Source organism: Salvelinus namaycush, chromosome 6, assembly GCF_016432855.1.
Source record: "Salvelinus namaycush isolate Seneca chromosome 6, SaNama_1.0, whole genome shotgun sequence".
Lineage (NCBI taxonomy): Eukaryota > Metazoa > Chordata > Actinopteri > Salmoniformes > Salmonidae > Salvelinus > Salvelinus namaycush.
In genome coordinates, this window is record NC_052312.1 from 39325927 (window position 1) to 39435471 (window position 109545).

The following is a 109545-nucleotide window of genomic DNA, read 5'->3' on the forward strand; positions in this document are numbered from 1 at the left end:
CTGGGGACAGAGAAAGAGAGCGAGAGAGCGAGAGGTTGGGTTGATTTGGGTTGGGGTGGGGTGGGGTTAGCTACAGATGGGCTCTGACAGGATACACCTACTCATTCAAGGGTTTTTCTTTATTTTTACTATTTTCTACATTGTAGAATATGGGTGAAGACATCACAACTATGAAATAACACATATGGAATCATGTAGTAACCAAAAAAGTGTTAAACAAATCAAAATATATTTTACCTTGAAGACAGACTTGATGACAGCTTTGCACACTCTTGACATTCTCTCAACCAGCTTCATGAGGCAGTCACCTGGAATGAAGTTCAAATAACAGGTGTGCCTTCTTAAAAGTTAATTTGTGGAATTTCTTTCCTTTTTAATGCATTTGAGCCAATCAGTTGTGTTGTGACAAGGTAGGGGGGTATACATTTAAAGCCCTATTTGGTAAAAGACCAAGTCCATATTCTGGTAAGAACAGCTCAAATAAGCAAAGAGAAATGACAGTCCATCATTACTTTAAGACATGAAGGTCAGTCAATACGGAGTATTTCAAGAACTTTGAAAGTTTCTTCAAGTGCAGTCGCAAAAATCGAGCTATGATGAAACTGGCTCTCATGAGGACCACCACAGGAATGGAAGACACAGAGTTACCTCTGCTGCAGAGGATAAGTTTATTAGAGTTACCAGCCTCAGAAATTGCAGCCCACATAAATGTTTCACCGAGTTTAAGTAACAGACTGCAGAGTGAAGGAAAAGCAGCCAACAAGTACTCAGCATATGTGGGAACTCCTTCAAGACTGTTGGAAAAGCTGGAAGTTGGTTGAGAGAATGCCAAGAGCGTGCAAAGCTGTCATCATGGCTATTTGAACAATCTCAAATGTAAAATATATTTTGATTATTTTTAACACTTTCTTGGTTACTACATGATTCCATATGTGTTATTTTATAGTTGCGATGTCTTCACTATTATTCTACAATTTAGAAAATAGTGAAAATAAAGAAAAACTCTTGAATGAGTAGGTGTTCTAAAACTTTGGACCGGTAGTGTACATGTACATACATTTGCATCTTTGCTCAAGTGCATGTAATGACTGACAATATTCCAGAAATGAATGGCAGTGACATCTAGTCTACAGGGTGGTCAAAGTGGTTCCTTTGTCAGCTTCTTAAATGACTGATTACATATTGATCAATGGCGATAATTATTTTTTGGTCCACCAAGCCCAAAATTGTTATGGTGAGTAAAAAAATATACTTTTGATTTCACCTAAATGTAACATTCTTTCATAAAGAGAATGTTCAACTTTATAAAATAAAATGTTCCCATCTCAAAAGAAAAAATGTATTACTGTAGTAAAAGCCTCTCTTTAGCTTAATTAAATAATGACAAGAAAGCTAAGCTATTTAAAAAATATGGTATTTGAGTTATCGGTTTAAATAAAAACTATACTTCGTACAACACTCCACAATATGTCAAAATGTAGGTGTACGTCTTGTGCTTCCAATGAGTGGTATTTTATGGATCTACAGTGGATGGTTAGCTGGGTTATGGTGTGTTCGTATCCAAGTGGGGAGTTGGAATTTACCTCATCTGGGGAAAATCCACTTGAACGGCACTCAAACTGGTAATTAGTAGTTAAATCAGCCATGAAGCCCCTTGTGACAGGGGGAAAGGAAGCTTGTTGACTGCAGCAGGGAGGGGCAATTGAGTGCGCCTCAAAAAATATATACATATTTTTTAATACATTTCTAGCCTGTCTATCTATGGGTAACAGGGTTGACAAATTATGCTCAAGCCGTTCAGTTTTTCACCACAAAGCACCAGAAAATAGCCAAAAAGAGTAGAACCAGCTCACCTGCTTTTACACTATGATTTGACTATTAGATGTTCAATTTTTCTTTTGAAATACATTTTTAAAAATGAATAGTTTCTTAAAACAAGAGTTCAGTTCATGTAACAGGGTTGACCTTAAAATGAGGGACATATGTAAATGAATCACTAATCACTTGAAATAAATAAAACAATTCAGAAATAACTTTGTCAAAGCAACGAAATATCTATGGCTTTACAATAATGATGAAAACTTGAAGCATTTTGGGGGGTTTGTGGCTTAAAATCTTCCTAGAAGTCTCAGAGGGTCCACGGAGAGACATGTCAAAATACTGAATTTTGTCACTTTAGCCTTTACTGAAAATCAAATTTATTGAATTCTCCATGTGGTCTATATTAAAGGGCACTTCATTTCAGAAAGTATTCACACTCCTTGACTTTTTCCACATTTTGTTGTATAGCAGCCTGAATTTAAAATGTATTACATTTAGATTTTTGGCCCTGGCCTACACACTATACCAAAACATGCATCCTGTTTGCAACAAGGCACTAAAGTAACACTGCAAAAAATTTGGCAAAGCAATTAACTTTTTGTCCTGAATACAAAGTGTTATGTTTGGGGCAAATCCAATACAACACATTACTAAGTACCACTCTCCATATTTTCAAGCATAGTGGTGGCTGCATCATCTTATGGGTATGCTTGTCATCGTTAAGGACTGGAGAGTTTTTCAGGATAAAAAAATAAGGAATTGGCAAAATCCTAGAGGAAAACTTGGTTCAGTCTGCTTTCCACCAGACACTGGGAGATTAATTCACCTTTCAGAGGGACAATAACATTAAACACAAGGCCAAATCTACACTGGAATTGCTTACCAAGAAGACTGAATGATACTGAGTGGCTGAGTAACAGTTTTGACTTAAATCTACTTGAAAATCTATGGCAAGACCTGAAAATGGTTGTCTAGCAATGTTCAACAACCTATTTGACAGAGCTTGCAGAATTTTGAAAAAATGAATGGGCAAATGTTGCACAATCTGTGTGTGGAAAGCTCTTAGAGTTTCCCAGCTGTAATCACTGCTAGGTAAGTGTTTCAAATCGTCTACTAATTGGTTGATGTCATTGGAAACACATATTCCTCTATGTTTGTTACTACAAAACATAGAAACGTGCCATCTTCACATATGTTGCTGTTGGTGTGGTGCTGGAGATGATTTTTTGATTTTTTGATTTCACCTTTATTTAACCAGGTAGGCCAGTTGAGAACAAGTTCTCATTTACAACTGCGACCTGGCCAAGATAAAGCAAAGCAAAGCAGTGCAACACAAACAGCAACACAGAGTTACACATGGAATAAACAAACGTACAGTCAATAACACAATAGAAAAAAAAGTCTATATACAGTGTGTGCAAATGGCGTGAGGAGGTAAGGCAATAAATAGGCAATAGTAGTGAAGTAATTACAGTTTTGCAAATTAACACTGGAGTGATAGATGTGCAGATGATGATGTGCAAGTAGAAATACTGGTGTGCAAAAGAGCAAAAAAGTAAATAAAAACAATATGGGGATGAGGTAGGTAGATTGGATGGGCTATTTACAGATGGGCTGTGTACAGCTGCAGCAATCTGTAAACTGCTCAGATAGCTGATGTTTACAGTTAGTGAGGGAGATATAAGTCTCCAACTTCAGCGATTTTTGCAATTCGTTCCAGTCATTGGCAGCAGAGAACTGGAAGGAAAGGCGGCCAAAGGAGGTGTTGGCTTTGGGGATGACAGTGAGATATACCTGCTGGAGAGCGTGCTATGGGTGAGTGTTGTTATCGTGACCAGTGAGCTGAGATAAGGCAGAGCTTTACCTAGCAAAGACTTAAAGATGACCTAGAGCCAGTGTGTTTGGCGAGGAATATGTAGCGAGGGCCAGCTGACGAGAGCATACAGGTCGCTGTTGTGGGTGGTATATGGGGCTTTGGAAACAAAACGGATGGCACTGGAATAGACTGCATCCAATTTGTTGAGTGATGATGAATATGAAGTTGAAACATTTAGAAACTTCCCTTTAAAGGTTATGCTTGGACACTGCCAGTTCTGCAGTCTTCATTAGACTGATAGAAGTGCATGTGATACCAAAGAGCCTACTATGACAGTTTCATTGTTAAGACAGTCACCATTTTGTTACAATATGATTTGGCCAATTTTTTGTATTTGCCATACATTCTAATCTAAAAATATATTTCTTACAAATATATGTAAATGAATGTTGGAATATATTTTACTAAACATTTCCAAATACATTTTAAAATATATTTACCAAATATTTCGACAAATACATTTGAAAATAGATTCTAAAATTGATTCTTTAATGTATTTCAGAATGTATTTTGAAATATAGTAAATACATTTTCTGATGCATTTAACATATATTGTGATATAGACTTGACATACATTTATATATACATTTTAAATACATTCCGTAATATATTTTGGAATGTATTTCAAATGCATTAAATAAAATACAAATTATACATAATTTGGCCAATTTTTTATATTTAATGTATCCTAAAAAGGTATCTAAAACTATTTTAAATGGGGTTTTTTAGATATGAGTATAGTCAAAATACTATTGAGTGATAGGAGTTTGGATCAGTTAGACTTTTAACTGGTATCATTCTCAATCGACAGCACTGTACTTCTGTCGACTACAACTGCGTTCGACAAAGAAAGTAACTTTCTGAAAACTCTCCGTCTTCTCAATTAACTTCAGTTCTAATTTGCTGTGGGATCCTCTTAATGGTGGCACTTTAACAAGTGGTAGGAGGATAAATACATCCGCTGCGGAGCAGATGGCTGCAGATGACCTTATAGGAAGCGTCGCCCCCTGTTGCAGCTGGTTCCGACCGGTTTCGACAGATTACAGCACACTGAATCAATAACCCGTGCCATTAACGCTGGATATTCCACAGCCCATGTACAATACTGACGTCAGACTAACACTGCCCATACAGACAGGCATGCGGGCACAAACACACACACACACAGCCTTGTGTTTCATAACAGGAGCTTGAGCCTAGACGTACTATTAGACAGGCCTTTGATGCTGGTTTCGAAGTATTTATCAGAATGTTTGTTGAATGTCTGTTTTATCAATCCAATTTGAAATCAAATATCTGTTTGAAAAGATCTAATCTCTTTATGGAATGTATTTAGATTGCTGGAAAGTGCCTTTCTCTACCGCATTAGACAAAATGAAAGGACTGAGTATTGTCCAATTTATAGAGGAGGACCCACCCTGTGTTGTCGGTAGAGGAAGAGGAAGCTCTGCACTGCATTATATGCTTAAAATGCCAATTTGAACCATCAGCTCACATGCAGCCTCTTCTATCGGTGTCACACTATAATTAAAGTAACTCTTTCATTTGAGACATTCATCAGGAAAACATCATCAATGGTCGTCAGTATGAGTCATGGTCCCAGGTGGTGATATGCCACTCCACCATCCCCTTCCTTCTCATATTCTTCTCATCAATAATGAACTCACTCCATTTGCTCCCCTCCCCTAAGTGTGTTATATGTCCCAGTATGTCCCTCTTGAGCTCTTTCAATGATGCCATTTTCATCAACTTATTGAATGAGAAATGAGACACGATGAATTCGAGACGCGATGAAAAAGGTCTCGGTCAACACCAGCCGTTTTGTTCTATTCATTCAACCCAGAACAACTGTGGATTCACCATTATCACAGGGCACCGCTCTCAAAAACACAATTCACAAGCAGAGGACGTTGAAAATTGCTCTCTCCAGCAGGTCCAGTTCCTACCTCATTATTTTTAATCCGTTTAAGCTGGTTGTTGGCCCTATGAACCTGGCAGAATATAAGGGTTTTTTCTACCATTAGGTTAGCCTACCCCACCCCATCCCTGTTTCTACCATTAGGTTAGCCCCATCCCATCCAATCCCTGTTTCTACCATTAGGTTAGCCCTATCCCATCCAATCCCTGTTTCTACCATTAGGTTAGCCCCAACCCACCCCATCCCTGTTTCTACCATTAGGTTAGCCCCAACCCACCCCATCCCTGTTTCTACCATTAGGTTAGCCCCAACCCACCCCATCCCTGTTTCTACCATTAGGTTAGCCCCAACCCACCCCATCCCTGTTTCTACCATTAGGTTAGCCCCAACCCACCCCATCCCTGTTTCTACCATTAGGTTAGCCCCAACCCACCCCATCCCTGTTTCTACCATTAGGTTAGCCCCAACCCACCCCATCCCTGTTTCTACCATTAGGTTAGCCCCACCCCATCCCTGTTTCTACCATTAGGTTAGCCCCAACCCACCCCATCCCTGTTTCTACCATTAGGTTAGCCCCAACCCACCCCATCCCTGTTTCTACCATTAGGTTAGCCCCAACCCACCCCATCCCTGTTTCTACCATTAGGTTAGCCCCAACCCACCCCATCCCTGTTTCTACCATTAGGTTAGCCCCAACCCACCCCATCCCTGTTTCTACCATTAGGTTAGCCCCAACCCACCCCATCCCTGTTTCTACCATTAGGTTAGCCCCAACCCACCCCATCCCTGTTTCTACCATTAGGTTAGCCCCAACCCACCCCATCCCTGTTTCTACCATTAGGTTAGCCCCAACCCACCCCATCCCTGTTTCTACCATTAGGTTAGCCCCACCCCATCCCTGTTTCTACCATTAGGTTAGCCCCATCCCATCCCTGTTTGTACCATTAGGTTAGCCCCATATGAGTCCCTAAGGACTGTGTGTGTGTGTGTGTGTGTGTGTGTGTGTGTGTGTGTGTGTGTGTGTGTGTGTGTGTGTGTGTGTGTGTGTGTGTGTGTGTGTGTGTGTGTCGAGCGTCTATCTGATGAAACCAAATGAAATCCCCCGTTAACGCCGTCGAGCCGCTCTATGACATATGAAACACCTACCTACCCAAGGCCCAGAGACCCGGCTGTTGTTCGCTCTGTCATCTCCCAGACACAAATACGTTGGCTGGGAGAAAATTGCTGAGCAGAGAGCAATATTGTTGGGGAAACATCGCTAAAAGGGAGCATACGGCGGAAAGGGAGAATTACTTGGGGTTTTCTTGCAAATGTTCCATTTCTGCTATGTGTCTGAGTGGAAATTGAGATTGAACTTATTGCTGGGTCGAAAGGAGTCTAAACTCCTCTACCTTGATGGAAGCGAGAGTCCATTCCGAGTGGAGGAGTGGAAATTACATAAATCAGCCACGCAAACAGAGCCAGGCTGACAGCTAACACTCTGGCCATTGAGGACAGGTAACTCCATGCATCTCGATCAGAATAGCACAGAGCCAGGCTGACAGCTAACACTCTGGCCATTGAGGACAGGTAACTCCATGCATCTCGATCAGACTAGCACAGAGCCAGGCTGACAGCTAACACTCTGGCCATTGAGGACAGGTAACTCCATGCATCTCGATCAGAATAGCACAGAGCCAGGCTGACAGCTAACACTCTGGCCATTGAGGACAGGTAACTCCATGCATCTCTATCAGACTAGCACAGAGCCAGGCTGACAGCTAACACTCTGGCCATTGAGGACAGGTAACTCCATGCATCTCGATCAGACTAGCACAGAGCCAGGCTGACAGCTTACACTCTGGCCATTGAGGACAGGTAACTCCATGCGTCTCGATCAGACTAGCACAGAGCCAGGCTGACAGCTAACACTCTGGCCATTGAGGACAGGTAACTCCATGCGTCTCGATCAGACTAGCACAGAGACAGGCTGACAGCTAACACTCTGGCCATTGAGGACAGGTAACTCCATGCATCTCGATCAGACTAGCACAGAGCCAGGCTGACAGCTAACACTCTGGCCATTGAGGACAGGTAACTCCATGCATCTCGATCAGAATAGCACAGAGCCAGGCTGACAGCTAACATTCTGGCCATTGAGGACAGGTAACTCCATGCATCTCGATCAGAATAGCACAGAGCCAGGCTGGGCTGCCACTGTCTGGCAAGCTAGTCCTCTCCAGTGTCACACAGCACAGCAGAACAGCAACACACTGTGTTTAGATAGAACCATAACACATGCAAGACTCCATCTCTTCTGTCTGGATCCATACTACACAGTGGTCCTTATCCAATTAATCTTATCAACTTTAGGTCCAACAGAGACAGTAAGAGAACAAATGGAGACAATGTCTAGACCAGTCTCTGACCGTCTGTGTGATTGAAAGTTTTGACCTAAAATTTTATGGTCCAACTTCAGTATGTGGACTTCATGCCCCCCCCCCCCCCCCCCCCCCCCCCCCCCCCACCCCCATCTAATTTCTCTTACACACACACAAACAGGCTGACTTCATACAAACACATTTGGAGCACCTCTGGGGCACTGGAAGAGACTGAGATCGAACAAAACCAAGAGGGGGAGGGGCCTAGGGAATGGAACCCATCAATACAGGTGAAAGTGATGGCAATCTGCTGACCCAATCATTGAGGAGTTCTCAGGGGGTAACTCTGTTCTTCACTGCATGTCACCATGGAGCGTCTAAAATCTATCAGCCTGGTGATTACATGTCAGTGTCCTTCGGTACTCTTTGGATCCATTTATTTATTATCTGTTAAGACGCTCAGAATCCGATGACATCTGCTCTTCACTTCATAATTGCCTCCAGGACTCTCCAGGCTGAGATGACGGCCAAATGAGTATCTGGCTGACTACGCTAATCGCCAGCTACAGTGAGCTCCAAAAGTTTTGGGACAGTGACACATTTATGTTGTTGTGGCTCTGTACTCCAGCACTTTGGATTTGAAATGATACAATGACTATGATGTTAAAGTGCAGACTGCCAGCTTTATTTTGAGGGTATTTTCATCCATATTGGATACACCGTTTAGAAATTACAACACTTTTTGTACATAGTTCCCCCATTTTAGGGGACCAAAAGTATTGGGACAAATTCACTTATATGTAAATAGTTAAGTATTTGGTCCCATATTCACAAAATATAATGACTACATCAAGATTGTGACTCATTTGCATTTTGATTTGGTTGTGTTTCAGATTATTTTGTGCCCAATAAAAATGAATGGTAAATAATGTATTGTGTCACTTTAGAGTCACGTTTATTGTAAATAAGAATAAAATATGTTTGTAAACACTTCTACATTGATATGGATGGAACCATGATTACGGATAATCCTGAATGAAACGTGAATAACGATGAGTGAGAAAGTTAGAGGCATAAATATCATACCCCCCCAAAAAATGCTAACCTCCCCTTTTATTGTAATGGTGAGAGGTTGTCTTGGGGTGTGCTATTTGTGGGTCTTTAACTTTCTCACTCATCATTACTTTGGAGCACACTGTATGTGATTTTGAGGGTCTGTTGGCTAGCAACCAGGCTGGATGTGTCACAGGACCCACTCCAATCCTGAAAAACCTCACACAATCTGACAGGTTGGCAAACATGTCAAAGACGAGGCCACTCAGTCCCATGTTGTTGGGTGTTTCACTGGCTGGAAAACAAATAGGTGCACAATACAGTCTTTTCTTATCGGGATCAAGTCCTCTCCAACGCTGTTTAAACTCCAACATTTTTTTATGGCCCTCATTTATTCAAAATGAAGTAATGAAAGAAATTCTATTATGCCGATTTAATTTCAAAAGATTCTCAGTTGCATAAAAAAATCATGAGCTCTCGGCTGAGTATTAATATTTATGCGTCTGTGCCACTGCTTATAAAAGTAAAGAGGGTTTTTTCTAACCCACCCAAGACAACCCTTACCAGCATGATGTTTCCATATAATGAAAGCCTTCGCAATGCACTTTCTGAGGAACATTTCATTGTTCTATATTATGCAAAAGTCTTTCAGGTCGACGTGTACTCTTTCTTGAATATACTACAACTACTATCACAACTACTACTGCTGCTGCCTCATTGTATCATATGAATAGGATGCACAGTTCAAAGTGATTTTCTCCCTGTGTCAAGGGATTTTACTACACAACGTATTACAGTTTGAACTAAATATCTCTAACTGAATGTACCTCTGATACTGATCCAACTGAAGCCTTCTCTCTTGTACCCACTCAGACAGCAGACACCATGAATCCTAGTCTAGTGCTCCCAGTGAACTGATTCCTGATGCTTCTGTGGACTTGTGTGGGATCTGACAGCTCCTGATGTGCTGCCCTTCTCCCCTGTCTCGAGAACCCAGAGCCTCGAAAGCCCTGGCTGTTTTAGGTTGCAATTGGATGGGGAAGGAAAGTTAATTTAGCCCTGACAATTAATCTGCAGGAGCCAAACACCCTGTCTGGCTGTTGAAGCGTGACAGCGCTGTTGCAGCAGTAGCAACAGCCAGCCTGGACGGGTGCGATCTGTCTCTCAGCTCGACACTCTCACCCAGTCGCCATGCGCTTATCCACCTACAGACACTTCACCTCAGAAACTCATGCATTTTTAATGGCTTATTTCAATGTGCAAGGATGCTCTTATTCTTATTCATGGCTTTTCAATCGTATGCGGCAGAACTATAATTCTAAATGTTTTATTTGAGAGTCCATTTTGTACACAAAAAGGAATTTTGCAGTCAAACAAAGCTAAACAATCGCTTCCTGCAAGAAAAGAGGTTGTATTAATTAAATCCTCCAGTTCTTCTTTGTTTTTTGGCATTTGAATACAAGTTCTACTTCAGTCTTCTGGGATCGGGAGGATGATGTACCTACACTAAAATAATGACTAGAGCTGCAAGCACCGCGGGACTGGGTGTGAGAGGGAGAGAGGGAGAGGGGAGAGAGGCAGAGAGAGAGAGAGTATGAGAGATAGACGAATAGAGAGAGGGGCAGAAAGTGAGAGAGAAAGGGGGGGCAGGTCTTGCAGTATTGTGTCACTGCTTATAATTGAAATCTATTCCCTGAGGTGACGAAAACCTCTGTTAGATATGTGATTTATATGTGTTCTATCTTCCAGACTTTTATTGATCAACCTCGAAGATTCCTCAAAAAATGTCTCAAAATAATCTGGTGAAATATTGAACTCATGTTTTGTTTGTGTGCTCTGATTATGAATCCTGTTTAGAACAAACTTCAGACATGTTTGTGCATTATTCTCTACTATCACAATATCACACCTCGCTCGTTCTCTCCTTTCAAAGTACATTGTAAACATGACAAATCTAGTGAAAAATAATAATTTTCCTTTTCACATGTATCCGCCTAATATGCAGTGTTGTGTTCTCGGTCTCAAACTAGGTTAAAATACATACAATTACTGTGGAAGTCTGAACTGGAGCCATGTGGTCGAAATCCATGAGAAATGCTTCTCTCTGTCATTCTAATAAGAAGATAATGGTTTCACCTCCTACAGTTTGCATTGTAACTAATGTACAGTATGCACCCTACACATCCCTATGTCATCTAGGAATGCCCTTGATTGGCCCATGTGACTACACCAGTCCCTTCATAGCAACAGAGGAAGTGAGCCATTCATAAAGAATAGGGTTAAAAGTGCTCCCAGTTGTCTGCTGCACGTCACACGGACACAGACAGACAGTAGCATTACACCGTGGAGGAGGAAAACCTCTGTGTTTCTCTGAGCGAACTGTCAGTGATCTTGGCAGCAGACTGAACACTGAGATTAGTGCGAGTGGGAGTGAACACTGAACAGAGAGCTAAGGTGAATCAAGCCTGACTTGGGCTGCTACAGATGATGGAACCTTGGGCCCTCGGGAGCATTCCACAAGCTCTGTGTTTGGTTAGGTCAGTTTGCTCTTTCTTTGTCATTTTTGTCTGTTGCCACTGGGTTTGGCTGTTTGCTCTCAGGTCTAGCTTTTTATCTTTCCTGTGTAAAGCGCTGGAGAGCGAGACAGAGATGGGGCTGTGGCCAGGAAATGAACCCCTCTATTCAGTATCACCTGAGGACATTGAGGAACTGTCTCTCTCCGAAACATTCATGTTGATAGCTGTTACGTGGCAGAAGATGCAGACTAGACATACGACTTACCCTCCTCACCCCACCCTTACCCTCCTCACCCCACCCTTACCCTCCTCACCCCACCCTTACCCTCCTCACCCCATCCTTTCCCCTCCATTCCTGCCACAGAGGCAGACAGAACAGTGACCTGTAAACGGTGTGATACATACCACTCCATCTGGTTGCCTCGCTGTGTTTTATAAAGAGTATCTTTCCATGCAGTTTATATAGATCGCAATACCCCCATAATAAAACACTTCTGTCTCACTCCAGCTGATCACTGGACAACAGTGATAGGAGAGAGGGGCCTGCAGTGGAAATCGATTGGAAAATAAATTACCACAGGCAGCATAGACCTCGCCGGAGGACTGAGGAGAAACAGGTTGAATCTCCATTCCTTCTAAACTCCTTTGTGGGACAAATGTAAAAAAAAACGATTGAGAAAGTACTACTAAAAAAGTTATAAGAAACCAAACCTAGTTAACGTCAATAATCAGATGGGGACGGCGTCAAGCGCTGGCGTTATTTATGGCTTTCGTTCACTACTAGGGCGTGCTGCTTCTTCAGCAGACACTGAATTGTTTTTGATTGGCACGGGGCAGCAGGCCCTCAGTTTAGTGGGCTGCTGCCTCGCCGTTCACAGGTGCTCACTGTCAATCCAGCCAGTACAAAAGTAAATAAAAATCCATAGCATTGACACACAGAAAGTGCCTCGTAATCTGTAATCAGTCTTCCTCAACCAGCAGTTTGGGTTAGAGTCAAGACTGGACTAGAGCAGATTCATGGTAATGGATACTGTAACATCAAACCATTACAATGCCTTCTAGGCAGATTTTCAAAGAAAAAGCCATATCTCAGACTGGCCAATAAACAGAAAAGATTAAGATGGGCAAAAGAACACAGACACTGGACAGAGGAACTCTGCCTAGAAGGTCAGCATCCCGGAGTCACCTCTTCACTGTTGATATTGAGACTGGTGTTTTGTGGGTACTATTTAATGAAGCAGCCAGTTGAGGACTTGTGAGGCGTCTGTTTCTCAAACAAGACACTCTAATGTACTTCTTCTCTTGCTCAGTTGTGCACCGGGGCCTCCCACTCCTCTTTCTATTCTAGATAGAGCCAGTTTGCGCTGTTCTATGAAGGGAGTAGTACACAGCGTTGTATGAGATCTTCAGTTTCTTGGCAATTTCAATCATGGAATAGCCTTCATTTCTCAGAACAAGAATAGACTGATGAGTTTCAGAAGAAAGTTCTTTGTTTCTGGCCATTTTGAGCCTGTAATCAAACCCACAAATGGCGATGCTCAAGATACTCAACTAGTCTAAAGGCCAGTTTTATTGCTTTTTAATCAGAACAACAGTTTTCAGCAGTGCTAACATAATTGCAAAAGGGTTTTCTAATGATCAATTAGCCTTTTAAAATTATAAACTTGGATTAGCTAACACAACCTGCCATTGGAACACAGGAGTGATGGTTGCTGATAATGGGCCTCTGTACACCTATGTAGATATTCCATAAAAAATCTGCCGTTTCCAGCGACAATAGTCATTTACAACATTAACAATGTCTATACTGTATTTCTGATCAATTTGATGTTTTTTAATGGACAAAAAAAATGGTTTTCTTTCAAAAACAAGGACATTTCTAAGTGCCCAAACTTTTGGACAGTGGTGTAAATTGTCACAGCAAAATATTGCTTCAGCAACAGGATTGTAAAGTTTAGTCAATATTGTTGCTTGATCGGTGGTTATGCTATTAGCTGGACAAAAAAGTAGGATACACGAAAAGTACAATACTGTTAATATAACCGTGTGTTAGTGTGAGTTTTCAGTGAGTTAATGGAAATCACAGAAGCTTATCTGCGTATCCAGCGGAGGAAAATTCTCAGCAACAAAAGTGTGATCAAATTAAGATCCTATATCTGTAGTTGTGTTATCTATAGGTACATGTATGGGTGTGGATTTTAGCTATAGCATCTGGTGAGTGATGTCATCACTGAGAACACTTCTGGTAGGACGAAGAAAAACGAAGGTTATGAAACAACCTGGGACGTCAGAGCGAGTGACATAATCTCTAATCTAATGGCACTGCTTCCCAACTAATCCCACATAATCCACTGTAATTACGGACAATAAAAAGGGAACTCTTTAAACACAGATTTTAACTTTGATCACAATATTCAGAGCTCATTTCGATTATTAATGAAAATCTATTCACAACTCAAATGTGAATGCTTTGAAGTGCGCTGGGTGTGCATTAATTTCCATGGCAATAAGGAGCATGACATTCCAACTGATGAAGAGACATAACCTGTAAAGATCACACATTATTGTACAAGAGAACAAAATAAAGGCAGATTTAACTTTAATCCCCAGTTTGATGAGAATGAAGTACCACAGAGTTGCTTTATTTAATTTCATTTGAAGCTTCTCTCAGGGCTGAAATATACTGTAACTACTGTTAATAATATATCTAGTGTTATTACTAGAGTTAATATCCGTGCAGGATACTGGAACTTGACGTGTTCCCATCACATTTCAGTGGGGTCACCCAAAGAGGGTGGCCATTTTGATTTCATTACGCCTTTCCTCATCTGGTTTTCAATCTGCAGGTGCTGTTAGAATGATACACTGTTTGTGTTCAATAACAGCTTTATTAAGTGATTTTTGCATACTGGGGGTCAGACAGGGCAGCGTTCCAGACACATTGACATGTTTATTAGTCTGTTAGCAGACAGATGAGTTTGTCTGGTGCTGGCAGTTCTGTGCTCTTCTCTAATGAGGTTGAGAGGAGGTCTGCTCTGGGCAGGGGAGTTCCACACCGCGTTGACCTTTACACCCCACACAAAAATCCATCATAAGGGTCTGTGTCTGACTGCAAACAACCATCGCACCATCCACCCAGCGGACGCCATACATCAATCACCCTGTACTGGAAAGTGACGAGACTATCAGAGAAGGAGGTCACTATGAAGCTGTAGGGCTGAGAGTGTGTCAGAGACTAGCCTGGTGCCACATCTGTTTGTGCTGTGTAGTCTACTATGGTGGTTGTTATGCCTGCTATGCCTGGCATATCAACAACCATTGGAGTTGGCTATACAGCACAAACAGATCTGGGACCAGGGCTAGGCAGAGACAGAGAGAGCGGTTGCAGCAGTCCTCTCTCTACAGGCAATGATAACCCAAAGAGACTGCATCACTGTTGTCATGATGATCATGTCACCTTCCTCTCTGCTCCACTGTCTGAGCAGCAGTCAACTGCATCATTCAGAGCTGCCTCACAGCAATGAAACATCAGCCTCTGATGTCCATAACTACAAATGGAATGCCACTTACCTGACACCTATAGGGCCTACTACCGTTTCTGTAAACCATTGCATATGTATATTTTACTCCCCCTCAATGGCATTGCATTAGAAATATAACAGCCTCCAATTCCTCTTGGCTAATGGGCAGCTTTTTTTGTCACCTTGAATGGAGAAATTCATTTTGCATCTTTATGGGCCGCGTTGAAGGCTCGTAAAATATACGATTCCGGCGATCGCTAGAATCAATAGTGCTATTATCCATAGTTTCGTGTTTCAAGTATGGTTATGGATAAAAACACTGCCAAACACTCAATAAAGCATGACCTTCACTGGGCACCATGGACGAGGGAGCGAACACCAACAAAACAATTATCTCGCTTCGTTTCTCCCGTCTCTCCGCATCGGCTCATACATCATTGTTTATCAAAACGTAAACCCTAGCATTAATTTGAGCCGCTGCAGGGCCGGCTCCCTCTCCCCCCTTGTCCCCCAGATCAATGGTTGATTGCACTGCTACTATTTTAAACAACCCGCCTCTCCTATCTCTTCTCCTCTCAGGGCTAGTCCACTCCTCCAGTCCAGTCCTCCAGTCCACTCCTCCAGTCCAGTCCTCCAGTCCACTCCTCCAGTCCACTCCTCCAGTCCCAGCCCCAGTCTCAGCCACAGTCCCAGCCCCAGACCCAGCCCCAGTCGATACAGATGGCAGTCAGATTATGGCCATCGTTTATCACGTTGCAGAGGGTAAAATAGGAGACTATCTTTAATAACCAGCTATTAGAATGATGAAAGGGGACTTTGTTGTTTTATGAACAGTGCAGACACACTAATACACGCCTGATGTGTAGGTACTTCGGCATCGTCCATCTGTGACAGTCACGGACTGGAGCCGTCGCCTGCTGGATGGTCGATGGTCTGCTATGAGTAAGAGAACGAAGGACTATTAACCAGGATTTAAGACTATAGCCCCAATTCTATTTCCTTGTCATTTTCCCCAAATACAATTATTACGAAGCCTTCTAACTTCCTCAAAAAGTCACATTATTTTACTCTGAAAGGCACTGGGTGATACAAAATAGACCTTATCGGTTTCTCTCCACTCTCTGCCATCTTCTCTTTAATGGACTGGTTTCGCTCTACTTTAACGGACACATTAAAACATGTCAACGACTAAAAATCATTAGGCCTTAGAGTTGACATTTACTGTCAGCAGATCTGCAAGTCAGTCAGGGACACATCCCCGGTCCTCCTCGGTAGAAATGTCAGACGAATAAGGTACAAAACTAGTGACATCATCCACACGGTTGTTAAATGACACAACGAAGCGGAACATTCCTCTGCTGTAGCCTGGCAACGGCACTATGTCTGTCCAGCGTCCACCCACAGAGGAGGAGTAAGGGGACAGGCATCCCGTTTCATTCATCGGCTCCACTTTGGCTCCTTGCATGACAAAGAGGATGTAGGCTAATGTACACTGATGACTGAAACTCTGAATGGACTTGAGCTATGAGTAACTGTCGGTTAAACCAGGGCACCACAGTGTTTGGTGACCTGTTTGTGTGACCTGTTATGTCACCTGCATGCCTACTCCTCGTTATCTGTAGGTTAAAACTCCCTGATGACTCACTCAGACCTTCTACTTCCTCATTGTTTACTGAATGGTACTTTCTCTGCCCTCAGCAGTTCAAAGTATCCCGGGATTTCCTACACTAACACACTAGTATGACGGGTCAGTGCTTATAGACTGGGCTGATGCACTTTGGGAAGATAATTTACTGAATGTTACTTTCTCTGCCATCTCCCCTCAGTAGGAGGCCAGCGCACCAAACCTCTAAGAAATGACTAATAAAAAGCATTAGAACCCCACAATGGGTACGAGCCTGAAGCATTTGACATGGGACAAAGGGTTGCTAGGACCAATGTGAGTTGTGTGAGTTGTAATGTGATGAGGGATGCAGGAGGGCGGCTGTGAGGCTGTGACCGACTGCTAAGATTAAAGGATTATTTGCATTCTCAGTCCCATGGAAACTGTCGAATTTGAGAAGGTAACAATCGCTTCCTGCAAGCAAAGAGGTTTTATTAATTAAATCCCCCCCATGATCAGGATGGGAAAACGACATATGCAGAGGCTTCACGTCATCTCTTACTCTCAATGTAATCACATATAACAGTGATGTCTCAGAGGAAGATACATGTATTGTTACTGTACGGCACCATCTACTATCCACTGTCTCCAAGGACCCCATCATGTCATGAATCAACCCCACACAAGTCACGCTATTTCCAGCCAGCGGCAGCGGATGTGTCCCTGAACTCCACCTCCGCTCTGAGACGGATGCAGGTGGCTGGTAGAGGTCAATGGAGGATTATATAGCGCCTTTTAACCATTCCCATATTTTATATGCCCCACTAGCACACAGTTAATGAGGGCAGAATCCTTTCTCCCAGGACAGCGCTTAATACCCCCTATCATGGGGACAGAGGCCCTGTTGTGCCATGATGGAGCATCACAACCATCCATCTTGGCTCTAAAAAGACTCCCAGTTTCCTCTAGCTACTACCTCCTTATCTGCCTGTGGTGTGAAGCTAGTCCTCTTCTCTTCCCTGTGCGGCCCAGAGTTTAGAGCCTATCCCAGCATACCACAGTGGATTAGGCCCCTCACCAGTGACAATGACCATTTCTGCACTGTAGGCCATGTGACCTACTTGGAGATGGTCAATCTGTCACATTGGTTTGGTACCAACCTTTTTGATCAGCCCTTATAAAATGATCGCTACCCTAAACACCGTAGTCTGGAGATGTCTACGTGATGTAGTGCCTGCGTCTGTGATCTGAATCACATTGTAACGTTTCTTATCTCTCCAGAGTGGGTGTTTCCATAATTGTCCCCAGTCACCGTTTCAGGACATTGAAGGGAAAAAAATCCATAACATGAAGCACAATTTCAGGAAGGTGATTGTGAAAACCTTCCTTACAGCAGGAGCACTTTCCTCGCTCGTACCATCATGAAGCCAGAGAAAAAACTAATAACGATTTGAGTCATTGCAGAGCACAAATTCATCTCCCAGAAACAACCTTGTAATCACTCTCTCCCTCAGCTAGAGTTTAAAGGAAAGCTTGGGAATAAAAAATAAAAATAAGAATTAGATTGGGGAGTGGAGAGTGGGTGTGCTGTATTGACCTGTCCCGTCAGGTGTGGGTTATTGAACTGATGTTGCTCCTTTAAACTCTATTTGCAACGGTGGAGGTGGAGGTATGCAGGGCTGCACACCCAATAACAGCTGGGCTCCCAGTGAATCCTGGAGATCTGGAATGTGAAGCCCAAGGAGGATGGAGTCTGAGTCCCAGACTTCTCACCATTCTCTCCAAATAAGATTGACCTCACCTCTCATTTGTCCCCATGCAAGCCGTGGGCAAGACGTGTGTGTGTGTGTGTGTGTGTGTGTGTGTGTGTGTGTGTGTGTGTGTGTGTGTGTGTGTGTGTGTGTGTGTGTGTGTGTGTGTGTGTGTGTGTGTGTGTGTGTGTGTGTGTGTGTGTGTGTGTGTTTTTATTCCAGTGATCAACACATATTTGGCCTCTGAGTAAGAATCCATAAATAAAATGGCTTCTGGGGAGAATTTCTGCCATTGGTTTCATGTCTGTCTGAGATTGTTGTCAAGAGTTCCTCCACCCATACAGAGAAGGGATAAAAAAAATCAATATGACCGAAAAGGTAACTGGTACTTGGTAAGCAGCCAGCCTGGCCAGTCTGGTGATATTGTGCATTTAATCCAATTTATATAGAGGCCTCAATTCATGTGTGCAAAGCAGAAATGAAATTCTCCTCTGATTAAATGGATGTGCTTGAGGTTTATTTCCTTTGACGCTGGTGGTCCTCTACTACTCAGAACGTGAAGGGAATGGAAATGATTGGTCGACACGTCACACAACTATTTTTTTCTGAATAGGAAATATTGATAAAGCATGACATACAGTCCAAGCACCATGGCCTTCTTCCATCTCTGGGCTGTAACAATTACAGTTGTGTTTCAGCTTGAGGATATTCATCTGCTAATGTCTTCCACTATTTACCCAAGGACTACTCTACAGACCTGTTCCATTGATAGTTATTCACACTGTGATCATTTGAGGCTCTCTCTCTCTCTGTGTAATGGGTACGTGCTGGTGGCAGGGAAGTCAGGCGCAGGAGAGTGGACTTGGTATAAACGGAGCAGTTTAATAAAAATTAAAAAACTCCAGAAACCAACATATACAAACTAAAATAAGCGGGTGCAAAACCGGTCGCACACCAGAACATAACTAGCACCAATGCATAGAACAAACAATCACCGATAAGAACATGAGGGGAAACAGAGGGTTAAATACACAACATGTAATTGATGGGATTGGAACCAGGTGTGATGGAAGACAAGACAAAACCAATGGAAAATGAAAAATGGATCAGTGATGGCTAGAAGGTCGGTGACGTCGACCGCCGAACACCGCCCGAACAAGGAGAGGGACCGACTTCGGCGGAAGTCGTGACACTCTCTCTCTCTGTAGCACAGCAGATTAATAGCTTATTGAATCGGTTTATACGAGGCTGCAATAAATGTGACACCGTTATACTCAATTGATAATAACATTATCAATAGAGTGGGCACCAGCACCCTGTTCTCTCACAGGACACTTGGGAGCAGTGCCAGTGTTGTAATACTCAAATCCAGGTTAGGAACTTGACTACAACGCTGGGCAGTCTCAGCACACTGTCATACTGTGCTGTCAGTTTTTTTTGGCAAGGAAAATATCAGATATCGGTATCAGCCAAAAATATCCTATCGGTGCATCACTAATAATTAATGTAGCAGGTTAGGAGACAAAAATGCTGTCATAACTGTCATGATCCTTTTTATGTCTCTATTTTGTTTTGGTCAGGGTGTGATTTGGGTGGGCATTCTATGTTCTGTATTTCTAGGTTTTCTATTTCTTTGTTTCTGGCCGAGTGTGGTTCCCAATCAGAGGCAGCTGTCTATCATTGTCTCTGATTGGGGATCATACTTAGGCTGCCCTTTTACCCTCTTTCTGTGTGGGATCTTGTTCTTTGTTTGTGTGCAGGGAGATTGCACATCGAAGCTGTTCGGTCGTTGTATTCGTTATTGGTTTGTCCTGTTTAAGTTTCAATTCGTAATTAAATTATGTGGAACTCTAAGAAGGCTGCGCCTTGGTCTCTTCCTTCCGACGACACCCGTTACACTAACCTGCTACGAAAATCACTTCGTGTTCGTCTGTCCCATGTACTATCAGCTCTGTAATGCCCTGATAGTGGTGTGAGACTGGTGGAGGGGTCCTGATACTCTCCAGAAGGCATCCGTCACTGAGACGAGTCCCAGGGAGGATAGTAAGAGGGAACACTGCATGTCAAACTACCCAAGCTCATTAGAACCTAGGGGGATTGACAGCCATTCTCAGACCCAATGAGGCTCCTAGTTGCCTGGCTGCCTGGGAGAACATTGAACGGTATGAGAGAAATAATGAATCACTAAGCCTGCGTCCGTCGCACTGCCTCCCTGCCACTCTCCATCAGAGAGAGAGAGAGAAAGAAAAAACTTAGTTGAGGCTGTTGGAATTGCTTGCTAATAAAATGCCAGTAACCCTTGGTCTCTGACATATTTGAAACAAATTGGATTTACTTTAGGATAATTTTTCATCTAGATTTAAAAGTATGTAACATATAATAACAGCATATCTCATTGGGTGACCATGTTTGTATACTTATACCCTATTAAGTAATACTACCATGTCTTCACCAGCAGTAAGTAACAGTCTACAATGTAGTTTTGCAATGTTTCACAGTAAAAACTGTTTCTCTTTGCATATTTACCGTATATACGGATACCAGTTGGTTTGACAAGACAATACTTATTATCTGACTGTTAGATTGTCATTATGTGGGTTGGTAGCACAGGAGGTTGGTGGCACCTTAATTGGGGAGGATGGGCTCGTGGTAATGGTTGGAGCGGAATAGGTGGAATGGTATCAAATACATCAAACACATGGTTTGATGCCATTACATCCGCTCCATTCCAGCCAATATTAAGAGCCGTCCTCCCCTCAGCAGCCTCCACTGGTTGGTAGTATTGTGCATACACCCCTGAGCCTGAGCCTTAGTTTCTGTCTGGACCAGGCAGAGTGAAATGTGACTGTAAGTTTCGGTTTTGTTGCCTGGCAACTGTCCATAATGGGAATGACATATAGAAACTGCTGGTCATTGTGGGTGGAGTCCATTTCAACACTATCAACCTGCACTTTGATCCAGCAAGCCATCACAACTTACATCGCCTCGTTGATCAATTCTAACATCGAACCAAGAGGAGGAGGGCATTTAGGGACAGACACTGGGCCCCAGCACTCTGTTCTCTCACAGAACACTTGGGAGAAGTGCCAGTGTTGTAGTACTCGAGTCCAGGTTAGGAACTTGACTACAACGCTGGGCAGTGCTCAGCAAACTCTCATACAGTGCTGTCAGCTTAAGAAGAAGAGGACATTTTGGGACAGGCACGGGGAACCAGCACCCTCTCCTCTCCCCAGAACCCTTGGGGAAGTGCACCGCACACTCACTTTGTACTGTGGAAAAACACTCTTTTCACCACTTCCATTAGGAAGTGACTTTTTTGCTGCAGGTTAGGAGAACTTACTCAGCAGTTTAGGATAATTAATGTAGCAGGTTAGGAGACAAAAATGCTGCCCTAACCTGCTACGAAAATCACTTTGTTTCGAAGTTGTGTGAAAAGAGTCTGTCCCCTGTACTGTCAACTTGGAGCCCCAATGAGGCCCCAAGTTGCCTGGCTAACTGAGAGAATGTTGGACAGTATGGGAGAAATAATCACTAAGCTTGCGTCCGTCGCACTGCCTACCTGCCACTCTCCATCTTAGAGAGAGAGTCAGAGCCAGAGAGACAGAGAGAGAGAGACTGGAGACAATAACATTTAGTTGAGGCTGTTGGAATTGCTTGCTAATAAAATGACAGTAACCCTTCGTGTCTGACATATTTAGGACAATTTGTCATCTAGAATTAAAAGTAATAACATAACATAATAATAATAACAGCATATCTCATTGGATGACCATGTCTGTATATTTATACCCTATTAAGTAATACTACCATGTCTTTACCAGCAGTAAGTAACAGTCTACAATATAGTTTTGCAATGTGTTTCACAGTAATAACAGTTGCTCGTTGCAATGTCTGGATACTTACTGATATCTAGTGGTAAAGTACTGTTCTCACAACACAGGTACTAGTAGGTACTTCACTAGATGGAATCGATTTTTTTGTTACTACTATTGTTGTCGTTTTATGTCACGCTAGTCTGTACCATATATTTCCTAAGAGATATTGGAAAGGTGACAGCTGCATACAGTGCATTCGGAAAGTATTCAGACCCCTTGACTTTTTCCAAATTTTGTTAACGTTACAGCCTTAAATTGTTTTCTTCCCTCATCAACCTACACACAAGACCCCATAATGAGAAAGCAAAATCAGGTTTTAGAAATGTTTGCAAATGTATTACAAATTAAAAACTGAAATATCACATTTACATAAGTATTCAGACCCTTTACTCAGTACTTTGTTGAAGCACCTTTGGCAATGATTACAGCCTTGAGTCTTCTTGGATATGACGCTACAAGCTTGGCACACCTGCATTTTGGGGAGTTTCTCCCATTCTTCTATGCAGATCCTCTCAAGCTCTGTCAGGGTGGATTGGGAGCGTCGCTGCAAAGCTATTTTTAGGTCTCTCCAGAGATGTTCGATCAGGTTCAAGTCTGGGCTCTGGCTGGGCCACTCAAGGACATTCAGAGACTTGTCCCGAAGCCACTCCTGCATTGTCTTGACTGTGTGCTTAGGGTCGTTGTCCTGTTGGAAGGTGAACCTTCACCCCAGTCTGAGGTCCTGAGCGCTCTGGAGCAGATTTTCATCAAGGATCTCTCTATACTTTGCTCCGTTCATCTTTCCCTCAATCCTCAGTCTCCCAGTCCCTGCCGCTGAAAAACATCCCAACAGCATGATGCTGCCACCACCATGGTTCACCGTAGGGATGGTGCCAGGTTTCCTCCAGACGAGACGCTTGGCATTCAGGCCAAAGAGTTTAATCTTGGTTTCATCAGACCAGAGAATCTTGTTTCTCATAGTCTGAGAGTCATTTAGGTGCCCTTTGGGAAACTCCAAGCGGGCTGTCATGTGCCTTTTACTGAGGAGTGGCTTCCGTCTGGCCACTCTACCATAAAGGCCTGATTGGTGGAGTGCTGCAGAGATGGTTGTCATTCTGGAAGGTTCTCCCATGTCTACAGAGGAACTCTGGAGCTCTTTCAGAGTCACCATCGGGTTCTTGGTCACCTCCCTGACCAAGGGCCATTTCCCCCAATTGCTCAGTTTGGTTGGGTGGCCAGCTCTAGGAAGAGTCTTGGTGGTTCCAAACTTCTTTCATTTAAGAATGATGGAGGCCACTGTGTTCTTGGGGACCTTCAATGCTGCAGACATGTTTTGGTACCCTTCCCCAGATCTGTGCCTCAACACAATCCTGTCTCGGAGCTCTACAGACAATTCCTTCTAGCTCATGGCTTGGTTTTTGCTCTGACATGACCTGTCAACTGTGGGACCTTATACAGACAGATGTGTGCTTTTCTAAATCATGTCCAATCAATTGAATTTACCACAGGTGGACTCCAATCAAGTTGTAGAAACATCTCAAGGATGATCAATGGAAACAGGATGCACCTGAGCTCAATTTCGAGTCTCATTGGAAAGGGTCGTAATTTAATCCATTTTAGAATAAGGCTGTAACGTAACAAAATGTGGAAAAAGGTCAAGAGGTCTGAATACTTTCCGAATGCACTGTATGTGTGTGTGAGTGTATCGGGGGGGTTGTGGAAAAAAGCAGAAGACACATTCTCATCTCACATGGACTAATAAAGTATATATTATCTTATTAAATCATTACTATAAATTATATTATAAATTGATACAGAATCATTGTTATGTCTGGTCAACAGATTCTGTATAATGCAGTTTATTATGTTAGTGTATTCAGTATGTGCATTCTTCATAATAAAAATGAATACATCCAATCCCATGTTGTGCTGTCCATATCAATTGAATATTGTTTTCCCAATGTCCTTCCAACTTGTTCAATTGAATTGAACTCTCTTAAACATGGTTGATTGACAGATGATACATTTTTTGCATCTACTGCCATTTCAAGTTCTCACAACTAGATGAGGATATCAATCTACACAGAGAATATAGTACACAGTAGTTTATACAGAAGATCTATACCGAGATAGACATTCAAACCCAAGTGGACTCTAAACTGAACACTTAAAATGCAAACTTGAAATGACATCATTTTGATCTGAAACAACAGAGTCCAGATTGAAGAATTCACTTCAACACATAATGCCTTATTGACGTTTCAAAGAGGCAACACATTATGAAATCCAACCATTACAATAATTTAAAGGATATACTGATGGATGGGGAAAATGGTCAAGATAAGAATGAAAAATACATGTGAACAACACTAAGCCTGCCTTCATCACTCTGCCTGCCTGCCACTCCATCTTAGAGAGAGAGAGAGACAGAGAGACAGAGACAGAGAGACAGAGACAGAGAGAGAGAGAGAGAGAGAGAGAGAGAGAGAGAGAGAGAGAGAGAGAGAGAGAGAGAGAGAGAGAGAGAGAGAGAGAGAGAGAGAGAGAGAGAGAGAGAGAGAGAGAGAGAGAGAGAGAGAGAGAGAGACTGCAATAGCATTTAGTCGAGGAATTGTTTGTTAGTAGGATGTACCTTGGTGTGTTGAAGGACAGGTTCAAAGTAAATTGACTATTTTCCAACTAGATTTGAAAGTACATTACATGTAATAACAGCATATCTCATTGGGTGACCATGTCTGTATACTTATACACTATTAACCAATACTGCCATGTCTTTACCGGCAGTCTACAATGTTGTTTTGCAATGCTTTTCACAGTAATAACTGTTACTCATTGCAATGGCTGGATACCTACTGACATCTAGTGGTAAAGTCATTACTTGTTTGATTTAACATATTTTTTATTGTTGTTTTATATCCCTCTAGTGTGTGTTAGATCATTCATTATTGTTGGTTGGTACACTACACACATCTGCATTCCTGCCAGGATGCAGAGGGAAATGTGATAGTTCTGGTTTTGGTTTTGGTTTCATTTCCTGGAATATGAAAACGTAACTGTGGGTGGAGTTTTAGTCTGTGTCATATCTTTCTAACCAATATAACCTGCCCCTTGAGCCACAACCCTGTTAACTTGCTTTATGTATTTTAACCTTGACCAAGACAGAATAGCACACTGAGTGATACATTATAATGGCAGCCAGCTTGTCTCTCCTGGAGAAACACCTCTCTTGTCCCGTGTGTAGTGACATATTCAGCAACCCTGTCGTCCTCAAATGCAGCCACAGCTTCTGTGAGGAGTGTCTTCAGAAATACTGGAAGGATATGGACAATCTGCTGTGTCCTGTATGCAGTAAAGAGTGTTCAATTGAGCAACCAAGCCAAAGTTTGGTCTTAAAGAGTCTCTGTGAATCGTTCCAGAGAGGGAGTGAAAACGAGAAAGGATCTCAGCATATCTGCCAACTGCACAGAGAGAAACTCAAACTCTTCTGTTTTGATGACAAGCAGCCCATATGTGTTGTCTGTCACATATCAAAGAAACATAAAGGCCATGACTGCTGTCCCATTGAGGAGGCTCTGCCTGATTTGAAGGTCAGTTTGTGAAAGTATCTGTTCCCTTTGCTTTTATTTTAACTGGTCATTTCAATGTCATTATGTGACTGAGTAGAGAGTGGCTGGATTAAAGGCTGGTTTGGTTTTTACCAGGTTTACAATAATCCCTTTTAATTTATCTTTAGAGTGAAATCCAGCGTGTGAGTTCCACTTTGAAGAAGGAATTAGAAAACATGAACACAGCTAGGATGTGCCATTCAACCTGGGAGGCGCATATACAGGTATCTGTCATTAAAAAAATGTGTTTTTAAATATGGAAACATTTGAGCGGTGTTCAAGTTTAATCTTGTCTATTAGGGTCAAGCCCAGTGTGGAGAGGAGCAGATAAGGGAGGAGTTTAAGAAACTCCACCAGTTCCTGGAAGATGAAGAGACAGCCAGGATAGCTGCCCTGAGAAAGGAGGAGCAACAGAAATGTCAAGTGATGCGAAAAAGAGCTGAGCCTTTGACCAAGCAGATTTCAACCCTAATAGAGACTATTCAGATGATCAAGGACATGGATGTTGACACTATCACATTCCTTCAGGTAAGGGTAAAGATTTTTTAAATTACAAAGATGTAAATTCCCAACATGAGCTCATGAACTCACTGCAAAAACTGATGTTCGTCCAAAAGACGCAAGCGTCACACTGCTAGTCTGCAGTCAAATGTCTTATAACGCCTTGAAATTCTCAACCAGGTCGGAAATTGCCGGTGAATAATTTCACAACTGTAAATTATTTATTCCTCTGTGAGTTTTTTTTCAATTATCTCAGTGTCATCTGATATAACATAGTGACATATGTCCTTCTTTTTGTAGAATTACAAGGTCATACTTAATAGGTATGTTGTAAATTAAGTCCCATTTCATCCCTACTAAATACATGTTATGCTCCATTTACAACAGCACTGATGTTTATTATTCCCATAGAGCCGAATCCACAGCAACAGACACTGCAGATGCTGAGGTAGTGTCAGGAGCATTCATTGACATAGCCAAGCATGTGGGATCTCTGAAATTCAATGTCTGGAAGAAGATGCTTGGGATCGTTTACTATAGTAAGTCCAAGTTTTTCACAAATGTTGTTTTTTAATATCTTGACTATCTTACTGTAGCAAATAAGGCCACAATACTTTGGAAATACATGTATTTTTTCAATAGTTATTTGAAATGGTTTTATCTCCCAACACACCCACACACTTCAGTATTAAAGTACAATATTAAAGTACAAGGAACTTTCCCCTTAAGCTTCGGTGACCATGGATCCAAACACAGTGTCTGCAAGGCTCATACTGACTCATGACCTGACCACTGTGACATACATTGAGGAGAGGCAGAACCTTCCAGAAAATCCTGAGAGGCTAAAAATGGGAGTGTTGGGTTCTGAAGGTTACAGTAAAGGCAGACATTTTTGGGATGTAGAGGTAGGAGAAAGTGATAACTGGACCCTGGGAGTAGCCAAAGAGTCAATTGTGCGCAACAAGCCACTCAAAATGGAGCCTCAGAGCGGATTGTGGAGCATCAGATATATTAGTGGGAAATACAGAGTAGGTGTAAAACCACGCATCCAGATCAAGCTGGATGAGAGCCCACGAGTGATCAGAGTACGTCTGGACTGTGACCAGGGGGAGCTGACATTCTGTGATCCCACTAAGAGCACTATTCTGTACACCTTCAATGATACATTCACTGAAAAAGTGTTCCCATACTTCTACAGTACCAATCAGTTTGCCCCACTGCGCCTTTTGTCAGTTAGCCCCAACTTTGGGTAGAATATAAACATGAGTGGAGACAGGTTGCCAGGTTTATAATATGTGGGGACAAATATCTACTAACATGTATCAACTAGAGGGACCCCATTCTGTGAACTTTAGTTGAATCCAGCTCCATGTAAATAGCTGTAAGACACAAAGCATACTATGGTTATAAGTAGTGTCTAATTGATGCCAATGGAATGCATATATACCTTCTATATGGTAACAACTTTCTATCTCATAATGCTTGTACGAGTGTTTAAAGCAGTTGTTACATTATGTAAAATGTGTAAAGTACAGTCAATTATCTAAATAAATATTAAAAGTGTCTATTGCATTTCATGTTGTGCTTTTTTATTTAACTGAATGGACCTTCCTAATTATTTAAGTGGGTTTAGCTCATTTAATTAATTTACACATTATAAAATAAAGTTTCAATTTGCTACCATTACAAATATTCACCACTAAGGTACTAGACTGTTACTCCATTGTTTGTGTTTGTTGTCATTGTTGACTTTCTAAACAAATTATTTATTCATATTAAAAGTAATGTTTCATTAATGAGTTGTAATGCCATGAGCACTACAAATACATCATATAAATCAACTACTATTTGAATGCTAATGTCATAGCCGTGGGATGTATTTACTCCATTGATATTTACATTTTAGTTGTATGCCCACTCTTTGTCTATAGGCCCATTTTGCAGTGTGGCATTGAGCAACAGTGATCTCTACTGTATACCGGTAGTTGGAGATCCCCGTTTGGAGTAACAGTCTAGTACCACCAAATAATGAAACCAATGTGAACACGAAGTGGAACTGGTGGTAAAGTGTTAAAGAATGGCCTGCCTGGCTCCACCCCCATAATGATGTGTCACACCATAACAGGAAGAAGGAAGTCAAAACAGGTCTTGGCGTCGCAGATAAAACAAGGAGCTAGTTACGTGTGTTTGGTCGCTGTCCCCTGTAGACGAGTCTTGGATAGCAGGTGAGTGTCACTGTAACTTGTTCTATTAAAGCACTCCCAAACTAAACATCGACTTATCCTAGGACCTAGGCAGTAAGTATGGCTATTTTGAAGTTCAGACAGTATGTTGTTGAGCCCAAATAGTTAGCTAGGTAAAGTTAAAGTAAATACTGTACCTTACAGAGGCCATTAGCTAACTATAACACCAACAAGGGCTGGCTCTGGCTTTGTCTAATACCTACAGCTCTGTGTGTCCCTTTGCCCTACATTCCCTTCCAGAGGAGGAGTCACTTTCGTGTGAAGAAGGCATGGCTGCCCGATTCTCTCTCCCAGAGGAGGACCTCTGTTGCTCTGTGTGCTGTGACATCTTCAGGGATCCCGTGGTCCTCAAGTGCAGCCACAGTTTCTGTGCAGCCTGCTTACAGCAGTACTGGTCTGGGAAGGGGTCGGCCCGGGACTGCCCTCTCTGTAGGAGGGAGTTTGTGGACGAGCCGGTGGCCAGCCTCACCCTGAAAAACCTGTGTGACTCCTACATCCAGGAGAGTGGAGCGCTTGGGCCTACAGGGGAGCTGTGTGAACCGGGTGAGCTGTGCTCCCTTCACGGGGAGAGGCTGAAGCTGTTCTGTCTGCAGGACAAGGAGCCCATCTGTGTGGTCTGTCACACCTCCAGGAAACATAAAAACCATGAGTGCTGCCCGGTGGGAGAGGCTATAGGCGACATGAAGGTAATCTGGTGTTGTGATAGGCAGCCCTATAAATATAAATTGAGTTCTCTAGATAGCATTTTATGAGTTCAGAGGTGAACATGAAGGTAATGGGGAAAATGCTGGGAGTTTGAGCTAATCTGTTTTATGCCTTCTGCAACTGTTTGCCTTTTGAAGAACTGATATGTTTTGTTTATTCTTAGTCCAATTGTCTTTTTAATGTTCTTTGTAGGAGGAGATGAAGTCTGTGCTTACTTGTTTGCAAGTGAAGAGGGAAGCTTTTGACAAAATGAAGCAAAACTATGAAAATACAGTGACACACATTCAGGTAATGTTGGTGGTTGGTCATAGTATGAAATCAAAATCTCTCGTATGTTAACACACAATCCTAACAAAGGTCTCATTTCAGATCCAGGCCCGGTTTGTGGCAAAGACGATTCATGAGGAGTTTGAGACGCTCCACCATTTCCTCCAAGCTGAAGAGGCTGCTAGGCTTGCAGCTCTGAAAGAGGAGGAGGAGAGTAAGAGTGAGATGTTGAGGCAGAGTATGAGGGAGATGGACAGAACCCTGGCCTCCCTCTCTGACACAATCAGAGCCGTGGAGGAGGAGATGGCTTTGGAGGATATGTTTTTTCTCCAGAAATGCAAGCAGACAGTGAGAAGGTGAGTACATTACAACCCCTGGTGGTTTCACTGTCTACAGACCATTACATGATGAGTACTAACTCCTACTTTTTCTGGCTGTATAGTGCTCAGTCTAGCACACTGCAGGACCCAGTTATGGTCCTGGGAGCACTCATCGATGTGGCCAAGTACCTGGGCTCACTTCAATACAAAGTGTGGGAGAAGATGCAAGGGATTGTTAAATACAGTGAGTACTAACTGCAGAGCGTGTTGAACATCACTCGGTGTCAAGACTAGTCTATTTCGTTACATGATAGACTAAAACGTTAACTTTTTAAGCAATTAAAGTGCTTCTTAATGTGTATTGACACAGCAATTAGTGGTGAGAACCACTACATCATGGTAACTGGCTGTACTTTCTCCTCAGCGCCAGTGACTCTGGACCCCAACACGGCTGCCCCCTGGCTCCTGCTGTCTGATGACCTCACCAGTGTGAGGGACAGCGATGACAAACAGAAGCTTCCAGACAACCCTGAGAGGTTTGACCCTGACACAGGCGTACTGGGCTCTGAGGGCTTCAGCTCAGGAAAGCATGTCTGGGACGTGGAGGTTGGAGAGAACAGTGCCTGGGTCCTCGGTGTAGCCAAAGAGTCCATCCAGAGGAAAGACAAGGTCTCCTCCGTACTGAAGAATGGATACCTGTCCGTGTACTTTTACCACAAGATGTACTTTGCAGGGACCTCACCCCTGACGCGACTCAATCTGAAGAAGAGCCCTCAGAGGATCAGAGTGCAGCTAGACTGGGAGAAGGGGAGAGTGTGCTTCTCTGACCCAGCTGACAACACGCAGATCTACACTTTCAAACACACCTTTTCTGAGAGGGTCTTCCCCTATTTCTGGGTTGGCTGTAAGCAGTATCCTCTGAGGATTGAGCCATTAGAGGTCTCAGTGAAAGCTGTAGATCACACCTGAGAATGTGTTATGGAATTGTCTCTAGTGTCTTTCTTGATGTTGAGTTTATCTGTCATAAGAAAAAATCGAATAGATAAATAATATTTAAATATCTGCTACCTGTTGCCTTTAAATAAACACTGACATTTGATTTTCTAATGGACAAGTGTTGACATTTATTTGATTGTGTATGGAATAAAAGTTTAGTTTTCTGTGTGCAATAAAACTAAATAAAATGGAATATATCAGACTTGCTGTGGTGATCTTCCTTTTATTAGAAAATACAAAGATAACTTTGTGTCTGTGTGCAGACGTTATCAATCTCAAATAGTTAAACCATTCCTGTAATAACAGCTTCAAATGGTATCCCCTGAAATATACAAATGATCCTGTAAGAATATTGTTTGACGACGACTTCCAGATATGTTTTAGGCTTAACTATAAATGCCTTATTTAGTTACTCACCAATAAATACTTTTTTGAGTAAAACAAAACGTCGACAGATTCCTTAAGCCTGAAACACTGCACGTTGTCAGGTAAAAAGTAAGTTCATGTTCTGTTTATGCATCATGCGATGCAAGTCATTTAGCTAGTAAGTTTGTGCAAATTCGAGGACAGGAGAAACACGACGAAAAGCATAGGCAAAGTCTCAAGCATTCGTATTAATTAGTACCTTTTCATTAAATGTCCACAGGATATCTCTAAGCGTTTTTAGGATTCCAGCAAATTGGATTTTGGTTGTGATGAGTGTTGCCTTTGTTAAAACTATTAGGCTTTTGTTTTGTCAGAGACTCGAGATAGGATTGGGACATTTATTTTGTCCTTCAGGTAACGTTACCATGCTATGGGCTATTTTTGTTTCATCAGACCAGAGGACATTTCTCCAAAAAGTATGATCTTTGGCCCCATGTGCAGTTGCAAACCGTAGTCTGGCATTTTTATGGCGGTTTTGGAGCAGTGGCATCTTTCTTGCTGAGCGGCCTTTCAGGTTATGTCGATATAGGACTCGTTTTACTGTGGATATAGATACTCTTGTACCTGTTTCCTCCAGCATCTTCACAAGGTCCTTTGCTGTTGTTCTGGGACTGATTTGCACTTTTCGCACCAAAGTACGTTCATCTCTAGGAGACAGAACGTGTCTCCTTCCTGAGCGGTATGACAGCTGCGTGGTCCCATGGTGTATATACTTTCGTACTATTGTTTGTACAGATGAACGTGGTACCGTTTGGAAATTGCTCCCAAGGATGAACCAGACTTGTGGTCTACAATTTGTCTGATTTCTTTTGATTTTCTCATCATGTCAAGCAAAGAGTTTGAAGGTAGGCCTTGAAATACATACACAGGTACACCTCCAATTGACTCAAATTATGTCAATATGTCTATCAGAAGCTTCTAAAGCCATGCCATAATTTTCTGGAATTTTCCAAGCTGTTTAAAGGCACAGTCAATTTAGTGTATGTAAACTTATTTTAAAAATTCTTCAAGCTCTGTCAAGTTGGTTGTTGATCATTGCTTGACAGCCATTTTCAAGTCTTCCCATAGATTTCCAAGCCGATTTAAGTCAAAACTGTAACTATACCACTCAGGAACATTCGATGTCGCCTTGGTAAGCAACTCCAGTGTATATTTGTCCTTGTGTTTTAGGTTATTGTCCTGCTGAATGGTGAATTTGTTTCCCAGTGTCTGTTGGAAAGCAGACTGAAACATGTTTTCCTCTAGGATTTTTCCTGTGCATAGCTATATTCTGTTTCTTTTTATCCACAAAACTCCCTAGTCCTTGCTGATGACAAGCATACCCATAACATGATGCAACCACCACCATGCTTGAAAATATGAAGAGTGATGTGTTGGATTTGCCTGAAACATAACCCTTTGTATTCAGGACATAAAGTTAATTTCTTTGCCACATTTTTTGCAGTTTTACTTTAGTGCCTTATTGCAAACAGGATGCATGTTTTGGAATATTTTTTATTCTGTATCAATCAATCAAATGTATTTATAAAGCCCTTCTTACATCAGCTGATGTCACAAAGTGCTATACAGAAACCCAGCCTAAAACTCCAAACAGCAAGCAATGCAGGTGTAGAAGCACGGTGGCTAGGAAAAACTCCCTAGAAAGATCAGAACCTAGGAAGAAACCTAGAGAGGAACCAGGCTATGAGGGGTGGCCAGTCCTCTTCTGGCTGTGCCGGGTGGAGAGTATAACAGAACATGGCCAAGATGTTCAAATGTTCATAGATGACCAGCAGGGTCAAATAATAATAATCACAGTGGTTGTCGAGGGTGCAACAGGTCAGCACCTCAGGAGTAAATGTCAGTTGGCTTTTCATAGCCGATCATTCAGAGTATCTCTACTGCTCCTACTGTCTCTAGAGATTTGAAAACAGCAGGTCTGGGACAGGTAGCACATCCGGTGAACAGGTCAGGGTTCCATAGACGCAGGCAGAACAGTTGAAACTGGAGCAGCAGCACGGCCAGGTGGACTGGGGACAGCAAGGAGTCATCAGGCCAGGTAATCCTGCATGGTCCTAGGGCCCAGGTTCTGAGAGAGAGAGAGAGATAGAGAAAAGGAGAGAGAATTAGAGAGAGCATACTTAAATTCACACAGGACACTGGATAAAACAGGAGAAATACTCCAGATATAACAGACTAGCCCCCCAACACATAAACTACTGCAGCATAAATACTGGAGGCTGAGACAGGAGGTGTCGGGAGACACTGTTGCCCCATCAGACGATACCCCCGGACAGGGCCAAACAGGCAGGATATAACCCCACCCACTTTGCCAAAGCACAGCCCCCACACCACTAGAGGAATATCTTCAACCACCAACTTACCATCCTGAGACATGGCCGAGTATAGCCCACAAAGATCTCCGCCACGGCACAACCCAAGGGAGGGTTGTGAAGGAAGCCTGTTGACGTTGCTTCCAGAGGCAGTTTGGAACTTGGTAGTAAGTGTTGCCACCGAGGACAGACGATTATTGCGTGCTTCAGCACCCGGTGGTCCCGTTCTGTGATCTTGTGTGGCCCACCACTTCCCTGAGCCGTTGCTGCACCTAGAAGTTTCCACTTCACAAAAGCTCTTCAGTACGGGCCATTCTACTGCTTATGTTTGTCAATGAAAACATTTTATAAACCTGTCAGCAATGGGTGTTGCTGAAATAGCAGAGTCCACTAATTTGAAAGGGTGTCCACATACTTTTGGTCATGTAGTGTTACTCATAATTGGGGCCAGGAGAAATTCTCCACTCTTTTTCAAACCAGTAGTTCTGTCCAACAGCACCAAAAGGTTGATAGTGTCATCTCAAGCCACCTGTTGGCATTTAGACCCTGAAGGGGACGCACCTGTGTGGGAGGGGCTCGAAAGATACTCCTGACCTGTAAAATGACTAACCACGACTAACCATGTGTTCATTATGTTGAAATGTGATTGAAAGAGACTGCAGTGTTACCAGTAAAATGATTGAACTGCAGGTTAATGTCATAGGTCAGGTGGTAGAGAATTATTCAGGGTCCTACTCATAATACTGGAATCACACCATATTAGTACTAGTTCATCAATAATAACATCAACTACATTCACTAAAACAACCATCTACTTGTCTTGCATAGGACAGGTATCCTGCTGGATGGTCTGGCCGGCACATCCACCGAGCCTTCCCCGGCCAACTTCAGTGTAGACCCCCTGGGGGAGTTCAGCACCTGGTACCCCCCAGTGTGGACCCCTAGCTCCGTCCCAGACCAGGACTACAGCATGGTGGATGTGCCGGCCAGCACCCAGGCCTTCCAGAAGGTCCACAGCCTGTTCCACAAGACCCTGTCAGAGACCCGGGTGGAGATAGCCTCCGCCAGATCCAGAATGTCCTCCACTGGGACAAGTTCCAAAGGTGTGGATGGGGACTCCCTCTTTGATATGTATTCTTGTGAGAATAGCCATTCATTTTCCGCATCTATTGTATATGGCCGTCATGTGGGAATGGGATAAAGGATAGGGAAAAGATGGATAACATGGTGCGATATTACATCACACAACAGATAATTGTATTGATAAGGGTTATCCAAAGGAGATGGCTTTTTATTTTCCTGCTCCATTTGACCATGAATAAATGTAATACTGATAGAAACCTATTGAATTTAAGATGAATACATACATTAGGTGGCATTGTTTCTGTTGTAGGTAGAAGGAGCACATGCGGAAGCGCGGTGACACCAAGGAAGACGGGGCTCTGGAGAGGCACCTGTTCCACGGGACCGTCGGGGACTTCATTGAGGACATCTGTCACAACAACTTTGACCCGCGCGTCTCGGGAGTCAACGGGTTCGTGTACGGCTACAGCTCCTACTTCGCCCGCGACGCCTCCTACTCCAACACATTTGCTGCGGTGTCAACCTGACGCCGGGATGCGTCACATGTTCCTGGCCAAGGTGCTGGTAGGAAAGGTGAGCGTGGGCAAGTGCAAATATCACCGGCCGCCACCCATCAGATCCACGAAGGAGGACTACAACCTATACGACACCTGTGTGGACCAGCTGGTCCACCCCACCATCTTTGTATTTTTTGACCGGGGCCAGTGCTACCCCTACTACCTGATGAAATACAAAGAACTGCTAGTGGTGAACGTCAATGAGTAGGTTTGCCCTGGGAGAGCTAGTGTTGCTGCCTGTGACGGTAACTGTTGTTCACTGGATGTTCATTCCACACCAGACCGTACTGCAGCACCTTGCATTAAGGTGAAAGACAGCATTAAGAATAGATCAGTCAAAACTGCATCAAACAAAATGTTTGTGTATCCAGTCCAAAGGATAATGTTCAAAGCCTTCCAAAGACTTGGAATGTTTTTAGAATAGATATGTGTTTTATGAAGTTTTACAATTACCGTTTTTACAGTAAGTTTCTACAACGTCCCATTTTAAAATGGAATTATAAATGTAACACTAAAACAAGTTTGATATATTTTCTAAATGTTTTAATAATCAAAGCAATTGTAACACTTGGTAATGTAGAAAAAATACATTAAAAGTTCTAGATGTTGCTTTCAAAAAGGTTCTTAATGAACTGTAAAGTCGTTATGTTATTGAAAATAAATGGATTTACTGAATACATCAGGGGCAGTCGGTTCCGTTTATGATTAGGGAGGATTTATTTTTAACATCGCATAGTCTTATTTCTATTACAGAATATTGGATGACTGTCATTCATATTCCATTCACCCAGTTTAATGTAACACCGATAGGTTTAGGCTACTACATGATACTAACATTTTCCCTATACCCATCATGAGGTTGCTACAACCTAGCCTATGAATGAAAGTTTATACAGTAGTGATGTGAAAAAGTTTTTGCTGCCTTTCTATTTTTGATACTGAATGTTATCAGATCTTCAACCAAAACCCAATATTAGATCAAAAGCAAAAATAAATTGCTAAAAGGCAACACATTTGAAGTTTTGGAATGGCCTAGTCAAAGTCCTGACCTAATCTCAATTGTCAGAGTTACAGCAGCTCTGCATGGAAGAGTGGGCCAAAATTCCTCCACAGTGATGTGAGAGGCTGATCAACAACTACAGGAAGCGTTTGGTTGGAGTCATTGCAGCTAACTGGCACAACCAGTAATTGAGCTTAAGGGGGCACTTACTTTTTCCCACAGGGGCATTGGTGTTGCATAACTTTGTTTATTAAATAAATTATATAAGTATGTAATTGTGTTATTTGTTCACTCAGGTTCCCTTTATCTAATATTAGGTTTTGGTTGAAGATCTGATAACATTTAGTATAAAAAAATATGCAAAAGTAGAGAATTAGAAAGGGTGCAAATAAATGTTTTTTACTGAATACTTAAACTTACAAGGGGTCTTGTTCACTTTACAATATCTTAATTTATTCTATTTACAGTCATATTTCTGAAATTCAATTCCCCAAAAAGTGTCAGAAAGTTAAGTTATGAATGGAATGCAATTCCCCTTAAGTATCTTGTAGTAAAACTGTATATTTCTCTCTTTTATATATTTTGTACAAACAAACCCTTTCCCTCTTTCTAACAGTACATCTTGTGAATTAACTTTGTTTCCCGACACTGTCACACATAATCAGTGTTTGTCTTGTTTGGACAGGAATCAAATGCATCCTGCAGGTTACCCAGGAATGTTCCTAATTCTCGAAGAACAAGAATCACACTACTGGACAGAATCATCTCTATAGCATATCCATCCAGCTGAAACTTTAATCAAGGGTGACTTTTTCATGGTGCAAAATAGTTCAAACCTATGCAAAAAATACTGTAAAAGTAATAATTTGGCATTGTGATGTAATTTTTAACTTTTCTTCAGCAACGAGCATTGTGAAAAAGGCCACTATTTATGCATTTTTCAGTGTACTAAAAAATCTACTTAAATAACTTTTTATGGTCACCTTTTTATATATTTTTGCACCGATTTGAACTATTTTGCACCTTAAATGTCGCCCCAAAAGTAATTTCCCACGGGGCACAGACGTCAGTTCAACATCTAGTTTTGATTTACATTTGGTTGAGTTGCGAATTCAACGTGAAATCAACCAAACATTTGACCCAGTCATTGGATTTAAAAGTTGGGTTAAAAAAAAGACAAAATTCCTTTTTGTAAATCCAATCAGTGTTCCACGTTGATTCAAAGTCATCACCTCAAATGTTGGGGTTGAAATGACGTGGAAACAACGTTGATCCAACCAGTTCTGGCCCAGTGGGTTCTCAATGACTTCATGGTACAGTACAAGTGTAGTCTGCTGAACAGAGTAGCACTTCCAGTTACAGTACATATATAATGTAGTGTTATTATCCAATCTGGTGTAATTTTAAATGGGTAGATAAGTTTGGCATATAATGTAGACTGAGTACAGGGTGACCGTTGTCACTTGGAATCCAAACGGAATATTCCTCTATTGTTTGGATTCCAGGCTAACTCTTTTGTATTCCACACATTGAAATTACATTTAGGACTGACATTTCGTGATATTTGACAATGAGCCGTATGTCCAAACATTAAGACATATCTTATATAAAACTATAATAAAATCCTTTAATCGTGCTTGCTGGGCAACTCTATTGACTTTCCCGTGAGGTTTTAACTTGACATGGGGCTAAGACATCACAAAATGACATGTACAAAGGAATTGCAGTAAGAAATGTTCCGTTCCAAACTCCTCCGAATGCTACTGAGATACGTTAGTAAAAGTGTGTTTTTAAAACAAGAAAACAGATGAGGACACATTGGATGGACATGCATGACTTCAAGACTTTCTGATATGCAGGCAAATAAATGTGATTACGAGAAATTCATCTTCAAGAGGAAGAAAATAAAAAAGGGTTGAAATAGTTTTAACGTTAGAATTATTGAACATCTTGATGCTGCAAAATGGCTGGAAACCAAAGCCACGTGACCATTTGAAGACAGTGAGGTGAATTTTAGGATATAGGCCATAAAGTTTCCAGAGTTGGTCAAAAGAATCGCACAACAGTGATTGTGGAAGGCAACAGAATGTAAAATGACACTTGGAATCAACATTAAAGGCAACTTTAAAAACATAAAAACAAACAAACTCATAAGTTCATCAGGCATGTTTTGAGGCCTATAAAACATTCAAATCTGATATAAAATCAAAGACACCATATCCTGTGACCTGGTCTAGTCTGTGTTAGTCCTGTCCCTAACAGGAAGTGCCCACGACAGTTTGGTCTATGATGCTTGGTGTCCTTTTTCCCTTTCAATCAATTTCAATACACATAAAATCACCAATATACAACAGCTAAAGCAACAAAAAGCAATACAAACTCAATGAAACAGAACTACAGATAAATACAAATGAAAACAAAGGCGCCTTGATGATTTGTGACCAGTTTCCCTTTGCGGACGGTAATTTCATTTTTCTGCCGATAAGGAAAATCCTATATCCTCCACCCAAATCTACTTGCTTTTGTCCTCTCTTTCACACACCCACTCTCTTCATCCGCTCTCCAAGTCAGCGTGATTCGTGTGCCATGATTGGATGTACCACGTAGGGGTGAGAGGTCATAGTTCATGATTATTTTCATAGTGGCAGACTGCTGGTGAGCTGTACAAGGAAGGCGCTGAATCCTGTGAGGGGGAGGTGGAGGGATGATGTTGTGGAGTTGGCGTTGTCCTGGAGGGGGAGGGAGTGGGTTGAAAAGGCCATGGAGGGAATGGCGAGTTAGGAATCGTGATGGGGTTGGTCACTCGCAGGCCAGTTTGCTGTCGAAACTGGACAGGCCAATGGCGAAGGCTTGCAGGGCACACATGGGGTAGTTGTAGTCTAAGGTGAATACGTCCTCGGCCACTCTGCCAAACTGCATTACGATGTAGTCCGCTGAGGGAAGAGAGAAGAGATGACTCAATAATGTGAAATCATTATTCCATTCTACCCAAGGAGAGGGAGTGAGAGAGTGGGAAATAGAGAAAGTGAAAAAGAGCGAGAGAGAAAGAAAGAGAAGAGAGAAAGAGTCAAGAGAAGCACTGACGGATCGACTCACGATCGTTGTCGTGGACGATCTGAAAGTTCTTGACAGAGGCCTGTGTGACGCGGCCGTGGAAATTGAGCACGTAGGACTGGGTGTCGTCGTTCCACACAGGGGCCTTGTTGTGCAGCTCGATCAGGTTCTCCAGTGAATGGTTCTGCCACTTACTTAGAAGGCTGTCCTGCTCCTGGAAACACACAAACAGGGTTGTATTCATTAGGCACTAAACAGAAGAAATAGGACTGAAACGGAGTGACAACCTTGACTTATCCAATAAGAACGCTCAATTTAGTTTTCCATTGCGTGCCCTAATGAATACGAACCAGACATCCAAACCATCTGATCTGACGTCACTCCACAGTGACCACATCTCACAGCCCTTAGTGGGTTAGCCTCAGTTTCCATTACATGATGTTGACTTCAATACTCACTCCATTATTCAGATTGTGCTAAATGATTTTCTATTTCAAGATGTAAGAATGCCAGAGTCTTAAACCTATTAGGGCTATGCGTCCCGCTAGCGGGACAACTTCCGGTGAATCTGGACGGCGCGCAATTCAAATAAATAACCAGAAAAATTATGGAAATTAAACATTTAGGTACATATAAGTGTCTTATCAGTTGAAAGCTTAAATTCTTGTTAATCTAACTGCACTGTCCGATTTACAGTAGCTATTACAGCGAAAACATGCCATGCGATTGTTTGAGGATGGCGCCCCACATCAAAATATTTTTTCACCAGCACAGGTTTCATAAATTCACAAATAGCGATTAAATATTCACTTACTTTTTGAAAAATGTTCCTCTGATTTGTCATCCAAAGGGTCCCAGCTATAACATGGTGTTGTTTTGTTAGATAAAATCCTTCTTTATATCCCAAAAAAGTCTGTTTAGTTGGCGCCATTGATTTGAGTAATCCACTCGTTCAACATGCAGAGAAAGGAATCCGAAAATCTACCCCTAAACTTTGTTTCAACAAATCAAAATATGTTTCTATTTACTCCTCGGATACCCTAAAATGTAATCAAACTATAATATTCTTACGGAAAGAAGTATGTTCAATAGGAAACCGATTTTAGAAGGTGCGTCCTGTCTTCATGGCGCGCGCAAACACGAATTTCCAAGACTGTGCCCCTGTACTAAAACTGATATTTATTTTTCGTTTTTGAAATTACAAGCCTTAAACCTTGAACACAGACTGCTGACACCCTGTGGACGTCATAGGAATTGCATCCAGGAAGATCATTTTCAGTATGACCTTATACTTGCCATTCTAAGAGGATGGTCTCTACAAAAAAAAAAAATTACGGTTGGTTTTTCTTTGGATTTTCTCCTACCCTATCTATTGTGTTATATTCTCCTACATTATTTTAACATTTCTACAAACTTCAAAGTGTTTTATTTCCAATGGTACCAATTATATGCATATCCTGGCTTAAGGACCTGAGCAACAGGCGGTTTACTTTGGGCACGTCATTCAGGCGGAAATGTAGAAAAAAGGTGCCTAGCCCCTCAATCATGCCCTCTGACACGCCCTTCTCCCTTACTGTGCATAACAAGTACAGTGACTACAAATGTTAGGAGAAGTGATTGGAGTTGTACAGTCCCATGGGGCTGATACATACACTGTTTGGTCGGACGGGGACCCTCTCAAAGTTCATGTTCATGCCTGGGATGATGACGGTCATCTTGCGGGGACCTTTGAACCCCAGAACGTTGGTCTCCTGCAGAGAACACAGGAGATCAGAATGTCACACAACCTTACAGGTTCAATAATATTAGTGTGTGTGTGTGTGTGCACTCACATAGCAGATGGCTGCGAGTTCCTGTCGTGTGTTGCTCTCCTCCAGCAGAGCTCCAGGGTTCTTACAGGGGTTGGTGCCTTGGTCATACACCGTGAACTTGGTCCCCATCAGGTTAGACCTGCAGGATGACCAGACCAATCACATTAGAGTCTACAATGACCCTCCAACACTCACAATCCCACTCAATAGGGTTATCAGATGCAGCCGAGGGCTCAAAACAATATGTCAATTGTTCATCAGCAAGGATTTAGAATTATATTTAGCAGAGTTGTGACAGAGTGAGACGAGTGAGATATGGTCCTACCTCAGTTTCCCCATGAAGCTCTCTCCCTCGCGTGACAGGTCCGTGGCGTCCACTGAGATCAGGTAGTTGGACGTCTTGCTCTTTTTCCTCTTCCTCCCAGCCAGAAGAAACAGCTGGGTGAAACAAAAAGAGTAAACTCAGGGTGAGAGGGAAACTCACAAACCATCATTTTAATCACTGCAATCAAAACAGGTGTTACTTTTACTTTATATTCTCATACCATTTCAAATGTAGCTATTGAGGAAAAGAAAATGAAACAGGCCCGTGAAATACAATTAAAAATAAATCTATCTTGACTGTAAATCTATCTCGGTCTTCTCCATGTTAATCCCCCATGACAGGATGTGAGGTCAAATGTACCTTCCTGCCGTCCTCTCTCTCCATGTGCATAAAGTAGGTGGGGTACAGGCCGCGGTCCATTCCCTTCTTGTCCCGGGATATGCGGCACTTGACGGTGACGCCGCGGAGGGCGGGGCGCACCACAAACTCCTCCAGGTTGTCCACTTCGATCAGGGCGCTCTCCGCCGTGGGCGACCCCGGTGTCATGCACTCCTGTAAGGGGGGGAAAAACACACAATGCTACGTCAAAAAACATACCGGCCAATCACTGTTATAAAGGAGATACGGTCCAGGAGTAGTGGGGACAACATTCATCTGCCATCTTGTTGTTTCAGTGTCTTCATGCATTTCTATACGTCTTCAAGTGACAAGTTAATTTGCCATGTGTAATGAATACATTAGAAATCTCACAAGCCATAGCCACATAGCTATGTATGTGCTCCTAATGATATGACAGGACAGAGACAACTATATGGTTGGACTCACTGTGTTGGACTTTGCGCTGGAAGCAGACGCAGGCCGTGTTGACTCTGGGTTGGGGGACAGCGAGCGTGGCCGGTCTTCATCACCGTGTTCCTCATCCTCACTGGCCTCTTCGTAGTTCATACTGCCTGACAGACCTGGTCATGGGAGAAAGAATGCACTATGGGAGATGTGGCCTACAGCTTACACTCCATTGGTTGGGATCAGGAGGACCCAGGGTTCTATGCAGACAGGAGAGATCATCTCAGATGCCCAGCCAAGCTGAAAACTCCTCCATATCTCCTCAGTAATCCCATAGGTTCTTATTGCCATGACTCAAGAAGGAGAGATTTTTTTCTCCTGGGACCCATTGTGATTAGCCTGCATGTAATGGATATGGGCAATGTATTTCTTCAAATGTATGCAGATTTTGTTTTAGATCACATAGCCTTTGATTTGTTCCAACTAAGTCATCATACTACCCCAGTTGAAAATATGAACTGATGCAATATTTCCTGTATCGGAAAAGGCCACATATTACAATATGCAGCTAAAACTGCTCTCTTAAACATTTAGTAGTCCCCCCAAAATTTGAGGAGACAACCTAACCTTAAAACAGCTGGCAGAGGATAGAAAGGAAAGAGGAGGCGAAATAGTGCTGAGTAACTGTTGAAACCCATTGAGGAAGAACTTTTCTGTATAGAACAGACGAGACTAACAAAGTAACCATGTTACGATAGAAGAGATCTGTTATGAACCTCTAGCCATCCCAGCAGCCTTCATTATCCCCAGACACCACTGTTAGTCCACTTCAGAGCCCTATACATTTCCACAATGGAAAGAATACTGTGAAATACAAGACAATAGATTCTCCATCTTCATTGTGTTTTATCCATCACTGAGAGCTGGTTTCCTGGACCCAGATTAAGCCTTGTACTAAATGCACATTAAGCATGCTTTTCAGTCCAGGATTAATCTGTGTCTGCGAAACCGGCCCTGATAGTCCAATGTAAAGGGGTTAGTTAGGAACGAGGGAAAGCAGAAATCCTATTGTGAGATGCCAGCCAGAAAGACCCAGCATGGTGTGGTCAGACAGGCCTCTGTGGGAGCTGCTCTGGACAGGTGTCAGTAATGCTGCTAATTGGATTTACCAGCCATGACGCTGGCTGGTGCTGTGGAATATTTTAATGAGAAATAATTTTTTAGATGCAAGAGCAGAATTCAAAGTGAGCAGGGGAAAAATGTCCGCTCTCAATGTGTTCCATTGTTGATGATACAAGAAATATTAACCTGTTTTCTTCGGTGTGTCTTGAAGCCAGAGTATGATATCTAGCACTTTACGTCCAATGACTAGGTTATTACCAGTTACTATATAATTCACTGTTGTTGTATCCTCCCTCAGTTTCACCTCTGCTCCATAGAGTTAGTGCTGCACAGAGAGGAAAGGAGGGAGGGAGAGAGAGAGACAGAAACCCAACAACCTTCACTCCAGCCCTGTCACCATGGGAACGGCAGGCTGCTCTCTACTACCTGACTGGAGTAGTTTCTCCCTGGCAGACAGTGGGCGCTCTGGCCCCTCCTCCGGCCCCTCCTCTGGGCCCTCCTCCACTGCACCAACCAACTGGACCACCCTGTCGTTGGCGGGGTCAATCAGAGAGGGGGAGGGGCTGAGAGAGATGTCCCACGCCTCTGCAGACAGACATATGTATTGGCCAACGTGGCTAGAAACAATATGTGCACAGTGGTGTTCACTCCATCTAGCCCCAGAGATGTGTCTAAATGTCAGAGTACTGCCAAACATTAAATACAGACCGCAAATGTCAGCTACATTCTAATAGTGACTCAAAGGCATCAATTAAAACAACAAAGTCTTGTATATTCACTTCTTTTACTAAATCAGCCAAATGGAAATGTCAGTACGTTCTGAAAATACAACTTTTCTTAAAAAGAAAGGGCTCGATGCTCAGGTTGTAAAACCAAAACTTCGGTCTAGCAGCACATGAAGAACTTTACCTTGGGAACTCGCTGACCAGTTTTGATTGAATAGCGTCCCCAAGTCAAATCCAAATGGAGGCAGTAGGCTATTACTAATCCTTTGCTGTTTCCATTTCAATTCGTTTACACTGGGAAATAAAACTGATTGGGCAGCCAGGCACTATCTAAGGCACCTGAGGACAGGCTGGATCTCAGTAGCACTAAGCATTCGTTCATTCATGATGAACATTTGCATTATTGAGAGGGGAGTGTCACCTGCCCTCTTGTTGCTGTCCAGGAGAAGATCCTTAAAAACTGAGGCTAATGCAGTAATATGCTGCCCTTAATCTGGGTCTCAGGTTTAACTAGGTAATACATCTCTCTCCCGGATATAGGGCGGCAGCGTAGCCTAGTGGTTAGAGCGTTGGACTAGTAAACGAAAGGTTGCGAGATCGAATCCCCGAGCTGACAAGGTACAAAATCTGTCGTTCTGCCCCTGAACAAGGCAGTTAACCCACTGTTCCTAGGCCGTCATTGAATATAAGAATTTGTTCTTAACTGACTTGCCTAGTTAAATAAAGGTAAAATAGACCTGGCTATCTTAATTTAGCACAGTAACAGTACAGAATGATATTGAATTAGTCTCAGGAAATGAAAGAGACTTCAACACTCTTCGTGAACCTGCCAGAAGGAGGGGAGGTGAGGTGGCATAAATAGGTACTGTTGTAGGTGGATGCTACTCTTGCCCCTTACAAAATGATCAATTTCTCACTGTCACCATCCACCTCGCCCTCCGCCGGCTCTCTAACTGCACACTGCAGCACCACAGCCCTGGGAGAAGGTAGTATCCCAGAGCAGGGAAAAGGTTTTAGCACTGTGCAATGGCTTTTAATGAGAGCAACTGAAAGGACAGCAGCAACAATAAACCACAACCTTCAAAGTTCTTGAGACTGTCCCTGAACAACGATGTTGACCAGATATGCTCCCATTTCTCATCTGTCCTCCTTTGCTTTCTTTATCTTCTCACCCCCTACCTCTCACTCTACCCTGCATTTCTCTCTCTCTCTCTCAGTTCAGCCTGTCCTCTCACTAGACTACAAAGTGCCTCTACCAGCCCAGAGGTGTGAAAGAGACACTTATATTGAGTGCCCTGTCGGTGTAGCCGTGAGGCCCGCCAGAGCAGCAGACGGGATGTGATCTCTGAAGCTGCTTGGTATTCGACCCAGAGGATTTATCAGGGTAGATGATGATATAACTGACTGACTCGCATGTGTACACACTCTCCTAGGTCTTCTGTCTATAGCACTACTGCGTATGAGACATTGTCTGTGCTGTGTAGGCCATAGGGCTAGGACTATTTCCTGGTCACATGGTCTGACCATAACTAGGCCCCAGAGTATTTCCTGGTCACATGGTCTGACCATAACTAGGCCCCAGAGTATTTCCTGGTCAGGTAAGGTGTTCAAGAAACCCCGCAGCCTTACCTACTGACAGAACTCTTTATAACACTCTACTTTAACACTCCTATCTTCTGTCCAAACTGGCTGTCCTGACTCCCTAACCCCCTTCTCAAGCCCCCCCCGGCTCACCTCGTTTCTGCAGCAGCTCGTGGATGTCCGTCTTGGGCTCCAGCAGAGTCTCCGTGTCCCCGTCCCGGTCAGGCTCCTCGGCGAGGGGAGACTGGTGCAGCGGCTGGGACAGGGACAGGGGCTGGGACTTGCTCACCGACAGAATCTGGATCTTGGTACCCAGGTCTGGGGCCTCAGAGCCCATGAAGGCAGCAGGGCCGTCGATACCTGCAGGGTGGGGCGCATTCACAGACGTTTTTTGAATTATGTTAATGACTTTGCCCTGCATGTCTGTGTGTTTGAGCACCCAGCTGTTTACTTCTCCAAGAGCTGTTCTGTATTCCTGTGCTTCTATCTGTGCTTCCCTGAGGGGATTTGATTTGTACCTACTCCTTATTACTTAGCCGTCTGCTTGCAGCTGCGTTTCTCTGTAGTACCTCTCCTCTATGTTCATGTCAGAGCTTAGCCTTGTGCCATGGAGTGATATGCTGCACTGAGCAGGTGGCCCTTTTCTTGCCTGAGAGTCTGAACGCTGCTCTGCCTCTCTGAATGTGACTCTCTCCTCCCCATCTGAAGGCCCCTCTGGGCATCAGAGAGAACAGCTTCCTGGGTGTCTCCTCCACTACCTTGAACAGGCGCTTCTCCACACGTCCCAAGACTGAGGGAGGCGGTATTAGACACACGTACGCACCACACACACACACCTCAATATATTAGTTTCCTGATTGTTTGGAGGAACATTTTATAACATTGTATCACAGTATGTGAGAGACTAACATACGTTGCATGCCAATGTACAGGTGATTGGTATCAGAAGTGGGATGTACCAATGTTTATAATCCTATTCTATATAAACACTTTTCTCTAGTCTTGTATTTCCTGACTGGTTTCCTCTACCTCGATCTGGAAGGCCACTCTGCTCCTCCAGAGTGAACTCCATGACTGACCCTCTCCCTGCTTTCCTGGGCAACATGGGGCCTGGCCCCACCTTCTCCCACCACTCCCTCTCACTGTCCTCACCTGACATACTGCCCTCACTCTGGACTGGAAAGCAAATGGATCATTAAAGTATTCTTCTTCATAGCCAACAACTGTCTATATCTGACAGTGGACTGGGGTTCAATCACTCTGCACTGATCCTGCTTCCTCAGACCCATTACTTTATCCTGATCGTGTGATCTGACCCCGGAAAAACTAGCTCGTACAGTAGCTAACCCCAAGAACCAAGGCTCACCGTCCATGATTACATCACTGGTGATGCTGAGGCGTGACTCCACCAACGGGGCCTGCTCCTCACTGCGCCGAGGCCTGGAGTGCCTGGGCCGGGCCTCTGGGTTGGGCTGCACCATCAGAGGCTCCTGCCGCTTCCGCCGCTGCTTCTGCTCCAACAGCGCCCTCTGTGGACGGGGGGGTTACGACAGTGAGAGTATACCATGCAAATATTGTCTGTCCGTCCGGCCGTCCCTGCCCTAAACTGACAGCTGGACTGACAGCTGGTGATAAGGCTCTAGTGATCCTCTCTCTCTGGACCCTACCTGTATCTGTCCAGGTATACCTGGCCTCTTTTCCCCACAGTCCATGAGGACACCATCCCTTTCCCTCATTAAAACACTCTTTAATCATAGAGGTCTGGCTGCTATGTAATGCATACCTGTAGACTGTGTACTTCCAGTCATTGCTCGAACACTAGTTAGCATTGGCTCGCGAAACTACCGCTAACTTCCTTCCTACTGGATGAGGAGACATACAACTCATCTGAGTTCATCTGACTCTGGGGAAGAATTACTTTAAACCCCCCCTGACTTCCTCATCCTCAAGCCAGACACGAATCTATATTCAACCTTATACAGACAGCCTTAGACCTTTTCCAGATCATTCAAAATGCTGAGAACCAGACAATCAGTAACAACTCTGTCCTTATCAGATACTTGGGACACTTTGATCGAAAAACCACCGGTGTTGGTGTTTTGAAAAACAGAGTTATCTTAAGCAATATGACAAAACAAATGAGCAAAAAACGCAGTATCGTAGCTTGCCAGCTTCGTTTCAGGGATGTCAAACAAGATGCATGTTCCTATGGTAACATTGTCAGTGTCCTTGATAGACTCCACATTCTTTGTGGTTGTCTTTTCACCACTCCCACTGTTGTTGGGGGAGAGGACAGAACATGATGGCCATTCAATGTGAATCTCAAAATGGAACCCCAGATGGCTTTGTAAACAACACACACAAGCGTCATGACCCGACCTGGCAAATCATTCAGCCACAGTAAAATGTCATGTTTTCTTCCTTCAGTATCTTTGACACTAAATTGGAAGGCAGAATATGCAACTCGCATAGAAACAGAACAGGTGAGGTAAGGTTGGCTAGGCTATATTTATCTCATAGTAAAGGTCACAGAATAATGGACATTTGTATCCTAGCAATACCACTAGAGGAAATGGGACATAAGAGAGTTAGCTACTCAGTGAAGGAACCTTCAGCAACAAATCCATTAAAATCAATTTAGAAAAACCTGTTACATGGGTCCTGGACAAGTAAGCCTAGACTGTTGTTAAATATATTATGAGACAAAGTAACAGAGTGCTTAAAATACAGTGCAAACAATTCAAACTACTTTAGTAAACCTAGAGTTGGAAATGCTGCTTCCTGTGGAACCCTATAACTCTGTGCTGTGCTGGCTGAGGCTCTGTTCAGTACGGGGACAGAGAAACTGGGGACAGGGGACAGTGACAAGGCAGTGGGATCATTAGAGCTGACATTGTCACAGCCATCACAAACGCTCTGGGAAACTAGGGACAACAGCGACGAGGGTTGGCCCCCTTTAGATTTCTGGCTAGACAATACACAGCACAATGTCTCTATGAATATAAAAAAGCTTCACACTAGAGAAATGGTCAATTTCCATGAATTATGGTGACATTTATCAGCTGGCCCTGCAGTCCTGGTCTCTGGTCAAAGCAGGCGATGGGTTACGTAACTGCCTCAATTAGTGGGGAGCATCAAAACAACAAGCGGTGTTTAGTGATGAACTGGGCTGGAAAGAGACGAGAGGTCCTTGTCTCTCTGAAGCCTCATTGGGCTGATTAACCACCACTACAGAAAGGTTTTATTACTCAGGGCTAACGCAACACACACATTCAGGGTCAATGCAACACAGGCGCACACACACAAAAGCACAGACACGCACGCTCGTACCTACACAAACGCACGCACGTGCACACACACACTACCATGGCCTGCTTCTATCTGACACCTGAAAAATAATATTCATTAAATACCCAGACTTTGTCTTTGATTAAAATGCAAATAAGACCAGATGAAAGGCCTCTGGGAGCTTAATGGTTTCACCTTGGAGTCTGATGGTTTACATTTCAAACAGGCTTTGTTTTAAAGGGACATTTCGGGCTTTTGGCAATGAAGCCCTTTCTTTACTTCCCCAGAGTCAGATGAACTAATAAATAGCATTTTTATGTCTCTGCATCCAGTATGAAGGAAGTTAGAGGTAGTTTTGCGAGCCAATGCTAACTAGCGTTAGCCCAATGACTGGACGTCTATTGCATCTACTAGCATGCTAGCAATTACAAGAGACTTCCAGTCCTTGCGTTAACACTACTTATCAATTGCGATAACGCTAGTTAGAAACTTCCTTCAAACTGCACACAGAGACATACAAATTGTATCCACGAGTTCATCTGACTGGGGAAGTAGATACAATCCCGAAGTATCCCTTTAAGAGGGGAACAGGGCTCACCTCTTCGTTTTCTTCTAAGGCTAAAAATAGCAGACAAATGAATAAATCATCTGAATGGATTATCATAATGAAACAGACTGTTAATTTGGACACAGGATACAGATTCCATGTAAACAAGAAACAAAAGCCCCACAATGCTTCACGATGAGATCCTACTTAAAAATGAGCCAAACATATGACACAGGATCTGATTAAACTTTGAAGCCGTTTTGTCTAGTTTTTTTTTCTTTGTCTTCCCTCTTTGCTCTGGGCAGCAGTAGTCATCCTGTGTAAACTGGCTAGCAGTAGTCATCCTGTGTAAACTGGCTAGCAGTAGTCATCCTGTGTAAACTGGCTAGCAGTAGTCATCCTGTGTAAACTGGCTAGCAGTAGTCTTCCTGTGTAAACTGGCTAGCAGTAGTCTTCCTGTGTAAACTGGCTAGCAGTAGTCTTCCTGTGTAAACTGGCCAGCAGTAGTCATACTGTGTAAACTAGCCAGCAGTAGTCTTCCTGTGTAAACTGGCTAGCAGTCGTCTTCCTGTGTAAACTGGCCAGCAGTAGTCATCCTGTGTAAACTGGCTAGCAGTAGTCATCCTGTGTAAACTGGCTAGCAGTAGTCTTCCTGTGTAAACTGGCTAGCAGTCGTCTTCCTGTGTAAACTGGCCAGCAGTAGTCATCCTGTGTAAACTGGCTAGCAGTCGTCTTCCTGTGTAAACTGGCCAGCAGTAGTCATCCTGTGTAAACTGGCTAGCAGTAGTCATCCTGTGTAAACTGGCTAGCAGTAGTCTTCCTGTGTAAACTGGCTAACAGTAGTTTTCCTGTGTAAACTGGCTAGCAGTCGTCTTCCTGTGTAAACTGGCTAGCAGTAGTCATCCTGTGTAAACTGGCCAGCAGTAGTCATCCTGTGTAAACTGGCTAGCAGTAGACTTCCTGTATAAACTGGCCAGCAGTAGTCTTCCTGTGTAAACTGGCCAGCAGTAGTCTTCCTGTGTAAACTGGCTAACAGTAGACTTCCTGTGTAAACTGGCTAGCAGTAGACTTTCTGTGTAAACTGGATAGCAGTAGACTTCCTGTGTAAACTGGCTAGCAGTAGTCTTCCTGTGTAAACTGGCTAACAGTAGTCTTTCTGTGTAAACTGGCTAGCAGTAGTCTTCCTGTGTAAACTGTCTGGGAAATGCTAGCTATATTCGTGTAAGCTGTTTTTCTCTCACTGGTGTGATATTGATCTGTAACTAAGATGCTATTGCTGCTGGAATCTTAGCAATGGCCACTCCTGGATTTAACTCATAATAACGTTTTTACAGAACGGCTACCTCACTAGAACTGACAGCAGTAGAGCACACTGAACTGTCTCACTCGCTGACAGAACTCATCAGCGGCAACGAAACTTCACTTCACTGAATTAACCTTATCCAAACTGAACAGAACTCAAACCTAGTTCCTAGTTTGCTTGGACTACACTCTTAGCACCTTTTTTTCTATCTAGAACGTTGAACAGTTATACGGCTGTCCCCATAGGAGAACCCTTTAAATAACCCTTTTAGGTTCCAGATAGAACTCCTTTGGTTTCATGTATAGAAGGAACCCTTTTGGGTTCCAGGTATAGAAGGAACCCTTCTGGGTTCCTTGTAGAACCCTTTCTACAGAGGATTCTACATGGAACCCAAAAAAGGGTTCTCCTATGGGTACAGTCGAAGAACCCTTTTGGAACCCTTTTTTCTAAGAGTGTATAACCAGAACATAGAGTATGGCTGGAAAATGAGGAATATTTAAGCTACTAATTGTTCAACTATGTGCATATTCAAACAGCAACATAAAGAGTTGATAGAATCTGTTGAATAGGCTATTAGATCCCAGTACACCACCATTACACAGATCATACCTCTAAATGATTAAATATCAGAATATTTTTTGAAAAACTGGAGAAAAGAACGTAGGCTACTAGAAACAACACTGCCCTACAATTAAAACAATCCATTGTATTATTGTCCATTTAAACAAAAGACTTAAGAGGATAGGATATGAGGAAAGGATATGACTCAATATACTGTTTCATTCACCGTCCTAAGGCTTTGGGAGAAAGACATTGTACAGACCTAAAACAAGACATAGGAGGCTAATGAAAATAGCAGACTAGGAGATATCCCACATCCACGGAAGTGTCCCACCAAAGACAGGCTATAACAATGATATCACCAGGATGAGCTGAAATCAAATGCTCGCACACATGCACAGTACACACACGCAAGCACGTACATATGCAAACACACACACACACACACTCACACACAGAAATATACACACCAAAATACACACAGATCAAAATAGTCAACCATAAATGACATAAACAGAACAGAGAATAAGAGGTGCTGACCCACCCTGTCCATTGGTGTCCGGAGTGGGACAGAGAGTAACAGTGAAGTGCAGAAGTTTCTCTGTGGAGCTCAGGGTTCCATGCTCTGTGAGACCCCGTCACGTCTAAACTCTCCCCCACCGAGCAGCACTCTTGCCGGGCATGTCTCTGTCTCCCTGCCCTCCACTACACCTGGATCCTGGATCAGGATTTCAGATCAGACAACTAACACAAGGATAACCACGCAACACCAGCTTCCCTCTCACTCTGAGTCCGTGTCTCCTCCTCGGCCAGTGAGAAAGTGTGAGTGAGAGAGAACTAGAGTGTATGTGCGTGTGTCTGGGTGGTCACTGTCACTAACTGAATCAGCGGTCGTAAGCACCCCGGGGCAGAGTGAGGAAGAGAGAGAGAATGAGTGAGATGGAGAAAGGGAGGGGGGAGGGGGATAGAGGTGCTGCGAGTGTCAGACAGCGATAGAGTAAGAGCTATTGGGGGGGGGGGGGGGGGGGCTGTGTTAGTGTGTGTGGGTTGGTTGGTTTTTCTATCCTTGTGGGGACCTAAAATCCCCACAAGTCCCCACACGGATAGTAAAACAAGGAAAATTCTCCCTTGTGGGGACATTTCTCATGTCCTCATAAGGACAAAGGCCATTTTAAGTTAGGGGTTAGGTTAAGAGTTAGAATTAAGGTTAGGGTAAGGGGTTAGTGGTTAGGAGTTAGGTTTAGGGTTACAAACTTTAGAAGCCTTTTTAAAACTCAAATGTACTACAAATTCTCAGCAACAAATGTGATCAAATTCAGATCCTACATCTGTAGGCATACAGCGTACTACACATACTCTGTCTACTGAAACCTTTCTACGGTTATTCCCTACATAGTGCACTACTTTGTTAGGCTCTGGTCAGAAGTAGTGCACTATGTAGGGAACAGGGTGCCATTTGGGACGCAGACATCGAGTCAGTCTATGTGCCTACCAATCATCTCATCAATCTTTTACTCCATTGTGTGACTGTTGCTTAAGGCTGGTTTCTTAAACCAAATCAGTCCGTTTCACTTTAAAGCAGCGTGGGTAGTGATAAGGTTACTGCAGGCAGGAGGGATTGTAAAGGACAATCATCAGACACGCAGACCAGGAAGAGCTGTTCGCTGAGAAAGGAGCAGATTGGTGCTTTATCTCTACAATGAGTGCTAAAACAATTCACTTCCGGACAAATACTTTTCTTTCTACTAATTGGACAAATTGTACTTCCTTCGAAAATAAAAGAGTTCAAAGACACCCTGTTTTCCCTCGGTTTCATGACAATCAGCCTTACTGTGCCGATGGTCGGAAATTCATAGCCTGAGTGACACCGGAGGCAGAAAACAAGGTCATTTATACACTCGCTGCCATTCAAATGTTCAAGCTTGACAGGCTCACAGCTATAAACATGGACTGAGACCTCAAAAACAATTCTGATAAAAACATGAAAAGACACCAAAAACAACCAAAACATCAAACACAAAATGCCTCTAGATATAAATAATATGGACTAGTCTGGTCATTTCTGCATCATAAATAGAATACTCATGACATATACCCTGAACAAGTCTATTGGAGCCGTAGTGTCTATATGGGAGCCGTAGTGTCTATAGGGTTGCTATGATGCTGGGCAGGTGCTGTATGTGGCGTAACTAGTTTAATGTGTTTAATAAGGGTAGTCATTACCTGCTTTTCCAGCTTCTGCTGCCTGAGGCTGGTGCTTTCATCATCAAGGGCACTGAGAAGAGACGAAAGACAAAATGGTTACTATCCACTCATAACTCATATCTGACTGAGACATAATAGAAGTGGTTCTGTGGTTAATATGAATCTGTTATCTGGGTCTCATCTGTTATCTGTTATTTTTCCAATAAGAAACTATTTGCTACAGTGGTCACTAATGAATGCACCCCCGATCGAGGTTGGTTGGTATGCAGATTTTCATACCGTTTCTGTGCCATACAGGGGGAATTTGGTATTACCGGAAGTGCACACAAGGGGCCTTATTTCTTTTTAAAAAAGGTATTGAAAATCATACCATCGGTATATCTAAATACCCCGATATATGGTATATCGCCCAAGCCTACCCTGTTGTCACTTACAATGACACTAATGATTTTCAATGGAATTCCACCAGGGGGCATCGCTGCTGTGAATAATAACTGCGGACAATGCACTGAAATCTCCTGGCAGAGCTAGAATTGAACGTTACCAAGGTGTTCGCTTGAAAAAGCAGTGTCACTGCTGGACATAACTAAGACTGTCATACAGGATTACTGTCATACCTTAGGCTAGAACTGTTTGAGCTTAGCCTGACTGCATGATCTGCACACTGTAAAGAAACATGTAGTTGTTAATAGATATCATTTTGTCCAGGAGTTGTTCATGACCACAGAGGCTAACTTGACAAGAAAAGCTTAGGGCTCGAGCTACAAAACTCCTCACTTTCCTTGTGAGGTCAAAAATGATACTGTATCATGACTGTATAATGCAATAGAACAACGCATCAGGCAGCAGCACCACCGTGCTACAAAGCAACAGCAGTTACATCTAAAACACAGTTCTCCATAGAGTTCTGTCTCTGGCCGTCAGAGTGGTGGCTGTTGTTTGGGACGACTTCTCCTGGACTCCTGTGAAAAGGCCTGCTGGGTACATGTTGCTAAGCTACAGTGGAGAAGGAGAAGAAGGTGGGAGTAGCAGTGGGAGTCTATTCAGAGGCACAGAGCGAGTTAGAGGAACCCATCGCTACTCTACCCAGCCACAGACATAACCTACAAGACACTATCACTGACAGACATAACCTACAAGACACTCTTACTGACAGACATAACCTACAAGACACTCTTACTGACAGACATAACCTACAAGACACTCTTACTGACAGACATAACCTACAAGACACTCTTACTGACAGACATAACCTACAAGACACTCTTACTGACAGACATAACCTACAAGACACTCTCATTGACAGACATAACCTACAAGACACTCTCATTGACAGACATAACCTACAAGACACTCTCACTGACAGACATAACCTACAAGACACTCTCACTGACAGACATTACCTACAAGACACTCTTACTGACAGACATAACCTACAAGACACTCTCACTGACAGACATAACCTACAAGACAGACATAACCTACAAGACACTCTCAATGACAGACATAATCTACAAGACACTCTCACTGACAGACATTACCTACAAGACACTCACTGCAAGAGCACAGCCTTGGGGGGGGGGGGGGGGTGATGGAGGAATGGGGGGAGTGTGTGATAGAGGATGGGGGAGTGTGTGATAGAGGATGGGGGAGTGTGTGATGGGGGGAGTGTGTGATGGAGGATGGGGGAGTGTGTGATGGAGGATGGGGGAGTGTGTGATGGAGGATGGGGGAGTGTGTGATGGAGGGAGGGTGCGATGGAGGATGGGGGGAGTGTGTGATGGAGGATGGGGGAGTGTGTGATGGAGGGAGTGTGCGATGGAGGATGGGGGGAGTGTGTGATGGAGGGAGTGTGTGATGGAGGATGAGGGAGTGTGTGATGGAGGGATGGGGGAGTGTGTGATGGGGGGAGTGTGTGATGGAGGATGGGGGGAGTGTGTGATGGAGGATGGGGGGAGTGTGTGATAGAGGATGGGGGAGTGTGTGATGGAGGATGGGGGAGTGTGTGATAGAGGATGGGGGAGTGTGTGATGGAGGATGGGGGAGTGTGTGATAGAGGGTGGGGGAGTGTGTGATAGAGGATGGGGGAGTGTGTGATGGGGGGAGTGTGCGATAGAGGATGGGGGGGGTGTGTGATGGAGGGAGTGTGTGATGGAGGATGGGGGAGTGTGTGATGGAGGATGGGGGAGTGTGTGATGGAGGATGGGGGAGTGTGTGATGGAGGATGGGGGGAGTGTGTGATGGAGGATGGGGGGGTGATGGAGGATGGGGGAGTGTGTGATAGAGGATGGGGCAGTGTGTGATGGAGGATGGGGGAGTGTGTGATAGAGGATGGGGGAGTGTGTGATAGAGGATGGGGGAGTGTGTGATGGGGGGAGTGTGCGATGGAGGATGGGGGGAGTGTGTGATGGAGGGAGTGTGTGATGGAGGATGGGGGAGTGTGTGATGGAGGATGGGGGAGTGTGTGATGGAGGATGGGGGAGTGTGTGATGGAGGATGGGGGGAGTGTATGATGGAGGATGGGGGGGTGATGGAGGATGGGGGGGTGATGGAGGATGGGGGAGTGTGTGATAGAGGATGGGGGAGTGTGTGATGGAGGATGGGGGAGTGATGGAGGATGGGGGAGTGTGTGATAGAGGATGGGGGAGTGTGTGATGGAGGATGGGGGAGTGTGTGATAGAGGATGGGGGAGTGTGTGATAGAGGATGGGGGAGTGTGTGATGGGGGGAGTGTGTGATGGAGGATGGGGGAGTGTGTGATGGAGGATGGGGGAGTGTGTGATGGAGGATGGGGGAGTGTGTGATGGAGGATGGGGGAGTGTGTGATGGAGGGAGTGTGCGATGGAGGATGGGGGGAGTGTGTGATGGAGGATGGGGGAGTGTGTGATGGAGGGTGTTAAGTCGAAATGACACAACGACAAGGTTCCAGTTTAACAAAGTTTACTCTACTATATGAACACACTACAAGGTAGCCATTACACTCCAGGCTAGGTCCAACAACGAACAGACTTCCAGCGCATGCGCACTCTTGACTCCGTGATAGCCCCGTAATAACAGGAGTATAGGGATACTTAAAACATGAACTTAACAATCTCCCCCTTTTCTTTAAAGACAAATAAAACATCAACAACATAATTAAAGGTCCAAGTATTATTCAAGATCCCCATTACAAATGGGTTGTGTTACAGGCTGCCACTTTCCATTACTGAGAGCCTGTAGGAGCGAGAGCCTGTAGGAGCACAAGACCGGATGCTCCCTTTTTAGTCAGACAGTCAGCAAGCTGTTCCTTTGTGGTCGACCACAGAATCCGCTGGATTCTCTGTGCTTGAATAAGTTCCTTGATGCTGATAATCTCAAAGTCTTTTCTCTGTGACAGACTTGGTTGACTTCACAGCATCAACTAATGAGTAGTTGTCAGTGACACAAACTACAGGTAGGAAGTGCCGTTTTGTCCCACCAGTGATAACCTAGCGAAGCATCACTGAAGACAACTAGTTTCAAAGAGTCATCTTTTCCAACATGCTGAAACTTTAACGTCACTTGTTGTGATTCCAGTTTACGAACAACTTTGTTTGCCTCATGAATGGTTTGTACAGTGGCGTGTTTTGTGTTAGATGCCAAGTTGCAACCATCAAACCAGGTCTACTCTGTCTCGCAGCCCATAAAATTTGTCCCATCTTTGACCTCAATTGACCAGCTTCAATTCCACAGAGGGGAATTCCTTTGTACGGCTCTTGAAGAATCCATGTGGATAGGTTGAAGATTCTTGATATAGCTCTCCTGTTGCATCAGTATTTTTCCATCAACTGTAATAAACTCTATGCCAACATAACAAAAATGATCATGCTCCTCACGGCCAACCTAGAAAACAGCTTTGAGGTGTGGAATCACAGTTGAAGCAAAGGTCTGTGAGCCACCCCAGATAAAGTCATCAACATGACAGGCAAGTACTCCAGTCACATTGCAGTCTTGATCAAGCCAATAGAAGACTCCAGGATCCACTTGTGACATTTTTCCACCTGTATTCAGCATTGTTGCCTTGACTTTGTTGTACCAGTAGAGTGATCCATCTGCCAGTCCATACACACACTTTTTTAGTTTCCACAGTGTTCCTTCACTTTTAGCTTCGGGCGGAGGTCGGATGTGAATGTCCCTTGACAGCTCTGTTCCCTTGTTGAGACGCACTTTTGGCCAATGTCTTTGACTTCCTCAAACACTCCATTTTTCCTCCAATTACTGAGCTCATCTAGCTTAGCTGAGTCAAATGACACGTCCTTTGTTTCAAGTACATCATCATTTTGAATGTCATTCTGTTTTTCTCGATTTTCCATTGGTTCAATTCTGATATTATCTACAAGTGGCAGGTCAGCTGACCCTGTTGTACCAGAAAGTGTAGCTGGTTCAGAGTACTGCAAGTTGTACCAGTTCTTGTGTTTTGCTTTTCCTGCTCGTCCAATGACGGTTGCTGTATGTGGAATACCACTTTCTCTGTCCGTGTATTTAACAGGTTGTCCAGTTTTCAGATTGGAACAACCATGTTCTCTTAACACATGTGGCTGTTGAATGTTTTCCTCATTTGAACGCTCAACAGTATTACCTGTGGCATGGTTGAAGGTCTCTGCTCCATTTCCTATGTCAGTTTCGGTGTCCATATCATTGGATGCGACATCTGGTAGGTTTGTGTCTGTTACTGTGTCCTTTTTGTCATTTTCATTAGGAGACTGATTCTCAGCAACAGCCCCTCTATCTTGTTGATCATTTACTTTCCGCAATCTTGAGTGATGCACCCTGACAATCATGCCTCCGTGCCTCACAAATATCACCACACCATCTTGACCAATGACTACTCCCGGTCCTTTCCACTCTTGACAGTCAACTCGTTTGTAGTACACTTTGTCTCCAGACTCGTACTTCTCATCATCATTATTCCCTGAACTGCTGAGTAACTTTTGAAGTCTGTTAACTGTATCATGTCCAAACTGTTTGTAAAGCTTTAACAATACTTTGTGTTTTTCTTTAGTGCTCATGTTCTCTGTGACTGTCAGAATCTTCATGTGCTCTGTGTCAGTCAGAATCTCATTTTTGCATGGACACTGTGTGATGTCTTTGTCTAAAATGTTTACACAATAGTGGCCTGAGGTAGTAAGTTCAAGAGTCACTGGTTGTTTAAACATCACTGCCTTGTCATTTTTTATGTCTAGTACAGCCTCTGCCTTCTTGAGGGAAGCTTTGCTTAATAGTAAGGGGATATCTGTAGGGACCACCTCTGTTTCAATGTGACACTTAGTCTGACCAATTTTTGCTGGTATCTTAACTCTCTTGGTAGAATGGACAATTCTCCCGTCTCCAAATTTGAAAGCTCTGTTGCTTGGTGTGTCAATCATATTTTGTACTTCCTTCATATTTAGTTCACTGACATAGCTATCAAGCCATTTTGCACCACACACTGTCCGTGTACATGCAGTATCAATCACAGCAGATCCTAAGGATTCAACTATAAAAATCTCAGTATCAGAAGCAGATTCATTTGAAAACAGTGTAATGTTACACTGCTCTATCTCTGTGTTTACATTTTCCTCTGTTAGTTTAACTTGTTCATTTTTATGAGGACAGTCTTTAACCCAATGGTAAGTGCTTTGACAAATAGCACATTTCGATCTCCTTCCATATGTGTCCAGTGGATTTGTGCCGGGAAATGGCGCCCTCTTCTGGTTATCTTGAGAACGTGACTTTTTGGCGCCTTTTCTGTGCTGCTCGGTGTAATATGCTGCGTCACTCACTTGCATTCCATCTGTTATTGGCGCGACAGACGTCTTTTCACCAAATATTCTTTTTAGTGCCGACTTCATAGATGCAAAAGTCAGCACAGTACAAGCAGTCAACGCCAACTGTTTCTCCCTACCATCTAGACAAGCAGTGTCTAGCAACTTGAACCCTAACACTGCATCTGGGAGAACCATGTCGTACTTGCGCATTCTATTGTACCTCTGTTCGAAGTCAATGATGTAGTCCGCCATTGCAACCGAAATATCTCTCGTAACACTGTCAAAGTTTGAATATGCCTCGTAGGCACGGTCTTTCTCTTCTTTAAGAAATACAGAATCCAGTGCTGTGATCAAAGTTCCCATACCGTCATCCTTGTTCAAATCCTCAACGGATATTTCCAGTGCTGTATCTCTCGCTCTTCCCTCGAGCGATAATACCACCGCAAGTGCTTGCTTTTTCGCGTCCAGATTAGTAACGCGTGTCCAGATTCCCAGTTCATTTTTCCAACTTTCGTACGACCTCTTCTCGTCGAAGCGAGGTGGCACGTTGTAGTTAGAAGCCATCGTCTGCTACCAATGTTAAGTCGAAATGACACAACGACAAGGTTCCAGTTTAACAAAGTTTACTCTACTATATGAACACACTACAAGGTAGCCATTACACTCCAGGCTAGGTCCAACAACGAACAGACTTCCAGCGCATGCGCACTCTTGACTCCGTGATAGCCCCGTAATAACAGGAGTATAGGGATACTTAAAACATGAACTTAACAGAGGGAGTGTGCGATGGAGGATGGGGGGAGTGTGTGATGGAGGGAGTGTGTGATGGAGGATGAGGGAGTGTGTGATGGAGGGATGGGGGAGTGTGTGATGGGGGGAGTGTGTGATGGAGGATGGGGGGAGTGTGTGATGGAGGATGGGGGGAGTGTGTGATAGAGGATGGGGGAGTGTGTGATGGAGGATGGGGGAGTGTGTGATAGAGGATGGGGGAGTGTGTGATGGAGGATGGGGGAGTGTGTGATAGAGGATGGGGGAGTGTGTGATAGAGGATGGGGGAGTGTGTGATGGGGGGAGTGTGCGATGGAGGATGGGGGGGGTGTGTGATGGAGGGAGTGTGTGATGGAGGATGGGGGAGTGTGTGATGGAGGATGGGGGAGTGTGTGATGGAGGATGGGGGAGTGTGTGATGGAGGATGGGGGAGTGTGTGATGGAGGATGGGGGGAGTGTATGATGGAGGATGGGGGGGTGATGGAGGATGGGGGAGTGTGTGATAGAGGATGGGGCAGTGTGTGATGGAGGATGGGGGAGTGTGTGATAGAGGATGGGGGAGTGTGTGATGGAGGATGGGGGAGTGTGTGATAGAGGATGGGGGAGTGTGTGATGGGGGGAGTGTGCGATGGAGGATGGGGGGAGTGTGTGATGGAGGGAGTGTGTGATGGAGGATGGGGGAGTGTGTGATGGAGGATGGGGGAGTGTGTGATGGAGGATGGGGGAGTGTGTGATGGAGGATGGGGGGAGTGTATGATGGAGGATGGGGGGGTGATGGAGGATGGGGGAGTGTGTGATAGAGGATGGGGGAGTGTGTGATGGAGGATGGGGGAGTGATGGAGGATGGGGGAGTGTGTGATAGAGGATGGGGGAGTGTGTGATGGAGGATGGGGGAGTGTGTGATAGAGGATGGGGGAGTGTGTGATGGAGGATGGGGGAGTGTGTGATGGAGGATGGGGGAGTGTGTGATGGAGGATGGGGGAGTGTGTGATGGAGGATGGGGGAGTGTGTGATGGAGGATGGGGGAGTGTGTGATGGACGGAGTGTGCGATGGAGGATGGGGGGAGTGTGTGATGGAGGATGGGGGAGTGTGTGATGGAGGGAGTGTGTGATGGAGGATGGGGGAGTGTGTGATAGAGGATGGGGGAGTGTGTGATAGAGGTTGGGGGAGTGTGTGATGGAGGATGGGGGAGTGTGTGATGGAGGGAGTGTGCGATGGAGGATGGGGGGAGTGTGTGATGGAGGGAGTGTGTGATGGAGGATGGGGGAGTGTGTGATGGAGGATGGGGGAGTGTGTGATGGAGGATGGGGGAGTGTGTGATGGAGGATGAGGGAGTGTGTGATGGAGGATGTTGAAGATTGTGAGAACAAAAAAAACAAGGTTCTGCAACAAGCTGCTGAAATCTCTCAAAACAATTTAACATCTCTGGGCTTCACTAATTTCTCCGTCAGTCTACATGCTCATAACATATGTTGCTGTCAAACAGCCTGGGCTGTACTATACCCTTTACATCTCCCATTCAGACAGAACGTCTTTCAGGAGTAGGACTAGAACTTCATTAAGCACAACTATCTACAGTAAATAACAATCTCTCCATACCACTGATTTACTCTCGCTCTCCCTCTGAGCAGTAAATCTCATACTTCTGGTGTCTGGGATAAGGTCCGTGACACATCACTCTGCTGGAGGATATAAGGGCCTCATTACGTCATCAGCACCGCTTCTGACGGACAGTCACCAAATGCCAAGAGGAATAGAAAGCAGAACGATCATCTGCTGAGAGGCATACATCATCCGTCTATTACGTGAACTCAGATTATTACAGACAACAACACCGATGACTTGGCCACGTCCTCTGACATCCTCAGAATGATTCATTAAAATCATTAAGCTAAGTAAGTAAGTCAATTATTACAGATTGAGATTCCACATTCTGTGGCAATAAGAATTGTTGCCAATGTCATTGAACCAATGAGTTTTGGACCAGACTTTGCGAGTTGCTTGTCTATTTATTCAACAAGAACCCCTGTTTGGTTAGCTTAACATGAATGATCAGTCATCTATGAGGCTGCAGAGCACTCCGTTTTAGTGTACTGATTGTTACAGCTCTCTTCAAGTCTAATGAGCCCAGTGCAGCACTATCCATACAGGCGTGCAGATCTGTCCACAGGGAATCCATTACATGGCCCTGAGGTGTTGGTGACAGTAGTGACGAGTGAAGGATGATGGGAGGTGTTAATTACACATGGTCATTACACTCGTAGAAAAAAAAGGTGCTATCTAGAACCTTAAAGGGTTCTTCGGCTGTCCCCATAGGAGAACCCTTTTTGGTTCCATGTAGAACCCTTTCTACAGACGGTTCTACATGGAACCAAAAAGGGTGCTACCTAGAACCAAAACAGGTTCTACCTAGAACCACAAAATGTTACCCTATGGGGACAACCGAAGAACCCTTTTAGAACTGTTTTTCTAAGAGTGTAGGATGGCCAGAGGAGGGCCAGGGGGAGGAGCGGAAGAGGAGCAGGGGACTCTTTCTTTTCAACAGCCGTCCAGCTTGGGACCTGGGTGGAGACGCAATGGGAATACTCTCCACTGGGGAAAGGCTGGAGACTTGGTGTGTATGGTTACTACCAAAGGGTGTTTGACCTCTTTTGGAACACTGACCTATTGGAGCTTACTATGAATACAACAATTATACTTTGACCATGAAATGACTAGTTGATGGAAGCTGTGGGTGCCTGGGTGGATGGTTAATTATAGGTATTCTAATGGATGGGTGCTAAAGATGTAGGACCTTAATTTGAGCCAGTTTGCTACAGCAGGGTAATAATCTTGAAGCAACAGGAAATGTGAATTATTATGTAGATTATAATTAATGGACAAGTTTCAAAGTGGAAATTACAAACTTCAGAAGCCTTTATAAACCTCAAATACACTCCAAGTTTTACATTTCCTGCATTGCAGGAAAGTTCTCCTGCAACAGGGTGATCAAATTAAGATCCAACATCTGTGTTACTTACCTTGCTGTTAAGGTAGAGGAGAAATTGGCGGAGCTGGAGGGTCTTCAGGGCCATGGGGTTTTCGAACAGGAACACAGGACACAGAGAAGAATAGAGTTAGCAAGAGATCATCACTTCACAGGCATCTACGCGGTAATCAATGTTTCATGCCTCTGTCCCGAAGAAAGCACCAGTTAGCCTTGAGCTAGCCTCGAGCTAGGCCCATATACCAGCTAATTCTAGGGCTACAATACCTCTTTTGCCAATTGGCCTGGAAACCTTTACTGTCGACACGGAGCCCCGCCGATCCATCACGCCTAGTCTGCCGACTTAATCGCCCCGATGTGGTCTCAACAGGCTATTCCGTTATAATGTCGCGAAGAACCATCTGCTTGCCCCGGCCCGCTAGCTTCCTGAACGCCGTGTCTCCCGCTCGCATAGCGTAGTAGTGTCTACCGAACGGCTCCCTGACTCACCTATTGCTGCTCATTGGACCCTATGATCACTCGGCTACACAGTTGATGCCCCCTGGACTGTTTCAGTAACAAGGTACCTCATTTTGTTTATCTGTCGGCCCCAGCCTCGAACTCCTGTCCTGTATGTACCGAACTGACCCGCTCTGCACATTCAACACCATTTACCCATTGGTGTCTTAGCTCTCCCGATCAACAACTGTGATTGCTTTATGCCTCTCTCTAATGTCAATATGCCTTGTCTGCTGCTGTCTTGGCTAGTTCTTATTGTTTTATTTCACAGTAGAGCTCTCAGTCCCGCTCATCATGACTTAGATAGCTCTTTTGTCCCACCCCCCACATATGCAGAGACCTCACCTGGCTTAACTGGTGCCACCAGAGACGAAACCTCTCTCATCGTCACTCAACGCCAAGGTTTACCTCCACTGTACTCACATCCTACCATACCCTTGTCTGTACATTATGCCCTGAATCTATTCTACCACGCCCAGAAATCTGCTCCTTTTATTCTCTGTTCCCAATGCACTAGACGACCAGTTCTTATAGCCTTTAGCCGTACCCTTATCCTACTCCTCCTCTGTTCCTCTGGTGATGTAGAGGTTAACCCAGGCCCTGTAGCCCCCAGTTCCACACCTATTCCCCAGGCGCTATCATTTGTTTACTTCTGTAACCGTAAAAGCTTTGGTTTCGTGCATGTTAATATCAGAAGCCTCTTCCCTAAGTTTGTTTTATTCAATGCTTTAGCGCAGTCCTCCAACCCGGATGTCCTAGCCGTGTCTGAATCCTGGCTTAGGAAGGCCACCAAAAATTCTGAAATTTCCATCCCCAACTACAACATTTTCCTCCAAGATAGAACTGCCAAAGTGGGCGGAGTTGCAATCTACTGCAGAGAGAGTCTGCAGAGTTCTGTCATGCTATCCAGTTCGAGCTTCTACTTTTAAAAATCCACCTTTCCAGAAATAAGTCTCTCACTGTTGCCGCCTGTTATAGAACCCCCTCAGCCCCCAGCTGTGCCCTGGACACCATATGTGAATTGACTGTTAGGTGACCTAAACTGGGATATGCTTAACACCCCGGCCGTCCTAGAATCTAAGCTAGATGCCCTCAATTTCAAACAAATTATCAAGGAACCTACCAGGTACAACCCTAAATCTGTAAATATGGCACCCTCATAGATATCATCCTGACCAACCTGCCCTGTAAATACACCTCTGCTGTCTTCAACCAGGATCTCAGAGATCACTGCCTTATTGCCTGCGTCCGTAATGGGTCCGCGCTCAAACGACCACTCCTCATCACTGTCAAACGCTCCCTAAAACACTTCAGCGAGCAGGCCTTTCTAATCGACCTGGCCCGGGTATCCTGGAAGGATATTGACCGCATTCCGTCAGTAGAGGATGCCTGGTTATTCTTTAAAAGTGCATTCCTCACCATCTTAATTAAGCATGCACTATTCAAAAAACATAGAACTAAGAACAGATATAGATAGCCCTTGGTTCACTCCAGACTTGACTGCCCTTGACCAGCACAAAAACATAATGTGGCGTACTGCATTAGCATCGAATAGCCCCCGTGATATGCAACTTTTCAGGGAAATTAGGAACCAATATACACAGTCAGTTAGGAAAGCAAAGGCAGCTTTTTCAAACAGAAATTTGCATCTTATAGCACAAATTCCAAAAAGTTTTGGGACACTGTAAAGTCCATGGAGAATAAGAGCACCTCCTCCCAGCTGCCCACTGCACTGAGGCTAGGAAACACTCACCACCGATAAATCTACGATAATTTCAATAAGCATTTTTCTACGGCTGGCCATGCTTTCCACCTGGCTACCCTTAACCCGGCCAACAGCTCTGCACCCCCCGCAGCAACATGCCCAAGCCCCCCCCCCCAACTTTTCCTTCACCCAAATCCAGATAGCTGATGTTCTGAAAGAGCTGCAAAATCTGGACCCCTACAAATCAGCTGGGCTAGACATTCTGGACCCTCTCTTTCTAAAATGATCTGCCGCAATTGTTGCAACCCCTATTGCTAGCCTATTCAACCTCTCTTTCATATCGTCTGAGATCCCTAAAGATTGTTAAGCTGCCGCGGTCATCCCCCTCTTCAAAGGGGGAGACACTCTAGACCCAAACTGTTACAGACCTATATCTATCCTGCCCTGACTTTCTAAAGTCTTCGAAAGCCAAGTTAACAAACAGATCACCGACCAACCATACCTTATCCGCTATGCAATCTGGTTTCCGAGCTGGTCATGGACGCACCTCAGCCACGCTCATGTTCCTAAACGATATCATAACAGCCATCGATAAAAGACAGTACTGTGCAGACGTCTTCATCGACCTGGCCAAGGCTTTCGACTCTGTCAATCACCACATTCTTATCGGCAGACTCAACAGCATTGGTTTCTCAATTGACTGCCCGCCTGGTTCACAAACTACTTCTCAGACAGAGTTCAGTGTGTCAAATCAGAGGGCCTGTTGTCCGGACCTCTGGCAGTCTCTATGGGGGTGCCACAGGGTTCAATTCTCGGGCCGACTCTTTTGTCTGTATATATCAATGATGTCGCTCTTGCTGCTGGTGATTCTCTGATCCACCTCTACGCAGACGACACCATTCTGTATACCTCTGGCCCTTCTTTGGACACTGTTAACAAACCTCCAGACGAGCTTCAATGCCATACAACACTCCATCCGTGGCCTCCAACTGCTCTTAAATGCTTGTAAAACGAAATGCACGCTCTTCAACCGATCGCTGCCCGCACCCGCACGCCCGACTAGCATCGCTACTCTGGACGGTTCTGACTTAGAATATGTGGACAACTACAAATACCTGGGTGTCTGGTTAGACTGTAAACTCTCCTTCCAGACTCACATTAAGCATCTCCAATCCAAAATTAAATCTAGAATCGGCTTTCTATTTCGCAACAAAGCCTCCTTCACTCATGCTGCTAAACATACCCTCGTAAAACCGACTATCCTTGACTTCGGCGATGTCATTTACAAAATAGCCTCCAACACTCTACTCAGCAAATTGGATGTAGTCTATCACAGTGCCAACCGTTTTGTCACCAAAGCCCCATATACTACCCACCACTGCGACCTGTATGCTCTCGTTGGCTGGCCCTCGCTTCATATTTGTCGCCAAACCCACTGGCTCCACGTCATCTATAAGTCTTTGCTAGGTAAAGCCCCGCCTTATCTCAGCTCACTGGTCACCATAGCGACACCCACCCGTAGCACGCGCTCCAGCAGGTATATTTCACTGGTCATCCCCAAAGCCAACACTTACTTCGGCCACCTTTCCTTCCAGTTCTCTGCTGCCAATGACTGGAACGAATTGCAAAAATCACTGACGCTGGAGTCTTATATCTCCCTCGCTAACTTTAATCATCAGCTGTCAGAGCAGCTTACCGATCATTGCACCTGTACACAGCCCATCAGTAAATAGCCCACCCAACTACCTCATCCCCATATTATATACTTTTTGCACCCCAGTAGCTCTACTTGCACATCATCATCTGCACATCTATCACTCCAGTGTTAATGCTAAATTGTAATTATTTCGCCACTATGGCCTATTTATTGCCTTACCTCCCTAACCTTACTACATTTGCACACACTGTATATAGATTTTTCTATTGTGTTATTGACTGTACGTTTGTTTATCCCATGTGTAACTCTGTGTTGTTGATTTTGTCGCACTGCTTTGCTCTATCTTGGCCAGGACGCAGTTGTAAATGAGAACTTGTTCTCAACTGGCCTACCTGGTTAAATAAAGGTGAAATAAATAACACTGACACTGTGCTGTAAAAGACTTACTGAGACAAGCAAACAAAACGCAGCCCAATAATAGCCTGTTACGTTGTCACAAACAAGTTTTAGGATACCCTTCATGTCATCGCATTGTCCTCGGTCTGTTGGTGAAAAGGCTTGAGAATAGGATGAGACTACTGCATTCAGATGACAATATGATGCAGTTCCAAGCGTCTCTGGCATTTAGCATAAAATTAGAGACTTTATTATCAGACGAGAGACAACAGAGAAGCGTATTAACAAACTGCAATAAATGGATTTTCATTAATATACTTCACAGCTGTGGACTAATTTAAATCATGTTTTAAAGTTCATTGAATAAAGTAAATGTTTAAAAGTTCATTGAATAAAGTAAATGTAATTTCCCCTTTGGCAAATGACTTTCCGGGGTTAAAAAGAAAGACTGAACGAGACGAAGTCTAATTAAACTTCTATTTCCCCAGAGGTTGGACATAATGGCTTCAGTTCCAGTTCAGCGAGTGAAATCACAAGAGAGACGGATTATTCAAAACAGGGTGATGACATGGGTGAGATTAGGCAGCTTTTGATTCCCTGGCAGTCAGATCAGCTCTGCGTCAAGTTAAAGCTAGAATATGGGATTCGTTTTTTGTGTGAAACGGCAGCCCTGCTATATACCAAGAATTGAAATGACCATTAAAACAGATTTCCAGATCGCAGATTGTGCCTTTAAGGAAGCCAGACGAAAAGACACCAGCTGAATAAATGATCAACGCATGGTGAGGTGTAGAGCATGAACAACTCTGTTTAACTAGGCCTAGGATATTATAGGACTCATACAAGCTAAACGACAGTCTTTTCAACACAAGCAACTTCAATCAAATTCTTTCATGTCAGCTACTTAGCACGTCCTTAGAACAAACAGCTGTAAAACAAAACCTCACAATATAACATGTTAAAAAGAAACTAGTTACAGTACAAGTGGTGGAGCTCTGAATAAGTAACGACGATGCAGCAGACGAAACATGAGCGTGGGAGAGATACTTAGAGACCTTTTTTTTTATTAGCCCTGTTGACACTGTATTTGGCCGGTGACACTTTGCTTCTTGAAATTCCAATATCTTTCAAACTTGACTGCTGACATACAAAACATTTTGGGGCTGTATCAACAGTGACTAATGAAAAAAGTGGTTTCCCTTTAACAGCAGGTAAGCCATTCAGCCCAAGGAGAACAGAGGTGTGGGTAAGAGGTAGGAGCAGTGGGAACAAGAGGAGATGCTCAAAGCCTATCTGTCAGTCACAGGCACAACTAACACCTGACTCACAGGACTCTCAGTTCCTCTTTCATATTACAGTACACATTTATGAGAAATCAAGCACACAGTGTGTGTGTGTGTGTGTGTGTGTACACAATATGATAATGTCTACGTGCGAGCGTGTGCCTACGGCCTGCTGAATACCTGTAGGACCAGCGGCTGTAGACAGGCTGGGAGACACCACTCTTTACACTGTCCATGATGCTGTATCAGCCAGTCTAGATGTGTGATAGTCAGTACAGCAGCAGCTCCGGTAATGTATGGTACTCCCAACCTGGTCCAGAGTCAGTCTGAAGGTCTACCTGAAGCTCCAACTACAACCCTGCTACCCTGCAGCCTGGAGGGAGTCCCATCCCAGGGAGTGACAGCGCCAAGCAGCTGAGGGTGAGGTCTCTGGGTAGCAGCAGTTGCCATGACGCCACACTTGAGGCTAGCCTCTGAACACAACACAGTGAACGAACAGGGATTTGTTAGGGGAGTCTAAATGTGGCGTGAGTTCATGCCAAGACAAAATACCGGGCATAAAATCCCTAAACTTGGTCCTCTGACTTAGTTATATGTCTGTCTTTCTTCAGTTTATAAGATGTATCAGATATATAGACTGATAGGCCACGTGCTAAAGCTGGACATGACTGTATCGGAATAGATAAAAATGCTTTCTGCAGAACTCCACAGACGCCATTTCCTCTGACTCAGAGGGAGATATTTCACATACCAAAACCGCAGACCATTGACTAAAAAACTGAATTGAACACCAATTGGTTTACGCTTTGTGGGCTTTAGCCTAGGCCTAGTATCTTAAGTTAAAATATTCCAACACTTTTATTTTGACAGAAAATGCCAGAACATGGAATTTGCTTAGTCATAGCAAAATGAACCAAACTGTTTCTTGTCAATGTGAAACCACATTATTCTGGTTTTCTGCCTTTCTACATAGGCTTTCCTTATATGGTCCTTGAATCCGTGTAAGTAAAGCTGTTTCTGGATGATAATCACAGTTACTCCCAATTAACGGAAGTATAAACAAACAACCCTCTCATTCCTAAAACTGGCAAGAAGTGGGGGACCTTGATCCTGTTGCTAGGAGACCACAGGATCTTTAAGTCATATCGTCTTCTGTTTGTGTACGTGTGTTTGCGTGCGCGTGCCTGTGAAGGGAAAATGGCATTCTCCTCAGCTGAGGGCAATCTGGGGAATGATTCACCTGAGAGTAATTAAACACTGTCAAAACAAATGATGGAAACAAGAGTTAAGTGTCAACTGGTAAGCACTCGAAGCAACGCCTTACGTCCATATAACAATGATGAAAACCCAAAGACTGAAACTACAGAAGCTCGCTATCTCATGCATCCCATTGAGTCACGGCAGGTTCTTCGGTCTACACACAGAATCTGCCCACGGGAGATTAGGTAGGCTAAAATGGAGTAGCCTACATGATTCAGTTGAGAACCAGCCTACCTATTGCAAATACCAGAGGTTTTCCCTCTGTCTGTCAGTCCCTGACTCAACTGGATGGATTGTCCAAGCCACTGCGGAGGCATGTGTTCGGAATGTGCTGGAAAATAGGAAGTAAATTGCAAACCATTTTCTACCCTTCTACCCCATTTTCTCACCCACAGGTCTTGTACAGTTAGATACTTGAGGTCCAGCTGGTTTGTTATAGGTCTGCTGAGCCATTGTGAAATAGGGATACAACAACCACACCTTTATGGAAAGGGAATTCCTGCAAAAGCTGATTTAAGCTGAAGATACATTGAATTAAACCAGGACCAATTTTCCTACAGCAGACTGAATGGTAACTGATTCTGAGTGAGACTGTGAGTGCATGATTATCTTAGGTCACTGACCATGATAATCGTGTGCACTATACCTTACAGACACCCCGATTTTCATTTGTCCATCCATGCGCTTGATCAGAACAGTTTCATCTGATGCATTTTTCCCTCTACTCTCAGGTTTATGGTATCAGCCTGAGATACTGCTGTGTTAAGGTCACTTTCCACCTCTCTGTTCAGCTCTTAAAACAGACACTCGCATCCTCTGCCAATTGAGTCACCCAAGCATGAAACCCACAGCAGAGAGAAGAGAGCCCTTACGGAGAAAGAGAGAAGGATAGGATACTGGAAAGGGCTTGAGAGATAGGTTAGATGTTTTACATGCAAGGATTTAAAACTCCCATGTTTCCTCTCTGAACAGACCTTGCAGCTGTGCCATCTGCGTACATGACAGCTGGACACAAACAAATAGTGTCTGGCTGGTTGGGGGGCTTGGACATGGTGGCGAACCAGGCCTGGTGTGTTGTTTTTGCCTGCCAAACCCAGGCTCTAGGTTTCCGTTAGCCGGTAAATTACAGCTTTCGGGCCAAAATAAAAGAAAAGACGCTAAATAAAATTGTGACCGGACAAATTGTCCTGAAAAAAAATCAAATAATCTATTGCAAAATAATGCTTTTTATTTATTGATGAAGATACCAGTCGATGTGCTCCAACTTCATAGGCAAATACATTTCATTAGGTTAATAAATCCTCAAGCAGCTTGGAAATTAGTGTCGGTGGCGTTTCTATTTTTACTCACGCAAAAAGATGCGAGGTCCTCACAAGGGACTTCAGCTAAATGTACCCTGACTGGGCAAAATTGGCGAAGATTGTGTTGATGATCCGTTTCCAGTGTGCCCATCGAGAGGGGATTCTTTCTCCAAATCAGAGTAAATACGGCCTCAAGATCGCGCCTTCTTGAGAACAAAGTAACGAGGCTGATGTGCATTAAGCTGCTCCAAGGAGTTGGACAGTTTTGACTTCCCAACAGCAGCAGCAGCTCACTTTGAGCAGGCCAAGGTCTGCCGCAAACGCAAGTAAATTACAGGCAAATTATTATGTTTGACAGGCCCAGTCCTAGCAGTTCTGCTGCCGCCCTAGGCAAGATCACCATGTATAGTAGGCCAGGCCTATATAGATTTGGAATGGATTGATAGACCAGAGTAGAGTAATGATGTGTATCGTGCACTATTGGTGCATTTCAGTTGAGCTTATTCAGTGGCACTTAGAAACTAAACATTGAGCTTTGGAAACAAGAGCTTTTATAAATGCATGGCACGGGCCTCGTTTCACAGGAGTATTGTAAAATAAGCTTTCTATTATTGAACCAGCTGTAACCATTTTTTCACATTTACATATGAAATTTGATTGTCCAACATCAGTTTGATAATTTCTTCATTTTGTGGACACCTAGAGTGGCCTCTTTCCACTGCTGTGGTGCTGAATCGCAGCTGGAATTGGGAGCGAGGCGGGCTGGCCCTGGAGTTCGTAGACAGCCATGTTTTGTTATTTATTAGGCCTAATTAAAATCTTTATGCCTAGGCTCAATTAAATTAGAGAGGCCTAGATTGTATTTGAAACCAGCTGTGGTTTTATATTTATTAATTAAAATGTTCATACAAATAGGCTATAGGACAGATCGTTTGCAAATTATATTATACAAATATTATATTTTGAAGTTGTGTTTTATTACTGTGTAGGCGACTTGTTCTTCTAGGCTAAATGTTTTTTTTTCTTTTTTTTTAATGATATTCATTTACGATTTATTGCAGGGATGAAGACGCATTGGGCAATGTTTTGCTTTTCAACCTGTCATGTTTATATAAGAACATCATTGTACTTTATTTTATTAAAACTTTACAGGCTACCGTAATTTCTATTCTGTTAAGATTAATTACAATAATCTAAAATGTGCTTTTGAGCACCATGGGACGACACCTTATGTTACGCACCCAATGCATATGGATGTCCGGTATATTTGTCAAACATCCGGGAAATTAAAATCTTGTCGGTCACAGTGTCCGGCGCCAAATTTTCCAAACGGAAACCCTGCCCAGGCTACATGTCTGTTCTTTACACTAATCCTCTACATATATCCTCTGAAAGACTACACAAGCAGATTACATCAAATAATCACAGTCCACGTTGCAGCATTTGAACAGGAAAGGGTGGGAACTGCCCTCTGATTTTATTCTCATCTCAGGGTAAAAATGTAGCTATGGATTTCACACTTTTTCTGCAGAGCTTACAGTAACCTCCTACGCATACAGCACCATGCTCTGCTCTCAGGGCACCTCTGGTCAGCACAGTCCTAATGCACTGACATCAAACAGACATCAATAGGAGTGCTGGGGGACCATAGGGGGAGTTGATTTCCCTCCTGAAACTGATTGAGAAGCTAGTGTAAGAGGAGGCAGGGAGAGGCATGCTCCAACACGTCATGTCAGTGTTTCCCCTGTATTCATAAAACGTTTTCAGTGGAAACTTAAACAACTAAAACCAGATATAAAAAAAATGCAGAAAAGATAATGAGGGCATATATTTTTAAATAAGATCATCTTTGAGAACTAGCTAACAACCACCAGAATAAAAACTGGCATGGGGCCCCTTTTGATTTTGTTATGTTCGAGTCACTCAGATAGCATAAGAACACAGCATAAGCCATGGCAAAATGTGTAGAATTGCATGACATTTGCTTAAAAGTAGCTGTCCAGTGTTTCCAGATTAATATGAAATATGACCTATAACGAATTACAATATGAGTAAAATAGCTTTCCTTCCCAAAAAAAGCGTTTCTGTCTTGGAATGGTTTAGGCGTACCCCAACAACAGAATGGTGTGGGCGTATACCGATCATTAAAAATATTAATACGAGTAGACTGCTGATTGGCCAGCTCAACCTCTTTAGGAGTATTACATCATACTCCATGAGGAAAAAGCAAGCATTTTTTATTAAATGGTCTGTTTGAGATGCAAGTTTGAAGTGTTTATTCTCCAATTTATGCTTTGGCCACAAATATGTGTATAGAACGAGTCTATAACATTATTTGGATATGAGTTAACAGAATATTAACTTTTAATAGTGAGATTTTCACTGGACAGTTACTTTAAAACTGCACATTTTCTCTCAGTCCCATGGCAAAATGTGTAGAATTGTAGGAAAGGATTAGCAAGTTACTAGAGTAACGTCAGCACAAATATGGAAAACATCAGATCATGATGTGATCCATATCCGATATAAATTTAATTTGGTGTTAACAGGTTACCCTAGCTAGCTAGCTAACGCTACTTTAATTTGCTCATCAAAAGAACCTTGGATATTTTTTTAACTGCTGTTGCATCGAAAGTCTTACTTGCTTAGTTGCAGCCCATCAACTCGGGTAGAAAGTTGTCAGCACCTGATTCGTCATCAGCTCAACAGTATAGCTGTCATTTAGCCATTATAGCTAACCATCTTTTTCTGCCCCAGGTGGGAAAATGTCAATGTGGCTGTAATTTATGCGTTGGCCACAAATACAAGTATAGGACGAATCAACAACATTATTTGTGAGTTAACAGCATATAAACTTTTTAAAGTGAGATTTTCTCTGGCCAGTTACTTTAAAACTGCTAATGCTCTCTCATCCCCATGGAAAAATGTTTAGAATACCATGAAACTAGCTATAAAACTGTCAAATGTTCTCTCTGCCCCATGGCAAAATGTGTAGAATTGCAGGAAATTAGCTTTAAAACTGCAACATTTTGTCTCAGCGTCCAAGAGGGCCTCTAAAATGTTCGGTGGAAATCCTAGAGGAAATAATGCATTTCTTGTGTCAACATGTTTGCCTATTAATTTTCCTGAGCCATTTTCCACAGTGTGCATTGATGTCACAAAGGGAATAGCCAATAATATTGTTTGTTGTGGGTGCAATGGTATTGCAACATTCGTGGGTACGCTTTAAAAACCGAAGACTGTGGAATTCTTTATTGCCTCCAGATAGTCACATAACATTCAGCCATCCTACATTCCAATCCACAATCATATGGGGGTGGAGTGTCATTATTTTGACCTGGAATGCACAGCATATGGAAAACGTTTGCTAGTGAAATAAGCAGTAAGAATCCCTAAATGAAACTCAACTTCACAGGGTGAAATGAGATCGCAAAAGCAATGCAGTGGATTTCACTTGTGGGTGCTAGTATAACACCTTAAACTGCTCAAAAGAACAGTGTTTGTCATAATAGCATGGTCATAAACAGTATAAAGTCAGTTGTCATTTTAATGACAAACTGTCATGACTGTGTTTATGACAGGTGATTCTGTTATGCCGAAGGGTTCAGGAAGTGTTAAATAATAATCATACTCTTGACTGACATATCATTTGTCTATTGCCTCCATGTAGCCTATCACATCATTAACCACGAACTGAACCATCCAACACCCTAATCAACATCGGATTGTCCCCATGTTGGCCACAATTCCATACCATCATCATGCCTATGACATTAGCTTGATTCACCTGCTTTTGTTGATGTTGTTCATCCTGTCACTTCTTCCGTTTCGGAGACTTCTTCGGTAGTGACCGTGCCAAGTGATGTTGCCAAGATTGCCCCCCTCATAGGCCCTAATACTGTATTTTTTAGCAAGCTACCCACATTTCTGCGGTGCCGTCTCCAATGACAATGGCGCAAGCTCCTATGACAAAGCCACAGTAACTCGAGAAATCGAGTGTAATATATTTCCTATCTGATGGCTTTTGTGACGCAATAATGTAACGTTAGCAACCCAACATATTCAAGGCTTGAGCCTTGCCAGATGTTTATAACGTCGTTATAGCTTCGTTGTCAACATGCATGTTCATACAATTTTGACATTTTACGTTATAGCTAGCTAGCAAGTTAAAATAAAAAAGATTCTCTCATTTTCAAACACATCCCTGTTACAAAAAAAATCAAAAAGTTTACGAGCAATCCATGAAGAATTGTGTGCTTTCTGCTTTACCCTTAACAAGCACGCTAGCTAGCTAACAATCGATGGAGTTTTCCAAGCTACAATTCACTGACCAACTCACGCTTCCTTTTCGTGATAAAACGATCCCCAAATGGTTAATGATAAGCGTTGAACGCTGCTTGATTCCTGTATACAATAGTTAGCTACATTTCAAGTTGTGGAAAATATGTATTTTAGTTTGTGCTTGGTATCATCTTCCATGATTGATTTACCACTCAGCGTGCTCGGTTATCTTCAGGCAAACAAGAAACATTAGCTAGCTAGCCTAACATTAGCCAAACTAGCATCAGTCTTCTCAAGCAACAGTGCCTTCTGAAAAAGTTAAGTGACAGACTAGTCTCGCGCACCACCCACCAGACACGCTTCGCCCATGCAATTTGGACACTGCATGTCTACATAGTATCATGGGCAAAGAACGACATATATATATATATATTTTTACTTACCTTATGCTGTAGTAACTCATGTTTATCCACGGTTGCTATGGATCCCAGCTGGTGGTGGCCTCCCCGTGCAGCAGACAACTTTCCTTGACACGCTTGGAAAATTGTTCCCAACAGCCCTAGTTACCGCACATGACTACAACGGACTATCCTATTGGATGGCAGGTTATATAGACTTGAGTGATTGAACAGGTTTCTTTGCCTCTGCATTCCATGTTACCACAAATGTAGCTAGTAAATAGAACCCTCTATTTATACCAACGTTACTAGCTAGTGTTGTAACACTCAAACCACAAAAATTCATTATGCACTTATGTTAAATTGAAAAACAACCAATTTTTAAAAATATTTAATGTGGACCCAGGGTACAAAGAAATCAAGAACCTAGACAGAGCCACATCCATAATGGGCTGAACTACCAACTGCACATGGACAACATGCCAAGTTATCCCGAGCAGCAAAACAATTGAGTGGACTCAATAATATTATAGTTATTGCAACATATCACTTTCAATCAGTGGACTAATTTATTCATGTGGTGTTAACTACAATGTTAACTACAATTCATTGTTAATTGCAGAACATGATAGTAAAATGATGTCAACATTTACAGTTATGTTGATTAGATGCTAATTAGTGCCTCTGCACTTGAAAGATAACCTCGGTCCCTCAGCAACCTCATCAGCCCTTTCCTCCTCCTCCATGTAACCTTGACTCCATAGTCTCTCTCTGGGGTGTCTGTTGCTAAAATCTCTGAAGTCACAGTATGTGGCGGGGTCATCGGCTGTGACGCAGGCAACAGGAGGCGAAGAAAGGAGGAACTTCCATCATGGTGTAACTCTGGAGTCTCTACATCAAGTGGGGAGAAGACATTGTCCGTGCCAGGGGTGTGGTGTGTTGCTGAGGCAGGAGTCCGAGCAGAGCATGACGCTGGGCTCTTGCCATGTCTGGCAACATTGGCAGCTGACGTTCTAAGGACCCCCACACATCTGCCGGAGGTTGATGCTGCATCTTCCGGTGTTACCTCTGACAACCGTCTCCTCTCAGCTGTCCCTTTCCTGAGAGAAGTTCTCGGTGTTGGTGTCTCCGTTTCATCTTGGTTACTTAGGTACTCTGTACTTAGAGAACCAACCTTATGAACTTGCAAGCCCTGCTGCTCCTCATGGGCCCCAAGAGCAGATTCTACAGCCTTCTTTCTACATGCATGCTTTTGATGGAGAGGTTGGGCTGTTGACCTTCTCTGAAAGGATAAGGCTTGGAACTTGTAAACACTACCTTTTCTGGATAAGTGAGAACTCTTGTCAAGAATGCTTGTTGCAGAGAGGCACTTCTTCCTCCCTCGCCTTCCTCTGGGTGCAGGGGGCGGTAGCTGATCAAACTGTGGACTCACCTGAAATTGAGTGAGCGAGAGACGAGACATCTTTGAACATGTTTGTCATACATTATTTATAGTCTATGGTATGAAAGGACAACATTCAGAAGATAGTAAATAATTACATTAAAAACATGATTAGCATCATACACATTAACAGTTATAAACTGTGATTACCCAAGAACTACAGGCTGTGCAGCTGTTCTGTCGCTGCTCCTCATCTAGAAATGATTTGGGATTGAGTGCGCCGCTCACTTTAGGCACATTGTGGTATCTGGCGTCATCAAGTGGTGGCTCAAAAAACAACAACGACGGCTTCTGTGAGTTTGGCAAAGATTTCTTTCTTGTTTTACGGGGCATCAGAGATCATGGCTGAGGAGCTGATGGGATAAAGAGAAGGTTAAATATATTGGGACGTTTTAAAGGAATGCAGTATGAAACAGATGTGGCATATAAGAAACGTTATAACGCTATAGCTTGCTTTGGGTTAAGTAGCTAGTTAGCTACAACAACAAAAAATAACAACAGAGTGAAGTACCCTTCCATGAACACATGGAAGAGTACATACGCCTTCGTATAATCACACGACGTACCTGGGTGTAAACTGCATGTCAGAAGTAGCTAGCTATCAATGTTTTGAAGAAATAATGTCTGAATCAGAAAGTGCAAACGTTTTGCATTTGCTTCGCTGTCCTCCAAGTCTTGCCGTTAACATGATGGTTAACGCTGATTGGTTTTCACATCCACTGGGTTCAGTCCATTGGATATGCAAAGACCACATGACCGGAATCGCAAATACTGCGCCAAAATTCAAAATCCCATTCCCTTTCACACTGAATGAAAGGAGATTGAGATCTACAAACTACCTGTCAACTTTCATTTTCGATTATTGTCATTGTTTAATTAAGGAGTCAAATAACCCAGAACAAAAGCGCATTGCATCACCATAATATGAAGGTTTGTTATATGCAACTTGGTTAAAGTTGCTAGCTAGCTGGCTAATTAACTGGACTAACGTTAGCTGGCAAACTAAACGCGTTAACTATTACCGCTAGCTAACTAACTACTAGCTAGTTTGGAGAATATGTTTCTACCTTCTTTGTATGTTAGCTAGCTAACTAACTAGAAACCCGTGGATTAGCAACTAGCTAACACCATCATGTTCTAGAAGACTGCGTCATAACCATAGCTGATATTTGAAAGACTGGTATTTCTATTCTAAAATCGTTAGCTAGCTAGCTATTGTAACAATTACCTGGCTGCTTTATTTTTAATTGATACAATCAAATAGATTTTAGTATAGTTAGATTAGCAAGTTACTAGAGTAACGTCAGCGCAAATATGGAAAACATCACTTCATGATGTGATCTATAACCGATATACATTTAATTCGGCGTTGTTACCAACGCTACTTTAATTTGCCCATCAAAAGAACCTTGGATAATTTTCGAACTAACAGCTTTTGCATCGACAGCCTTGCTTACTTAGTTGCAGCATATCAACTCAGGTAGAAAGTTGTCAGCACCTGATTCGTCATCAGATCAGTTTAGCTATCATTTAGCCAACTAGCTCAAACCTAACCAGCTTTTTCTGCCCCAGCGAAAATGTAGTTTTGGCTGTAACGTTACATTCTAACTTTAACGTTACCTGTTATCTCTTCAGACATCAAGTGAAGTCAAAGGGCCAGCTCTGTAATCTGAGCAGAATGAGACAGAGCCCAAGAAGGCCCCTGATCCTTAGGAGGAGGAAGCTTCCTTTTCAGCTAAATGAACCAGCAGTTGATGAGCCGGATGGACTACGACACAAGGAAGCATCCACATCCAAACCCTCAGGTGGCCAGTGTTTTCCTGATGGCATCCGTATCATGGACCATCCCACTATGCCTGGCACACAAGTGGTTGTCATCCCCAAAACTGCAGACCTTCAGAGTGTAATTGGGGCCCTCACTGCCAAGGGGAAGGAGTGTGGCTCTCAAGGACCAAACAAATTCATCCTTCTAAGTGGTGGTGGCTGTATCGAGGATGTTGCAGATTCTTTCTGTCAACCTAGCTATATGAGAGGTCGCAGCTCTGGTAGGAGTAGCATGGCTCTTGTCACACAGCCAGAGAAGGCAACAACAATGGACTGCCTAAAGGATACTAAGGCTTTGACTACAATTAAACCATGTATGTTTATATGCTTTCATGATTTTGGGTTAAATGACCCTCTACTTTTCCGGTGTTGTTTAACTGTTTGATGATGAACATTGTTGATGCGCACAGTTTTTATTATTTCACAGTGAATAGGGACCTTGATTGCAGTCCTCTAGATGACAGCCTTACTAACATCCAGTGGCTTGGGAGGATGAATACAGACGGTCTTGAACCAGATCCTGCTAAGAAAGCTGCCAACAAAGAGAATCATGATGCTTGCCAACAGATTCTCCAGGTTTGGCTCCTCTTTTAGCATCTCAGTGTGATTGTCAACGGACGTATGTAAACAGTGATGCTCAAGGAGGGTGTCACCGACACCGTGTTATATGTTTATCTAGAATGTTTCAAGTGTTGCACTCAAGTGTGATATTAGTTCTGCATGCTTGCTGCATTTGTTGAGTCTTCAAAGAGTAGTATCTAAATAGGCCAAACGAAACCAACCTCTCTTTTGTTCTGTTTTGCACACAGTCACAAAGTGAGCGAATGGAAGCACACAGGGTTGTCAAAGACCCCTTGTCAGAGAGACCACCCTACTCGTACATGGCAATGATTCAGTTTGCCATCAACAGTAAGAAGAGCAGGAGGATGACATTGAAAGAGATCTATACTTGGATTGAGGATCACTTTCCATATTTCAGAAAGGTGGCTAAGCCAGGCTGGAAGGTAAACATCCACAATAAGCCCTTGGTCACAGAAAGATTGTATTGGTGCCACTCTAGTAGTTGAGGACAAGATCATGTTACAATAGAAGCAGAAAAATACCCCTTAAGCACCCAACAAAAACTTGTATAATTGCCAATGGCATAAGCCACATCCTCTTAGTTTGATATTGTCTATGCTCCTCTGCCAGAATTCCATCCGCCACAATCTCTCCCTGCATGACATGTTCATCCGTGAGACAACACAAGATGGCAAGATCTCCTACTGGACCATCCGCCCAGAGGCCAATCGCTGCCTTACTCTTGACCAGGTGTACAAGGTTGGCATGTTACCCACTTTTCTGTTCTTAGTCATATTTTGTCGCTGGCCAATTACAACTATGGGACTCCACAAAAGGACAAATGCCTGCAAATAACTGTCTTCACTCTGAAATCTACCTTTTGATTATTATCTCTATGATTATTAACTCTGTCCCTTTTGACCAATTTTCCACCCCACAGACTGAGTCTGATCCAACTTCCATCTCGTCTCGGACCATGCAGGTCTGTGACCAACATGTAAGATTGTTTTACCCTTTTCATCTGTGGCAGTCAGTCAGGGAGGACAGGACCGTTGGAGAGAGGACAGGACATGCTTTCCATCTGCTCTTTTTTACCTCATTAAGCTGACAATTCATTTCAGGGGAGATGCAAGGTGTAGGCAGAGAGAGGCAGACATCACAGGACCACCGTACATAGTCAGTAACTTCTCCTACACAGGTCTAACTCATGCCGTCTTCATATAAGTTAACATCTCAATTGTTTCCCGCAGCAACAAAAGAGAATTGCTCCTGAAATCAAGAAAACATCTGCCAGTGTTCCTGGTAAGTGGGGGGAAACAAGCAGCTGGACGATTGCCAAACCTTTGAGAGTTGGAAATTATTGATGTGTAGCCGTTGCCTCAACTTTTTTTTATTTTTTGCCATCCATATCTTCAGAGAGGAAGATGAAGCCTCTTCTTCCTCGTGCAGACTCCTACTTGGTCCCCATCCAGCTGCCTTTCACCCAGTCACTCTTCCTGTCCTCGTCCACACGGCTCCCCCTCTCTGCTCCCCAGCAGAAATCTAGCTCCTCAGGAGGGGGCAAGAGGGTCCGTATAGCTCCCAAGGTAAAGTCTCACCATACCTTTTTTTGTTTTGTAAAGTGGCGGGGGGTTACTTGATTCCCTATAATTATTAAATTAATACATGTTACTGCGTTTGCAGGTTACGTACAGTGATGCCTCCACAGTGATGCTGTATGCTCCTCCAATTGAGGAGATGAAGGAGGAGCAGGTCTGTGTGCCCCTGACCTCCGTTACCCCTAGGGCCATTCTGACCAACACCAGGAAGGAAGTCAGCAGCTCCCGTCGCAAGCAGCGCCTCGTCCTGCCTTCCAACGAGGAGCCCGTGCTCCTCTTCCCTGACAGCACCTTCTTCGACTCGGGCCTGGCCTCCGACGGCTCCGCCTTACAGGACGCCGAGCTCGACCCCCGGCCGGAGCCTGACAGCCCCTGCAGGGAGTTCTCTTTCAAGACTCCCATCAAGAGCAGCCACCCAGCCTCCTCCACCCCCAGCAAGCCACCCACTGTGCTGTTAGAGCCCTGGAGGGTGACCCCGCTGGGCAAGGAGAGAGGCGGCATGCTGGACTTCAGCCCCATCCGCACCCCCGGCCCCAGCTTCACCCCACACCGCCATGACCACACCCCCTTCAGCTTCAGTAGCACTCCCTTTAAGGACCTGCCCTTGTTCAACTCCCCTCGCGAGCTGCTCACCTCTGCACGCTCCACATCTGCGGCTGGCCCCACCGGCACCTGCTCCCCGGGGCCAGAGCGTCTGCAGGGCTGCTCCAGAGAGCTCCAGATCGGGGGTCCCTCCACAGCCAACCGCTCCCTTACGGAGGGCTTGGTCCTGGACACCATGAACGACAGCCTGAGCAAGATCTTGGTGGATATCAGCTTCTCTGGCCTGGAGGATGATGATCTGGGTATGGGGAACATCAGCTGGTCTCAGCTCATCCCTGAACTCAAGTAGCCACTGCCGAGCAGAGAGCGCAACCCTTTCAAAGTTCTTTGCTAGATGAGGATGCCATAGTCTCATCATTACCCAAGCTGCTCACATCGTCTTCCAATCTGTAAATGTGGGAGTTTTCTTTCTAACTTAGATGTTTCCTTTGTCATTGGTTGCTTTTGTCACTACTAACCAGTCTTTTTCCTCTCCTTTTTTCTCTCGCTTGGTTGTGTTTCATGCCACAGGCTTAAGTGACCATATTTTGATTACAATTCACTGTCTCCCACGATAGTCTTGAAGGAACTTCTAGGGAACTGAAAAGTATGCCTGAGTTGTATGTAGCCTACATGGAATATGTATGTTTAATTTGCACATTTTGTAATATGTTTTGCTTTTTAAAATGTACATTTATACATAGATAAATCATCAAACTATCCAGTGAGACCGACACTACCATGCTAGAATATAAGATGTGGTGCCTCTGAAGTGAGCGAGTCTCCATTTGATTGGACCTCTGAAAGGATGTAACATGATGTACAGATGACCAACCACCAATGAGAGAAAGTAATAAACAACCAGGGCTGTCTACACCCAAAGGAGATGCCATTTTTGATTGACCAAGTCAACACTTATTCTAGTGCACTTTTGTAACTTATTCTAGGTATGACACAATGTCCAATCTGCTTTGTGAACTTTTAAAGAGTGGTAGTAGTGAGTGAGAAACTATGTAAAAGCATAAAGTAGTATGGTGATGTCTTCTATTCCTGTCTTACTCCGTCTGTAGAAGGGAAATATATTTGAATTTAAAAAATGTATGTTTGAATTGTCATTTGAAGTTTTTTGGCTAGAAGATTAAACATTTAATGCATGAGTTTATTATGGTTTTATTTTGATCGTAGGGTCATAGTTGTTACTTTGTTAATGGAAAGGAAGACTGCATCATTTGCTTATGACCAATTCTGAACGATGTATGGCTATTTATAGTTATTCTTGGTTTGTTTGTTAGCTGTGCTTGTGGTGGACACATTCAGGTTCAAGTTTGAGGAGCATCCTGTCTGCTAGTGTTTAATATCATGGCATGGGATTGCTGGTGATTGACTTTGCTTCGTGTTTTTACAGTATTGGTGTCTTGGAAAGTAGTTAATGTAAATGTTTAAAATGACTTTTTTCTTTTTGGGTGGGTGTGCTGACTACAGTGAAACCCGGTGACTTTGCTGCTTCTTTTCACATTGGGTGGGATTAGATGTCTTAACTTTAACTAGATTCACACAGTCCTGGGTTTCTTGTCCCATATTATAATTGAAGGTATGATAAACTGGAAGGGGCATGAACACCACATAATATGCAAGAACTTTTACATTCTGGTTCAGTTTTTATTACATGTCTGGTACAACAGACCCCAGAGCAGGGTTTGTGGAAAAACTGACATGGGTAACTTTTGGGATGTTTAAGAAAAGCATGTCTGTTTTATGAATCCTATGTAAATGGAATGAATGAATACGTCGCAGTTTCTCTTTTTGTTTTGAGTACCAAATACCAGTATGTCAACATTTTCTCATGATTGTCATTTTAAATGTAAATAATCAACACAAAACATATATCGTATTCAAAGTGTAAATAGTACACCTCATTAATTCAAGTAAACAAAAACAATAGTCATTGGGGGTTTTTCAGCAGAACTAACTTTCCGAGCAGTGAATGCTGTAGAGTTAACGGCTCATTCTTTTCCAAATCTAAGTAACATGCCTTGGTATTCACATCCATATACAATATGGAGGGCACAGCAATGGGTGTCCGTTCGTCTGGTCAGTGTGTGTGAGTAAAGAGGCGTCTTTAGTAGGTCTGGACTTCCTGCTGAGCCACCTCCAGCAGTATCTGGAGCTGCTTACTGCAGTAGTCTGGAGAATAGAGAGACAGTCCTGTCGGTGACTCACAACAGCCATAACTATCCCACACAACACCACCCTCACCTGACATTTCTGCTATCAGTAATTCAGTATGATGACAACAACATTATAGTGGCATGATAAGGATGTGACTCACTGAAGCTCTTTCTCCATCGGGCGGGCAGGCGTGAGCGGTGCACGGTCAGGTAGTAGACAGGGACTCCAGACAGGGTGAGAGCACAGCTGCCCCCTGTGTTCCAGGGGTCTGAGTACAGAGACAGCCCAACGATGAAGAAGCACACCACTGTGAAAGTGACTGCAATGGCCAGCGGCACCTAGTAGACATAGAATAGAATTATGAGCTGATCATAGGAATAAAACTAGGTAAACAGTCAAGAAACAGCCAACTAGTAAGTACCAAACAAGTGACATGAGTTAATTATAGTAGTCATAGCAACCTTGAAGGGTCTTGGGTGGAGGGGGAAGCGGTAGCGATGGATGAGCATCCCCATGGTCGCCATGGCAATGAAGAGCCACCGGGAGAAGGAGGCAAAGTTGATCAGCTGGAATATCTCTCCTCTGGCCACCATCACTACCACCAACGGATACTGCAGGAAGGACAACAAACATCTCAACTGGACCATGAAAGCAAAGCATAGACCTACCTCATCAACCCAATACAAATGTCTGTAAAGAGACTAATTGGGTTGGCAAGGTAGACTATGGGCAGTAGTAGTAGACTATACCAGCAGCAGAACAGCAGGCAGAGGCGTGTTTCTACGGATGTGGATCATTGAGAAGAGGACTGGCCAGTGTCCCTCCCTGGCCCCCACAAACAGCATCCTGCACCACGGACAGACAGACGTCTCGTGAATAGAACCAGCCAAGCGTACATCAAGGTGTACGTTTCTGAATTATGAGAGTGCAGCATTATTACCTGGGTGCTCCAAAGAAGCCACCGTTCAGCGCCCCAAGACAGGACACAGCTACCAGTACAGGAATCACAGAGGCCAAGCCGTGAAGCGCACGATTGGCAAACGTCTGCGATAAACAGACAGCACATATGAGGCTGACATGCAGTTCATTTCACATGCAGTTATTTTCCTTCTCTTGGATTTGACCATCTGATGCCATATTACTGACCACAGCCACAGCGTCAGACACAAGAAGCTCCTCTGCTGTCATCATGGTGTAATAGGCCACGTTGACAAGAACGTAGCACACAGTCACCGTCACCATGGAGAAGATGATTGCCAGTGGGATGTTTCTGACAAAATAGAGCAGACAAACAAAGACTTGAGGTTACTTGATTTTTTTGTGTGGAAATAATTGGTCAATCACATTGTTTTTTTTATGTAAAATACCTATTTGGGTTAATGACCTCCTCTGTGACAAAATTCAGATAAAACCTGCAAAGAAAGTAAAAGATGTCAATTTATCAGTTAACAGTTCTTTATGGATAACACAACAATTGGTATATGATATGGGATTTTCTTGTGCACTGCTTACCATCCACCATAGGCATATAGACCAGAGTAAAAGGCCAATGGTAGCTTATTCAGTGTTAATGTATCAATCTCAAAGCCATTCTGAAAGTTCTCTGTCTGTCCTGGGGAGGGGAGAGATGAAAACGAGTTAGCAGGGTTTGATTGAATAGGGTCCTGGGTATATTGTGTACATCGTGTATCATGTTACTCTACCAAAACCACTACCCCACCTCTGGCTAATGCCATGATGCCAGGAACGATGATTAGGACCAGGGCAAACATCTTGATGAATGTCAGTGTGATCTGGGTGCGAGAGGCCAGGGTCACACTCCAGCAGTTTATCGCCACCACAAATGCTACAGGGAGAGGGGGAAGATAAACCTCGTTGAAATAGTATTCCATAGTAATCAAACAATTCACAAAGTCTTATCGATTGTATTTTATCACTCACTCACTCCAAGGATGCTGACCAGTTTAATCAGTGCTGTGGGAGGAGCACAAGGGCTGAAAAAGGGATCCACCACATAGCGTCCGAACGCCAGGGACACATAGGATGCTACAGCTGGCCTTTACAGTCCACATGGAGTACAGTAAAAGTATTAGAAAGTATAGTTTACTACAAGTTTGTCTCCTAAACTATTCTAAGAGTGTATGCAAAGAGACAGAGATACAGGCTGCTGACCTGATGAATAAAAACTCTGCCCAGAGACGCAGGAACGCAGGCAAGGGTCCTAATGTCTCCAGCAGATAGGTGTAGTGGCCCCCTGACTTTGTAAATGTGGTTCCCAGCTCAGCATAACACAAGGCCCCTGGACAAAGGACAGAAACAGATGACACATCTCCCACAGGGCATAGACGTCAGTTCAACAAAGTTTTGATTTACATTTGGTTGAGTGGTCAACTAACGTGAATTCAACGTGAAATCACAAAAAAAATTCACCATGTCATTGGATTCAGGTGAAAAGTTGAGTGAAAAAAATACTAAATTCCCTTACGTTGATGACTTTTTCAAATAGTCAGTTTTCCACATTGGCTCAACACCATCACATTGAATTTGTTGGTTGAAATTATGTGGACTCAAGTTTTTGCTCAGTGGGCTGGGATATTTTCTTTTGTATAACTATCTCTATACATTCAGGAAACATTTTTTTAAATATTCATTATTCAGTGCATATCACTAGTTATAGCTGTGCTTGTAACTGTGGTATAATAAAGTTAAAAACTGGGGGTATACATGGGAAAGGTCAGCCATACATCCACCCCATGCTTTCAGCCCATACTACCCTTTTGATCTGTTTATTTGGTCAGCCGTAGGCTATTACCCTATAAACAGCCTTAATAAATAGTACAGCTCTTAATTTGATCACTTGTTGCTTAGAATTTTGTTGCTTAGAATCTGTGCAGGAAATTCAAACTTGTAGTGTATTTCAGGTTTATAAATGCTTCTAAAGTTTGTAATTTCCAATTAAATGTCCATTTCAGACTTGGTTTGCTCTAATGAAAAATGGATCAACCCCTACAAAAATGGCCATTAATTATAATGCACATAATAATTCACATTTCCTTCACATTTCCTGTTGCAGGCTCATTTTCATGCTGTAGCAAACTGGCTCAAATTAAGATCCTACATCTGTATATTAAACCATCAGTTTAATAGTAAACATTTGGACATCTGTGCAAGGACTCATATACTTGAATGATAATAAATGTTTTAAATTAAGTTAATGGTACAAATAATAGTGGAGGCATATATGACAATAACCTGTACAGGGAACTGTTGTCACGCTAGTTTAAATGAGTAGACGAGGTCGCAGCGTGAATAGAGTTCCACATATTTTTTATAAACTGAAACTCACCAAAACAAAACAATAAAGCATAAACGAAACGTGAAGCTACTGGTGTGCACTCAGGCAACTCAATGTAGACAAGATCCCATGAATACCAATGGGGAAATGGCTACCTAAATATGATCCCCAATCAGAGACAACGATAAACAGCTGCCTCTGATTGGGAACCATATCAGGCCACCATAGAAATACAAAAAACACCTAGATGACCACCCAAGTCACTATCACGCCCCAACCAACACAGAGAAAAAACAGCTTACTATGGTCAGGGCGTGACAGTCTCCCCTCAAAAGTTGCGGACTCCGACCACAAAACCTGACTCAATAGGGGAGGGTCCGGGTGGGCATCTATGATGGGTGACGCAGGGCGTCGGCTCCGGTGCGGGACGAAGTACCCACTCCGCTCGCAGATTACGTCTTCCTCCATGGCGGTTCTGGTGCGGGGATCATCACCGGAAGCTCCGGACCGTGGACCGTCTCAGGAGGTTCCCGGACCGTGGACCGTCTCAGGAGGTTCCCGCACCGTGGACCGTCTCAGGAGGTTCCCGCACCGTGGACCGTCTCAGGAGGTTCCCGCACCGTGGAACTGTCGCCGGAAGCTCTGGACTGGGAACTGTCGCCGGAAGCTCTGGACTGGGAACTGTCGCCGGAAGCTCTGGACTGGGAACTGTCGCCGGAAGCTCTGGACTGTGGATGCGCACTGGAGGCCTGATGCGTGGGACCGGTACAGGTGGCACCGGGCTGATGACACGCACCTCAGGGCGAGTGCGGGGAAGAGGCACAGGACGTACTGGACTGTGGAGGCGCACTGGAGGCCTGATGCGTGGGACCGGTACAGGTGGTACCGGGCTGATGACACGCACCTCAGGGCGAGTGCGGAGAGGAGGCACAGGACTGTGGAGGCGCACTGGAGGTCTAAAGCGCAGAGCTGGCACAACCCTTCCCGACTGGATGCTCACTCCAGCCCGGCAAGTGCGGGACGCTAGCACAGGACGCACTGGGCTGTGAAGGCGCACTGGAGACCTGATGCGTGGGACCGGTACAGGTGGCACCAGGGCTGATGACACGCACCTCAGCACGCCCACTCTGCAGCGCTCTCAACGCCAGCACCTCTCTCCAGAATCTTGCGTCGAGCTCCTCACTCGACTCCCTGACTGGCTCTGGTTCACTCCTCGGCTCCGCCGACTGCTTCATGTGCCCCCCCAAAATAAATTCTTGGGGTTTCTGTGGCCTTCCTCCCCGAAGTCGTTGCTGTCCTCTCATGCGCATAGGCGACTCCCGCCAAGGAAGGCGATCCTGTCCTGCCAGGATTTCCTCCCAAGTCCAGGATCCCTTCCCATCTAGGAGCTCTTCCCAAGTCCAGGATACTTCCTCCTCCTGGGCACGCTGCTTGAAATGAGTAGACCAAGGCGCAACGTGAATAGAGTTCCACATATTTTTTATAAACTGAAACTCACCAAAACAAAACAATAACGCATAAACGAAACGCTACTGGTGTGCACTCAGGCAACTCAATGTAGACAAGCTCCCACGAAAACCAATGGGGAAATGGCTACCTAAGTATGATCCCCAATCAGAGACAACGATAAACAGCTGCCTCTGATTGGGAACCATATCAGGCCACCATAGAAATACAAAAAACACCTAGATGACCACCCAAGTCACTATCACGCCCCAACCAACACAGAGAAAAAACTGCTTACTATGGTCAGGGCGTGACAACTGTTATTATCTTAATTAAATAAGATAAGTCAGAGTTACTTTATACAGTTGAAGTCGGAAGTTTACATACACTTAGGTTGGAGTCATTAAAACTCGTTTTTCAACCACTCCACAAATTTCTTGTTAACAAACTATAGTTTTGGCAAGTCGGTTAGGACATCTACTTTGTGTATGACACAAGTAATTCTTCCAACAATTGTTTACAGACAGATTATTTCACTGTATCACAATTCCAGTGGGTCAGAAGTTTACATACACTAAGTTGACTGTGCCTTTAAACAGCTTGGAAAATTCCTGAAAATGATGTCATGGCTTTAGAAGCTTCTGATAGGCTAATTGACATCATTTGAGTCAATTGGAGGTGAACCTGTGGATATATTTCAAGGCCTACCTTCAAACTCAGTGCCTCTTTGCTTGACATCATTAGAAAATCAAAAGAAATCAGCCAAGACGTCAGAAAAATTATTGTAGACCTCCACAAGTCTGGTTCATCCTTGGGAGCTATTTCCAAACATCTGAAGGTACCACGTTCATCTGTACAAACAATAGTACGCGAGTATAAACACCATGGGATCACGCAGCCGTCATACCGCTCAGGAAGGAAACGCGTTCTGTCTCCTAGAGGTGAGCATACTTTGGTGCGAAAAGTGCAAATCAATCCCAGAACAACAGCAAAGGACCTTGTGAAGATGCTGGAGGAAACAGGTACAAAAGTATCTATATCCACAGTAAAACGAGTCCTATATCGACATAACCTGAAAGGCCGCTCAGAAAGGAAGAAGCCACTGCTGCAAAACTGCCATAAAAAAGCCAGACTACGGTTTGCAACTGCACATGGGGACAAAGATCGTACTTTTTGGAGAAATGTCCTGTGGTCTGATGAAACAAAAATAGAACTGTTTAGCCATAATGACCATCGTTATGTTTGGAGGAAAAAGGGGGAGGCTTGCAAGTCAAAGAACACCATCCCAACTGTGAAGCACAGTGGTGGCAGCATCATGTTGTGGGGGTGGTTTGCTGCAGGAGGGACTGGTGCATTTCACAAAATAGATTGCATAATTTTGTTGATATATTGAAGCAACATCTCAAGACATCAGTCAGGAAATTAAAGCTTGGTCACAAATGGGTCTTCCAAATGGACAATGACACCAATCATACTTCCAAAGTTGTGGCAAAATGGCTTAAGGACAACAAAGTCAAGGTACTGGAGTGGCCATCACAAAGCCCTGACCTCAATCCTATAGAAAATTTGTGAGCAGAACTAAAAAAGCGTGTGCGAGCAAGGAGGCCTACAAACCTGACTCAGTTACACCAGCTCTGTCAGGCCAAAATTCACCCAACTTATTGTGGGAATCTTGTGAAAGGCTACCCGAAACGTTTGACCCAAGTTAAACAATTTAAAGGCAATTCTACCAAATACTAATTGAGTGTATGTAAACTTCTGACCCACTGGGAATGTGATGAAAGAAATAAAAGCTGAAATAAATCCTCTCTACTATTATTCTGACATTTCACATTCTTAAAATAAAGTGGTGATCCTAACTGATCTAAGACAGCAAATGTTTTACGAGGATTCAATGTCAGGAATTGTGAAAAATGGAGTTTAAATGTATTTGGCTAAGGTGTATGTAAACTTACAACTTCAACTGTAGGTGCAAAGGTTGATCGCATGTGCAAATACCAGAGGATTGTGGACCTTGGCCAGATCATTCAGCTAAGTGAATACATCCAGCACAGTTTACCTCTGAGCTAGCCTAAATTTCCATTAAGGGAGTGAATGTTGTAAGCTGTCTGTGAATTAAAGGGACAGTGCTGTCAAATGCATGATTTACCTGTGTTTTATATATATTTCCACACTATGAGGTTGGAATAATACTGTGAAAATTATGATAATACACTTTTAATGTAAGAGCTGTTTGAAAAGACTGCCTGATATTTCAGGTTGTTTTGCCCTGCCTTGCTACATCACCAGGCAATGTAAGTTAATAGACCAATAATAATAATATACCTCTCTGGCAATAACAGCTAGTTTTCAGGTTACATATCCCTCCCATTAGGCTCCTCCAATTAGGCTCCTCATTCAGACCTTTACCATACAGTCCTAGCAAAATTCTTGCGAGATAAATTGGTTTTTGCTAAGAAGCTATTTTTGTATCTTTTTAACCATTTTAATTGAAAGAAATCACAGTAAGGTGCTTAATTGTTACCCAGAAATGTTTTAATATTGAGATAAAAATGGCTGCATTGGACCTTAACAATACTGAATCCGCCTGATGTGAATATCTAATAAAAATGTTTCAAAACGGATATTGTGTTAGCAACTACCACTCGCAAACATCACAATTATGCTCCTCTTGCTCTCATAGGTACACTACCTCTTTTAAAATGACAGTTGGTGCTTACCGAAGGTCGAGAGAACCCCACACAGTGCCCAAACCACCAGTGACAGGCCCACACTACCACTGTTCATCAGAACCCCTTTTGGTGCAATGAAGATGCCGCTGCCCACCACGGTACCGATGATGAAGGAGATAGCCGGAAGCAGACCTATTGTCCTCCTCAGGTGGATCACTTCATCTTCTTTCTTCTCCTTCACCTCATCCCCCTCTTCCTTCGACTGAATTCCATCTATGCCCATGCCTCTGCAGCCTTGAAGGTGTGAACACACACCTTGTTTAGATATCCAGCCTTACACCAACAAGTTCCAGTGAATAAATCAAATACCAAAAATTACTTTTAAACAGCAAAAATCCTTTCACATTCCAGTTTAAAGAAAACACAGAAGTAGTCCATTTAAGTGAACAATAAAGTATTCTCTCTTTATGAACAAAAGTATGGTCAATCCCTTTATGGATAAACTATAACATTCATATATCTCTCTTCTTATACTGAAACTGATTGTATTTATCCAATGAAGATTGCTGTATGTAGAGGACTAGCATAGAAGACGAGATAAGCTAAGAGACGAGACAAGCCGAGTGGAGCTGTATGAGCTGAACGGCTAGACGAGTATAACCCTCACACTTGCACAAGGCCATCTCCCCTGAACTTGTTTTTTACCCCCTCATTGGCTCTTGCAAATCAGCACAATCAGTAACCATTGAAACTCACCAATCCTGCACTAGCAGGAAACAAAGCAAGTAGTCTTCCCAAGCTTCAACAACATGAGTAATTAAGGCAGTTTAGACGGGTCAAAGCCATGATGCATTCATTGTACTGAGTATGAGTGTGTATGTGTTTGTGTGTGTGTGTGTATGTGTGCGTGCATGCGTGCATGCATGTGTGTGCGCATGCACTAAAGTTGTTGTTGTTCTTTGCGTGTGTGTGCCGGTGTGTGTAAGTTTTGCTTGTGTGCACAGCTTTAAACACGGAATACCATGGGGAGAGAACCCAAACAGCCCTTGTAGAGGCAGCTGTACAGATAACAGGGGGGTCACTTTCAACAACAACTTCACAACAGAGAAAGTATACGTGCTATAGGAGCAGATGGCCTTATTGATGTTCTCACTAATATCCACAAAATATCAGTAGAATTCATTCATAACCAAATCATAACCAAATAACATCCAATATGACACAAATGTCAACACTAAAATGGGGTTGAATGCAACATCAAATAATTGGCATGTCAATTATGTCTCTCTGCACACACGCCTGATGAATAAAACCAAGGTAATGTAGTTTGTCCATGTGTGTGAACTGTGAAGTATTTTTGTCATTAGCAAGGAAACTTCAGCGTGAGATCACATGTGAGGGATCCAAAAGTAAACTGTGAAAAAATGTATCTGGTCTCTCTTTTCTTAACGCTTGGGAGACTGTGGCTGTCCATTTCAGTTAATCCGTCGCTTGTTAACAGCAGTTAACAGCGTTATAGCTGCTTTATTTTCATTTGACATGTTTAGTTGTAATTGCATGTCTTGACAATGGGTGTCAGCATTTCCGGGAAACTAAGGATCATATTCACAATAACTTATCTGACATTTCACCACTCTACACCATCACATTATGCGGCTTGAATAATACAGAAAGGGAAAGTATGGCATTTATTTGTCTTATTTTCATGTTTATTCAGCTGAAAATTGTGAGGATGTTTTGGAGAGATCCCTACTGCTATGAAAAATAAGTATTTAAAATTGCTGCAGGTCCAACATCAAACATCACGTCTAATATTTAGAACCATCTAAATCGGTCTCTCAACAGAAAATGGAGTTAATGAAAGTCCCTTAACACCCAAAACTTATTTTGCACAGTATAGTCAGCTCATGGCATAGAGTTATTTTGAGTTCTACAACTTCATCACTTTCTGTCCTTGTCTTACAAAAACAGTGATGCAAATGTATTTGCAAATGCTCTGTTGTTCCAGATATCCCACAAATCAATTATCATATTCTGTGGTTATATTTCTTAATTAATTAATACTTTAATGTCGCATAGAGAAATCTGCTTGGCCACATTCATTTTTCTTTGAATTGCAAGCATATTTTGCGGGGATGTCAAAAGAGGTCCCAAACGATCAACTGGAACCCCATCCGGCACGCCGGGAGAGCTAAAGCTAAATCGAGCGCACCTGGAGGGTTACGTATAAATAAGAACGCAAGTGATTGGCTGCCTTGTGTTCATGAGTAATCTCCGAATATGATTGGTGGTGAGTGCGGAAGCCAAATAATAGCATGTATATTGCCTCAGAATGTAAACAAATTTGTACAAGGCAGGTACCACCAGCACATAATTTACGGCACGTTTAACATATTGCTAAAAACATTACTAATGTTTGGTTGACTGTTGGTGATTCGTCTTACAATTTATCGGCACAAACAACTAAAATAGACATAACGTTAGCTACCTACAGTACAATGATGAGCAACTCGTCCACCTCAATGGCTCACACTCTCAGCTTCGGATCTGTCCGTCAAAGCCCCCCGTTGAGTTCAAATTTTGCACTGACACATGGACTGTTGGACTCAGCTGCCGAGCAGTTAATGGTTCAGAAGGATTTCCAAGCTGCTTTTGACACATGTGAGAGAGGTCTGGTGAGCCTTTTAAACACGGAGCAAGAGGACAGCAGGTGGGTATTAGTATTTAGAATTTGCTCTGCTTTCATGACATGGTCCTTGTTGCATTGCATTATTGGACTAAACCGTTGTCCATCTGACTTTCAGGTATGGGGAGTTGAAGGCTGCACTCTGCATTGTGGGGATTCAAGCATTGGCTGAACTCAATCAGTGGCCTGGTGTACTGGCATGGATTCTGCAGCATTATGAGTGCCCTGAGAAAATATCTGCAAAAATAATGCAGATGTGGTGAGGAAAATGTAACATGGTTAATTTTCAGGCTCATTTCTTCCATTATAACATTTTTATACACTGCAGACACTGCACATTGATTTATGTTTTCAATTGGCATGTAAATATATAACCCCAATTCACCCTGCAGTCATGTTTTTCTCCATGTCCCTCTTCTTTTTTTGTAGCATACTCCTCTACACCAAAGTGGGTGAGCAAGCTATGATGCAGGAGGCAGGCAATGTTTGGCTGTGCTGCCCATCCAATGGGAGATTGGTAGGATTTGGGACTGTAGCAGAGCTTTATTTACTGCATATTCTAGTGCCTTTAGGTCATATGACAGAGGCACGGGAGTTGGTTTTTGGTGAGGTGGGAGGTATTGCATTCACAGAGGACCAGAAACAAACAGCACTGGATATCGTGGAGAATAAAGAGAACCTCAGCCAAGAACAACCTCCAAGCCCTAATCCCAACCCCAGTCCTGTGGTGGTGGTTGCTGGACTTAACACACCTCAAGGTGCATCTCACTTACAATTGCATTAACCATTTGTATTGAATTTAATGCTGCCAGACAGTGTGACTGACTGTGTGTTTGTGCTTTGTAGGTGCTGGGATTCAGAAACTTGAGGCCTTGCTTAGGCTTTTGAACAGAGGACTATCAGTAGCCAGTGGTGGGTTATTCCGTCTTCGGAGAGTCTTTCTGGCTGCGGTCCTTCTCTACATGCTTTTTGTCCGAATGGATCCAGGTACAAAATAAATAACGTTGTAAGCCTCTTATTCAATCATTGAAAGAAACTGTCAACATCCAAATAATGTGGTTGCTTTAGTTAATACTAGTCTAGCACTTAGCATACAGCTTTTGTCTAACTTTTGATTGCACCCAACCTACCTACTGTATTTAAACACATAAGAGACTAGATATCAGCACAAAGAGCAGAAATGTTATGATGATTCTTGGATATGGTTTCTCCACAGCTCATCCCTCATCTTTCCCCTGGATCTCACAGATGCTGCAGATGCTGAAGCAGATGTGGGATGCAATGTTTGCCCCTTACTATCAAGCCAGAGCTCAGAGCTAAGAACTGTAAAACCATACAGCCTGGTGCTGGGACATTATGGTTTAAATTTGACTGAGAAACAAGAGCTCACCATTGACCCTCACCATGTAAATATGAATTAGTGACTGAGATAAAGAGAGAAATTAGGGGGGCTTTTGTTGGCAACAACAACATTTATACCTGTGAAGGCTAAATGTGAACAGCATGGATACCTGTGAAGGCAGAATGTGATAGTAATAGTCAGAATTAATTTCCCTGGTGTTGCAGATTCAGTTGCTCCCATATAGGTGTGTGTGCGAGCGAGTCAGATAGTGTGTGTGGTGACACATTTTGTGTTGATATGAATTTCCAAATCAACTGCTGTAAGCAAGCTAATTGTAATCAGATGCATGTCAGACATATTATAACTTTTACATGACAGTGAAAGATTTTTAATTGGTAAAATGATAATTCTCTCATTATGAATTACTCCAGTATCTTTCAATAGGGTCTGGCTCCAGCAGATACCTTCTCAGGACACAGATGCTGTGAGGTATACGGGCTCAGACTGGTTGAATGCTGCCAGAGAGGATGGCACATGTATTAGCGCGCTAGTGTGTATTAGATAGCTAGTGTGTACTAGGTTTACTAGCTAGCTAGTGTGTACTAGGTATACTAGCTAGTAGTGTGTGCTAACTAGTGTATACTAGATAGTAGTGGGAGCTATACGTAGGTATACCCACTTTTTTTCAGTGGGCATTGCGTATTAATTCTTAATCCCCACTGATGCATATCCAAGTTATACGCCATATCAATTATGTAGTACAATAGCGACATCATGCACAAAGTAGCCTACATAATCGCAAAGCATGTGAAATATATTCACATGCGCAGCACACACATAGCTCATTTCTGCAGAATATCAGGCAGCAACCACGCTCAATTGGTTTTCGCATTGGAGCAGCTCACAGAATTGAACGACATCAGTAGCTGGTATTGTAGGAAAGAGGTTTCAACTTTTATCTACCAGGAACTAAGGAAACAATGGAACCAGGTATTGAAAAAGTTTGGTCCGAAGTCTGGGTTGAATATTTGTAATGCACAGTTCAGTCATCAAGCGCTGTTTGAATGAACAATTGTATAGGTTTCACCAAAAAAACCTTGGTAAAGGGTTACCTGGCAGAATGAAATCATGATGATTTGTATCAATCGGGAGGGCATTTGTTTTGCAAACTCTGCCATGTAGGTCTACATTGTACAGTACAAACACACGGCTAGACAAATGGTCACTTGATAGGTGAGCAATTCAATTAAAAGGCAACTACACCCTCCAAATATTTATATTTTTCCCAGACCAGAAAAATGGTCTCCTGATGTGTTTTAAGCATTGTTGTGGACTTAGTTGTTTTTCTATTTAAAAAGTGTGATTTTGAGTGAAAACCTGAAAAAAATATAGTAAAACAGAACAAAAAAAACTGTAGGAGAACAGCATTTTTCACACAGGGTGCCTTTTCCTTCACCGGCAAGCCTTTTTGGAATTTTGGGGGGCAAAATTAGAGTATACCCACTTCTCCAAGCACCACTGCTAGACAGGGTTTCCAGTTAGCCTGTAATAGCTGTTTTTTAATATATATATTTTTTTTTTTGCAGATTAAGTCAAATTGCCACCTGACAATTGTCCGGGAGAAGGAAAAAATCCCATTGCGAAATAATGCTTTTTAGCCTATTCATTGATGGAAATACCATTTGATGGAAATACATTTGACCAGTCATGCTTATTGGTCTATGTCTTAATTTGCATAATTTTGTGGAATTAAATTGGTATGTGTGTATTATATTCCTTATGTATCTTATTTATCACATGCACAGCATACAGATACAGGGCCTTTTAGCAGAAAATGTGTCAGTCAGCTCTTTTATAAGCCCAATCAATGAGCAACAATTCTAAATGCAATCCTGTGTTAATAGTTTTTTTGGCCTCCCGAGTGGCGCAGCGGTTTAATGCACTGCATCGCAGTGCTTGAGGCGTCACTACAGACCCGGGTTTGATCCCAGACTGTGTCACAGCCGGCCGTGACCGGGAGACCCATGAGACAGTGCACAATTGGCCCAGCGTCGTCTGGGTTAGGGGAGGGTTTGGCCGGCCGGGATTACCTTGTCCCATCGTGCTCTAGCGACTCTTTGTGGCGGGACCGGGCGCCTGCAACCTGACTTCAGTTGCTAGCTGGACTGTGCTTCCTCAGACGTATTGGTGCGGCTGGCTTCTGGGTTAAGCAAGCAGTGGGTCAAGAAGCAGTGCGGCTTGGCAGGGTCGTGTTTCGGAGGACGCATGGCTCTCGACCTTCACCTCTCCGAGTCTGTAGGGGTGCTGCAGAAATGGGAGAAGACTGTAACTACCAATTGGATGTAATTGGCCATGATAAAAATAGCAAATATTTGAATTTCTCAACTGGTAATTGAAGCATGCTTCCCATTTGCACAGAAGGCAGGCTTCATCACTTTGCAGTGAGCTGGAGGAAGTATGCATTTTGAAAACATATTGCTACTTTATTGTTTGAAACCTGAAGGTTTTACTACATACAGTATTATCAGTACATGTCTTGGGCCGGAGCTGTCCGGAACCCACCCACTTGTGAGCCAGGCCCAGCCAATCAGAATTCGTTTTTCCCCACAAAAGGGTTTTATTACAGACAGAAATACACCTCAGTTTCATCATCTGTCCAGGTGGCTGATCTCAGACAATCCCGCAGGTGAAGAAGCCGGATGTGGAGGTCCTGGGATGGTTTGGTTACTTGTGGTCTGTGGTTGTGAGGCCGGTTGGACGTAATGTCAAATTCTCTAAAATGACTTTGGTCGAGAAATTAGCATTACATTCTCTGGCAACAGCTCTGTTGGACATTCCTGCATTCCCGCACCCTCAAAACTTGAGACATCTGTTACATTGTGTTGTGTGACAAAACTGCACATTTTAGAATAGCCTTTTATTGTCCCCAGCACAAGGTGCACCTGTGTAATGATCATGCTGTTTAATCAGGTGGATGGATAATATTGGTAAAGGAGAAATGCTCACTAACAGGGATGTAAGCAAATTTGTGCACAAAATCTGAGAGAAATAAGCTTTTGTGTGTATGGAAAATTTCAGTGAACTTTTATTTCAGCTCATGAAACATGGGACCAACACTTTACATGTTGTGTTTCTATTTGTGTTTAGTATACATATCAGTCATTATCAGAGTGACGTTCAGTGCATGTCTGTGGTGCTGTGTGTGTGCCAGTGCGAGTGGGCCATTGCTCAAGTAGAGAGAGCGCAACATTTCAGCAGCAGGTGTATAAAATAATAAGACAGACTAACTAGATCAACAATTCAAAACATAACTTGTAGCAGTTCTCGCGAGTTAACTATAGCTAACTATGCATACGTTTTGTTGTTCCTTTCCACCAGCACTGTAGAGCCTAAACAAATCTGCACTATTGGAAAGCTGGGATTCTCAAATTAAAATGAATTTCCCTCTATTAAACAGTAGCCATGTAATTGCAACAACGTAAAAAATATTCTAAGAATAGCCTGATTGGCAAATAATTTGCAGTGCGTAGATCTCCCGCAAAACATGAATATTTTAGCCTTATATATAAATATGTTTAGTTAGATACCTTGCTTTGAAGTAGCCAACCTTATCCATTTGATCTCTGATTCATTGAATGAGTGAATCATTTTATAAAGACAAAAGTATAAAAAAATGTGGGGGGGGGGGGCCACCACGCCACCCCTGCCGACCCCTCGCCCAACAGTTTGGGAACCACTGGTCTAATGGACAGACTTGGAAAAAGACAGCTCCTGCACTTAAGGCATAAGGCTATGGGAAGCAGCTTTCCCTAAGTAAATTGAATAAAATTGTCAAAATTATATAGCATACTCCTGTCTATACAGAATTTAAAAATCATTCAAAATAGGATACTAAAGCATGATTTGGCCACAGAGGATCATTAGCTGCCCCTAGCCTTAAAAATAAATGGTGGATTGTTTTAAATCGCTCCAAATAACAAATAGGCCCATTCCTCAGCTTTTTACCAAAACAGAGGCAGGGCAACCGTTTTGTTATTGTTTCGTCTGTGGAATTCCCCTTTAAACAGCTGCATATTATCAAGATATCAAAGGGTCACCAACAAAAAGTTAAACAATAGGCCTCTAGCAAATGCAGCATATGGTATTCATTTTTCACATGTAAATAGCACTTTTCAGTAGTGCTCAAAGCATGCCATTCCATGAGCGCAGCATTTTTCCCCCCCAACTCAAATCATGGAGCCGAATCAGTCCTCCATGGCAACAAAATCATTAACAACAGAGTAGGGCTGGCTAATAAGTCCTTCGTTTTAGGGTTATGCTCAGGTAAAACAATTTGGCTAATCTATACTTCCATATTTCCATAAGTCCCATTCTTGAAGACCAAGGGGTATAACATTTATTGGAATGACTGGAATTACCTATAGACTTTGGTTTTTAATGTAAAGATATGATTTAATCATATTATATGTATTAGAAAGCGATGGGTTAGAAGAAGCCTACATAACTAACCCATAAAGTAAAATGTAACATCCATATATGGCCAACTGTGTCAACTTTAACATTGATTTATCCTGCAATAGATGTGGTTCAATTGATAACATACATTTTTGCCTCTTAAGTGGAAAGTAATCTAAAAGTAACAATGTAATCATACATTACGGAGTTTGGGAAATTCAAAAGTTACGTTACTAATTACAATTTTGGACAGGTAACTAGTAACTGTAACGGATTGCATTTAGAAAGTAACCTACCCAACCTTGTGTAATAATAATAATAAAATAAACATTACTTTCAAACCGTTTTCTTGGGTGCCAGTGGCACCTAATGTTAGTGGCCGGTATGAGAAGAGAAGAGAAGAGATGAGGTGAGATTTGTGGATAAATTAGCGAGATGGAACTCTCGATTGGTGATTTTGTGTTTCTTGCACGGACGACGACGAAGGGTGTTTCTTCTCATACCAGCCACCAGGTGCCGTTTGCTACGGAAAGAAAATAATTATAATTTGTTCACTATCTGTTGCCTTCAGAGCTCAGGGAGTGTTTACATGTAAGGTCTAGATTAAAGTCGTCAGATGTGGTACCTATGTGAAGCTAGCCACAATAAGGATTAGCCACAATAGTGACATTTTGCAGTTCGCTTTCAAGAAGGAAAGTCGCTGATTGAAAGTGATGCAAATGGATACAAATAGTGCAGTCAAAGCATATTTTCATTCGAGAATGCTAAATTCAATCTGTTGAAATCGCACTGTGGATGTATTAGACTTCAGAGTTGCATTTGGGGGTATACTTCTATTTCACTGTACAGCCTATGGATTGTGGATCAATGAAATTGGTTATCGGTCTACTCAGTGCCACCCACAGAACTAAACTGTGAAGAGTTTACACAAATATTAGTGCCATAGCTCTTATTGTGGGACTTTGACTGTAGTAAATCACCAATGCGCATAGTAGGATGTCTGGTAAGCGTTATGTGGCTCATTTCACAGTGGTTTCAGAGTCTCGCAATATGAGCTATCACACTAATATTTGTATAATCTCATCGCAATTGTGTTCTGTGGGTGTCACTGAGTAGACTGATACCCCATTTCATTGAGCCACAATCCATAGGCTGTACAGTGTACAATAAGTACAGTACCAGTCAAAAGTTTGGACACACCTACTAATTGAAGGGTTTCTTTATTTTTACTATTTTCTACATTGTAGAATAATAGTGAAGATATCAAAACTATGGAATAACAGATATGGAATCATGTAGTTTACCAAAAAAGTGTTAAACAAATCATATGCCAGCCCACCCGTGTGGGGAATGCTGGTATATAGACTCGACATCTAATGTCGAGTCTTCTGTTAATCCCGTTATTGGTGAGATCTTATTTATGAAGTCTATAGTCTTTCACATATGATGGCAATGCTTACACATGAGATTTAATAAAATAGTCTACAAAGTTTGATACTGGCTCTAGCATTGAGCTTATTCCTGCAACCACTGGTCTGCCTGAATAATTGCCTTGTGTTTTAGGTTTGTGTAATTTAGGCAAAATGTACAGGCATGGAGGTATGGCACATTTGCAGCAAAGGTATTCATATTCAGGTTTTGAGATAAGGTTGTTTAATATGGCTTGCTCCACTTGTGGGGGATGAGAAGTTCAGTCTCCTTTTGGATGAGTGATGGACTGAGATGTCCATCAATGGCATCCTTCAGGAAATACATTTTTGCCATAGGGTTGACTACTCTGCTGCAAATTGATGTTAAGAGGTGTACCAGATTGTTCAAAAGCTTGACAAGATCTGTTTGCTCTCCCTCAAATGACTTCACTGCAACTTGTACGTTGTGATCTGCAGGGGTTTCTGGCCACAATTAATGGTGGCATACACTGCTTTGTACGCCTCGCGCCGTTTTAGGGAATTCGAAAACCAGTTGTAGGTTTCCCTGATTAAGTACTCAACACTCCTAGGGATGGTTTCTTTGGATGCTGCACTGACAGCCAATTGTATAGAATAGCACACACAGCGGATGAGTACCCAATTGGGCAATGCACATTCTTCCTTTAAAATCTTGTGCACCCCATTGTGCACCCCAGTCATCACGGACGCATGATCAGTGCCAATACTCTGAAGATTCTCTTTTTTAAGGTTACACTTTCGAGCCACTGACATCAGTGGGCTCGAAATACCTGGGTGTGGTGTTTCAGTATTTCAGTGCTAAAAAAAGAACTGTTGTGTCCACATTTCTCGGGCTGGTTGAATTGGAGGGGGCGATGCCAGATCAATAGTAAAGGCGGTAGTTGAGTTTCTTGAGAAGTGTAACCTTAAAAAAGAGAATCTTCAGGGTATTGGCACTGATCATGCGTCCGTGATGACTGGGGTGCACAACGGGGTGCACAAGATTTTAAAGGAAGAATGTGCATTGCCCAATTGGGTACTCATCCGCTGTGTGTGCTATTCTATACAATTGGCTGTCAGTGCAGCATCCAAAGAAACCATCCCTAGGAGTGTTGAGTACTTAATCAGGGAAACCTACAACTGGTTTTCGAATTCCCTAAAACGGCGCGAGGCGTACAAAGCAGTGTATGCCACCATTAATTGTGGCCAGAAACCCCTGCAGATCACAACGTACAAGTTGCAGTGAAGTCATTTGAGGGAGAGCAAACAGATCTTGTCAAGCTTTTGAACAATCTGGTACACCTCTTAACATCAATTTGCAGCAGAGTAGTCAACCCTATGGCAAAAATGTATTTCCTGAAGGATGCCATTGATGGACATCTCAGTCCATCACCATACCTTGGGTACCTTTTAGAGAGCACGGTGTACCAACTCAGTCTTGCGCCAGAAGACAAAAGGTCATTCGGAGACAGTGCATCAACTACATTGTTGCTTTAAGCAAGGAGCTGCAAGCAAGGCTCCCAGACAACCTTGAAGCCTTGCGACACATGGCCTTGTTCAGTGTTAAGGAAATGCTAAAGAATGTGTAGGTTTACTAGTTAAAAAGAAAATAAATAAAATGTAATTATTCAATAATGTGTAATTGTTCAATAATTCAATGTGTTGTGTTTAAAAATAAAAATATGTGATCATATAAAATGTGTTGTGTTTATACTATTTTTACAAATAAAAAATATATGATAATAAACAAACAAATCTAAACTACCAAATGTCAAATCATATTTTTCGCCGAGATGGCCAGTCAATTTGAGTAACGTTATTGTGTATCCTACGTAATGACGCAGGTGAGTTATTACGTAATGACGTCATCAGGCAATGACATCACAACGTCATTTAACAACTTTTAGCAAGAAATCGACTTGCCTCTAGCAACTTCCCCTGAAAATTTGTTGGGAACACTGATTTGAACCGTCAAGGCAGAAGATCTACCGTGACGGAAATGGATACAACAGCTCTGGTCTATAAGATCCTCTGTGCCCATAATGGGTATTTTGAGCTGGAAGAAATGCGTGCCAACTTTAGCACGCCAGAAGATGACCTGGAGAGTGTTTTAGGGAATCAGGATATGTTTACCAGTGCTGTCTTTGAGGGAAACGAACTGATATTTGCCAAGACGAAGATGAGGTTATGCAGAGACAAGGAATGTAATGGCTGCAGCAATTTACATCTGTGTATATTCTACCTTTATGGAACGTGTCGATTCAATGAGGGGTAAACCTTGTTATTACTTTGGTCAATAGGCCTTGTCAGACTCCCTAATATGCAGTTTTTTAATCATATTGCTGGGATGTCACGTATTAATTGCCTTGTTTTGAAATGTTCTATATAAAAAATGGTCTTGTATTATGCAACATGTAGGCTAACTTAAATGGCAAGTTGTGAACAGTTGGTAGTAGTGGCAGTAGTCCGGTTAATATTGTTTGTAGATTTTTTTTCTATATAATGTGGTTCTAAATATTAAGATTTAGAGGTTTCAGTATGTATTTTAGAAACTGTAAAACGTTACTGAAATGTAATTAAGACAAACAAAATTGTGGCATTTTACTCTAGCTAAAACAAGGCCATAAAAGCTGGGGCGTGTTATAAAGCAACACAGCTGTTCAATAGCCATTTCCCTTTTTCATTTGATATTATATGCTTTCGCCAACATTTTCCCGTTAGTATTATCAATCTCAAAATGCTGTTTAAAAAAAAGAGAAGGGCAGTAGGCCTATTAGGAAACTATTGCTTTCTTTTGATAAGGACTCCATGAAATTGCTAGCCACTGTCCTCGTTCAATGCCATTTTGACTACGCTAGTACTTCCTGGTTTCGGGGCTTATCTACATTTTATGAAGGGGATGCTCCAGATAGCCCAGAATAAACTGATCAGGGTAGTATTGAAGGTGAGTCCACGTACTCACATAGGCAGAGGCTGCTTTCAGGAACTAAACTGGCTGCCTGTTGAGGATAGGGTGTTCCAGATTAGACAAGGTTTGGTTTACAGTATTTATGGTCTGCGCCCAGGTATCTAAGTGATTACTTTCCTCGTGTTAGGGATGCACACAATCACAGCACCAGGTCAGGTGTTGCTGATGTGTGCTTATACAGGTTCAGGAGTAATGCAGGGAAAGGTATTTTCTTGTATACTGGAGCCTCAGAATGGAATGAGTTGCCTCTGCCCATAAAAACAACATCCTCTCTGGGCAGCTTTAAACATTTAAATAAAAATATGTTTGATGTCTTCTGTGCCCATATGATGTAACTGCAATGAAGAGATAGATGTTCTTCTCTGTTTTTGTTTTATTATTTCACTGCCATACTGTGTTTAACTGTGTTCGATCTTGTCTAACCATCTTGTCTCAAGGACCACAATGGAAATAAGTCCCAGACTTTGTGTGTTATCCTCTGATTTTGCTCATGTGCATGTATGGCTTTTTCAAGTTTTATGTGTGCTTGTTATTTTAAATGGTCCAATTAATAAACTAAACTTTGATTTTCAGACAACGATGCCGCTTCTGTCATGAGCTGACGTCAGAATACAACATCAGAGTCCTGAGAGAGCATCACCTGGAGAAATTGGACAAGAGGGAGCTGTGTATGTTACTGCTGCAGAATGACAACACTCTCTTACCCCCAGTAAGCTCGGAATTTCAGGCTCCTTGCAACTTATTGGAAGCAATTTAAAAGCACACACAGAAACATACTTTCAGAAGATAAATTATGTTTTATTCTTACTTGGAATAAAAAAATTAACATTCGTATGTAAAATGGGTTCATATGAGAATGTATTAATGCATCTTAAATACATGACAAAACATATTTTTTAGCTAGACATGGGATGGGTTGGTAACCAACTGGCAGCAAACAGTAGTGTTTTCTTTACTTCATTCTCTTGAGTCTTGTTCATATTTACATCATAATATAATGACCTAATACTATATATCCTCTAAATTGAGCATGTAGATATCCAGAGTAAAGAAGTTTAATTTCCATTTTTAATACATTTGATGTGCACCTACTTAGAGTGGTCTGTGTTTGTCTCCAGGTTTGCTTCACATACAACAAAGGTAGTGGAGAGTACGGATACTGTCCTGACAAGGAGAGCTGCAGAAGACTCCACGTCTGTGAGCGCTACATCAGAGGAACCTGTGCTGCAGACGTGAACTGTGGCAGGTCTCACGACTTCAACGAGCCCCACCCGCTCAACACCCTGCAGCAGAGGGGAGTACCTAATGAACTGGTGGCATCCATGTTGTACACCTACCGCAACATCCAGGCCATTCAGTATGAGGAAGGCTCTAGACCTGTATGTCATCCTCCTCCACCACCCCCTCCCCCACAAACATATTTCCCGGCCCCCAATGTTGTCCAAAGAGAGACCCACTACATCCATTTGCAGCCAATCATAGTACACTCACAAGTGACCCCTTCAATGCTCTGCAACTTCAAGTTAAAATCACGTCCCTTTGTCCAGACCAAACCCAAGAGCCATACTAAGCCATCCTCATCAGCTTCACACCAATCAAAACCCTCTAAACCACCTACACCAGCTCCACACCAATCAAAATCCTCTAAAGCGCCTCCAACTCCACAGCAATCAAAATCCACTAAACCACCTTCGCCAGCTCCACACCAATCAAAATCCTCTAAAGCGCCTCCACCAACTCCACAGCAATCAAAATCCTCTAAAGCGCCTCCAACTCCACAGCAATCAAAATCCTCTAAAGCGCCTCCACCAACTCCACAGCAATCAAAATCCTCTAAAGCGCCTCCACCAACTCCACAGCAATCAAAATCCTCTAAAGCGCCTCCACCAACTCCACAGCAATCAAAATCCTCTAAAGCGCCTCCACCAACTCCACAGCAATCAAAATCCTCTAAAGCGCCTCCACCAACTCCACAGCAATCAAAATCCTCTAAAGCGCCTCCACCAACTCCACAGCAATCAAAATCCTCTAAACCGCATCCACCAGCTACACACCAATCAAAATCCTCTCAACCAGCTCCACATCAACCAAAAACAACCAAAGCTCCTCCATCAGCCAGGCGAAGATGAATTTTTGCAGAAATCATACAGTACCAGTCAAAAGTTTGGGGACACCTACTAATTTCAGGGTTTTTCTTTATTTTTTACTGATTCCTACATTGTAGAATAATAGTGAAGACATCAACTATGAAATAACACATATGGAATCATGTACTAACCAAAAAAGTGTTAAGCAAATCAAAATATATTTATAATTTGAGATCTTCAAAGTAGCCACCCTTTGCCTTGACGACAGCTTTGCACACTCTTGGCATCCATCTTCATCCAGTCCATGCTTCTACAGAGTCACTCAGTCCCCGCAATTTACAGTAGTTTTTGTTTTTTACCTTGACCTTCTGAAATTATTTATTGATTAATCTATCAATAATATGTAGAAAATGCATATAAAACTAGCCTCATTGTTTAAGTGCAACTTGCTATATAGGATCTTAATTTGATCACAGCAGCAAATGCAAACTTGTAGTTGAGGTTTAAAAGGGCTTCTAAAGTTTGTAATTTCCACTTTAAAATGTCAGACTTGCCCAATCAAAAAAAGTTGTCAACCCCGACAAAAGGTAATAATAATCCACATTTCCTGTTGCTTCAGGATTGTTTTCCTGCTGTGAAGAAACTGGTCAAATTAAGATCCTACATCTGTATCATACTGACAAGATATACAGTACGTACATGGGTCAGGATTTGAACCCTTGGAGGTAGGAGAAAACTGAGACTGTTTGACAGGAACATTATCTCTCTGCACCACACCAAAGCTTTGCTTGTTAGAATTTCATGATATCTTGATAGTTACATGTGTTTCCTAGACTATATCAGAAGAGCGCAGCCTTGGCTGGATTTTAACTCACAACATTTGCGCTTCTAATATGTCTATCAACTTTCTTTATCAACTTTCTAATATAGAAATGAATAAAGTGTTTATTGTGCAAAGTCCTTATGTTTTGTGACTGACATACTGGATATCTCAAGGCTATACCCTGACAGAATTTCAAAAGAAACAAAGAGAAAGTATTATTTATCTACAGTGCAGTGACCATTCCTCTCTGCCACCATAGCAGTTGAAATGGAGGTCATACATTTGGACACCACAGAAACACTTTTTATATACAGTACAAATAGTATATGAAGTCAAACGCATATCACCTGATCAGGGGTTGCTGGGCACAAAGGATCACCTAACGAAGAGGATTAACGTGTGAGTCCTACTGTACAGATGTAGAATCTTAATTTGAGCCAGTTTTCTACAGCAGGAAAATAATCCTGCAGCAATAGGAAATGTGAATTATTACATGGATTATAATTATGGACATTTTTGTAGGGCTTGATACATTTTTTGTTAGTGCAAATCAAGTTTGAATTTTCAAATTGGAAATTAAAAAGTTTAGAAGCATTTTATTAACTCAAATACTCTACAAATGTCCATTTCTTGCCAACGTGGTCTCAGAGCATTTCATATTATTCTGTACGTAAATCCGAGACACTCCATTTAGTATATGTTACATTTCGTATGGTATGTATTAATTTGTGGATGTCCATCATCCATTTCGTGTGATATGTTACAAATGACAATTCACATGATATGTTATGAACTGCAATTCGTACAATATGTTACAAATTGTAATACATATAATGTTATGAAATGCAATTCATACAATATGTTACACATTTTCCAAATATAATATATGTTACAAATTTTTATCTTATGTTACATTTGGTATGGTTACATATCATACTATGTTACGTCTAGTCTATTAGACCCATTCTCAGCAACAAAAGAGTGATCAAATGAAGACGTCCTAAAATGGTAAATGTGAAGTAGTACAGTAGGGCTCATACACGTGCTCTAACACATGCCTTTATTGGTAAACAAACAGTCAACTTCATCAATAGTGCCACTGTATTCAACCTTAACAGCAATGATTCCAAATGTGTAATGGCCAACGAACAATCCAAGGCAAACAACGGCAGAATAAAAAAATTGGATTTGGCTGGCAGGGCCAGGCTTTTGCCGAGGTATACGTCCAGGCTTTGGAGTATGATTTGTCTGAGCTTTAATAGTGGAGTTACCATCACTGTTCTGTATGAGGCACTGGGGGTAAACCTGATACTTTTCAAAAACTACAAACACATTGGGGTCTTGGATGTTGTCCACACAGCTGTCATAGAAGATTGATCCTTCTGTTTCTTTAGGAGGTGGTTTCACATAGCTGAAGTTTCCCTCAGTGTAGTCTCCCACCAGCACATGACAAACAAACATGGACCTTGCTCCTGACTGGCTGGTGTAGCTGTGGGAGAACTTAGCATCCCTTACAGTAACTTGTTTTTAGCCCCATTATGATCTATGATGTTCACAGACATAGGCAAGCACATTTTCTGTGCCAATTCAATAGTTATTCATTTGAATGAATGGAAATATTGCATATACACTGTAGTGGCATCCCACTTTTTCTGTAGGCAGTTCTATTTGCTCCACATAGTCTCCAGTCAATGGTGTCTCTGCAAATACTGTCAACATGTTGAGTCAATCCCCCAAAAACTGTTTCTCATTGATGCTTCTTCCTGAGGATTTGATCATCTGAGCTTGAATTAACCTATTTCAGTGTGGAATCATTTACAATTAGTAAGACTAACAAAGGTGCAATTCAAATGGTAAATTCCATAAGTGAATATTGATATAACTATCTCTTTAAGAAACCTACAGTGTATACATTCTATTGGCCAGAGTTTAGCACTCTCCCAACAGTGGGTTTGTGAACCCCCACTGTCATTTTCTCAAATGTTCTTGTGTACAGCTTTGTATTGCTTTGACCTTGACCACATTACTCTCTGATGAAAACATATTTACAGTAAGACAAAGTCATCATAAGCTAATTTATAATATTACAAGCTTATGTAAGATACTGTACAGTATGCTATATGCTTTTTAGTTCAGTTTTTTGTGTGCTTGCTGAAGGCAAGACCACTCAAAAAAAAACGTACATACTCTTATTAGGTTTCAGCAAGGTATGCTTGCTGAAAGCAAGGCCATTCTTGCACTCTTACATACTCTTATTAGGTGTGCTTGCTGAAAAAAA

General features: G+C 43.0%; 7 protein-coding genes across 14 annotated transcripts; 4 read left to right on the forward strand and 3 right to left on the reverse strand.

Annotated features, from left to right (window-relative positions):
• The first annotated feature begins 25416 nt into the window (after window positions 1–25416).
• On the forward strand, window positions 25417–31112 carry LOC120049974 (zinc-binding protein A33-like). 5 transcript variants are annotated; one of them, XM_038996519.1, is made up of 11 exons: window positions 25417–25860; window positions 26007–26102; window positions 26179–26406; window positions 26680–26702; window positions 26791–26918; window positions 28505–28604; window positions 28863–29308; window positions 29520–29615; window positions 29697–29950; window positions 30037–30158; window positions 30339–31112. In XM_038996519.1, the coding sequence occupies exons 7-11, from the start codon at window positions 28892–28894 to the stop codon at window positions 30881–30883; spliced, it is 1434 nt and encodes a 477-aa protein (XP_038852447.1). In that variant the 5' UTR covers window positions 25417–25860; window positions 26007–26102; window positions 26179–26406; window positions 26680–26702; window positions 26791–26918; window positions 28505–28604; window positions 28863–28891; the 3' UTR covers window positions 30884–31112. The 5 variants fall into 5 exon arrangements, with proteins under 5 accessions (XP_038852447.1, XP_038852452.1, XP_038852450.1 ...); XM_038996524.1 differs by lacking the exon at window positions 29520–29615; XM_038996522.1 differs by lacking the exon at window positions 26680–26702 and having other exon boundaries at window positions 26767–26918.
• Window positions 31113–35902: 4790 nt separating this feature from the next.
• LOC120049975 (tubby-related protein 3-like) lies at window positions 35903–76040 on the reverse strand. Its single transcript, XM_038996525.1, has 12 exons — window positions 75937–76040; window positions 63147–63188; window positions 53612–53663; window positions 47056–47218; window positions 45843–46049; window positions 42304–42437; window positions 41839–42030; window positions 41479–41591; window positions 41175–41292; window positions 40995–41093; window positions 39385–39556; window positions 35903–39221 (listed from the first exon to the last, which is right to left on the reverse strand). The coding sequence occupies exons 1-12, from the start codon at window positions 75954–75956 to the stop codon at window positions 39088–39090; spliced, it is 1446 nt and encodes a 481-aa protein (XP_038852453.1). The 5' UTR covers window positions 75957–76040; the 3' UTR covers window positions 35903–39087.
• A 399-nt stretch (window positions 76041–76439) lies between these two features.
• rhno1 (RAD9-HUS1-RAD1 interacting nuclear orphan 1) lies at window positions 76440–79134 on the reverse strand. 2 transcript variants are annotated; one of them, XM_038996531.1, is made up of 3 exons: window positions 78953–79134; window positions 77483–77685; window positions 76440–77323 (listed from the first exon to the last, which is right to left on the reverse strand). In XM_038996531.1, exons 2-3 carry the CDS (start codon window positions 77663–77665, stop codon window positions 76556–76558), a joined length of 951 nt encoding a protein of 316 aa, XP_038852459.1. In that variant the 5' UTR covers window positions 77666–77685; window positions 78953–79134; the 3' UTR covers window positions 76440–76555. The 2 variants fall into 2 exon arrangements, with proteins under 2 accessions (XP_038852459.1, XP_038852457.1); XM_038996529.1 differs by lacking the exon at window positions 78953–79134 and adding an exon at window positions 77899–78036.
• foxm1 (forkhead box M1) lies at window positions 78120–82998 on the forward strand. The gene is made up of 9 exons (XM_038996526.1): window positions 78120–78262; window positions 78968–79470; window positions 79584–79732; window positions 79966–80160; window positions 80348–80476; window positions 80658–80714; window positions 80968–81019; window positions 81134–81303; window positions 81401–82998. Exons 2-9 carry the CDS (start codon window positions 79011–79013, stop codon window positions 82205–82207), a joined length of 2019 nt encoding a protein of 672 aa, XP_038852454.1. The 5' UTR covers window positions 78120–78262; window positions 78968–79010; the 3' UTR covers window positions 82208–82998.
• Window positions 82999–83521: 523 nt separating this feature from the next.
• Window positions 83522–92137, reverse strand: si:ch73-352p4.8 (cystine/glutamate transporter). 2 transcript variants are annotated; one of them, XM_038996527.1, is made up of 12 exons: window positions 91528–92137; window positions 86239–86365; window positions 86008–86123; window positions 85787–85912; window positions 85579–85678; window positions 85434–85478; window positions 85213–85336; window positions 85007–85110; window positions 84816–84912; window positions 84528–84677; window positions 84227–84404; window positions 83522–84081 (listed from the first exon to the last, which is right to left on the reverse strand). In XM_038996527.1, exons 1-12 carry the CDS (start codon window positions 91760–91762, stop codon window positions 84017–84019), a joined length of 1467 nt encoding a protein of 488 aa, XP_038852455.1. In that variant the 5' UTR covers window positions 91763–92137; the 3' UTR covers window positions 83522–84016. The 2 variants fall into 2 exon arrangements, with proteins under 2 accessions (XP_038852455.1, XP_038852456.1); XM_038996528.1 differs by lacking the exon at window positions 91528–92137 and adding an exon at window positions 87664–87937.
• A 1646-nt stretch (window positions 92138–93783) lies between these two features.
• pex26 (peroxisomal biogenesis factor 26) lies at window positions 93784–97272 on the forward strand. 2 transcript variants are annotated; one of them, XM_038996532.1, is made up of 5 exons: window positions 93784–94189; window positions 94284–94424; window positions 94595–94923; window positions 95012–95152; window positions 95414–97272. In XM_038996532.1, exons 1-5 carry the CDS (start codon window positions 93978–93980, stop codon window positions 95584–95586), a joined length of 996 nt encoding a protein of 331 aa, XP_038852460.1. In that variant the 5' UTR covers window positions 93784–93977; the 3' UTR covers window positions 95587–97272. The 2 variants fall into 2 exon arrangements, with proteins under 2 accessions (XP_038852460.1, XP_038852461.1); XM_038996533.1 differs by having other exon boundaries at window positions 95382–95599.
• Window positions 97273–103287: 6015 nt separating this feature from the next.
• On the forward strand, window positions 103288–106601 carry LOC120049980 (extensin-like). Its single transcript, XM_038996534.1, has 3 exons — window positions 103288–103660; window positions 104931–105066; window positions 105476–106601. The coding sequence occupies exons 1-3, from the start codon at window positions 103389–103391 to the stop codon at window positions 106484–106486; spliced, it is 1419 nt and encodes a 472-aa protein (XP_038852462.1). The 5' UTR covers window positions 103288–103388; the 3' UTR covers window positions 106487–106601.
• Window positions 106602–109545: the final 2944 nt, after the last annotated feature.

What these genes read in the sequence shown, in the direction of transcription:
- LOC120049974 (XM_038996519.1), top strand. Translation starts at nt 28,892, where the DNA reads ATGGCTGCCCGATTCTCTCTCCCAGAGGAGGACCTCTGTTGCTCTGTG. An exon ending in AGGCTATAGGCGACATGAAG is followed by an intron (nt 29,309 to 29,519) that starts GTAATCTGGTGT and finishes TGTTCTTTGTAG; the next exon opens with GAGGAGATGAAGTCTGTGCT. An exon ending in GCAAGGGATTGTTAAATACA is followed by an intron (nt 30,159 to 30,338) that starts GTGAGTACTAAC and finishes CTTTCTCCTCAG; the next exon opens with CGCCAGTGACTCTGGACCCC.
- LOC120049975 (XM_038996525.1), bottom strand. Translation starts at nt 75,956, where the DNA reads ATGAGTTACTACAGCATAAG. An exon ending in AGCAGAAGCTGGAAAAGCAG is followed by an intron (nt 47,219 to 53,611) that starts GTAATGACTACC and finishes CCCCGTCCACAG; the next exon opens with AGGGCGCTGTTGGAGCAGAA. An exon ending in TCCCCGTCCGACCAAACAGT is followed by an intron (nt 39,557 to 40,994) that starts GTATGTATCAGC and finishes GTGTGTTTCCAG; the next exon opens with GAGCAGGACAGCCTTCTAAG.
- rhno1 (XM_038996531.1), bottom strand. Translation starts at nt 77,665, where the DNA reads ATGCCCCGTAAAACAAGAAAGAAATCTTTGCCAAACTCACAGAAGCCG. An exon ending in GCACAGCCTGTAGTTCTTGG is followed by an intron (nt 77,324 to 77,482) that starts GTAATCACAGTT and finishes ACTCAATTTCAG; the next exon opens with GTGAGTCCACAGTTTGATCA.
- foxm1 (XM_038996526.1), top strand. Translation starts at nt 79,011, where the DNA reads ATGAGACAGAGCCCAAGAAGGCCCCTGATCCTTAGGAGGAGGAAGCTT. An exon ending in TTTGACTACAATTAAACCAT is followed by an intron (nt 79,471 to 79,583) that starts GTATGTTTATAT and finishes ATTATTTCACAG; the next exon opens with TGAATAGGGACCTTGATTGC. An exon ending in CTTGCCAACAGATTCTCCAG is followed by an intron (nt 79,733 to 79,965) that starts GTTTGGCTCCTC and finishes TTTTGCACACAG; the next exon opens with TCACAAAGTGAGCGAATGGA.
- si:ch73-352p4.8 (XM_038996527.1), bottom strand. Translation starts at nt 91,762, where the DNA reads ATGGGCATAGATGGAATTCAGTCGAAGGAAGAGGGGGATGAGGTGAAG. An exon ending in CTATATGCCTATGGTGGATG is followed by an intron (nt 85,479 to 85,578) that starts GTAAGCAGTGCA and finishes CTTTCTTTGCAG; the next exon opens with GTTTTATCTGAATTTTGTCA. An exon ending in GAGGTCATTAACCCAAATAG is followed by an intron (nt 85,337 to 85,433) that starts GTATTTTACATA and finishes CTATTTTGTCAG; the next exon opens with AAACATCCCACTGGCAATCA.
- pex26 (XM_038996532.1), top strand. Translation starts at nt 93,978, where the DNA reads ATGATGAGCAACTCGTCCACCTCAATGGCTCACACTCTCAGCTTCGGA. An exon ending in ACGGAGCAAGAGGACAGCAG is followed by an intron (nt 94,190 to 94,283) that starts GTGGGTATTAGT and finishes TCTGACTTTCAG; the next exon opens with GTATGGGGAGTTGAAGGCTG. An exon ending in GCAAAAATAATGCAGATGTG is followed by an intron (nt 94,425 to 94,594) that starts GTGAGGAAAATG and finishes CTTTTTTTGTAG; the next exon opens with CATACTCCTCTACACCAAAG.
- LOC120049980 (XM_038996534.1), top strand. Translation starts at nt 103,389, where the DNA reads ATGGATACAACAGCTCTGGTCTATAAGATCCTCTGTGCCCATAATGGG. An exon ending in ACGTGTCGATTCAATGAGGG is followed by an intron (nt 103,661 to 104,930) that starts GTAAACCTTGTT and finishes TTTGATTTTCAG; the next exon opens with ACAACGATGCCGCTTCTGTC. An exon ending in ACAACACTCTCTTACCCCCA is followed by an intron (nt 105,067 to 105,475) that starts GTAAGCTCGGAA and finishes GTTTGTCTCCAG; the next exon opens with GTTTGCTTCACATACAACAA.